This window comes from Peromyscus maniculatus, chromosome 9 (genome assembly GCF_049852395.1).
Source record: "Peromyscus maniculatus bairdii isolate BWxNUB_F1_BW_parent chromosome 9, HU_Pman_BW_mat_3.1, whole genome shotgun sequence".
Taxonomy (NCBI): domain Eukaryota; kingdom Metazoa; phylum Chordata; class Mammalia; order Rodentia; family Cricetidae; genus Peromyscus; species Peromyscus maniculatus.
Window position 1 is genome coordinate 99,849,257 of NC_134860.1, and position 144,179 is coordinate 99,993,435.

A 144,179-nucleotide genomic window follows, 5' to 3' on the forward strand; every position below is an offset into this window, starting at 1 on the left:
GGGAACAGTAAAGAACATAGTTGACTTTAAATAGATCAGTGAGTGTCTTGGACACTGGACATTGTTGTAGGATATAAAACCTTGGTAGATTTCAGTATGAATGCAGGATGAGTTAATATTTAAAATAAAGCCTGGAGACATGACTCAGTGGTTACAAGTATTCAAAGCTCTTGAAGAGGATGAGAATTTGCTTCCTAGCTCCCATGTCAGATGGCCAACAACTGCCTATAACTTGAGCTGCAGGGGATAGCTCGTGCCCTCTTAAGGCATCAGTGGGCACCTGCACACATGTAGCACATAAATAGACATGTATAAGTAAAAGTAAAATAAATCTTAAAGTAAGAACACAGGGAAAAAATAGGTTGGGTATGAAGTTTTTACCTAGGGCAATCCCAAAGCACAGAAAATATTGCAAAACAAGACAAATAGGGCAATAAAGGAAAAGGAGGAGTTGAAGTTGACAAAGAAAAAGATGGAAAAACTAGACTACATATGAAAACATTGTGTCCCATTTTCCATAGCCACTAATTCAGTCATATCATTTTTGAAAATGTCAATCTGGATTCAATGCTTGTGCCTCTAGCATGATTTCACAGCTTAATGAAAATCTTCGTATCTGCCAGGGAATGTTATCTAATAATAATTTTAATAAAGTAAATGACATTATTTATAGCTTGAAGACATTTTGATGCAAATATTTTGATGTGACTGTTTGATAATGAGCCTCTATCTAAGCCATCAAGTTATGAATATTCACAACCAGAACAAGAAATATATACATATATATCAAGTAAGCATTGTCATTGATTAACTAGTTAAAATGCAACAAAGCTTTTATGCTCTCTAATTAATTATATTGATCAATATCTCATTAGTATTTCTAAGAACAGCTAACGGGCACTGTTTTAGGGAATGGAGGTGGAGACAGCACAAAATGGGAGTTAAAACACCTGAATATCAAAACCTTGTCCAGATAAAAAGAGAGAATTTTTATCTCTAATTAAACAGTGTTGATGACCTTGGAGGATAAGGCCTTGTAGTAGGTTTCTTTTAGGACAAAAAACAGGTTTTGTTTTTAAAAGACCTTTGTTGATAATCTCAGGTTGACCGTCACTATTTGTGAAAACTAAACCTGATTTTTCAGAGGAAGACCCATTGTGGTGGTTAGTTTTATGAAATTGACAAAAATGAAGAATAACCTGGGAAGAGTCTCAATAAGTAATTGTATGATTGACATTGGGCTGTTGACATGTTTATGAGGCTTATTTTGATTACATTAATTGAAGTGGGAAGGTCTGCCCACTGTGGGTACCACCATTTCCTAGGCAGGAGATCCAGAACTCGGTGAGAGGAGAAAGTATTATTTTTCTTTCTGCTTTTGACAGTGAATACTACTAGATGCTTCAAATTCTTGCTAACTTTAAATCCCCATAACATCGAACTAACTTGGAATTCTGAGTTAAAATTAGTCCTTTGTCCTCTAAGTTGTTTTTATCAGGATATTTTATCAATGCAATATGAAATGAAATTAAGATACACATTTTCACACAAGTCATTCAGATAGATCTCCTTTTATTTTCAGTGTTGTAGTGAGTTATGTAGATATTGTTGTGACAAGATTAGTGGTGTAAAAATGTAATTATACATCTCTTATCAGCACAGAGTTCCTAAAGTTGATACTAAGAAACACGAATATAGAGAATTCTTTTAGTCTTTCATGAATCTCTAAGAGTTTAGCTACACCTCTAGCTTCCATACTAAGGGCTCCTTGTTATTGTGCAGTTAGTTATAGATGGCATTTTAAATCAATAGGAAAGAAGCTAATGGTTCTTGAGTACTACTATATGTAAATACAAATAAATGTCCAGTACAGATTGGGTTCCTGGTATAGTTAAATTCATTTCTAAATGCCTTTATTAAATACAAGGTAAGAAGACATCTCCATAGATAGAACTGAAGTTATATTATCTTTGTAGATCCAAAATAAACATGAGTTATTATCTTGTTTGGTTACATTGACAGTTAGTAAAGCATACCTCCAGCTCTGTCTGTGGAAACAATTCCAGGGGTGACAGGATGAGGACTCTGACCTCATCAGTAGATTAATAGACCTATGGGCTCGTAGTTTGATAGCACTGGTGACAGTTGATAGATGCTTTTGAATGTGGGTCTTTATTAGAGAAATTAGGTCACTAGACTACGGTATCAGTTTTCCTGTTTGTTCTGTGTCCTGTTGTTCTCCCTTTGCTTTCTGGATTCCATAAAGTAAGCCACTTCAGCTTACCAGGATCCCCTGCTATCATAATATTCTGCTGCATCACAGACTCATAGCAATGGTGCAAGCCAATCATAAATTGTTTCCCTCGGACATGTGCCACAGATAGCAGCACTGTTGATTTACTGGACAATAAAAGTTTTGAAAATGTCATACTCAAACTAGACTAGATCTTCTTTTACTTGAAAAGTAATTTTTTGATGTGTATAGAAAAAAACAAAGAAAACTACAAAAAAAGAGAGTAGGAAATGTCCCAGTTAACAACTATATTTTTCAGTAAGTGTTTCAGCATTACTACTGGGCTTGACTCACATCTTTCTAGTCTCTAGGCCAGTGGACAGATCCCCACCACCCTGAGCTCATTTAGGTGGCCTCCTATCGACTTCTATCATCTCTCTATAGGTCCTTTTCATATATCTGAGACTCTTACACTGATCCTACTCAGTTGTGGCTCCAGGGTTTCATCCTGGCCCTGTTGAGGTTCCTTGTCCAGACCCTCTCATAATCTTATGGTAGGGACCATGGTTCATTTACTAGATTAGATCAGTTTACTCCTGTCTCGGTGCCAAGAGTTAGTTCATTCTGCTTCCACTGACAATAGAGGATAAGCTGCTTACCAAGTATTTTTCAAAATCAACATTATTTTCTATCTAATCATTCTACCATTAATTAAAAAATAATCAGTGTTATCTTATTGTTGACTTTTGGAGGATCTGAAAAATCTACAGAGGCATTTCTATAGCTATCAAATGCCCTTATTTTAATATTACTAAAAATTTTACTAATAAAATTATCATTCTTTTAAATCAATACATTTTACCTGGCAATATAAAAGTACGTATTAATTAAGCTAACTCACAATATCGCTTCATGTGTTATTCTTCAAACAAGGCCTTATTTTGCCTACTACTCATCAGTATCTCAGTTGTTTTACTTGCTGAGCTTTAAATATAATGGATAGCTTTATAGCCAGTGGAAGAAGATTTCATGATGCCTTTACTGCCAAGCAAAGACCTACTTGGTGGCTTTAAAGTTGTGTTCAAACAGTAAGAAGATAATACTATCTCTCTCCTCTAATTGGCTTCAGGTGCAAATTTAATTTTAAACTTGAACTTTTCTGTATTGAACACAGCAATTGGTTATAAAATAAAGTTTGCAATTATGGTGGCTTCTTTTATTTCTATGTCCTTTTAAAGAATAGTTCCTTTGAAAACTATATACACCCAGTGGAAGCCTTCTGAAGCCAAACTTCTGTTATCTCAAGGACATGGTGGACTAGATTGTTTAGTAGCATAAATGGAGTCTCCAGTCATGGCCAAAATCCATCTCCCACACCCTCTTAAGAGCAATGTTTAGTTAAGAGACTTGTCTGTAATTAGGAGATAAAAAAGCAGATTGCTACTCAGAATGTTGTGTGAACATTTGACCAAGCCTACATGCCTTTGTTGTACACACAGATATGTGGGGCTTTGTACTTTATTTTTCTTCCTAGTGTTCTTTTTTCCATAAGATCTGGATGTCTCCAGCTCCCCTCTTTAAGACTTGGACTACATGGCCTTGGGCCATATGAGCACTGATTTTCTTGTCCTTGTGATAACCTTTTCTTTGTTCTTTACTTTCCAAACACAAAGGATGTGGCAGTGATGCATAGGTCTTCTTATCCTTGCCCTACATAATGTTACTGTGAGACTTAGTGATTTTTCTGTTTTATATGACAACATGTAAAAAGTGTTATGAAAATCAATTCTTGAAATCTCTATAATGCTTCAGTGATAAAATTATATTTATGGAAATTCAAAAGGTAAATAAGTTCTCATAGCACCATTATGTAGTAGGTAGCCATTCCAGCTTTGATCTGGAAGTTCCAACCCCCATTGAGGCTTCAGTAACTGTCACGCCTACAAGGCGGGGCCAAGAGAGGACCCTGAAGACCCGAGATCCGGATGTACTGGCCCTCTTGGTTCCTGGACCCAGAACACTGGAGGTAGACGGAGCAGAGTTCTCCAGAGAACACTGCCGGACTGCGCTACACCTTTCCCAGACCCTGCAACCTATCCCTTCACTTGTAAGTTACTCCACAAAATAAACCTCCCTTTTAACTACGTGGAGTGGCCTTAATAATTTCACAAATATCATTAGGTTGAATACACCCTTTCTTATTAAAGGCTCTTTGTAGCACACTAATTAGAGTTGAAAACCCTATACATGTGCAATGTAGACGAGTTCACATTGCAAAGGGAACTTATTTTAAAAACAAACAAACAAATAAACAAAAAAAAAGTGTTTTCCTGACTTGCTTGCTTTGATATTGAAAAAATTCACATAAAAACAATGTGAATTTATTTGGATGTATTGGTTGCCAAATGGACCCATCATCTCTACAAGGGAATTTCTCAAAGACGGTCTTTATTGTCTCTGTGGATTTCAATATAGAATACAGTATTCCACTGATAAAATGTACTACCTATGTCTACTCTGAAAGTGATGAAGTAATGTCACGGATGTAATCACAAATAAGACATAGCCCCTGTTTGTTACAAAAGACTTTAAAAAAATGAAAAAAAAAGTCATGAACTGGAGTAATTTACATATAAGATTATGTAGTCCATTTGAAAATAAAAATTAAAGCAATATCATGTAGTAGAAAAATATAAATACATAGCAGAACAAACAAGACATTATTTAATGTATAGCAATAATCTAGTAGCTGGTTTCTCTGATGCCATTTTCAACTCTCTACAGTTCATTTTTGCACTTTTCTGAGACACAAAATAGATTAGATCCTATCCTGTTTAGATTCACTCACAGTCTTTGCATTTCTTATACCTTAAAATTCAATCTTACTCTCCTGATATGTCGCATGCCATCATGAACCTGGCTACATTTGTTGCTATGCCTTTCCACTCACTTAGTACTCCCCACTTAATAAACGTGTAACTGCCTGGAGCTAAAACCCAAAAAGATGCTTCAATATTGTCCTTTTATTCCATTCCACACTTTCTTCCTGAGTTGTCCTTGTCACCCATTCTTTTTCTTAGCAAAAGGACAGTATCATCATCCAGACTCTCACAGGCATATACTATAAAGTTACAGAGATCGCACAATGTCCACTTCAGAACTCAGTAGCTTTGATTTATTCATATGGGATGGTATGGTGTGTATCATCATGAAGTTATGTAAACTTTCTGTACCTCAGTTTTCCCTCATGTAAAATATTAATAAAAACAACATTAGCTTTGTGAGATAATAGCAAGGATTCTTCATGTGTTATTAGATGTGACTATTTTCTCCTGATGTCCTATCCATAAATTTTTTTCATAGTATTTCCAAACTTTCCCAAATTACTTACTCAACGTTCAAGATAATCAACACTTTGTATCTTATCATAAAAACATAATCAGTTAATATTGATTGGAGAAATAGATTATATTAACAATAATTTTTAATTCAATTAATCAAATCTAACTGGTTTAATAAAACAGGTCTTTCCACAATACAATTATTTTCTACACTTCTCAGTTACTCCAGACAATCCCAACTAACCTGTTTGTTCAGAAACATAACTCAATGAACCACCTTTAGTAGTAAGTGTACTTAGTATACTGTGGCTCTTCACATAGCCCATGGAACTATTGGATTTAATGCAAATGCATTGGGCTTCAGAAACACTCTTGGTTAATGAATAAATCTGATGAGTAAAGTGGAGCTATTGGTGGTTTTATTTATGTCTCTCTCCCCAAGTTTTCTGCCTTGTGTTATTCAGTTTTTCAGTCATTGTGTTCAATACTTGAGGCAATCAATTTATTTTTAAAAAATTACTTTGGTTTACAATTTTAGAAGTCCCAACCCTCTGACTTTCCACCACCTCCAAGCGGCACCACACTGAGGCAAATCCCTTTACACACATGTCTTTCAGAGGAACTTTCACAGCCCACAGCAATCCCTAGAGAATGAAGACCTTGTTCTTGTCATTCTGCACCTTCTCCACTGCAGGATGTGCTCCTATGCTGACTGCTCAGATTCAGGCTCCTGCAAGTTGCATTCAAATATAGATTAGGGTTATTGTACAATGGCAGAGCCCGAGGCTGAAGCTTCTCTCAATGAGTGGCAGCACTCAGGTTACAGTGTGAGACTCACATAGTTGTTATCAGAATGTTTTGTTTTGTTTTGTTTTTCTGATATTTTTAAACATTCATCTATTTAATGTGTGTGCCTTTACCTGCCGAGTCATTCTTCTGTCCCCCAAACTCTCATTCTTGGTTTGTTTCTTTCTTACACAGGTGGTAGGGTAAACTGGGGACAAACAATGCATTTCAACATTGCTTCAAGTTACATGGGGAGTTTTAAGTGTACCAAAGTCCACGCCATCACCCATACTCGCTTATGATCTCTGGAGTAGAGTATAGTAATGAGTAAAGAAGGAAATCCTCCTGGTAAGCTGAATGTGCAGACAAGATTGAGAATAGTATCTTGGGGTGAATTAGGAAATCTACTTCAGAGCATAATTACCATGAAACATGGTAAAGCTAGACCAGAAAGATGACTGAGAAGATGAAAGTACATGTTGTCAAGCCTGAGGACTTGAGTTCAATCCCAGGACTAACATGGTATAAGGAGAGAACCAACTCCTCAAAGTTGTCCATCAATTTCCAAACAATGGCATGAGCATACACGTGCACTCTCACACACAATTTAAATTCTAAAATTTAAAGAAAAACTTGGTAAAGTTACTTTGTGATTCATGCACAGAAGTTGCTAAGCTGTGTAGGTTCTAGTCATTTATTCTATCGTTCGTACAAAGAGCATTTTCAGTCTCACTTTACTTGGCATCAGGAAATCCCCAATAACATCTGCTCTGTCTGAATTAGAAGCAGTATTGGGGTCATTTTTCCAACTTCTCCTTATACGAAATAGGTGGGAATGGCTTGAAGCACTTACGTATCTATGCATGAACACTAGGTGTGGGTAAATACTATAGAGTTGCCTAAAAACTAAAAACACAAGGACCACATGACCCAGTAAACCCAGTTCTGAGCATCTGTGCAAAGGAACTCGAGTTGGCATAGGAAAGACGTGTGAACACTAATGTTTAGTGTGGTTTTGTTCAAAATAGCTAGGATGGGGAAACAGCATCAATGCTTGCCGACAAATAAATAGGTGATGAAAATGTGGTCTATACAAACAAAAGACTGTAATTCAGCTGCAACAAAGTAAAAGGATGCCCTGTGAGAAAATACAAGTAAAACTAGAGGGTATTCATGCTGGTGACATGAAGCACAAGCAGAACTACACCATTCTGCTGTGTGAGGTAACCTAGAAGGGCAGGATAAATAAAAACAGAGGGTAGACATGTATTAAGATGAGTAAGTTCTAGATATTTGTTGTATAGCCAGGTAACTGTAGTTTACAATACTGCACAGGTGCTTAAAAATCTTTAAAGACTGTAGGCTCCAAGTGTTTATAATGCAATCAAATTGAATGAGTATTAAATACATCTAATATAGGTATATAGTGTATAGATTTCATACTTGAGAAGCATGAAGATTGAATGAGAAGTGTTTAAAATACATCTAACACAATTTTAGTACGGGTCTTTCTGAAAAAAAAAATGTTAGACGATTAGTAGATGAAAATAAATTGAATTTTACTATCTCTTAAGGAAGAGAGCATGAGAAACGAACAAGGAACAGCTGAGGCAGGCATGCTAGACTGTCTGCTTTCTCTTTAGGATGCAGCTATAACTGCCAGAGAGAAGTGGAGAATGCCTGGAGAAAGGGGCATTACACAGGCAAAAACCAAGAATCACTTGAGGGATTTCTGTGCTCAGAGCTAGAGCTGAAATGTGTTAATGATCAATTTAACACCTGCCATTTTAATTAGCACCTGAGGATAAATTGAAATTGGGAGAGAGAGAGGCTGGAAACAGCAGAATGCCCTGAGAAACAGCCCAAGGTCAGAAGGAAAAAATAAACAAGTGTGGTTGTGGAAAGAAAAGATCGTGGTTTATTAATAGTCAACATCTACAGCTTTGATTTTGTTTGTTAGGGTATCTTTATGGGAGTTCAGGAAATAGCTCAGTGAGTAGACGATGTGTTGCTCAAGTGACCGATTTGAATCCTCAGAACACAAGGGCGTACAAGCATGCTAGTGTGTGCTTGCAATAAAATTGATCCTGTGGGAAGATGGCAGGCAAAGATATGTGGATCTCTAGAAAACTCTAGAAAAGGCTAGTGGTCTGAGCTAGCCTGCTGAACACAACAGTGAACAACACAAAAAGAGACTCTGACCTAAACAAGGTAGAAGATGAGACTTGTCCTCTGACCTCCATGCTCACACACATGTATCATGAACACACAAACACCACACACACTCAAATTTTTAAAAGTATGTATTTAGGGTTTATAATTTGGAGCTGAAGTCAACAAAAATTAGACACTATATGAACAGTTTAAAAACTTTTCTGGGAGTCTTGAGAAAAAAATGGCAGCATGTGAGGGTGTCAGAGGGACGTGGTACATGAAACCTAGCCTGTGTTCTCAGCAGTCACACTGCTATTACTCTGGCCACCACCCAGTGAATTAGTAGTAGATTAAATCTAGCAATGATTTTCAAGATTTTTTAAACCATGCTAGTCATCAACTAAAGGTGAGGTACGATTGGGAGTCTAGCTATACTAGACAAATGCTAATTGCTTCTAAGAGTCTTGGCCAAAATCATATTTGACTACTTAGACACCTAGCATTTTACCCACTAAACCATCTCCCCAGTCCAAGAACATATTAACAAGCAAAAAGTACAGATAATGAAAGCAACCTCGAGTTGCATGTTCAATTGCAGTGGAGCAGGTAGACGATAATGTCCAGTAAGAGAAACCAAAGCACTCCCTGGGAAAGCTAACAGTGATTTTCAAGATCTTTCAAAACACACAGGTCATCAACCTTAGATGAGACCTTATTGGAGACATGGCAAGAAACAAAGCACGGATTAATGGCTAACGTCTCCAAATGCAGAAAATGAAAGCACGAGGTAATTCAGAATTGCTACATGAGGGTGCACTTTGGTAGAAGATAAGTCTTGGTACACAGTTTGGTACCAGTGAATGAGGGCATCTGAACACTATGCTGGGACAGATCAAAGGAACCCACATCTCCCTGGATATTAGGGCAATGATTAAGCACCACTAGGCATTAATTCTTATTACATGCCACCAAAATTATTAGTCCTGCTACTTTCTGTGACTAACTAAAATGGTCATTAGCTGGTCATTTGATAGGCCTTTACATCATGTCTGGCAATTAGAATGGGAAACTGTTGTCCAAACAGTCTTCTTACTAGCAAACAGCTGGACCGACCACCCTCATAGCATCTGGATGTTTTGGAATCTATATCCCTCTGAAGACATGGCAGAAGCTGAAAATGAGCACTGTGAAGGCAAACTCTAGTCATGACTGTTCTAGACCAGCATTAGAAAGCAGGGCTCTAGGAAAGACAAACTTAAGTGAAGTTCACATGTCCCTGAATCCAATTTCACACATGCCAGAGGAGTAACACTTATGCTGGTAGCTCAGCAGAAGGCTTTATAGATGAAAAAAAATTTCACTTGCATAGACTGTACCATGATTAATGCAAGCATAGTCTTTCATTTACATGCTATATTGTGCCACAATTGGTGCCAAACAGGTTCTTGGCTACAGTTCACTTTTCAACACTTTCCTTTGCATGGGAAATATCTTTTTTACTACTTCCTGGTGTTGCAAAGTTAAGCGCAACAAACAACTTTTCCCATATGATTTTTCCCTGCTTTTGAGTTTTTCTAAGTAGAGTGGGCTGAGCTGCTAGTGGAGAAGCAGGGTATCATCTACCACCTCACTAGTGCTCATAGTAACAACATCCATGGCAGTAGTGGCAATCACGATATCAACAAGAGGGTAGCTGAGGAGTTTCAGATAGCAGCCAGGGCAGGAAAGGTAAGGAGCAGAGTCAAAGAACAGCTAAAGCTGAAGAAAGTTTAAAAGTTACAAAGGAAGCCTCCAGACCCTGTTGATTGGAAGAGGTCTGAGGAGTTGTCTTAAACATCAAGGTTTTGGAAGCCCTAGGTCTGAAAGCTATAACACTAGCATTTGCAGAAACTGAAAGGACCAACATATAAGGCCTTCCCAGGATTTGTAACACTACCATGGGCTGCCTGCTTCTGTTGTCTGTTGCCTAGACCCAAGATTTCAGAAGCGGCTGAATGCTGGACTGTTTATATGGTGGTTTGAATAGGAATGAACCCCATAAACTCATGTGTTTGAATGCTTGGACCATAGGGAGTGGCACTACTAGGAGGTGTGGCCTTGGAGGAAGTGTGTCACTCTGGAGGCAAGCTTTGACATTTCATACATGCTCAAAGCATCCTAGTATGACAGTTCACTTTCTGTTGCCTGTAGATCAAGATGTAGAACTCTCAGCTCCTTCTCTAGTACCATGTCTGCATACAGGCCACCATGCCCTGCTATGATGATTATGGAGTAAACCTCTGAAATTGTAAGCCACTTCCAATTAAATGATTTTCTGTATAAGAGTTGCCATGGTCGTCATGTCTCTTCAAAGTATTAAAAACCCTAAAACAGTTTGTGATTAGAATCCAAGGCAGTTAGTCTCTAACTTGAGCACTTAGAACTCTAACTTTCTGCCACAAGTCTCTAGTTCTCCTGGTTTAAAGCTGTATGTCACTGTGTCAACCCAACTTGTCGGCCTTTGGCAGCCAACTAATGGCAGAAGCCAGAGTCACTAATGCCAGAAGTTGGGTGCTCCTACCTAATCTTGATTTTTATCTGAGTGGAGGAAAAAAAAAGACTCCAGCAAATTGATTGGTAACTGGATTTAGAAGTTTGTTTTATCAAATCGGTTAAAAATCACAGAAAGCCTTAGATCAAAGGAGTATCAAAGTTAGAGCTAAGACCTGGAAAGTTTCTGTTAGATGTGTATGAAAAAAGAGTTATAAAATAGGAGCTTGTGATCACCCCAAAGTGATGCTGCCAGGAGATGGAGCCATTGGAAGGTGATTTGACCACAAGTTTGAAGTTTTCATGAATGGGATCAGTGAGTGACCTTACAAAAAGAGATGACAAGAACTTGCTTTGTTCCTACTCTCTGGCATGGGAAGATTGCTCTAAAAGACAACCTTCTGCAAGCCAGGAATAGAACGTTCATGTACTCTATTCTGTCTTCAGAAACAAGATGACTGGCAACTTAACATCAGCAGCAATAAAAAAGCATTAAGGAAAAACTATTGCCTTTTGGTCAAGGAAATCAAATCAAATCTCTGGCCTAGGTGGGCATGTAACATTTCAGTTAAGTAGCCAATGATCTGACTAAGGAACCATCCCTCAGAAAGGTGGCCTCACACCTCAGGAAGGCAGGTTCACCTTAAGTTATGCTAAAGAGATGGGAGGAATAATTAATCCTTTAATGATAAAATATACTGTTTCTTCCCCGAATTCCTACTTCCTAGCACAGTCCCTCCAAGCTCTTCTGGGATTCTTTTGGGTCTGCCTGCCTGAGTGCTGACTCAGAAATTCATAACTTGCCCGTTTGTTCTCATCTTTCTTTTGGGTGCTGGCCCGAACCAGCCAGTGTGCTTTTCTGCTACTTCAGACTTCCTTACTCTTTCTCTGAAGATCCCTCCTCCCACTCTGCCACATGCCTGCTAGTCTACATGAGTGGCCTCCATGCCCACTTAATTCAAATGCCATATCTTTTTCTCTCTCCTCTCCACATTCTTGTTCTAGGCAGCTGCCAAGATTTACAGCTTGCTTACTTTGGAGTTTTTCTTTTTGAACTCTAATAAAATTGTCTTCAAACTTCTGTTTGAGCCTATTCTTAAATTCTTTTATTAATGAGACAAATAACTACAAGAAGAGATCCCCATTTCTCCAGAAACATGTGGAAACTCTAATAGGAGTCACCCAAATTCCAGTAACATAAATTACAGATGTCCAAGCCTCAAGAACTGTGACAAATAAATGCCTTGTTTGTGACACTGGCTATGGTAATGTCTTCTAGCAGCCTGAAGTGACTAAAATAGATGAGAAGATGTTTTGTACTTTGGGTAATGTCTGGTCCAATGAGGGAAAGAGATGTTAGCTGCACTCTGGAGGGGAAAGAGAATCCCATATAAATGAGTAAACGCCAACTATGCAGAATTTAGTAATTGAATCAGTGCATGATGGAAACCGGCCAAACCCACTCATTTGGAATGCTAATTTTGATGTGGGTCTTTATCTGTCTATTTTCCTGCCCAGATGGTGAAGCTAAAGGCTTAAATTACCTCTATGGGGGAGACGAGCTATAGTATTGGAAGTCTCAGGTTTCTCCTCACAATGTCCATGGCTCTAATTAGGTTTTCCAAGCTTATAGTTGATGTGAAGACATGTTTTAATGATTCTATTTTGTTGGCAATTGAAATGCAATTATTTGGGTATCATTTAAAATATCTTCCCAGAAAAGCAAAGTATGATAACCAACACTTTTATAATCATGATGCAGTCACTGAGGAAAATGAATTAGTGGCAAACTATTTGACTTGGAATATGCACACACACACACACACACACACACACACACACACACACACACTAGAACTCATGAAGTAATTAAGGATTCACCTACTCATCTATAGTAACTGAGTTTATGAATGCCTGTTTTACACACCAGGGCTCTTGAGATGTATTTATAAAGGCTTAAATACTGGGTAAAAATGCATTTTCAGTTTGTATATGTTACTTGTATATACATTACACAGACTGAGCAGGTTGTATTTATGTATTTAGGAACACACACATACACATACACACACACAACAACAACAACAACAACACAACAATTAAGGAACAAGAGGCCATGGCTTTGAAATAAAGCAGTGGTTAGGGGTATGTATGTAGGAGAATCTGGAGGGAGGGAAAGGAAAGAGGAAATGATGCAATTATATTATAATCTAAATAACAAAAAGTGTATTTAAAAGAGGGTGCAAATTTATTCAACATTTATATTGAATTTCCAACAAGATCAAGAGGAAGAAAAGGTCTGGATTCTCTTTCAAGCACCCCCTCATCAGAGATTAGCTTTGTTCACTCTTATGTTCAATGGGTAACCTTTGGGGACTAAGTTCCCTGAATGTGCCAACTTTGTTTTGTGTATGAACTTTTCCTGTTCCTTGAGCTCCAGATTGAAGACATCTGTCTTTTATTCCCCTATCACGGAGCAGTGTTACAGAGGAGCCGTCATCTTGCTCTGCCGGCTTCTGTCAGTATTCACTTTCTTCCAGCATCTGAGAAGCAGAACTTCAGTTGTGGTCGACTTCAGCTGCTTAACTGCAGACTTCCAAAGATACCCTCTCCAACTGAATGGTACATTGACATGTATTCCTAGCTATGAATCTTTGATCCTGTAGAATTATCATCAATCTATTTTGCCAGCCAAATCATTAGAAGCACCATGCTGCATTAATGAGAATCCCCCAGGTCTCTGCTGCCTTCACCAAGCTGGGGCCAAGCTATGAAGTGCAAGTCTGAAGCAGAGTTAGAGAGATAGAAACTGCAGGTAACCCCTGGGTGAGTAAACTTGTGCTGAGCCCTGCAGACCTGAGGCCCATCTACATTACACTGGTGGTCAGATACTGGGAGACACTCTCCTCTGTCTCTGCATCTCCAAATCCCACTCATTCTCAATGCTTATGTGACAATCTTTTCCTGCTCCAAGGCTTGGTCATTTGTTCCAGACAGGACTTAATCTTTTATGTGTTCATTATATAGCTAGGTAAATTAGCAAGGCCTCCAGGTCCCTTTTCAGCTTAAAGTAATCTCTCTTTTAATTTTCCTGCTTCTAGCAGGCAATGGAAACTAACCATAATGTTTAAATTATCTCATCTCCACTTTCTCTAATGTGTTTTCCCACCTGCACATTGCTAATAGTAAGGTAAGTGATAAAGACTTGTTTATTGAACATTCTCATAGCTAAGAGGAGGTACTGGATCACTCCATTGATGGTATCTTAGGGTTTTCCTAGGCATTGGATAAAATGCTCCCAATAATATTTCCTATCCAGAAACATTTTGTATATTTGTGTATTGGGCGTGTGTGTGTGTGTGTGTGTATGTGTGTGTGTGTGTGTGTGTGTGTGTGTGTGTGTATACATAGGTATATGTATTGGTATTATGGCTAAATTGATTGGCCAGTGAGCCCGCAGGATCTGCCTGTCTCCCTCCACTAGTGTGAGGTTACAGCCAGACACCTGTATGCCTTGTTTTCATGTGGGTGTTGAAGACACATGCCCCTCGTTCACTTATCTGCCCTCTACCCACTGAGCCATCTTCCCAGGCTCACCTGTGATGTTTTTAGTGGAATGGTTCCCTTTATCTGTGTTAAATTCTGGCAATGCTGAGACATGGTTAGAATGGGCCCGCTCCACTCCTCTTTCTCCCAGAGCAGAAGATTCTTTTCTGTCATGTCTTTGCAGACCTAGCAGCATAATCTGTGTTGTGCCTTCACAATCTGTTGGTATTCTAAAAATGAGAACAATGACCTTTGTGTTAATTAGTTGATTTGAGAGCCTGCCGGGACTAGACTAAGACTTAATGAGGCTGGAGATTATGTATTCCAATTATAACTGTGGAGGTAATAACTAATGTTACTGATGAGCTCAAATAGCACATATCCATACTAATGTACTCTTTAATCCCCCTTCTCTTGCTTGAAATGGCAAGATTATTTAATGGTGTAGTAAACATACTAAAGAATGCTTCCAAAGTTTAGAAACATATAAAATATTTCACTACAGTCCTCCAAATTAATAGATTGACCCATTTTTTTAAACTTGGAAGTATATAAGCTGAAATGTGTATAAAAACTGAATTAAAATATAGCTGAGTATTGAAAACTCAAACATGGTTTTAAAGATGAAAAGAGCTTAGGTACCTCTACTTCTTGTAGATCCTTTATTTCAGGTAGCATTATGTGTCTTAAAGAAGAAATAAATAGTGTCAAGATAATCGCAGGGGAAAAAGGAAGGTAAGATTTTAGGTAGAGTGTCATGGAAGATAGATGAAATATATAATCGAACATTTATGGTACTTACAATTCCTCTAGGTTGTTTCTGCTCTAATGCCATGCGTAATTCCATCAGGGGTATCTGAAATCTTTAGCCCTGCTTATCTCAAGCAAGAATGATTCAGTGTATTAGCATTCTTGACTTCAACTCATTAAACAATTTCTGGGAAATATATGTAAGATTTTCTGGATTGTATGTGGACATTTATTTCAAATATTTGAAACCATTTAAGAAGTAATGTTCCCAGTGATTGCTATTTATTTTGTATAAATGAAGGCAATAGCAAAATAGCACAGTGCTAACCTTTTTGGAATATCATCTCTGGGAACATGGATGGGGAGACGTGTGTATTCCCCATAGCCCATTGTATTCTTAAGCAGAAAAGAGGCCCTGAGGAAGGAACATAGGCTGTGGTTGTTGGCTTTCACTTGCTCTAGTGTCACAAGGACTTTAGTGCTAAGGCTTGCTCATAGGCAAGTGTCCTGGGAATCCCTTGGTCTCTGTCCCTATTCTGCCGTGTGTTTGGCAAAGGTAAGAGAGAACAACCGCTGATGGGGTGGGGAAGCATGTTCCACAGCTGCTAGCTGCAGCTTTCTGAGAATCTCTGTCCTAAGTCATCCCTATGAGATGATTTTAGGAAGTGTAGGGAAGGCTGCATGATAAAGCAAAAAAAAAAAAAAAAAAACCATTGGCTTCTTGTATTTCACTCTCAAGTTGAACATGTTGTTGGAAATAAATGGATTTGGGGTCAAAGTAAGGTTTAAGAACTCATATGAGCTATTCCCCATTTCAAAAAACTCCATGGCTGTCTCCTTTCTCTCAATTTGCGCTGTGTCTAAGCAACCCCTTGACCTATGGAGAAGTGGTACTTTGCTCTTTCCACTCCCAGAGGCAACCTCTGGTGTCATCACCATGGATACTGTTGATCATGTGAGCCTTTGTTTGGTTCTGTTTGCTTATTTATATCTTCTTCTAATTCATAAGGAATTTGTAGTGCCTCAAGAGAGCACTGTGGTAAGCACTAGCTTCTTAATATGTGTGTACTCAGATGCAGTGGGTGGAAAGATGATGCTGAAGAAAGGACCAATGGGTGGAAGGATGCTGAAGAAAGGACCAGTGGGTGGAAGGATGCTGAAGAAAGGACCAATGGGTGGAAGGATGCTGAAGAAAGGACCAATGGGTAGAAAGATGATGATGAAGAACAGACCTTCTGAGGCATGGCTGTGGGGAGAGTCCAGGATATCCAGGAAGCTCTGGTGGTAACTACATGATAGCTCCCAAACTCTTGACTTTTGTACTTTACATGGGATTTACAGCACTCTCTTTATAAAACATGTATCCAAGCATCTGGGGAGAGGCTAAAGTTGAATGCATCCTCCCTTAGGTGATAGCTCATTCTTTCAACTTGCTGCTAAGGTTGTATGCTTGACTGGTTGAGCTGGTGAGAGAAAGAGGTGATAATTTGGGAGTATGGAGACATGGGAGGGAAGCAGGCATTGGTTTTATAGGAGGTAAGACCATCAGATAGACATGGTTTATCCTGAGAAAGAATATAGAGTAGGAAAAATTTCAGAGACAAACCATCATTGTCTAGATTTAGCTAAGAGCTGGCACTCCTCCATGACATCTCACAGACTCTTCCTTTACTGTCTCCCTCTTTATCTCTGTCTCCTTTTCTTCTCCTACATTTTTCTAATCCTCCCCCTCCTGCATCCTAAACCAATGCACCTCCACCAGATCTCAGGACAGAACTATTGATACTATAATCCTGCTACACTATTGATTAAATAAAATCATTCATTCATTAGCACGGAGGCAGGACTGGAGAGTGCCAGCTCCTTCGATCAGTGACTAACACATCCAGAGCTTCAAGAAAGGAAGCCATCTAATTAGTACAAGGTCACTCTAGGGCTATAATCCAGGTTTTCTGACTCCCAATTAAATACTCTTTTGCTCTACAACAAAGTTTCTTAGATAAGCAAAGAACTTGATGACATACATAATGTCATATTCCCCATGAAATGAGTCATTTAACTGCCACTGCTTTGTGCCAAGACTGAACTGAGGGCTGGAAATTAAACTGTGCACGGGTTTAGATGTGAGAGTGCTTTGTGCTTCTTTCTTCACATTACTTAAAACAAAGTCAAAGGCATTTCACAAATAATCCAAAACACAGTATGGGTTTGGGTGACCTGGATTTGCTTTTCTAGTTGGGTTTCCTTATGCTTCATTCTGTGTAAATTTTAAGATGAGACATTCACAGTTGTGAAAGCGAGAGGAAAAAAAAAATCTTAGAGCATATTATTTATTGCAGATTCCTGGAAACCATGTGGTCTAGCTTAACCATTCATCTTTCTGTCTTAAATGGGCTCCCTGGCAAAATGATAAGTGTACGTAAAATTGCTAAGACTGTACAAAGGCTAGTCTATATAAATATGTTATGCCTATTAGATAGGCCATGGCAATTCTAGTGTCTAAAGCATAATAGCTAACATTAATAATGGTCACAGTACAATATTTATTTTATTTCATTCCTATTTGTGCCACATCTCCCAATTATTTCTCGAAATCAATGGAATGCTAAGTGAGTTGAATAGAGATAGCAGGGTTTTATATGAGATCTTGCCAAATCCTCCTGATCATTAACTCTGCTGGCTTCATTTCTTATTGTCTTTCCAGCTTATTATATCATTTGTGCTGGTGGCAATGTTTAACAGCTGTCTGTGCAATGTCCACCTAGCAGAGTAGATCCCAGAATGCCAGGGTTTCAAGTACAGGACGTGCGCGTGCATGCATGTGTGCTTGCATGCGTACGTGCGTGTGTGCGTGCTTGCATGTGTGTGTGTGTGTGTGTATCATACTCACCAGACCTTAGCAACCTCTGCCATCACCATCTCCACCCATGTCACAGAGATTATTATTTGTTTTCAAACTGAAGGTGTTTGTGCTAAGAGAGTTTATGAAAGAAGACAGTTGTATTGTAGATTTATCTGTTGTAACTGGACTCTGCAATTATTCATTTTGATTGATTGTGATGTAGGCAGGAGCGGTCAGACTAGATTTAGGTAATGGATGTGATACCTTGGCTAGATAAGGTGGGCTAGGGAGGGTGAGGAGAGGGGATGATCAGGCATATTCACTGGACTAAACCCTGGAGAAAGATCTGCAGGATCTGGTTGGATAGAGATGTTGGGTGAGGTGTGGGAGGAGCAGGCAGGGAGAGTCTGAGATCATTGTGGAAGAAGAGACAGAAAGACTGGAAGAGCCACAGGATCCTGAAGTTTGTTGTGAGACTACATTTATTAGTAATGTCTATCATGACACGTAGAAAGTCTCACAAGTCTCACTGCCTAAACCTAAGCTGAACAAGGATGACACCAATAGATATATGGCAAGTGGATGGGGAAAGCCCAGGAGGCCTCAACCCTACACAAAAACAACAGGAAGCTAAGGAATGTTAAGATCAGGAAAAATACTCTTGCCTAAGGAGGAGCACACCAACTGGTTATTCAACACCTAATGGCCAGACCTAAAAGGATACAAACAAGCAATATACTATACAGACTAAGCAGGTTGTGTTTATGCATTTATGTAGATACATAGTATGTGGTATGTAACAGTTATTAATGAAGGAAAGAGGCCATGAATGTGAAAGAGTGCGAGGAGGAATACACGGATGGGTTTTGAGGGAGGAAAGGAAGAGGAAAGTAATATATATATTATAATCTCAACATTAAAATAAATATTATAAAAATAAAGATGAAGGAAAGAAGGAAGGAACGAACGAAGGAAGGAACGAAGGAAGCAGGACACAGCCAGGAAGCAGGAAATCAGAATTGAGACAAGGCTGTTCAATAATAGCCTGGTGTGTGTAGCAAACAACTGGGCCTCAATACTAGTTGAAAGACCATCTTCCAGTTGCCAAATTAGATCTCTGGAGAACAGCCCCTGTTGCTTGGGAGTTAGAACAGTTGTGAGTACACATAAACTTGGCCACATTAGACAGGCATTTTTTTGTCTGGGCAAAGCATTGAGATAATAATAATACCTGACAGAGAAACAGTGAGTACAGAGAACACCCCCCATGGCATGTAAGTTTTGGGCCACAAGAGGTGACTCAGCCTCAGTTATAGTGATTTGGTTTCAGAAGACATCTTCATTCTAAATAGAAAAAGTCTTCAAAGACCAATGACACAAGGCACCTCCAGCAGGACATTCCTGGATTTGGAGGGTAAGGGTAACTCTTTTGGTCTTATCAGGAATGTTCTTAAGGCTGTGTTACTCTGAGTGTCAAGTACTCAAAGTACTCTGTCATGCCTACCCTCACCCAAACTCCAGTGTGCATATGGGGGCCCTAGAATCTGGCATATAATGCTATTAGTATTCATTTCCAGAAGTGAGAGTGGTTATTTCCCCCAGCTTAGAAAGTGTGACGCCCCAGATAACCATAGATAGGTGATATATTACGGTCCACATCCAAAAATCAAAGGCAGCGCATTTGGAATGCTTTTCATAACCTGGCAAATACATAACTTCTCATGTCTTGATTGTGAAGCATGACAGTCATAAAAATAAATGTTCAGGTTGTGAGTTTCATTGATGAATTACAGTCTCAAATCTTACTCTCTGATAGTCATTAGAATAGTAATGATATTTTCTACCTACCAGCTGCTGTTTCATTCTGCTTCAGTGAAATTTTAATTTGTCATCATCACCTCTGAGCTCCAGCATGCTCCGTTCTCAGAGGTGCCTGGACTCCCACTCTGGTCTACCTGTTGCTGGTTTAGGCTTCTGGCCAGCAAGGCAGGTTGGCATCTGCTTACCTTCTGACAGCCGTTTTCTCTTTAAGTGGAGCTATTATAGCCCTATACATAGAAAGAAAAGAGAACTTGAGTAGCGGGCAGGAAAAGGACTGAAATTGCTGGCTTTCTCTGAAAGAAAGAATGTCAATGATTTGCAATAGAAAGGCCAGATGGGTGGAAATGTGAAACCAGTTATTACCTGATATTGGTGAGAAATCAAGACCAGTGGTATGGGTAGCAGATCCTCAATGGCTGGATATTCACAGTAGCCTAGTAGGAGGTAAAAGAACACAGACCCAGAGTTCCAGCCTGTTCTTAAGAACATTGTTTCTATTAAAAGCTTCTGTTATTCTCTGAGTTCTTTAATGAATGAAGAGTAACCACATTCAAATATCACAAGGAAAATATTATTCTGACAATGAAGTTTACAACAACAAGAGGGCCCAATAAAATCTGTTTTTTTCCTTTTAAGTAAGGAGATCAGAAGCAGTTTTTAACAATCATTATAATAAGATTAAAATACAACTTGAAGAGATACTGGACTGTGCTACCCTTTTGATGTAGATGAACGGATATAAGGTTTAGAGTAGGACGGTTTAGGATCAAATGTTTTTATGACCTTAGGCAAGAATAATTTGCCATTCTCAGGCTTTGTTTTCTCATCCCTAAAAGGATGCCACCATCCCCCAGCTGCAAAGACTAGGATGGATGGCATGCAGAATGCCCCTAGAAGTATCCCTATAAATCTGTACTCTACTCTCTGTCTTTTAAGTCCATGGGTGTCTCTTGATTCAGTGCACATAACACCTCCCCCTATTTCTCTATAAAAATTTAAAGCATGAGTAAGAACCTCAGAAAATTGGAAACCTTTGAACAGAAAGGTATAAACAGGAGTCTAGAAAATTATAGGAAGAACAAGGGCTAGAGCTGAAAACCCTGCCTGAACCCTGAGCTTTGCTTCCTAACAGCAACAGAATGGTTAGGATTATTGGGTTAGGGTATAGGGCTACTGCCTGTCAACTTATTGGCGGCTTTCCTATCACATCAAGGAGATAACAATATCTCCTTTGCAGATACTTACTGAAGATGATTTTTTCCTATGCTCAGTAGGCCTATTAGGCCTGAGGTTTCCAGAAAACTGAGTAAGCTGCACTCATCACCATCAAAGGAGTTTGTAACCCGATGAGGAATATAGTCACATAACCACACTCATAAAGAAAATATGTTGATTTTGTGGTAAACTTTTAAATTCCTTCCCAGAAACATGCACTATAGCCTTGATGGGCACAGTTTTATACTAGAAAACTTTCAATTCAGGCCTCCAACTTTCTAGCTGTCTAAACAGAGACAAGTTATATAACTTAATTTTGGAAATGAAGAAAATAGTGCAATTGTTGTGAAAGTTAAAGACAACCATATATAAATGTGAGTAACATAGGAAGAATTCCATCCAAGTTAACTCTGAAATTGACTGCAGCAGGATCCCGATGCGTAGGCTCCAGGGGACAAGCCTCAGAGACTTCAGTATGAATCCCAAGTCTCTCCTCACACCAAGAAATTCACGATGAATGTGTTTTCATCTCTACTCAGAGGCACGAGATTGATGTGGTTGTTGGTGGAGAGATCTGCAATTTCAAAACTCTAGATTTCACCAGTGGAATGCATTCTCTTGAGAGAACAGGGCAATGGAAGCTACTCCTTTTGCCATTCTTTTCATAAAACCTATCTTTCATATCTTATTTTACCATTTTTAAGTCTTTCATTTTTTCATAAGAGTTTCTATAAATTGATATGAAAAGTAGAGTATTAGCATATTACACAGAAACTATGAGATTCTAATGAATTTCAGAGGAACGTGGCCACATGCAGAGAATCAATTAGGGAAGGGAAATGTTCAGCAGCTCATTTTTACGGTCCTTGAAAGAAAATCTACTTCTTTCCCCAAATGATTGCTTTAGCTCCAACTCCTCCTCCAACTCAAGACCCAGCTGTGTTCCTTTATCTCATTTTCTTTCAAAATGGAGATAAACAATGATGAAAATCTGCGCATATGTAACATCTTGTTTCCAGCACGTCCAATAAGCTTTACACATATTATCCCATCTATCTTACCAAAGCTCTGACAGGTAAATGACACGTGAAACATCCCTGTGCCTGCAAGTTGGAAAACCAAGGAAGGCAGAACAGGAATTAATGAGCAACATACAACGAGCGTTCCAGTTGAGAGGCTTGAATGCCGGGCTTCTGATACACCAGGTCCAGCCAGTTTCCCCACAAAATCAAATGACAAAAGTGGTAGTGAAAATCTGGAAAGGAAAAGAAAGGGAAGAGAAGACAAGGGAAGGAGACAGAAATTTTCCTGTTAGTTACTGTGAATATGATGGCCGCAGTAGGAAAAGCATGGCCTAATATCGTCTAGTTAAAAGATCTGAGGCTAGAGGCTAGAACAATGGCTCAGCAGATAAGGGCACTGATTGCTGTTGCAGAGGACCAGGGTTTGATTCCCAACTCCCACATGGTAGGTTATAATCATAGGAATCTCCAGTTCTACAAGATTCAACACCCTCCTCTGGTGTCCTCTGGCACCAGGCCCAAACATGGTACCACAGACAAAGAAAGCAGGGAAAATATGCATACACATAAAATAAAAAATAAACATTAAAACCTAAAGATCTGAGCCTAAAGCAAGAAAGGAACTTATTTATTTAAACATCAGATAGCTAAGTATTGTCATTATTTATTTAAAAAACATGTTTGTTTACTCATAACTCACAATATGTCAAATATTGCTATAATAATTATAATCTTTACACTTTCATCTTACCACTTTTATTCTGTTTTTGTTTTATAAGCCAGATTTTGAATTGGATAGATAATTTTATAAATAATGTCATCATAGTATGGCACAATGGGTCACCTTTGTTATGGCTTCACCTGCCTGTGGTGGCTTGTAAAGGGTCAGTTCACTTGCCAAGCTGGACAGTGGTGATAGAGTTCACTCCTACATATTTGTTAGCTTAACAACAAATATTAGTGCCTTCTCTCCTGGTTATTTAATCAAATATTAGTCTGGGAACTGCTGTGGTAGGGTTTAGCAGATCTCATTAAGATTCCCAATTATTTTATTTCAATTTAATCAAAAGAGAAAGCAGCCAGGATGATCTGGGCAGGCAATACTTAGTTCCAAGGCCCTGCAAATAGGGCTCAGGCATTCTTAGGTTGTGAAGCTCCCACAGTTAGACATTAAAAAAGGCCATGAATACATGGAAAGATAAATTAGAAGACCTGCATCTGGGTACAGCCAAGGTACCCAATCAAGCTACCCAGATAAGAGTAAAGACAGGGTTCTAAGAACAGAGCATGCCTACACAGATTCTGGTTGATTTACATGTATTTTTTCCTTCTGGAACATGTGACTATCAGCATTGCCCTTTCTTCTAGTAAATTTACAATGCTGTGGGTATACATTTATTTGCATTCTTGCATCTAACATAGAAATGTAGGTAGGAATGGTTTAAAGAAAGCCTGCAGGAAAGGGACCAAGGTCCACCCCATGAAAGGACAATAGGAGGGGAATTTACTGACCAGGATTTGTAAGTGTAAATACCAGAGGGAGAAGGGCCATTGCTGCTCACCTCAATCCACTGTCCACTGTGGAGGGTGCACCTTGCTTTCATTTATTTGGCTGCTAAATAAACTGTGGCTGCTTGCTCTTCCTGAGTCCCAGTGGGAACTCTTCTTTCCTGAGAACAGTAAAGCCGAGATTTCTGCTAAGATTGGAGTTAGAAGGAATTTGGGAGGGGCCACCTCCCCACACAAGCACCCAAAGCAGCAAACTTTACATTGAGTTTTCAGGATGCTGACCATCTTCCACTCCTAACCACCTTCTTGGTAGACTTCAGGCTCCTTGATTGGTGGCTTAGCTTAGTAACCTAGCACTTGACTGCCATACTCAGTTCTCTGCATTGTATTCCCAATACCACAAAAAAAAGTGTGAAAAAAAGTTAACATATGTTGAAAAACATGAGCTCAGGACTTGTATAGCTTAGTCAATTCTGTTGAGAGATACATTTTGATGAAACTGGCAAAGAGAGATGAAGCTTGGTAGTACAAAGTAATTATAATCTGAAAGACAAAATGTAAATCAAAATGTGACTAATTGTGAGTAATCATAACAGAAGCATTTTTTTTGGCAGAAAATTTGCTTTCCTTTGCATTGTTACAAAGGTAGGTGATTATAAACTTCACATGCATACATATATGAAACCTTCAGCCTACTAATGGAAATAAATACCATATATGTGTGTGTGTTATAGTAGATGTATATTACTGTAGTATATGTACTATTTTGTATATGTGTTCTTTATTTGTGTATGTATGTATGTATAAAACCAGAGAGAAATAAATAGAAAGAATCAGTGAACTGTGCCATTGGAATTTCAACACAATTAGCTTTAGAATCAAAGAACAGGAAGGATGCTGTGGGATTTCATTCTGTACGCTGTGAATACGGGTTGCTCTGATTGATAAATAAAGCTGCATTGGCCTATGGCAAGGGAGGTTAGAGGCAGGTGGGAAATCTAAGCAGATATACAGATAGAAGAAAGGAGAGGAGAGGGAGATGCCGGGCACCGCCAAAGGAACAGCAAGATACCAGCAGACCATCAATGCCACAGTCATGTGGCAACATATAGATTAAATTATAAGAGCTAGCTAACAAGAATCCTCCCATTGGCCATACAACTGGTAATTAAAATAAGCCTCTGAATGATTATTTTATAAGTAGCTGCAGAACCATGGGGCTGGGTGGGACCAGAGAAACTTCCAGCTACAGAAAGAACTTGAAAGAAATATAAATTAGTAGTAATTATCAGTATAGGACATGAATATCAGCTATTAAAGGCAGTAAGGTACTGAATGGATCCCTAGACAATGAGCCTAAAATATGGGGGTTTTTTTTGACAGGTAGTTGATAGAGATCCTAAAATAATATAAGCTTGGGAGCAGCTCAATAGAGTGAGGAGGCCCTTTGCTGCTAGATAATAGGCATAATCCACTCTTCTCTGTGGATAAAGAATCCATGGCAAACATTCAATCACATTTCATTTAAAAAGAAAGAGTGTTACTGATAGTACATTATTTGAAATTGAATTGTGTCTCATTTAAAGTAACTAAATAAATAAAATAATAATTCTGAAGTCCAAACTTCCAGTACAACAGACATGACCTCATTGAAAAAAAGAAAAGGAGTCATTATAGAAATAAGTTAAAAATTTGTTCCTGGGTATAAATCCTAATGCAAAGTGACTGATGTTCTCACAAAGAGGAAATTTGCATAGACTCATACATTCATATCATAAGAGAGAGATGATGTAGAGACAGAAATAAAGGAAGAACATTATATGAAGGGGAGACCAATGGCTTCAGTGATGTGTCTGCAAGCCATTGATGATAGACCAGCATCAACAAGGAAAGAGACATAGAGGAGATTCTTCCTCCCTCAGAAGGAGACAGCCCTCTTGATGTACTAGTCTTGAGTTTCTAGCCTCCAACAAATTTCTGTTATTTTAAGGAAACAAGTTTTTGTTTTATAGCCCTGAGAGACCAATATATCCACAAACATGTAATGTAATCTAGTGTTCTTCAGTAGAAAAAGAATTGAATTAGAAATTTTTTTTGAAATGTCACTATATTTATTCCAAATAGAATAAATTACTTTTAGTCTCTCCAAGAAAAGGTGTTTGACTAATTCCTTCATATTTTCCGGAGTGATACTTATAGTGAGACTTGCCAATAAAATATCCCTATGTTCTGCCCCTACTTATAGCTGAGATGAAATCATTTTATATTAATTCATTAATTTGTCTAGTAGCCAATAAGACTGACTATTTATTGAAGCAGATCCCAGTATTTGAAGGATTTCAGTGTCCAGTTCAAATGGCAGAGGCATTGGTGTCATTTCATTTTGTCTTTTCTGAAGAGAAAACAGAAGAAAATTCCACTCCCTTTAAGCCTGCTGCTTGTTGCCTTCATTGTTAGGTACCTCACTACCGTTACAGTCTTGTGGAAAGTCAGTCACAGCCACTTCTGTCAAAACCTGAAGCAGTTTACTGTGGACTGAGAACCAAAAGAATTCCTCTTGAGAAAAAAAATGCTTTCATTACTTTTTAGACATATACTTGGAGAAGAGTGAAATTCCTTCTACAACAGTTTACTTTTCCCTGGAGGGTAATAAGCATATTAATGGGAATGTTGCCAAAGTGGTTTGGTCAGAGGTTGTACCTGTTAGTGCTTTCTGAATGACTTTTACTTGTTAAAGCTCTCGTGGTAGTTTCTTTTCACGGGATTTTAGTTTCATCTACATGTAGTTCAAAGAGCATCTGAGTTGAGCCAGTCAGTCCCTGCTGTTTTTTCAGGAGTCTTGTGTCTGAGAGCTGAGTGAACGGAGGGCAGCTGATGTTGTTAGGAAGAATTCCATCTACTTCCTTGTCAACCATGGGGAGTAACTGTCACAGAGAGGCTTTTCTCCTAATTTAAGATTTCAGAGGTATTTTCTTTGTAAGGAAACTTAGCTTTAGAAAAAGTGCACCTATACAAGTACATACACACACATATATGTACACACACACACACACACACACACACACACACACACACACATCCAAACCACAAACTTACACATATGCATATATACACACATATACCCCCACCTCATTTATGTTGTCTATAATATCATGAGCATGTAATCACTCCTTTCCATGTGTTACATGGAAACCCCATTGTTATTTCTGCAACTTTCACTGTGCTGTAAAGATTGGCAAAATTCTCTTGACTGACATCCTTTTGTAGAGGTGTTCACTTGAAAGTCAGAGAGGAGAAGCACTTTAGAGAAAAATGGATACAATCCACAATTTCAGAAAAACAAATATTTAAAATATAAATTACTGCCTTGTCTTTATTTTTAAAACTACAATATTTTTGTTCTGTTTGTCATTGTTGTTGGTGCTAGTATTGAACTCAAGGTTTCATGTAAGCTAAAATAATACCAGACCACTGAACCATGCCCCTTCTCCTGTTTGCTCTTAGTACAACAGACAACAGAATTAAATCGAAAATATAACTTACTGTGGCATAATTTTCTGTGATTTTAGGTAGGAAGTTCCTCTCTCTGAGTCTAAGGTTTTTTTTGTTTTGTTTTGTTTTGTTTTGTTTTTTAAATCCATAATTCACAGCCACATGCAAGTGGCTCTCCAGAATCAGTCCTTGGGAAAGCTGGAAGATGTGGTACAATTGAGCAAGTGGAAATAGGAACAGCCTGTCTTACCTAGCTGAGACTGGGGTTAGCTAATCCATCCCATGCCCTGAGGGGAAATGAGATATTTATAGACCCTCTCAACAGGACACAAAGCAAATGAACTCCGGCACCTGTACTTGTCATTAAAAACAAAGTGATACTGAGGAAACATTCTATCCAATCAACTGTGGCTGTAAGTCCTCACAATCAACTTAGATGTCACACAAACTGTCAAAATGAAACTATAGCATTTTTTTTCAATTTGCCTTAAAAACTACTAATTTTGGAGGACACACATTTGGAAAATAGGAGAATAGCTTCCCATTAGCACTACTAAGACTTCTGATACATAGGTTGTGACAAGAGCTGTCTAGTTACTTTGTAGAAGGTTGAAGGCCACTGTTGCTGAACATAGTTTTTGAGTTTGCATGTATCCAATGGTGACTAGAAGCTTGGCATCTCTGCTTTTAGACCATGATTTCCCATCTCCTGTTTTAACTTTTGAGTCAGATTCTATTCAGTTCTGCATGCAGACACGGTAACCATTCAAAAATACATTTATTTATCACTATATAACATAAAACTAAGTTAGCTTATTGGTCATTTCAACTGGCTCGTCTTTATTTTTTCCAGCATACTCTTTTTCAGCAGATCAAGGATCCAGATACAGTCTTATCAAGTGGCCCCAGACAAACCATGAGGGCATAATGTCTGTGAGATTGATGGTACCACTCCTAAGAGTAACTCATCAGTTCGTTGATTAGTTGAGCATCCAATAACCACCAAGTACAAGGCCAGGAAATTTACACACAAAAATAAAAACATTGTTTTGAAATTATCTCATGACCAGTTGAATTTACCAGATCGGAATTTACCCTCACAAATCAATGAGAGTCTTCTTCCTGCCTCTGTTGAGTGAACAGATGATCACTCCTTTGATCCATGCTGGTTTTCTTCTGGTCATGAGCTAAATCCCAACACAGAAGCTTTTCCTGTCTTGTTGGTAATCTATGGTTTTGTCTCATTTCTGTATTTTCATATCATAGGGTCCTACCATTTGGTTTCAAACTGGTTAATACTACACACTCTTGGGACATGAAAGATGTAAGAGTGATCATTATCTTGAAGGATCTCATGACAACTTGAGTTTAAAGTGCTGATTTTCTCAACAGTCTGGTTAAGGTTTTATTATTATCAAATCTAAAAAAACAAAAAACAAAAACAAAACAATAACAGCAAAACCAAAACCAAAAAACCTCTTCTCTAGGGAAGGGCAGATTCACAGGGTTTACCTCCATCCTATGAGAAGAATGGAAGCTTAAAACTGGATACCTATAAGTAACCTCTCCTTTTGAGTTTGTCCTGTGTACTGGAGTCCCTAGTGAGAACTGTCATTCCATGTACTCAAGTGTACAATCATACACCTCATAGACATAAAAGATAGATGAAAAATATTACTAAAAGCTTTGAATATAGGGTCAGTCATGGAATGTGAGAATATTTAGGTAACAAATATATCTTAGGAATCAATTTTTTTTTTTATCAATTCTGACTGTTACTCATCAACTACATGACCTTAAAGAAAATTCCTCTTTTGGTTTTTGTGTCATTGTATTGCAGCCTATAAAAATGTAGTAAATGTCATTGTCTACCTCATAAATCGTGATAAACAGATGAGATAATAACTTTACAGTACAGTGGAGTTAATTTCCCAAAGGCATTTTATCTCCACCAGATGATCAGCCACCCTAATCCAGGCAAGAATATCACCACTGATAACAACAGTCAATCATACCTTTTCTTTTATGTCAGAGGAATATGTTGCAGAATTGACTTGAATGAATAAGAAAGATTTAAGTACAAATCCTGGCCAAATGACATAATATATGTATGTCTTTAGCTGAGTTGTTAATTTTTCATGTGTTTCTTATTGATGAAATGAGTACTAAAAGTATTGATCTCATAGAGCAGACATGTAAAAGAAATATATTTGTAATGCTTAAGCCAGAGCTTAGAATACATAGTAATATATATGTATGTATATATAATATATATATGTGCATGTTTATTGTATATTAGTATATGTTCCAATGTACTATTTCTATCAATTGTATTGGTACACAATTACATACCAATAAATATTATATTTATTAGTATATATTCCAAGCTCTGGTTTAAGAACTACACAATATATATGTATATATATATATGTGTGTGTGTGTGTGTGTGTGTGTGTGTGTATTGGTTAGATTTTTATTGCTGTGAAGAGACACCATGACTATAGCAGCTCTTATAAAGAAAAACATTTAATTTGGGTGGCTTGCTCACAGTTTCAAAGGTTCAGTCCATTATCATCATGACGGAGAACATGGCAACATGCAGGCAGACATAGTGCTGGCTACATCTTGGCTTACAGGCAATAGGACATCAACTGAGACACAGTATCCTGAACATAGGAAACCTCAAAGCCCACCCCCACAGTGACACACTTTACCATGGCCATACCCACTACAAGAAAGTCACATCTAATAATAGTGCCACTCTCTATATATTATGGGGGACAAATACATTCAAACTACCATATACATTTCATATATATATATATATATATATATACATATATATATATATATTGATATGTATGTGTATGTGCATATACATAAGCACACAACCATACACACACATATATGTATATATGTATATATATACATATATATATATATATATATATTAATCAATCAAACTTAAATCAGATTTTTCAGATCCTCTTGAAGTTCCTAATTTGTATACTTCAATTTCATTAAAAGATAAACTATCTTGGGTCATCTGTGTAGGCCAGAGTTATCTGCAAGATGTTTAAATGAGAGCTCCATCCTTGCTTGGTTACGAGACTCTGGCTTATAAACAGCAAGTTTCATCTTGCACTCATGGGGCTCATCCTACTTATAATCTTTCTGTCATCATTATCTCTTCTAGAGACTTTGAACTCCACTGCTTGGTTAGCTTCCACAGTTGTGTCATATGTGTTAGGGACTCTGTAAAGGGGTCAGTGCAGGAAGTGAAGAGATCCCAGCCACTGAGAAGTAAGAATGAAAACTCAGTTCAGATTGACTTCATTAACTTGGATCAATCTTCAGGGAGTCTAATACTAGTATTAGACTATTGTAGAACTATTTAATCACAGTAGAATTTGGAAAAAAAAAGTTTTCAGGAAATGATCATTCCATTTCCAGATGCACAATAAAGCTTAAGGTGTGACTTTATAGAAACTCCTCTACAAAGTACATATGACCATGAAGATGAGTTCTATAGTTTAAGGGTCTATGATTTAAGGTGTAGTCTCTGACCTAGATAACATAGAGGCCAGCAGGCTACAAGTACATGTGACATTTCCCTTAAGGATGGCTTTTATTAACTAGGAGATAGAGATAAAAGTCTAGAAAGAGAAAGTCTGTGATAAACATTCTGGGGTGTTTGAATGAGGTCTGCCTGGGTGAGGTATGCCTCTACAGATAGCAAAAGGTCACCAGGTCATTAACAATATCTACTCCCAGATTTCTGAGTGGAATGTGGGTATTTTATTCCCTCCACCAAGGAGACACCCCAATTTGTTTAACATTCCTGGTTTCCCTAGTGATCTGTGAGCACAAAGACCTTTGTGCCCCCAGCATATAGAGCCTTTCATTAGCTTCTACTAATTTACAAATTTAATTACTTACTCTGAATATTTAAGTGCATGTATTAGGATTAGTTACTACTTTTTCTTTTAATAAAAGAAACTGGGGGCTTGCTTACAGTTTCAGCGGGTTAGTCCATTATCATCATGGTGCTGGATCAGGGGTGAGAGCTTTATATCCTGATCCACAGGCAGCAGACAGAGACAGAGACAGAGACAGAGACATTGGACCTGGTGTGAACTTTTGAAATCTCAAAGCCCACCCACTGTGACATTTCCTCTCAAAAGGCCACATCTACTCCCAAAAAGGCCACGCCTACTCTAACAAATCCACACCTCCTAATCTTTCTTTTCTCACTATAATTTTATTATATAAAACAATTTTAAAATTCCAATATATTTTGATTGTATTCTTCCCCCCAGTCCTTCCAGATCCTCTCTTCCTCCCTGCACACCCAACTTTAAGTTCTTTCTCAAAAGACAAACAAAAATCCAATACAATATCAACACACACCCCCAAAACCAAGAAAACAAAATAAAACAGCACCTAAATAGAAAACAAAAAACAAAAATGAAAGAAAAACAAAGCAAAAACCGTCTCCAAATAAAAGCACGGAAAAAACTGTGGAGTCCATATATATATTGGTCAGCTACTCCTGAACATGAGGCTTGTCCTGGAGCAGCTGATATACCCAGTGTAATTCTACTGGAGAAAAATTATTTTCCTTCTAACATCAGATATACATGAGAGTTCAGTTATTTAACCTTTACTGTAGTGACTAGGTTTTCATTTATTCATTCATTTTTAAAAATATAATAAGATAAAACAAAAACTATCACATCCAAGTTGGACAAGACAAAACAACAGAAGGAAAAATGCCCAAGAGAAAGCACAAAAATCAGAGTCCCACTCATCTACAAACTCAGGAATCCCATAACACTAAACTGGAAGCCATAATATACGTGCAAAGGACCTTGTTCAAACCTGTGCAGGCCCTGTGCATGCTGCCTCAGTTTCTGTGAGTTCATATGTGTGTCAATCATGATGATTTAGAGCTGTGGGTTCTTTTGTTGTTGTTGTTGTTGTTGTTTGTTTGTTTGTTTGGGTGTCCTCCATTGCCTCTGGTTCTTATACTCTTTCTGCCTCCTGTTCTACAGGGTTCCATGACCCCTGGAGAGAGGAATTTGATGATTTGATGGAGACATCCTATTTAGGGCTGGGTGTTTATCTCTCACTCTCTGTATAATATCAGGATGTGTGTCTCTATATTTGTTACCATCTGATGCAGGAGGAATCCCATCTTGATGAACAAAGAGCTGATCTATGACTACAGCAGAGTATTATTAGGAGTCATTTTATTACTACATTTTTTTTCTTTTTTAGGTCACTGTTATTTGGTTTTAACACAGGTTCCTGGGTTATCTAGCCACAGGTTCTTGGTCATCCAAGAAGTGTTGGGTGTGGATTCCACCTTGTGGGTTAGGCTTTACATCGAAACAGTTATTGACTGTTCATTCCCACAAGCTTTGTGTCACCATTGTTCTAGTGTATCTTACAGGTGGTATACCACTGTAGACAAAGAGTTTGTGGCTGGCCTACTGTTTATGTTTCTCTTTTGAGAGCATGCAGAGTACATTCATGTATCAAAGATGAGGGAAGGCATTGGTGAAGACCCTATGTAGGCATGAGTTAGACAACTCCATCTTCAATGAATTGTATAGGTGTTATCTTCAGTAACACAGCCTTGATGCCATTTTGTAGAGAGTAAACTATAGTCTTGGCAAGAGTCTGGGTTGTTTTGGGACTCCTTTGGCCAACAACTCAATTACATTTAACCTCATCTCACTACTGACAACTTAGTTTGGTGACAAGAGATGGCAATGCAAGTTGGGACTCCGCCTCTGCCATTACTTGGCAATTTCATTTAAATTATCATCATATATGTATATATTTTAGGAAGTTTCTACTGTAATTAGGTTTCCATACCACCCCCCAAATGCCCCTTAATTTTATTTGTATCTTCCTTTATTCCCTCCCACAACCTACATACCCTCCCCCTCCCCAGTTGATCTTTGCATTCCAGGTTCCCCATATCTATCCAAAGCTGTCTATTTCATTTTCTTTCCTAAAGAGATCTGTTTCCTCTGTATTCTTACTCTGCACCTACCCTCCATGGTTCTATGGATTGTACTTGTTTACCATTGACTTAATAGCTATTATCCACATATAAGCAAATACATACAACAATTGTCTTTCTTGGTCTGGGATACCTCACTCAGGATGATTTTTTTCTAGTTCCATCAATTTGTCTGGAAATGTTATGATTTCATTTTTTTTAATGTCTGAGTAATACTCCATTGTATAAATGCACCACATTTTTTTATTCATTCTTCTGTTGATGGGCATTTAAGTTGTTTCCACTGTCTGGCTACTATGAATAAAGCCACAATGAGCATGCTGAGCAAGTGTCTCTGTGATAGGATGGAGAGTTCTTTGGGTATATGCCCAAGAGAAGTTACCACTATTTCTTAATCATTAATTATCTTTGGGATTGGCGAAAGAGCTCAGTAGATAAAAGCACCTGCCATAAACCTGACAGCCTGAATTCAATCTCTAGGGTCCACATAGTGGAAGGAGCATATCAGTTCTGCCTAGCTGTCTTCTGACCTCCACATATGTGCTCCTCCAACAGTAAATAAATAAATATATGTTTAAAAGGAAAGGATCTTTGGTTACCAACTTGCTAGATCAGGAATATATGCAGGTATTATTCTAACTCCACCCCATGTTAGTCGACTGGATCAAATCTAATCAAAAGTGGAATTGGTGGGGTTGGAGAGATGACTCAGTGATTAATAGTGTTCTTCCAGAGGGTCTGAGTTCAGTTCATAGCACTCACAATCAGGTGGCTCACAACTGCCTGTAACCCCAGCTCTAGGGTATCTAGCATCTCTATAACCTGTAAGCACCTGCACTCACATGTGCACCTCCCCCCCATATACACACAGGTAAAAATAAATCCTTTTTACATAGTGAAATTCATCAGCTGTTGGTAACTAAAAAGCATGAACAAGTCTGATGAACATAGGCAAAGGAAAACATGTTATTTCCAAAATGTCCTTGTATAATGACATCTGTTTTATAGGGCAAGACAAAGGGAAGCCAAGTATTTTGTGACTTGCGTGCCTATGTTCCACTCACCTTTGTAGCAGAGGTAAGCATATGATGCAAGTGGTTCTTTCCAAGGCAGTAATTACAGAGCAGGTGTTCTGTGCTGAGCACAGAGTCAGGCTGAGGAGACAAGAGGATGGAGAAAAATAGCTGCTACTTCCTCCTTTACAGAATTATAGTCTAATAGGACTAAAACCACACTAAAGACACAACTATAAATTAGGTGGGTGTTAAAAAGAAAGCATGAAATTTGCAGCTGGATAGTAGGCAACCCAATCAGGATTCCTAGCTCCCCATGGCTGTCCTGAATACCAAAAGAATCACGTTTTAAGAAACCCTTTGGTCTTTGACACATCTGAAGGCTATCCATAGAAGGTGAAATAAGAGAGGTGAGGATGAGAGAGAGTCTTTTGGAAGCTCCACGCAGTAGCAGTTGGGCAGCCTCAGACTCAGAATATTCCTGATGAATGAGTAACAATCTAAGCCCAAAATAGGGAAAAGCTCCGAGAAAAGGGGCGGGAGATGAGGGGGCTTGAATTGGAGCCGATAAAACAAGCAGATTATACTGAGCTTTATAATCCTTGTTGGTAGCCTTAGCTGCCAAGCAAGGCAGTCACCTAGGGAAAAAGTTATGGGGGAGAAACTGCTGTCTTTTTAGACCTGTCTTCTCTTCAGAGCTATTTAGCTTTGGTTAAAGTTCTAAGGAGAAAACTGAGGGGAATCAGTCTAGGTCAACAAGTCACTTTGCCTTATTCTGTCAAGTAACCTAGAGTAAACATGACTTGTTAAATACTGAACAGAGTATGCCCAGTTTAGTATCTTTATAGTCTTTAACCTGAAACTGAGCATGCTTAGAAATGCATTCCTTAAACCAAGCATGCTAAAACGTGTGCCTGTTCCTTTGTATGTTTTCCTTATGAATGTGCTTTGATTTCTTCTATACCAACTGTTTCCTCTCTAGGCTCAGGGCAAGCATTGATGAGGAAATGGCTCCAGTGATTGTTTTATTTGCTACAAATACTAAGTCTTTTCCCATTCTTTCATCTCCTGGGTGGGTTTGGGGGCGTCATATTAACTAAGATGCAAAGCCATTATTTTTCGAGCACAAGCACACGGTGGAGGAATATAAAAGGGTAGATTTTCACCTGTAATAGAAAGGTTCTCAGGAGTTTCAAGCAAAGGGGCATCAAGGCTCACTGGTCATATAGGATTCATAACTGATGAGGACCACAGAGGTTACTGTGGGGAGAAGTGAAATGGATGCGACAACTGATATGTGGGTTTGAGAGTGATTTTGACATCTAAGACTGTTTGTATCTTATCTCATTCAGTCTCATTAAGGCAGCATATCTAAACAGTGGTACTCAAAATAGGTTTACAGTACCAGTATTATAATCTGGGAATTAGAATTACAATTTCCTGAGCTCTTCTGTAGGCCTATGATGCTAGAATGCCAGGGCCACTTCTAGGTGACTCTGAAAAGTAAAGCTGAAGAGCCATTCTCAAGAGAACAAATTTGACTCCAAAACCATGACTATAAAAGGGTCGTGTCTTAGTCAGTGTTCTATTGCTGCAAAGACACACCATGACCACAGCCACTCTTATAAAAGAAAGCATTTAATTGGGGCTTGTCTGCAGTTTTAGAGGTTTAGTTTCTTGTCATCGCAGTGGGGAGCATGGTCACATTCAGGCAGACATGGTGCTAGAGAAGTAGCTGGGAGTTCTACATTTGGATCTGCAGGCAGCAAGGAGAGAGAGAGAGGGAGGGAGGGAGGGAGGGGGAGGGGAGGGGAAGGGGGAGGGGGGAGAGAGACTTGGCCTGGCTTATGCTTTTGAAACCTCAAAACTCACTGTCCTGGGAATCTTATCTATGTTACGGCCCAAGAGATGGGAGTTCCCATTCAACTGGTCAGAATGGATCATAGAGTTCCTTGGTGGACTTGAAAAAGAGACGTCCCTCTGGGAGAAGAGGCAGGACTGGAAGGTTTGCTTGGTCTTTTTCAAGCCGGAAAGCTAATGGTGGCCGTTTATTTTAAGGTCGTTTGTGATTATCTCAGGATTTTATCTTTAATATTTGTCCCAGAGTTTTATTTTATAATGAATGCTAAAAGAAATCACTTTATCTGGTGCCCACGTGGGGCCTTGTTAAACCACAACAAAGGTGGCATGATTCCACCATGCCAACTGCTGCAACCGCAGGGGCCCTTCCCCAGTCCCTCTTTCCCCAGCCCCTCCGAACCTGCTTCCTAACATATGGGGATTTTTTGCTGCTGGTTCCTCAGGCACAAATCTCTGGCTCCTAAGAGTTCCATGTTTCCACTGCTACCCTCCCAGGCCAGTTCTGCTAAGCACGCCTAAGTGCCAGGGCAGAAGCTAGCCTGGCTGCCTTGTGCTTTCACTCTTGGCGTCCTGAGCCTGAGCAGCCTTGGTGCCGGGCCTGTTCCACCTGCTGGTCGGACATTGTCACTACATCTGGTTACCTTTGTACAACCATCTTTTCGAGCATTGGCGTTAGAGCTGGTAAGACACTGGGAATTTTAAATGGCGAACTAGGCCATGAGGTTAATTAATTAGTTAAAATAAGCAAATAAATAATTTTAAAAAGAAAGAAAAAGAAGGGGGAGGACAATATTAAAATCTTCCCCATGTTAAATTTGGACATATCACAATGCAGAAAATTAAGACCCTGTGTACTGCTACCATAGACGGGATGCAAACACAAAACATAAAAGAAGGGATAAACAAATTAGCTGGGAGCGACTTAATGTCAGTCATAATTATTATCAGTTTAGTAATTCATATTTATCCTTAAAATGGTTTGATAACTGTGCCATATATGAGAAATTAGCTCAGAAGATACAAACCTTAGAAAAACTTACTATTCATAAGATACAAGCCTTAGAAAAGGTTACTACTGTTAATATACAAGCCTTGCAAATACATACTAATGAAAATAATAAAAATGTGACTGATAAATTATAAGCCTTAGAAGTACTTACTAATGGAAATAATAAAAATTTGATAAGATACAAGCCTTGGAAAAACTAATAAAAATAATAAAAATATTCATACACAGAGGAATTCAGAGCAGAACCAGCCTCACCATTACATTATAAAATTGAAAAGGAGCATCCCAAGGTTATCAGAAAACCAACTTTAATTTATCCAGTCACCATAGAGTAACAACCATCAAGTGATAGGAATCCCCAAGGCTGTGGAAGAGCTTACTGGAATCCTGTTGAAATGTTAGACTTGAGGATAATTAAGGAAGTAATAATTTCATATGGTATGCATTCACCTTTTTACATTACATTCATGGACAACTAGTAACAGATTTATCCCACAAGATTTAATAGATTTGGCTACAGGAATATTGGAAGCTGGTCCTCAGTAACAATGGAAAACTTGGTGGAAAGATAAGGCCATCAAACAATGAAGTAGGGCTAGTGGTATTGAAATTTTCCAAGATCAACCTCTTGGTGAAGTAGATTATGCTGATTCGCAAAGAAGGTCTATATATGACGAGCATACCTTGGCTCTATGCCATACAGCACATTTGAATGCTTGGTACAGGGCTGAAGAAACCAGAAATAGGACCAAGTCATTTGCTACAGGCCCCAAAAGAAGCCTTCATTGATTTTTTTTTAACTAAGATTGACTTCAGCTGCAAATAAATGATATCACATCCAAAAGTTAGACATATATTAATTGAGTCTTTGGTTTTTGAAAGTGCTAATTCACAATTCAAAAGGATAATTAGGCCTTTAAAGGTGAGATCAGAACTCATAGATGAAAGGATCTGAAATACAGTCAATATTGAATCTAATACTTAGGATGATACTTGGATAGGAGAGGTGATTTCCAAAAACTTTAAGAAAAATAAAAATGTCAGATGTTTTAATTGTGGTAAATAAAGTTATATAAAAGGGGATTGTAGATAAGGCATTCCTAGAAACATTTTTTTTCTAGAGATAATCCAGGCCCCTGCCTTCTGGAGTGGGCAGAAGGTATGGCAAAAGCCGACATTGAACTGAATGCAGATCCAAAAGTGACAGACAAGGCAACCATTTGCCATTAAAAAAAGACTTGGTGGGGGGGTGTCTTTCAGGTCTCTATGTCAAATTTGGTTCAATCATTCCCTGTCAGTATGGGGGAAACTCCTCCACAGAGCAATAAAAAGACCTAATGTCTGCTGATAAAAACCATACTGCTCTGGATGACAGACCAGCTTCAGTAGGTAATACAAAATTTTTAAGAGTCCATAAAACAAGTATTTTGTCAAACTTCTATAAATGACCAAACCAAAGGTAAAAATATTGATAAATGACATTGTATTTGAAGGATTAATTGACACAGGCATGGATTTAACCATAATTTTGCCAAAATCTTGGCATCCAGATTGGCCGCTTCAGGAGGTAAATGTTCAACTTCTCAGGATTGAAACTTTATCTCAGGCAAAACAAAGTTTCAGATAGGTCAAATGCACAGGGCAAGAAGGACATAAAGGAAAATTAAAGCCATCTGTGACTAACATAGCCATGAATTTATGGGGATGTTATTTATCACATTAATGGAAAACACAAGTGAACATTCCTCCAAACTCAGAAACAAACCATAAAGTATAAAATGCTTCTGAGAGAAATATCAGAAGATATTCTTAAGAGCAGTCACAGACCTCAAGCTGTACATAAACAGGTAACAGCAGCTAGTAATCTTTCAAAGGTACCAACAGCCTTACCTTTAAAATGGTTAACTGACAAACCTGTCTGGTTGGAACAATGGCCTTTAACAACAAAAAAATTACAGGCCTTAGAAAAGCTGGTAAAGGAGCAGCTAAATGCTCAACATATTGAAGAATTGACCAGTCCTTGGAATTGTATATTTGTTATTAAAAAAAAAAATCTGAAAAATGGAGGATGTTAACAGATGTGAAAACCATAAGTAAAGTAATTTAGCCAATGGGCTCTTTACAACCTGAAATTCCCTTGCCTTTGCTATTACCTAAAGGATCATCTATTATAATGATTGATTTAAAAGACTGCCTTTTTACAATGCATTTATAAGAATAAGGTAGAGAAAAATTTGCCTTCATGTTACCTACTAATAATAATTCCCAGCTTATTAAAGATATCAATGCAAAGTTCTCCCATAAGGGATGCTTAACAGCAGAGCCTTGTGCCAATATTTTGTACAACAGCCATTGAAAACATTTAGTGAACAGTTTCCTCAATCTATAATTTACTATTATATGGACAATATCTTCCTAGCTGATTCAAACCAGATACCTTAGGAAAAATGTTTGAAGAATAAAGAAAATATTGCCTTGCTGGGGATTACAAATAGCTCCTGAAATAATACAAATAGGAGAGCCTATTAATTGCCTATTATATAAAATAGATTTGCAACCACAAAAGGTACAAATCAGGAGAGATCAATTGCGGATTCTTAGTGATTTTCAAAAACTGCTGGGAGATATTAACTGACTACAGCCCACAAATTGGATTAACAACTCAAGAACTAAGTAATTTATTTCAAACCTTTCAAGATGAAAAGGACTTAAATGGTCCAAGAAAATTATCAGCTGAAGCTGAGAGAGAATTGGCTCCAGTAGAAAAAAAATAGAGGATGCACATGTGAATCTCTTGGATCCAGAGCTTGACTATATCCCAGTTACTCTACCTTCTACTCATTCTCTTAAAGGAATTCTTATGCAGAGAGAAAGTGATATTTTAGAATGGATATTTTGCCACACAAACAGAGTAAAAACAAAGACCTATCTAGAATATTTTTCTGAATTGATTCTGAAAGGAAAACTGAGACTTCAACAATTAACAGGAATTGACTCAACTTTCACTAATGCTGAATTTTCCTCATTATTGGCAGAAGATGAATGTTGGCAAAGAGCTTGCAAGATTTTTTTGTGGGAAAGATTAACAACAAATATTCCAAAAGTAAGAAACTTCAATTTATAGAAAGAACCAATTGGGTCCTTCCTCACATTGTGCAGGGAACACCAATATCTAGAGCCCCTACATTCTATACTGATAAAAATATATCAGGAAAGTTAGGTTATATGTCAAGAAATTTAAGTAAAGTGGCTCAAAGCCCTTATGATTCCATTCAGAAGTCAGAATTATATGCTACTCTCATGATATTATTAGATTTTCCAAAAACTCTTAATATAGTTACTGCTTCTCAATAAGCAGAAAGAGTTGCTATATACATTGAAACCACCAAACTTATTTCCAATGATTCAGAATTAACTTTGTTATTTATTCAGTTACATAAAATAGTCAGAAATAGAAATCATCACTTACATATAACACATACCAGATCCCATGCAGGCCTACCAGGCCCACTAGCACAAAATAATGATGAAATTGATCATCTATTGGTAGGAAATGTGCTAGAATTTAATAAAATATTTAATAAAATAGTCTCAGAATTTCATAAGAAACACCATGTTGATAACAAAGGTTTAAAGAAAGATTTTTTCTATCACTTAGCAAGAAGCCAAGGATATTATAAGAAAATGTCTTACTTGTTCCCTATATAACCAAACACTACTACCTGCAGGAGGCAGTCTTAAGTGTACTCAAAGAAATGAAATTTGACAAATGGAGGTGTTTTTATTTTGTGGCGCTTTTTTTTTGTGGTACACAAAATTAAAGTATGTGTACCATAACACAGGTACATATTCAGGATTTCAATGGGCAAATGCTTTGAGGCTGATTCTGTAATCACACACTTACTAGAGGTTATGGCCATTATGGGAATATCTGTATAAATTAAGACTGACAATGTTCCAGCATATGCCTCTAGTAAAATGAAGCAGTTTTTGTTTTTGTTTTTGTTTATTTTGTTTTTACATATTACAACATAAAGCATATTACAGGTATACCACACAATCTTAGAGGACAAACAATTATAGAAAGATCTAATCACACTTTTAAAGAAATGCTTAATAAACTGAAAGGGATAATAAAGACCCCCTAGAGATAGATTGTACAATGCTTTATTGAATTTAAATTTTTAATGCTAATGAAAAGGGAACAACAGCTGCACAGAGGCATCAGATAATAGAAACACACACACACACACACACACACACACACACACACACACACACACACACACACAAAACTACTGAACTAAATCAGCCTGTATACTTTAAAGAGGAGTTGAATTCAGAATGGGAATCAGGATATATGATTGGGGAGGATGTTTTGCTTTTGTTTCCACAAGAGCACAAAGCTATGGATACTATCCAAATTGATAAAGATTCAATTTGAATATAAGAGATCTTTTGATTAGGAGAGATGATAGTCCATCACACAGCATGGTAATCCAATCTGGCAAAAAGGAAAACTTCCCAAAATTAAAGTTGGGGCAGCAATTTGTTTTTGCCTTACCAGGAGAATAAAAGCATTTAACTAAGGAATCTAAAGATCTTTGGACTAATGAAGCACGTGAAGCAGAAGGGAAAATAATCAGGAAAAAATGTCCCAAGGAAAGGTATAAATTGGCCTAATGGTGTAGCACATTTCCAACATGGTAAAATTTAATAAACCTTTTAAATTGTTTTTTTTTCTCTCTTCTACAGATATGTTAAGCAGTGGTTTTTATGTAGTCCCAACTCAAAAACTAAAACTGGCTTTGGAATTGGAGTGTGACTCTCTCATTCTCTAAACCCAAGCATATTTGTTAAAAGAAAATCCAAAGTGTCTTTCTCATATCAGAAGTACAACCTGGTATGGGTTTAAGTTTTTCATGGTGAATGATGAACATTTCTAACAATGACCTTTAAAGTCTCCAAAAGGAAGATGGGCCCCACAATGACAATTCCACCTGGATTGTGGTAATGCCACTAAGCTGACAAATACCATCTAAAGATTAGCTTTGGACTACAAACTGCTCAGGAAAATTTCAAGACAGTTAGTAAGATGGTTCATCCTCCTGAACTACTCTAGCCAGGACTTCAGACAGCTTTGCATTGTCCCATCACACCAAGACTGGACAACAACTAGATTCCTCAGAACTTGACTGCTGTGGATAGCATTTTATATAAATAAAACACCGATTGGCCAGTAGCCAGGCAGGAAGTATAGGCAGGACAAGCAGAGAAGAGAATGCTGGGAAATGGAAGGCTGAGGCAGAGAGATGCTGCCAGCTACTGCCATGAGAAGATATTAAGATACCGGTAAGCCACAAGCCACATGGCAATTTATAGATTAATTGAAATAGGTTGATTTAAGATATAAGAACAGTTAGCAAGAAGCCTGCCACAGCCACACAGTTTATAAGAAATATAAGTCTCTGTGCGTTTACTTGGTTGGGTTTGAACAGCTGTGGGCCTGGCAGGTGAGAGAGATTTGTCCTGACTGGGCCAAGCAGGACTGGAGAAAACTCTAGCAACACTTGACCATTATCTCTATTTTCTCTGGGTCTCCTAAAGATGCCAGTGCCCCATGTCATTAGGAAAAAGTCTAGAAAATATGATACCCACATTCCCAAGAGGTGGGGTGAATGGTTTTTGGTTGTTCAGTGGATTATGGATGTTTGTCATTGTTCAGGGGAGTTGGTTGAAAGTTATTGCTGGTCATGGTCAGGAAAATACTATTCAAAGCTTCAGGGATCTCTTTCTCAACAGAAAAGAGGAGATATAGGAATGATAGGAGAAAGGAGTAGGTTATTGAATCTATTTTAATCCCAAAAGCAACTACTAATCTCAAAAAAATTTTACATTGTTATGGATTTTTGTATATTGATGGAAATTTGAAGTTATTTTTGCTATAGTGTATATGTTTCTACTTTTGTTTACGATATTTTTGTGTATCAATACAAATTTAAGTTTATTTTTGTTATACTGTGCATATATTTCTATTTTTGTCTAAGGTATTATACCTATGCAGCACCTATGCAGTTTCTTTAATTATGTAATGTAAAGTTTTAGTCCTTATAAACTATTTAGGTTAATAAAGAAATGCATGTTAATAGTTAGTCCCCCATAACTATCAAACTTATAGCCATATTAGGTATGTTTCCAAGGTCATATTCTGTAGGTCTTTGAAGTATTTGATAATCACCTATCTATCATACACTTCAGAGACCTACAGAATACAGCATTTAAAATGTTTTAATGGCATATGCTTTTCTTAACAATGAGATATGTCTGTTTCTGGCAGCACTGATCCACTTCAAAAACGGATCATGGGCATCAAAGAACTTCCATATTGGAGTTTACTTTGTGGCAAAAGCTAACCATATGGGGAAGAATCTGCCCTCATGTCAGCTGCTAACACTATGCTATCCAAACCAGACAGACATGACACAAGACACATGACTGCTGAACTTTGACAAAACAGGATAGGACAGTCCTTCAAAATTTCCTTATTCTCAGAAAAGTATGTCCTATATTCTAGGTCTACAGGCTGAAGATGGATGCCCCAACACTGCAGAGAAAACTAGGGTGACTGTCCAAGCAGCCAGCTCTTTCTATCATTTCTCTTAATTTTGAAAGTTGCTTGTTCTGTTCTTCCTGTATACTCAGGTAATATTATATCCTTCTCAGGTCTTTAAAGGAGTAGAAGACTAGATAGTTACAGTTACAGTTCTCCTTAATCTTGGTATAAAGTAAATTAGGTATGAAACTTTGAACTTTTCAGCAGAGTCTTTTCTCTAATTTGTAAAATAGAAATTGACAGGACATTGTGAATATATTTACTTGATAATTGTTCTTGTTGTATATAGTTTCATTTTGTTAAAGTTAATACCTTTCCTTTGGATAATCATTCTTACTGTATATAGTTTTACTATGTTAGAGTTAGACCCTTTCCTCTTTAATTAGCCAAAAAGAGGGAAGTGTTATGGGAATCTTATCTATGTGTGGCTCTATATCCAATGGAGTCAGGCATTAGTTCAAGAGGAGGGTTCACAATCAGCTGGTCAAAATGAATCATAGAGTTCTCTGGCAGACTCAAGAAAGAGAGGCCCCTGGGAAGAAAGAGTGGGGCCAGAAGGTTTTCTTGGTCTTTGTTGAGCTGGGAAGCCAACAGTGGCAGTGTGTTTCATGGTCATTTGCGATAATCTCAGGTTTTTATCTCTAATATTTGTCCCAGGCTTTTATTTTATAATAAACAGTAAAAGAAATCACTTTAGCCCACACCCAGTGACACACTTCCTCCAATAAGTCCACATCTACTTCAATAAGGCCACATATCCTAAACCTTCTCTAATTGTACCAGTCCCTAATAACTAAGCAATCAAGTATATGAGTCTATGGGGGCCATTCTTATTCAAACCACCACAGGTAGAGATGTGGTTTGGATGTTACTGTACTTAGAGGGTAAGGATCTGGAAACCAACATGTTCAGAAAGAGAGCAAGCACCTGCCTTGTTTGTACCGCAAACATAATTCAGACTTTTCACATTCTGGATCATACTATCAACAATGTGCTCCTGGTGGGATAATTAGCAACTTGAACAAAATGTATTTAAATTGTAGCTTGAAGGACAAAAATAGCTACTTTAAAATTTGTTGGTAATTAGTAGGTAAAATAATGACTTTCATGGAAAAGAAAAGCAATAAAACACACATTTCTAGAACTACCTAAAACCAAAGAGTGACTCCCAGTCTCTTATTCTTGTGACCCTATGAACAGAAAAAGCCTGAAATCTTTGATAGTCAACTCTTCAGTGTTCAGGCTCAGATAACTCCTGGGTGAGGTGGGGGAGGAGGTTAGGGAATAGGGTGTGGAGGAGGCAGCTTCCAACTCTGGCCTTTCATGAAGTAATGGAAAAACCCCCTAAGTCTTTCAAATGACTTCTACAGTTAAAAGAAAAGTCACAGATAACAGCGTGTGGGTGGTTATTTCTTCCTAACACACACATTCCAATGTGAGCAGCTGCCCAAAAAGGAATAACACATATCATGCTTTACGTCTCTCTGGTCAGTGCCTGGATTTTTATAACCAATGACTCCTGCTACTCTGGGAAGAGCACAGTTTCCACACTGCCAGGCTTGCATTGCCTTCTTCTTCAATAATAGCTACACTTGACTCAAACTTCAAAGTTTGCTTGGAGCCATCAGCTCTTTGCTCTCCCAGTTTTCCCACCTTGACCCTCTGAGGTGCGCCTTCTACTTCCACTTCACTGAAAGTATCCTTAATCTTTCCTGGTTCCTGTTTGTCTTCATCCTGGGAAGCATGCCACCCTTAGCTACCTTATCCAGGGACTGGGGTGTTATGCCAGTTCGCTAGCACATAACTATGTCAAATATTCAGAATCAAAGGCTAAGATTTCAATCTCAACTTTAATCCCAGGAAGTACCCATGAACACAGAGAGAACATGGAAATTCAGTGTGATGGGATTTGTGATGTTCTATGACCAAGAGCACAGATTATCAAACACCAAACAGACTTCATCCCAAAAGGAAGAGTTCTACACTGTGTGGGAAAGTGGTATAGAAAATTTGCATGTCCAAAAGAGAAAACCAGATGAAGTGCAAGAGTAACAAGGAAAGAAGACTGTCGTCATACTACCAACTTCCAGGCCAAAGAAAAGCCAATGGTTCCAATGCAGAGACCAGCTGCAGGAAGAGACTCCAGATGTAGGAGCAATATGTTTCTAACCAGTCACATTGTATGAGATCTCAGTCAAAGTGATAACTGCATATAAAATGTTCATTTTCTTGTCTAAATAGCAGAATCATCCCTCAGATAGGAAAGGAAACAAATGGTGACTCTTACTCTGGACTTGATTTTTACTCCAGAAGCAAGAGACTATTATGTAAATCTGGATGTGGATATTTACTGCATTCATGGCTTTTTGAAAGCACTAAAAATAGCAAAGTTTCATCATCAATAATTATTTTTCAGAGGAAGTAACAGAAGTCCAGAGAACATGTAAATCTGATCAATTGATCAGGTAACTCCTTTTCCTATACACCAACTCAAACTAGGTGGTGACTGACGATGCTATTAAATGCTAAATATATATAGCATTTAAGGCTTTACTGAAGATGGTGTTACAACATTACTGTATATAGGATTCCCTGAAAGGCTTTTTTAAACTTGAAATTGTGAGACACATTCCAGAAAGAGTTTTTTGTCTCAGTAGATTGGTGGTTCCTATGGGCTGGTGCTATAGTGTTCTTACCACTTGAAGACCAACAGAGCCAGTGAAAGATATAGTATCAAGCTGAATTCCCTGAATTAAATCCTGCCTACAAAACAGGAGGACTAGTGGTTAACTTCTAGCTACTCACTCCTTGGTTGTCAGCCTAGTCTATCTGTTGTATAGGATGCTGCACAGTCTGTGTACAGACTAGTGAATAGCATAACAAAGCCTGATAACTTTAACTATGTTAATGCATAAGTAAATATAGGCCCCTTATTAAATAACACTTTATTTAGTTTGGAAATCATGGGACATTCCATCTTACACATATTCTTTGATTTCCGTTGCTTGATATTTTTTCAGTTGTGAAATCCATGACTGAATTGCTGAACACAGAAAAAGCTAGAAGGAACTTTCAATTCTGAATACCTTCCATACCCCAAAGTTTGAAAAACATCTGTGTTCAGACTCCTTCTTCACTAGATTCTGTTTGTATTAACCTGAGCCTCCCAAAAGAATGTCAGTAGTTGTTAAAAATGCATCCAGTATTGAGAAGCAGTAACCTTTGCATTGACAGGTCTTGAGAGGGCTTAGCTCTTTCCCATAATCTTCCAAGCATCATCAGCTGACAGCTACCCACTTGGCAATTTACCCTCACACGTTGAGCTAATTAGATGATGGGCACTGGGGCCTAAGCACACTGAACACACTTGAAAGATGGTGCTATGTTATAATAAATACTAATGAACTAGGCCTTTGCTTCACTGTCTGAAGAGTATAATTTAAGTTGACAGGTTAAATGTTAAATACTTTTATGATCACCTTCATGATTATTAACAACAAATATCTCTCCAACGTGTACAGCAAATACATATACAACACACACAGCATAATGAGGGGCTTTAAAGGCACTGGAAAAGTAAAGTGGGACTTAGGATACTTTGTATACATGACCACTAGTGTTTGAATTCTGTATTTTCCCCCAGAGATAATGATACAGGATAGTCCTGGCAAATCCTTTGGAAGGTATCAAAGAATAGGAGATGTGATGGAGTATACATCTGTTGTATAGGATGCCACAGTCTGTGTACAGACTACTGAATAGCATAGCCAAGCCTGATAACTTTAAGTATGTTGATGCATAAGTAAATATAAGTCCCTTATCAAATAACATTTTATTCAGTTTGGAAGGCATGGGACATTCTATCCTACACACATCCTTTGATTTCCATTGCTTGATATTCTTAGTTATGAAATCTATGACTGAATTGCTGAACACAGAAAAAGCTGGAGGTACCTTTCAATTCTAATTGTATGATTGTTTCCTTGTTTTTTATAGTCCCAAAGAAACTACTTCCCAAATCAATAGGCTAGCAGGCCAAGAACAACATGCTTTATCATCTTATTTTTTCTTCAGGATCATCTCCAGAAGCTAACTGGTAAATATTAACAGATTTCATAAAATTGATAAGTTTTGATGATATGGTATATATCCATTCAGAATGAATAAAGATTGCCTTCATGATAAAAGGCTGTATACAATATTGGTGAAGATTAGTTTTGGGTATTAACATTATTAGATTAAGAATAGACTAGTGAATCTTTCAACCCTCATCAGATACTGATAAATGTTAGGGTCCTGGAGAATTCCCACAAAGGACCACTATCCATGTATGCAATCAACAAGAATGTTTATCATATCAGCATGCTGGGACCATCCATCCTACAGGAAGGTAAATTGGCAACAACCCCAAGAGGGATGTGTGTGCTTCTTTTAAGCACAGCTAGGGGAAGTTTCAGGTACAGTTAGGTCATCTCAGATATTACTGGTTTACATGAGTGGCAATCATATCAGTACATTCTAATTAGCTAGGGCTAGCAAGGACTGGTTAAAGTTATAGTTTTTTTTTGGGGGGGGGGCAGACCTGGACAAGTCCCAGGCTCTGTCCTTATTTGGTTATTACCTTGAGATAATGACTGTGGCGGCTGACTTAAATCTGGTACACACTATATCCCTCTTCCTTGCTGTTAGGGGCATTGAATATTGATTGTCCTTTGTTCATGGCTTCCTCAGAAATTGCTTGCTCAGTCTCAGGAAACTGAAACTGAGGCCTGATCTCTGACAGAAGACTGAGCAACCTGTTGTGGAGTCTGCTTGGTCCTCTCAATAAATACAGAGCACTACAACTGGTCAACATGCAGAGAATTACATTCCTGATCCAAAGAACTAAAGGAGTCACTTAGAAAAAGTGACATTGGTTCATGCAACTCTCTTATTTATAATTTCTTTAAGCGTTGTACTGTGTGTTAGAAATAACCCTATATCAGGTGCTTTGAACATCTGCATCATCTAGCCTCTGTCTACCCATAAGTGGAAAGGTGTTTACTCATCCTCTGTTTTTCTTGTCCTATTATATCTGGACCCTGTTCTTTGCCATGGGACCACATACCCCATGCTGAGTTTCTTGCCTGTGTGCAGAGATACAGCTCCTTCCTTGAATGCTACAGTGTTGCTTCATCACCTGGCTTGTTCCTTCACATTTAGTCTCAGCTAGTTCCACGAAAGAGACGTCATCTTAACATCCTCAGTTAGTAGACACTCCCTTTCCTCCATCATTGCTGTGGTTTGGAGAACTGTCTCCCCAAAGCCCATGGTTTAAAAGCTTGGCTTATGGTCTGTAGCATTATTGGGAAGAAGGTGGAAAACTTTAGAGGTAGAATCTAACATCTAACAGGAGAAAATTAGGTTCCTGTGGATGTCCCTCACGGGAGACTGAGAGTCTAACATTCTTCTGTTGGCCTCCCAGCAGCTCAGAGGTCAGCAGTTTCTTAGGATGTTTTGTTTCTTCCAAAAGGATGTCTCACCACATCCTTAGAAGCAATGTACCAATGGTCATGGACTGTACTCTCCAAAACCGTAAGCTCAAATGAAAAGTTCAACTTTTGACGTGGATTATCTCTGTATTTTGTTAAAGGTAATGAAGAAACATCACCTCCAAAGGCTGTTCATTGATTTCCTCCCTGAAGTAATTGTAAGTGTGGTAGTTCCCCGTTTGTTGTAATTAACATTTCTGTGTTTACTTGACCATCATCACTCCTCTGCTTCACATGAGAATATATAACATTCCTCATTATGTCATACTCAGTAGCTATTAGAAAACTCATGTCCAGTATTTCTGAGATTATACTAAAATTTATAGTCAAAAGTATTAAAATTCTACTTATAATATCTTTAAAAAGTCTCATCTCTATAAGTGAAATGAGATGTAAAGCACATTTTAAAAAATCAGTTCTGCTTAGTTGTCCCTGGAAACATTGTTACTACGAAGAATTCAAACACATAGGAAGCTGTAGCAATGAGATGGAATCTATTTGGGGACAACATAGAAAACTTCTAACAAGGAGTGAAATATTTCACTCTCTCACTTTAAACATTTTTGTTTTGTTTTTCTTTTAGTTTACAATATAATTACATCATTTCTTCCCTTTCCTCCCTCCAAAACCTCCCATATGCCCCCTCTTTGCTCTCTTTCAAATTCATGCCATTCTTTCATTGTTACTATATGCAAATATATATGTATATCCATATCCATTCCTAAATATAACCTGATCAGAATGCATAATGTTACTTATAACCTGATCAGAATGTACAGTATTACTTATATGTATGTTTTCGGGGCCGACTATCTGATATTTAATGATCAATTGGTTCACTTGTCCCTGGAGAAAACTATTTTTCTCACTCAGCATTCATTAGTTGCCTTTGTGTAGTGGTGAGGCCTCCCCCATCATTTTGGCATGTTTGTTGAAATTGTCCTTGTTCAGGTCATGTTTGAGCAGTCATGATAGTAAGACTTCATGGATGTAGTCTCTGATATTCCTAGGAGACACGATTACATAGGAAAGATCCCATGGCTCTTAGAATCTTTCTGCTCCACCTTCTTTCTGCAACATTCTCAGAGTCAAAGGGGCAGGAGTGTTTTGTAGACGCATCACATTTTGTTTTATTGTAGTGAGAATGCTTAGCACAAGAATTTTTTTTTCCCTTAAGGATGTTTCAGTGCATACAGCATTCTTCTGAATATACATAAAAATGCAGTGTGACCACTGATCAATAATAATTCCCAATTTCTCCCTCTGTTCTGTCCTAGACTCCACTATACTATGTTGACTTAATGAATCTGTTTGGCATTTGTGTAAATGGAGCCAGGCACTCCCTGTCCTATGAGGGTTTACTGTGCTTAGTAGAATGTCCTCCATTTTAATCTGTATTGTCTCACATTGCTAAATTGACCTCCTTTGCAAGGTAGTGCTTTGTTCGTTATGCATTTATGTTGTGGAGTGTAGGTTGTCTTCACTTCTGGGTTATTGTGAACAATGCCACAAGGAACACGGTAGTGCAAAGGTCATGATTTCATTTTTTTTTTTTAGATTTATGTCTAGATATGAGGTAGGAAAGCATACGGTGGTTCTATATTTAAAACTTTTAAGAACTTCGGATAAGTTTCACCATTTTGGATTCCCAGCAAGTGTGCAAGGATTCATTTACTTTATTTTGAAATTTTCATTTAAAAAAAAATCTCCAGAAATATTCAATGCAATCTTGGGCAATGTCAAAAACCAAACTCTATGTTTTAAAAATATTGATGTTGAAAACCCATAGCAGCTTTTCATCCAGCCTCTTGCTCAAAGGCAGCACACACAAAGAAAGAGGTCTGATTGTAGTGAATATTTTCAAAAATCCAGTGTCACATGAGGAAAGAACCCCAGTTCAAAACTGCTTAAAGCATGTGACAATTTTCACTTCAAATTTGTAATGCCAAAGTAAAAAAAAAAAAAGTCCTGCCAGATTTTCTTTGGATTTACAAGGTCTGCCATTTAAGGAGAAAGGGAAAGTAGTAATTAAAAGATGTTAACAAATTTCGGCAAATGGCAGTACATAATGTTAATCACCAGGGCTGTGAACCATGTGGATCTGGGCTCTCCATGTGATCTTTAAATGATTGGGAAATACAAGTGCACTTGTCTGTTCTTCTGAAATGTGTAAAGCAGAAATGCAGTAAGAAAATTGTTTTGGCTTCCTAAATACTTCCTGTGAACTTTGGGACTTCAATCTGTTTCTTTGTATACACAATTCCTAAACAGATAATAACCTCAGAGGCGATATATATACTCTAAAAGTCAAGTCTCCTGAGATTTTTTTTCATTCCTAACAATTTCAATCAATATTCTATGCAAACAGCTTCTATTTATAGATATCTTGATAAGAAAAAATTCTAGGGTAGTTTCTATTACAATAATCATTCTATTTGACCTATCTTTGAGAAATGTAGTAATCAATGCTGATTTCCACATTCTCATTTTAGTGACTGATTAAGAGACCACATAAATGGATGATATTATTCTGAAAGTCTCAATTTTTTTTTCTGCTAATGGCAGTGTTACAAACCTCACAGATTCCTATGGTTATACTGTCATGCTATGTGTAGTTACATTTTGGTCAATGGTAAACTGTATATGTGTTATTGGAACCAAAATATTCGCTCAGCGGTGGTGTATCTATCTTAATTTATGTAACAAAATTATATTTCTTTATACATGTATAATATATACGTCTGTGCAATCTATGTGTGTATATGATGCACATGAGTATGCACATGTGTGTGTGTATCCCACATACCATTGCTGGTATGTGATATATTATTTTCTGAGATAGGGTCTCTCACTGAGTGTGGAGCTCCTTTTTAAGCAAGGCTGGTTGGTCTGAAAGTCCCTGGAATCTGCCTGACTCTACTCCACAATGCTGGGATGTAGCTGGAAGTTTTCCTTTGTCTCGCCTGGCCCAGAGTCGGGACACATCTCTCTCACTCACATCCCCCAAGTAAGCACACAGAGGCTTATATTAATTATAACTGTTTGGCCATTAGCTCAGGTTTATTACTGACTAGCTCTTATACTTAAATTAACCTATAATTTTTATCTATGTTTAGCCATGTGGCTTGGTACCTTTTCTCAGTTCTGCCCTCATATCTTGCTTCCTTTGTGTCTGGCTGGTGACTTCTGACTCAGCCTTCCTCTTTCCAGAATTCTCCTTGTCTGTTTATTCTGCCTTTACTTTCTGACTAACTACTGGCCAATCAGCATTTTATTTATTAACCGATCAGAGCAACACACATTCACAGCATATAGAGCGATATTTCACAGCACCTCCCCTTTTCTATCTAATCAAAAAGGAAGATTTTAACTTTAACATAGTAAAATTACATATAATGGAACAGTTATCAAGCAAGAATTACAGTTACAGTATCTACTTTATTTGTATTTGGCAAAATTAAATAAAATATTCTATCATAACCAAGGAAAACCATAATTATAACTATCTAGTCTTTAACTACATCAAAGACCTCAGAAGGATACAATATTATCTAAGTAAAGAGGAAGAGTATTGTAAGCAACTTCCAAAAATCTAGAATTACAGAGACAGCTGTCTGCCTGGACAGTCACCCAAAGTTCCTCTGCACTGCTGAGGCATCCACCTTCAGTAGTTTCTTCTGTGAAGCAGGAACCTGAAGAACCATCTTGCCTTGTAGAGTTCAATGGTCATCTTCCTGTGGGTCCTGCATGTCTAGTTGATACGTTTTGTCAAAGAGTCCAAGCAAGAAAAGTTTCTTGCCTAAATGGCTATTTTTGCCAAGAAGAAGATAAACTCCATACGGAGTGTCTTTGATGCCCATCTTTCTCTCTGAAGTAAGTCAGTGCTGTCAGGAGCAGATGTGTCTCATTGTCTAGGAAAGTCTAAGTTTTTAAAAGATTATAAATTGCATATTCTATAGGTCTTTAAAGTGTTTGGAGATTATCTACAAAATTAAATTATATCTATGTATACCTAGAAGACTTAACATGACTATAAGTTCGACTATCCTAGAAGACTAATTATTAATTTGATTTCTTAATTATCATTACAATTTAAATGAGCTGCACAAACATAATACCTTAAACAAGAGTAGAAATATACATATAGTATAACAAAATTAACTTTAAATTTGTATGAGTAAACTAAAATCTATACGAATATAAAACATTTTAAACAAGTTACCCTTTAAAAGTAGGTTCAACAACCCACCCTTTTATCATATCATATCTATATCCTATATTTACATATCATATCCCCTTTCTTCTTTTGGAAAAATATTGACTATGACTAATAACAATTTGTAACCAACCATTTACACAAAGGTAAATACCCATAATTCATTTTTTTTGAGAATATGGGCATAGTTTTCTAGCTACAATATATTTTCCTGCTCATAAAGAGTGCTGTATTTTTAAGAATATCCTGAGAAAATTGAGAATCATAGTCAATTTCTAGCCAGAATAGTCTGTGAGGCTGCATTATCTGAACCAGTTGCCTTGAAACCATTCTGGATGATGGATCATCTGGGCCATGGTGTCATTGGAGGTCTTGTCTGGTCAAACCATATTAGCCTGGAAGCAATCCACAGGTTCTTCTGTAGAAACAAAAGCAGAACCTTTTTTTCCAAAGCAATGTATCCTTAGACATAAATTTTGAAATCGAGATACCTTTGAAATATACATATTGATTTAACTCAGCAGTTTTTACAATCGAATGTGTCTCTGTAGTTAAAAATCCCAATGACAATATAATTCAGACTCTCTGTGTGATATCCATCTTTATGTGGCTTATTTTTTATGTTATTTTTATTGTCTTTTTAAAGCCTTTTTTTTTAAACTTTCTATTTCTTTATATGACTGTCTATATTCCTTTTTTCCCACTTCCAAGCCTATGTACATTTTTTATACACATTGTAAACTGTTTAGGGTTTATCACATCTGAATCTATCTTGTTTTAATCTATAATCCTTTTCTGACCAGGAGAGACTTTAAACTGCTAAACTATGTGGCTAGTACACAAAGCAGCAGCCTTGGCTGCTGACTCCACCCACCTCAGCTTCCCAATATGCTGGAACTACATTTCCTGCCAGATTTGGAGGAACCATGCTCATTGATGACTCTGGGAAACAGTGGGTCTATGCTTCCTTCAAAGCAGCATGTAGCCCAGAAACCTGGTTTTTTGTTTTTTGTTTTTTTTTTTTAAAAAAAAAAAAAAAACTAACAAAATCTAAATCCACCACACAGCATAATGTGTGGTTTGGAGATGCCTCTGTGTACTGCAGCAGGAATCTGCCATGTTGCTTGGCTCAAACCCATGTGCATTAAACCACCATACTGTAGTTCAAGTCTACATGCCGTGGTGTCTCTGCATCACAGCTTTCCTGAGAGACACAATTAGGAAGCTGTTCTTGGATTCATTTTAGAACCCGCCCCCCTTTTAAAGCTTTCTTAGGTTTGGGGTGAAAATTCTGTCTGCTTCTGCCTCCCCAGTGCTGGAATTAAAGGCATGCACAACCACCACCACCAGGCTCCACATTTACTTTTTGGTTTTGTTTGTTTTGTTGTTGATATAAAGTCTTTCATAATAATTTTTATATAGTTTTTCATAATGTATTCATTTGAAATTATAATACAATTACATCATTTCTCCTTCTCTTTCCTCTCATGGACTCCCTTGCTCTCTCTCAAGTTCATGCTCTCATTTTCTTTAATTGATGTTGCACACACATACCAACACACCCCCACACACAACTCACATTCCTAAATACATAAATACAACCTGCTCATTTCATATAATATGCATATACATATGTGTGACCTCAGGTCTTATCACTTGGCATTGAATTTGCTATGTGATTCAGCTTTTTTCATTAAACTGACATCTCTATCATGGCAAAGATGTCATAAATATTCCATTCAGTTTGACCACACTTCAGAGCCTGCTGTTTCTAGAGACTTCTAACCTTCCTTTCCCTGAGGCATTTTCTTAGACAATGTGTAGTTGTAAACTTTTTCTCTTCTTCTTTGATATGTAAATCTGCTCACAGACTCACAGCACCAGAGCTGTTTTCAAGGATCTGGGGATTACCCTTTTAAAAATAAAATCATCACAAGAGATAGTGTTTGTCTCTCTGTCTCAGGAGAGGAACCTTACTTCAACTGCAGAAATTACAAATGCAAACAAGCCAGTCACACTATCCAGTGAGCTCCCTAACACCCTGTATGGCCTTCCTGTTAGCTCTTGCCAGTTTCTCCTCTGTCAACCTATTAGTGAGGCTGAGTTCAATCTCTCTCCCTATTGCATTCATCTTGAATAGACTCTCATTTGCCTGTTCAATAATATCGATGTAATTGATCTGTGATTTTTAACAACTCTGAGATTCCATCTTATACCTGTCAGAATGCCAAAGATTGAAAACAGAAATGATAGCTTAGTTTGGAGAGGATGTGGAGCAAGGGGAACACTCCTCCACTGTTGGTGGGAGTGCAAACTTGTACAGTCACTTTGAAAATCAATATTGCTGTTCTCAGAAAATAGAAATCAATCTTCCTTAAGACCCAGCTATACCACTTTTGGGCATATACCTAAAGGATGCTCAATCATACCACAAGGACACTTGCAGCTTTATTTGTAATAGCCAGAACCTAGAAACAACCTAGATGCTCCTCAACTAAAGAATGGATAAGGAAAATGGGGTACATTTACACAACGGAGCATTACTCAGCTGTTAAAAACAATGACATCCGGAAATTCAAAGACAAATGGATGGAACTAGAAAAAAAATCATCCTCATTGAGGTAACCCAGACCCAGAAAGACAAACATGGTATGTACTCACTTGTAAGTGGATATTAACTGTAAAGTAAGGATAACCATGCTACAATCCATAGACCCAGAGAGGATAGGTAACAAGGTAGGCCCAAGTGGATCTCCCAGGAAAGGAGAAATAGAGATCTCCTGGTTGGACTGGGAGCAAGGGAAACTTCTACTAGTCTACAAGGATGGCCCCAGCTAAGACTCCTGGCAGCCCTGGATAGCCGGAACTGACCATCCTTTGTGACCAGATTTGTGACTACCCTGTTTGTCAGTAGAAAGCATTCATCCAGTGACTGATGAAGGCAGATTCAGAGACCAGGGCCAAACACTGAACTAAGTTAGAGGAGTCTGACTGAGGAGAGGGAGGAGGGATTGTAGGAGCCAGGGGATCAGGGAGACTGGAGAAAACCCCACATAAATGGCTAATTTGGCTCATAGGAACTCACAGAGTCAGAGTCTGAACCAACAACCAGGAAGCCTGCATGGGACTGACCTAGGCCCTCTGTGTATATGTGGCAGTTATGTAGCTTGGACTTTTTGTGGGGTTCTTGGCAATGGGAACAGAGGCTTTCCCTGGTGCTTTGACTAGCTCTTGGGAACCTATTCCTCATGCTGGATTGCCATGCCCAGACTGAATACAGGGGGAGGTGCTTAGTCTTGTGGCAGCTTGATATGCCATGCTTTGCCGATGCCCATGGGGGCCTGCCCCTTTCTGAGCAAACACAAAGGAGGGGTGGATTGAGGGAGTGGTGTAGGGGAGATTGGGTAAAGGAATGGGAGGAGAGGATGGAGGTGAGGCTGTGGTCAGGATGCAAAATAAATAAATTAATTAAAAAAAATAAAATCACTGACATTTGACAGGAAAAAAAATAATAGAAACTATACTCAGAACAGAGATGTAAATATACTATGCCTTTAAAATCCATTCTACATAAGTTGGTCTAATCCACATCCTTCAAAAATTTGTTCATGGATGTCAGTATCAAAGACAGAAGGTAGACTTTAGTGAATAGAATGCTCAATCCAGGCTAATTTATTTCTTCATTTATTTTATTCATTAATTCATTTATTATATAATGTACTTATTTAGCATATTCTCAATACCAGGCATGGAGGACCAGCATTTATTATTAAAAAGATAATACTTGATCACTTTCCTTCTTTCCTTATGGACAATTGATTCTATATTGAGATGGCACTGAGAGGACCAGGCAAATATCATGACAGCCTGCCCTAATAACTCAGTTAAGAACTAGGCCTTAATTCCTGCTTCTTGAAACTGGACAGACAGTTTGTGAGAAAACCAGGAACAAAGAACAATTCATCACTGGTGCCCCAACAACAGGTACAGGGGAGATAGGATGAACCAAGTCTGGTCCACTGAGCCAGCCCCCATGGTAAGTGTGTACTAGACCAGCCAGCCTCCAGAGAAGCTCAAAGACAAAGCCTGGTACTTGTCCAGGCCCACCTCCAAATGGAAAACTGTAGCCTTGACCAGCCCCTGACTAGCCCTGGCCAATTAGAACGTACTAATATGATTGCCACTTACTTAAGCCAATCATATCTAAAAATGACCTGATTGCCCTAGAAACTCCCCTTAGCTGTGCTTAAAAGGAGCCTGCTAGCTCCTCCAGAGTCATTACCATTTTGCCTTTGTGTAGGATGGTCAGCCCTAGTATACTGGAGTCTTTCTCAATATAATAAACATTCTTGCTGATTGCATATGTGGGTGATAGTCTTTTGTGGGACTTCTCCAGGACCCTAAGAGACACCAGTAATAGCTGTTATAATTCAGAGCTCTGGTGCTAGCAACTACACCAACTTCCATGCCATAGCCCTTATATAGAAATTACCACTTCCTTGTGTGCCACAGGGGCAGCCCGGGGTAGATATCACCCAGGAAGTGGGTGTCCTGATGATGAAAGAAGCCCGAATTCCCAACTCCTGACCCAGGTGCTTTGCTTACAGATTCAAGCGAATCAGTGTGCTCTGTATGGGCAACTACATTTCTGAGTCTGCTTGACTGATTCCTCACATGAAAAATGTTTTCTAAATTCTGATATTCCTATTTGCTAATTAAATGTTTCTTCCAGTTCATATGCTTCAACCCACTTAAGCAAATAATCATTAACTTTCAATTATATTTAATCTAGCCTTGAATAATTTGTATATTACAGTGAGATATTAATATTAATAGGTACAACTGCAATTTAAAGTGAAGTATGGACTTCCTCAAAACTAATATCCAGTCATTTAAATAGTTCCATATTTAGAGCATGAGAAAATGCCAGGAAGTAGGAGGATGAAAAGTGATATTAGTCACCTTTACAATAGGATTGCTGTCCCATCTTGAAAGAGTTCTGCTGCATTGATAACTTGCTTGTTGCAGAAAAAAATGAGGGTGGATATTTTCTCTTGTCCTTGCTTACTGATTTATTTTGCTTGTTGCCATGGTGACAAATCCATAGTCTCAGTAGATCGCAACTTTGAACCCTGAATCTTTTGACCCTCTAAAGCCAGCAATAGAGAAAAAGAGAAAAGAAAGCTCTAGAAATCCCCTCAAGTGGACCAATTTATGGAAATTCATGTTCTGCTACTATGCGCTCAGCTATATCCAGTAGAAAATCTCTAGCATTTTAAAGAAGAAAATACAAATAAGCTATAAGCCTTGAATTCTCAAACTCCTGTGAGATTAGTTTTGTGAAAAACTCTTGTTAGAACCTGTCCCCAGGCTGCCATGCATTACAATTCTGACCTTACAAAAGGCATCATGATTAACTTTTCAGATTTTTGGTATTTGATTTTAAAGCCATACAGATATGCACACAAAATAAGTCTTATCCTACTGTAATCTTGTATACTTCATTTGCATGATAAAATCAAGTTCAAAGAGAAAAGAGTATAGATGAGAAAAAAATAAATGCTGCATATAAAAATGGCCAGTTTGTGTTTGCATGTATGTATGCATAAGAATAAAAGAAATTCCTTTTTAGTTTCTGTGTCCATATTAGTACACAAATGAAATGATCATATTTTCCATATTTTATTTACTTATTGATGGGTGATGGTGCTCTGCATGCTATGAATGTGTGCTGCTCTGATTTGGTTGATAAATAAAATGCTGATTGGCCAGTAGTCAGGCAGGAAGTATAGTATAGGTGGGATAAGCAGAGAGGAGAATTCTGGGAACAGGAAGGCTGAGTCAGGAGTTACCAGTGAGACACAGAGGAAGCAAGATGTGAAGGCAGAACTGAGAAAAGGTACCAAGCCATATGGCTAAACATAAATAAGAATTATGGGTTAGTTTAAATGTAAGAGCTAGTCAGTGGTAGGCCTGAGCTAATGGCTGAGCAGTTTTAATTAATATAAGCCTCTGTGTGTTTACTTGGGTCCAAACGGCTGCAGGACTGGTGGGTAAGAAAGATTTGTCCTGACCATGGGCCAGGTGGGACACAGGAAAACTTCAGCTACAACTTATAAATGTATTGATAAGATCTCAGCATATCTCATTTGCTTATGTGTTTCTTTATTATTTTGTAAAATATTTATTAAGCTCTAACCATGTGCTAGTCAATGTTTTCAGAGCAGGAGGGTCAAAATTTATGAGATACAACTGTCTCTGTTCTCCTAAAATTCTCACTCTCTAAGGCAGAGGAAAACAGAGTATAAACAAGACAAGCACACACACACACACACACACACACACACACACACGAGGACACATACACCACTGCCTCTACAACCACCAACTTCACCAGTAGTAACATTGGATAGTCATGTATTCCAGCGTAGACATCATGAGATGACAGTGTCATGTTCAGGAACAAGCACACAAAATATGCTTGTTTTGGTAGAGTCAGTGAGAAGAAAGGGATAATGAGAGGATGTGAATTAAAAAGTTGGCAGCAAGTGCCTGAGATGTTCTTGTCTTTCCTGCGATTACAGGAGTGTGACACTAAGCCCAATGGTTTTGTTTGTTTGTTTCTTTATTTCATTTTCTTTTTTATTGTTTAAAAATTTCATGATGTGGGTTACTTTTTGTATATCTTTGAGACTGTAATTTAAAATGTAATTTCCACATTTCCCCTTTCCTTTCCTCCCTCTACACTCTCCTATATACTCATCTCTCTCTCTTTCAAATTCATAACCTCCTTTTTGTTAATTCTTATTTTATGTATATATTTATATACACACATATATTTCTAAATATAACCTGTTGAGTAAATATAGTTACTTGTATGTCTACTTTCAGGGCTGACTATTTGACAATGGACAAAGAATTAGTGTGCTCTTCCCTGGGAAAGACCACCTCTCCCACTTACAGCTTTACTTGTTTGCCCATAGTCCTTTGTGTAGGGTTGAGGCCTCATTGGTATATTTATTGCTATCGTTCTTGTTCAGCTTACATTTGGGCACTCATGTTGATGAGTATTTATAGCTTCTGATATTACTAGGAGACATAATCTCACATCAAAGTCCTTGATTCTCTGGCTCCTACAATCTGCCCCTTCTTCTGCAGTTGCCTGAACCTTAGGTGTGGGAGTGTTTTGTATATGTATCCCAAGAAACTAGGTTCTACAACTCTGTACTTCGATTGGTTGTAGTTTTCTGTAGTGGTCTCAGGCTGTTGTAAAGAGAAGATTCTTTGATGAAGGGTGAAAACTGGACTTATTTGTGGGTATAAGGACAAATATTTATAGATTGTTGTTAAGGATTATGCTCATTTAGTAAAGAAGTTATAGATCCTCCTCCATTAACCATGATTTAACTAGCATTGAGTAGTTATCTAGTCAAGACATGATTTACACCTTGTTAAGTGGGCCTTGTGTTCAGCTGTTGGTTAAGACCAAGGTATGAATGCCATTACTGTACCCTTAGGGTTATTGTGCCATACTGGGTCATTGATGTAGTTCATAGGTGATACAGCAGAGTAGGACTGTTGCTTGCATGGCACATTCTGGTATAATGAAAGCTAACCTACAGGGAGAGGACATTCAGTTCAGTTCTAGTTTATGGGTCTCTAGATCTTATTTCAGAGGTGCATAGTGTCTTTGGCAAACGGGACTTACCGTCTACTTTTGGGATGCAATTGGGAGCAACAACAATCAACTATATGTTTTGGGAGTCTTTTGGATAGCCCTGGTCAACAACATAAATAGGACTTCTCATGTCTTGTATTGGGGTTTCTACATAAGTGATGGGGATCCAAACTCAGGTCCTCACAGAATACCCACGGAGCCATCTCTTGAGCCCCAGATATTCTAATTTTCATCACTATAATTTGTTTATGTTTATAGAAACTAGCAATTTAATTTTGCACAATTGTATCTGATTTAAATATTATTGAACAGTTCATACATGTGACTGCAAGAAATATTTTCATGCCTGGACCTAGCATCAGTATGATTCACTATGACTTTTGTCTGTTTTGTTTTTGATTACTTCAATCTGTTTATCACAGTACTAATGGTGTCTACAGTGATGCCATTAAAAGTAACAGATATCATTTACTGAGAACTTTACTAGGCATGCTTCAGACACCATATTGCCTGTTTCATTTGATGTATTATATGGATCCATCATAAAAGAAGATCTACATAGAACATTTATTTTATGAAACTATACATAGTGTTAAAATCATTGGCTTTCAAAAAAACAAAAAACAAACAAACAACAACAACAACAAACCCCCCCCCCAAAAAAAAAAAAAAAAAAAAAAAAAAAACAAATGCCGGCCAGTCGTGGTGTATGCCTTTAATCCCAGCACTCCGGAGGCAGAGGCAGGCAGATCTTTGTGAATTTGAGGTCAGTTTGGTCATTGAATCATTGGCCTTTCTGATTTCAAGTAGAAAAAAAAATCAATCAATAGTTAACTGAAAATTTATTACTACCAACTCTTATTGCTGCCCTAAAATCGAATATAGAGGTTATTAAAAATTCATTTAAAACTCCAAATATTTTTTACATAAAATCAAATTTCATTTACTAAGTAGGCATAAAACAATATTTGGGTTTTGATTAAAAATACATTCTTAAATCCATTAAAACTTCTCATTTTTTGATCAAATATGAAGACTGGTACAAATTACAATTGTGCTCCCATCTGCTCCACTAAATTTTTGTCACTGCTTGGAGGTTTTATGGATTTATTGAGATATGTTGTATCCAAGGCAAAGTGGCTAGCAACAAAGTGGGTTCTTTATTACATCAGCAGTGTTTCAAGAAATAAGAAAAGACACAACAGCTGAATCTGCCACAGTATCATCTGTTTTGATAAAGAGTTTGAGGAGATGGTATTTCTTTAAAAATAAAGGTCCATGTGGTTTACATTTTAACAAGTCTCTAAATTCTAGAAAAATGTCATGATTTGTTCACCAATTATATCCTTTCTTAATATCCAGCACGGCTGGTATCTTTCTCCCATGAAGACCAGGACCCAGAATATAACAGAAAAAATAGTAATAGCTGTTATTCCTTCAGTACTACCCTTCACACTCAGCTGGGCTTACAGTCAGCAGGTAATGGAGGTAACTTCCATCTTTGCATACCAGCTTTTGCCTAAAATGCTATAAGTGCCTTTAATTTTGCTTTTTATTTAGCACCAATTTCCTCATTTAGTCCCTTTTCCCTTAAATGAGCCTACTGAGCATATATCATCTCCACACTTCCTCCTCTTAGTCTGTCATCTGATTCCTGCTGTCACACACTGGAGTTGACTGTCCACACACATTGCTTTGGAAGAATAAGTAAACAAGAAAAAAAAAAGAAATCAAATGTTTCTTAGGCCTTTGATTTGATTTTCATTAATTTGTGTCAATATTAGCATGTTTATTAGCTTGATTGTATTTCTAATAGCTGCATGACAAGCAGTGAGGTATCAGCAGTCCTATGTTATAATGAGGCAAAAATAGTTGTCACATGATGAAAGTCCAGTGTAACTATCCAAGAATGTAGACCAACGAATAAAAGAAGACATGCTATTGTAGGGCTATGTCTTCTGACCCAGGACACACACATACATACACACACACACACACACACACACCATACACTGTAAGGATAAGCTTCCAGTTACTATTTGTTGTTCTTTGTGTGTTTGCCTAGTTTAATTTGGCTTTTTGAAACAACATTTTGCTATGCAGCTTAGACTGGTCTTGAACCAGGAGGTCTTCCTCCTGCTGGGATCATAGACATGCTCCATTTGCCAATGACTCCTGAATGGCTTGTTACTCAACTGCTTCCATGTTTTTGCTCAAATAGGAATTTCTTTTAATATACTGTGCCCCTTTATGCACCTTGCTCATGGCTTACTAGCATCTTCACATGCTGCTTGTCATGGCAGCAGCTAGCAGTGTCTCCCCCACTCAGTCTTCTACTTCCCAGAATTCTCCTTTCCTTGTCCCGCCTACTTCCTGCCTGGCCACTGGCCAATCAGTGTTTTGTTTATACAGAATGATATCCACAACAGTGTCTTCTTCATTGTCTCCAATAATGTGGTCCTAAATATAAAACAAAATCTATACAAACAGTATAGAAAGCCTCCACCAAAACCAAAACCAAAACAACCATAAGAAAAGAATCCCATTAAATCTACTAAGTCAATTAAACAAGTTGCAAGTTACAAAATCAACATTTGAATTTCAATAGTATCATTATGTACTAGTAGTGAATTATCTGAAATAGAATTTAAGAAAGGAACCCCATTTCTAACAGTTTCATTAACAACAAAAACTCACAAAAAATCAGGAAAACATGAACCAAGCAAGAGAACCCCACAATGAAAATGATAAAATATGGAAGAGGAGGGTTTATATGAGTGAGAATTGTTGAAACCAAGGTTGGATAAAGAACAGGGACAAATAGCCCAACAAATGGAAACACATGAACTATGAACCAAAGGCTGAGGGGCCCCCAACTGGATCAGGCCCTCTGAATAGGTGAGACAGTTGATTGGCTTGATCTGTTTGGGAGGCATCTCGGCAGCGGTACCAGATCCTGGGCTCATTGCATGAGTTAGCTGTTTGAAACCTGGGACTTATGCAGGGACGCTTGGCTCAATCTGGGAGGAGGGGACTGGACCTGCCTGGACTGAGTCTACCAGGTCGATCTCAGTCTTCCAGGGAGGCTTTGCCCTGGAGGAGGAGGTGGGAATGGGGGGTGTGCTGGGGGGAAGGGGAGGGGGGCAGGAAGGGGGAGAACAAGGGAATCTGTGGTTGTTATGTAGAACTGAATGGTATTGTAAAATAAAAGAAAAAAAAAGAAATTGAAGGAAACATAAAGAAATATGAAAACACATCCTATGCTCACACATTGGAAGACTCAGTATTGGTAAATAGTTTGTATTCCTGAAAGCAGTCCCCAAACTCAATATAGTCTTAGAAATATTAGCAAGGACATTCTTCATAGAATGAAGACCAACCTCCAAATTTCTATAAAGAGTAAAGTGTTTGGAGATCTTTATATAAACCTTTGGTCCAGCCTTGTTTCTACAGTATCTATTGGTTGTTTCAGAAGCCCATCATGCTTTTTCCAGCATTGAGGAGTACAGGAGCAATATATTCATTAAAGAATAGTTATTGATTCTCATGAATATATCTAATTGACCAAATTTCTATTTCTGTTTTCCACTCTCAAATAGAAATGAATGAAGGCAGATCACACAGAGATGCTAATATGAAGCCTTTGGGAAGACATAGCTTAGATGTGACTCTGTATTTTCTGTGATGTATATTAAAAAAAAATTTGAAACAGAATTTTTCAAATGTAAAGAGTCAGCACTTAGTTCAACTAGGATAATACATGGAAGCTAATGACACAGCCATTTCTTTTATGCTTGACTATTATCTAATATTTTGAAGATAAAGGACACAAAATACTGAAGTATTTGATTTATCTGAGGGATTAAGCATTTATTAGATATACTTAAACATCATAAATATTTTTTAAACACTCTGTAAGATAATATGGCAGATGCAAGGTATACCAAACTTATAGAAACAAGCATAGCTTTGAGTGAAACAGTTGAACAATAAATAACCCTAACAGATATATTGAATTATTTTTGTTGTGAATTCTACTAACCAAGTAAATAATATTTATATTAAATATATCACAGAGAGCTGGCTTTGAAGGATCGGAAAAGTCTGATCCTTGGGAAATGAATTAAAGAAGCAAAGGAAGAGATGAGAGTTAGAATTGTATTAATAAGGACATGCAATGTTGAGTGCAGGAAGACCCTAAAAAAAGGAAGATTTCCAATCTATTTTAACACAATGTTTATTAGGTAACATTAAAATAGGTGCATTTGTCATTGTTCTCCAGAGAAATAAAACCAATAGTATATATGAAAATACACAGAGCCAAAGCTTTGTTATGGGAGTCACTCCATACAATAATAGAGGTTGAAAGTCTTATAATACACTGCCTGAAATTTGAGAATGGAGAAAACTGGTACAATAATTCAATTATTCTAAACCTGAGAACCAGGAAAGCTAATAGTGAAATATTATGTCCAAGGGCATAAGACCCAAGTGCTGGTATAAGACTGAGAAAGTTTGAATGTACAAGGACTAGGAGCTCCAGTGTCCAGTAGTAGAAAATGGATACCCCAATACAGGGGAAGTGATTGCTTACCTTTCTTCTACCTTTACTATTCTGGCCCTTAGAATGCTGTGTAATACTCATGGATGTGGGCGAGGGTACAACTTTATTCATTTTACAGAGTCAAATGCTAATATCTTTTAGAAGCAGCTTCATAGAATCACCAAAACATAATATTTTACCAGAAATTTGTTCATCATTTATCCCAATTGACCTGGTGTATAAAACTGAGCATAGTGATGGGAAAATAAGACTTAAATCTATAATTCGGTCTGGATTACAATGACTGTATTAGATTATGTTGACACTTTTGAATTTCAAATTTCACAGCAGGTAGGTAGAGGAGTGGAAAACCAACTATATAGTAGTTATAAATTTATAATATTTTGTCACTTGTTGGTCATGGTGACTTGGACTTAGCTTGTGATGATGAGGGAAGAGGGTAGAACATAGATGTAAGAGCAGTTTCCAGAAAGATGTAAGGCATTGTCTTATAAACTATAGGCTTGCAGATATGAATGGAGAAGCTGGTGTTGACAGTCAGGAGCACTGGTAGTCACCCAAGTCTCCTTATTTTGCAAATGAAAATGGAATTTTGTAGCGTTGTAGGATGTTATTTTAAGATGTGTTACATTTGTTTATGCTTTGGAACATTTATTTAATGGTACAAAGATGTGCTGTGTTCCTTTATGTTGTATTTGTTTAACCTTGTGAAACTGTATTACTTTGCCTCTCTAAAACATCTGATTGGTCTAATAGAAAGCTGAATGGCCAATAGCAAGGCAGGGAAGGATAGGCCAGACTAGCAGGCAGAGAGAATGAATGGGAGAAGAAATTTGGGAAAAAAGAGATTGAGGAAGGGGCAAAAGAACAAGGAGAGGAGGATGCCAGGGGCCAGCCACAGAGTAAAAGTAAAAGTAGATATTCAGAAGTAAGAGAAAGTAAAAGCCTAGAGGCAAAAGGTAGATGGGATAATTTAAGAAAAGCTGGCTAGAAACAAGCCAGATTAAGGCTAGTCATTCATAAAAACGAATAAAACTCTGTGTGATTTATTTGGGAGCTGTGTGGCAGACCTCCAAAGAGCCAGAAGAGCAAAGATTAAAAAAAAAAAAAAAACAGCCAACTACATTGTAGTTCATGGAAGAGCTGGGAAACAAAATCTCAGCTCTAGGACAGATTGTTTTTGTCCAATTCTAAAGGCAAACATGTTAGCTCTAGGCGGCACTGAAGAAGACATGACTATTTTCTGATACACTGCTGCAGAGAAGGCAGGATTTTAATATTCTAGTAATATCTTCACAGTGGCAATCTGCCTTAAATCTGAGAGAGAATCTTAGGGGTTAGAGTGAATCTTAGTGACTGCCAGAATCAAGATATCAGCATTAAAATGCTCATCTCTCATCACTCATGCTTCAATTATCTCAAGCAGTTTGAATTTAAGAACTGTGGGAGCATAAATTGGCAAATTTTCTCCTAATATTTCTGCCAGAGAGTTGATTGAGCGATAGTAAAGATTCATCATGAGACTTGCCTTCTACACCCTCATTCTAAAATTTAATTAGCCAGTGTTATTGCTGAATCGAGGTGATAAAGCTCAAGAGTTTGGGCCCACTTGCTTCTCGATAGTCTCTAGGGTATGAGGTGTGAGAAGCAGACACACTTTTAGTGAATTTCTCTCTGACTTACACAAACAAGCCTCGCTAAAAAGAAAGTGAATTTATAAAATGTGCTGAATAATGCTGACTGTGAGTAAAACTATCACCTGCCAAGGAATCACTGGTAATTAAATTAGCAGAAATGAGTGACTTTGTGGAGCTAAGGCTTAAGCGATTTTTGTGCTTTCCATCTGCCAAACTCAGCACTCTGCTTGGGCATCTTGCCTCTTGGTCTTCGACCTAGGATGAGAGTGTAAAAATTACCTTGTCATTCAATTTGAAAAAATCCAATTGACCTATCTACTTTAAGTAAGTTGATGGCTCCTGCTTTAGATTTAACCACATAGCTCCTTTCTAAAATGAGTTTTGACTGAGGTAGTTCATTTAACATATATATTTCCACAACACAGTTAATTTTAAGGTTTTTGGTTTTTTGTTTTATTTTTTATAGGATCGTGGTGAGTATTCAGAACACATGCATGAATAAATTTACAGAGGGCTAAACATTGTCTAGATCACTAACACTCAAATATCTATAGATTTACAGGCCAAACATAGACTAGACTGACACTTCACATATATTCTTCTACAGTTCAGACTGTCTAGGATGACAGTGTCCTGGCTCCTCATTGTTTAGTTAGAGTCTTACAATCCTGTTGAAGGCTTATAAAAAATAAGCTAAAAAACCATAGATCTCATTTCTTAAAGTTTCTGCTATCTCTCACTAGCAAGAAGTTAGGAAGCAAGCTTTTAATACATAGGCATTTAGAGGATATATCAGATCTAAATAATATCATTCCTGTCTTGTCTCCCAAGGGCCCATGTCCATTTCACAATGCAAAAATGCACATAGGCAATATCTAAAAGGTGAAAAGATCTTAAGTGTCCTAGCGTTGTGCCAAGGACAATTTTAAGAGCCATGCCATATTGCCTGCCTGAGTTAAGTTTCTGTTGTCCAGTATTGAGCCACTAGCCAGAAACTTTTGACATGCCTGGACAAATCTTGAGTTATTAGAAAATAACTTAACATTTCCTTATCTTTCTGTTGCACTGACCATTAGTAATAATGTTTTGTGGTTGGGTTGCTTGATTAGGTTGCTTGGGAACTCAACAGTCCCCTGATCTTTTCCCAAAGAAAGTTTCCTGGTCTGCTTACTATAAAACCTACCTGAGAAAAATAAAAATTTGCATCTTGATCAGAATACTGTCTTTCTGTCAATTCTTTGTGTCTCTTGTCCTTTTCATTTGCCATTCCCCCCGTTGGGTCTCTGCTGAAGATCCCGCTGGCTGGGATAACTGGTGCCCACCGTGAGGCTCGAGGACGTGGAGGAATGGTGAACGTCATCACATACCAGGGCAGGCCTGCCTAAGAGTTGGACCACCGTGGAAGACGGCTCCACGAGCAAAGGTCCGGTCAGTGATCACCACGGAAACGCCTGGCCGTGAGACTGATCCGGAGGAATTGCAATGTGACGATACAAGGTAAGTTTACCATGGGACAAGCATTTAGTAAACAGGATTTGTTTATTTCGGGACTGAAACAGTCTCTCAAGACACGAGGAACTAGAGTTAAAAAGAAAGACTTACAAATTTTTCTTGGCTATATTGGAGATGTCTGTCCTTGGTTTCCCCAAGAAGAAACCATAGATGAAAAGCGCTGGAGACGGGTTGGTGACTTTTTAAATGACTTTCACCAGACCTTTGGTCCTGAAAAGGTCCCCGTTCAAACCTTTTCCTACTGGAATTTAATTAATGATACTGAACTTAGTGCATTCACTCAATCGGCATAGCGCACTACAGCCCAGAACTCCTGGACTCAAACGATCCGCATTGCTTAGAATTCCAGGTTGAAAGTCTCCACTGAAACTCAAGGCAAACTGTTACCTGTGATGGGGGAAGTTTAAAAAAGATCAAGTTACAGACTTCCAAGACACAGTTGAAGATCAGGCAAAGAATAAACATTCCCATTCATAAGGAGGAATGGGGACATTTCAGCAAGGGAGGCCAGACTTAATAAAAATTGAAAATCATCAGGCTACCTGGCCAGGATATGATGTGTACTGTGGTGACAATTGGTCTCGGGGGTTGGAAGACTGCCCCTATGACCTTTCTGGCTTCCCTTTTCTGGGAGTTTGCTTTGTTCTTGCCTTTCTATACACAGATAAGCATTTTGTTGTTGTTGTTTATTTGAAAAGTATATTTGATGTAGGCGTTCATTACTCTAAAACTCATCACCAAGTGGTGTGCTCTTCCTTGGAGAAATACCATTTATTCATCTCTCATCATTCCCCCAATTCCCTATAGTTCTTTTTCTAGTGGTGAGGCCCCATGGGCTTTCCCTCTTTCATGTTAGTGTGTCCATTTGGTGTCATTGTCATTCAGGTCTTGTTTAGGTAGCCATGTTGTGAGACTTCTTTGGGATAGCCTTTCTGACATGTCTAGGAGATGTCACAGCAAACTTGCTTTTTCTCTGGCTCTTTCGATCTTTCCCTGTCCCCGATTCCCACCCCCACGACAATCCCTGAGCCTTGGTGCAGTTATGTTGTAAATGCATCAGTTGGGATGAAGATTCACTTATTCTCTTGCTGTCTGTGTTTTGTTTGGTTGTGATTTTCTGTAATGGTCTCTGTCTGTGGGGTAATAACAACACTTGGGTGTGGGTTATAAGGGTGAATATTTAGAAAATACTTAGGGGTCGTGCTGGTTTAGTAAAGTGGCCATTGTAGGCTCCCCTCCAAGATCCTTGACTTTACTAGCCCTGGGTAAAGAACTGGAGAGTATAGTGACCTGACTCTCTATGTGTGATGAATTGCTATGGTTATGACACTCTCATACTAACATGCCTCTCTCTATCTTCCAAATGTTTAGGTTGGGCAACCATGGAGCAAATCAATACATGCAGAGATATAATCTGTGTGACTTTTTTCCAACCAACCATCTCTTTCCTCGGAGACATTACTGATAGCTTTGAAATAATTGTTTAAGATAATAATAAAGATATTTACTAAGCATCTAGATTCTTGTTCTAGAATGAAGGAACAGTTGTCCCTGTTTCTGCATATCAGCAACCAGACTCATCTTTCAGCCCTGTTCAGAACTACCTCTGCAGATGAGTATTTCTTTGCTCCAGGGCACATACTAGTGTCACAAGAATCTCCTCATCCATTCTTAAGAAATCTTCAGAGCTGTCTTTGATGCAAATCTCCCTCTGTGACTGGCTAAAATTCTCCATCATTTTGCAGCCCAACTTGACATTTTTCTCTGTCAATTTCACTTAATTCCCTTCCTTTCCATAGGTGCTGATACCAACAGCACTTCCTAATAATCTTTCCCCATGGTTGTCTCCACCTTAGAGTCTATTTGGCTCACTACCCAACCTTCAAGAAACAGAGATAATTTCTCACTTTTTTTTATCGGTCCATGTAGTACTCATCTAAGCTTCTAGGACAATGTTCTTTCTGATTTCCAATAATGAAATTCCTCTGATTGTCCTGGGGGAGTATTTTTCTGATGTTCCATTTTATGACCTCTTTTTCTCATGCAGTATAAGCTCAAATAAAATACCTTGTCTACACTTTGCAGATTCATTAAATGCATTGTCTGTTCAAGGAAATTGAGCTTGTTGTTTATGGTTCCCTTGGATGAATGTGTTTTTAAAAATTCAGTGTTTGCAAATAATTTGAGCTGAGTAAAAACAGTTGGACAGGTTATTTAAATGGACATTGAATAGTGTGGAAAGATGGCATTATTTCAATTGTTATGTACCTTATCCATTCATTGAACTCTCTTTCTTCATGGGCATAGGATGATTTTTAAGCATATTATATTTTCTTTATCTTCAGAAAAATCTCTTCATTAAATATTGCATCCTCTAATTTTACTATTTTTAGTGCAGCAACAAGAGCCAAGATCAAGTGATAAAAGGGAGTATTATGATAGACACTGATGAATAAATTTGACTCACAATATTTAACATTTAATGAAGTGTGTAGACAAGAGCTGCAGAGGACGAACTCAAACATAAAGGGTGTTTTCTTACTGAATCTCTGAAGAGCACTTCAGAGCACATTTTTAATGGCATTTCAATAGAAGAAAAAGAAAAAAATTGAATCATTAAGACATTCATTATGAAAAGTAGTAGACAAGTGTTTCTATAAATAATATTTATTTAACATTTTAACTTTTATGTAACAAAAAATAAAACTATCCAGTATCTAAATCAGGAGTGGAATAGTTTGTGATTAAATGTGAACACAGATATTGAATTAGCTTTCCCCTACTCCTAACTCATTCTAATTTCTGGAAGTTTGAGATGACCTTTTAGTCTTAGATCTACTTATCTTAGAAGTCAAAGGAATAGAACAAGTTTCCCTGGTTAAGAAATGGTGAGTTACAGAGTAACATCTGGCTTAGATGAATGCAAACAAAGTCAGCTTTAATGACCATCTCCTTTATTGTATTTCAATGCAATTTTGTGTAGGAAATACCTTGTCCTGCATTACATTCCTAGTTTTCAGGAGCATATAAAAATGTGTCATGAATCCTGTGAGGAAAGAAACCACCTGTACGTGAACAGCCAAAGATAATGGTGACCAGTGTTCATTGTGAGGCTATGGCTGGCACAATTCCTGGTACTTCTACTTCAACTAATCTCCATGGAACCTATGAGAGGCTTGAACTACTGATAACACTCTGCAAAGAAAGGGACACAGCCAGAATGATACAGTAAAGAAAAGGCAAAGGTCAAAATTTAAATCAAGGTCAGTGAGATTCCCAAGCCCTCCCAGATTCCTTATGTCGAACCAATAGGAATAGTGCTATGTCCTGTGTCCTGTGTTCTTCATATCCTGATTCCAGCTTCTCCAGATTTTTCTCTCCTCATCCCCATTTTGTCCTTCCTTCTTGTATATTTGCTTTCTTGTTTTATGAGTGGTGGAGATCTTCACTATGAATAACAAAGTTTCATTTTTTTTCTTGAGTTAATATCTCATGTGTACTCAGACAGGTTAAAGAGGTGAATGTATCAGATAGCAAGGAACCTAGTACCCACCAACCCTCCATGAACATCACAAAGGCAGCAGAGAGATGGCACACTTGTTGGTGCTGTGAAGATGGGTAGAGGAAATGACCTTTGCTCCCTGGAGGGTCAAGGTGTATTGAAGGCAGGGTAAAAGTTCAGTTTGTTCTTCTTCCTATCTATACCTGCCCTAAATCCTATCTATACCTGCCCTAAATCCACACAAGTCCCTTTATTGTCAGAAGTCTCACTTTCATTTACCTTTTAAGTACTTGCAAAAATAATTTGATTTTTTCTCCTTCTGCCATAATAGGGAAAGTTTAAATTATGTCTGGATTATCACCACTAATAACATAGTTAAAAAAAATTCTGATTGCCTGGTGGTCTGTTAGCTGTGGTCCTATAAATTCTGCTGACCACACTGGAAATTCTGGAATGTGTAAGACTTTGGGAAGGCTGCTTTAGGATTTGAACTATTTAGGAAACCAAAATACTCTTTTGGTCTGTCTTTTGTTATTCCTCTGGTCTGTAATGCCAAGTGGGGGTACTCCAGCTATTTCTCTGAAATCAGCGAACACATTGGAAATAGTGGGCACTTTCTAGTTGAATGGTGACATGGAATGTTATGAATCTGGGTCCCTGATGATAACATGGTGCTCGCACATCACCACCACTATCTCTGCCCACTCTGGACTTCTTTTATATGAAAGGGAGCGTTATTATTGTCATTTCACTCCAGCCATTGTATTTGTATGTGTTGTAGCCAAACCCAATACCATCTGATGAAATGGGCTTTTCATATGTCATTTTGGGGCCTCTAAGAGTTATCAACTATCTCCAATGACAACCACCTTTTATTTTCATGTTATTGACTTGGCTTTCAGCTTTAATCCATTTCTAGCAGGCTTGGCTGGGCACAGGTGCAGAGGGGCTACACATCCCTTTGTTGCCTCACTTTCAGAACAGAGGGTTTGTTTAATAATGGAACATATTTTGTTTTCACATTGTGCTACTTTCCTGAAAAAGGAAAGCCAGTTGGCCTTTGCTTATACAAGCTGTTTGCTAACCATTATTGTGGCTTTATTTGATTAGAGTATTTTTGGTTGCAAGAAATCACACATGTGTTCTTCAAAGCTTAAATTGTGGAAACCTGGCCTTGGCCATAGCTGCCAGAGTAAACTGTGGACAGCTCCCAACAGGAGGAAACTACGTGGTTCCCATAGCTACTAATAAGAAGGGAATTAAATGGGAGATGGGCAAAGTTGATGTCTTCAAAGTGCCTGGAGGGTCTTCAGCATGGAGGCCTCTTCCTCAACAAGTGTTGCCAAATGTGCAGTGCCTTTTGGGGAGGCAAGAAAAGAGCACATAAGACAGATAGGTAGATAGATGACAGAAAAATTGGTGAATACGCCAGATACAGCATGACTTCTTTCCCTTTTCTTCTCAGATTTCATCCTGATACCAGACCTGAACCATATCAGCTGGTTTACTAATTCCACTTTGCTCCCCACACTGCATAGCTTTGGATTCCTTCAGTGAACTCAGGATGAGAAAAGTAATGACGTTGCATTTAAACATAAGACCAGTAATATAAATTGTAGTTTGAATGAGAGTGGCCTCCATAGGCTCATGTGTTTGAATGTTTGGCCCTCAGTTGCTGAATGTATTAGATTAAGCAGGATTAGAATGCATATTAAGTTAAAATTTAGTAGGATTAGAATTAAGAATGGATTAGAATGTATGGCCTTATAGGAGGAGATGTGCCACAGAGGAGAGCTAGAGGTTTCAAAAGACTCAATGTATTCCCAGTGTTCTCCGTGTCTTCTACGTGGCTTGAGATATGAGCTTCAGCTGCTCCTGCTGCGCTGCCATGTTTTGGTTCCACCATAACAGACTCTAAACATCTGAAACTGTAAGCCAAACTAAACATTCTTTTATATGTTGCCCTGGACATGGTGTTTTGTTGCAGCAACAGAAAAGTAGCTAAGACAGAAATGTTTTACTTTACAAATAGCCTTCCTACACTACAAAAACTTGACATACAAACATGTGAATAATAATTGATACTAAGTTAATAACCAAAGCCACCTGGAAAAGAGACTTATGTACAGAGAGAAAATGCAACTGTGGACTGTACAAACATTTCTTCTGAGTTGGGAAATAGACTGTTTCTTGGGTATCCTTGTATTAATGGTAAGTCTGGTCTTTCACTCTTTTATCTGAAATGATGAGTGGTTTTATTCTTCAGAGCTATCATTGCAGTACTTTCCATAAGCAAGTAATTGGATATCCAAAAGCCTAGCACTGGAAGAGCCAAGCTCCACATCCTCTCCTGGCTTCCATTCTACAAAGCTTTTTTTTTTTTTTTCCTGCTGAATAAGACCACGGAGAATGACTAGATTGTAGTTTATTATGTTGTCCTGATTATGAATCAGTGCAATTTACAAATGTTTTGCATTTGAAACCTGGAGCTGTTTTAGGCTCATTTGCTGACATATGTGAATTTGCTAGAAAGGACTGGGATCAAATGACATCCACCATCTGTGGAGGGTATTATGTCTAGAGCTAAGAAATGCAAACATGAAAAGGTTTGCAAAGTGAATTGAACCTATTTGAGTCTAAAAGCAAATGAAAACACTTATTCTTGTAAATACTTTCAAAATCATTCAATTTGAAATTATATATACTATTGAATTTGAAAGATAATTATAGTGGATGTGCTAATGTCAACCTTTGAATTTTTTATTTTTATAGTAGGTTTAGGTCCTTATGCATGGTGGGCAAGATTCTCCCATTAAGAAACACATATTGCCAGTTCTTGTTATAATGTTAGCCTTCTTTCTTTGGCATTTGCTTTCATTTTTTAAAAATTGTGTGTGCATATGCATGCCTCTATGTGTGTGTGTGTGTGTGAGAGAGAGAGAGAGAGAGAGAGAGAGAGAGAGAGAGAGAGAGAGAGAGAGAGAGAGAGAGAGAGAGAGAGAGAGAGAGAGAGAGAGAGAGAGAGGAGAGAGAGAGAGAGGAGAGAGAGAGAGAGAGGAGAGAGAGAGAGAGAGAGAGAGAGAGAGAGAGAGAGAGAGAGAGAGAGAGAGAGAGAGAGAGAGAGAGAGAGTTTAAATGAGTACAGATACCCGCCGAGGCCTGAAGAGGAGACCAGATACCAGATACCCTGGAGATGAAGTTACAGAGTTACAGGATGTTGTGAACTGCATGATATTGGTTCTGGAAATCAAACTAGTCTTCTGTAAAGTCCATATACAACATAAAATACTGACTCATCTCTCCATTTCCTAAATAGCTTTTAAATATTAAGAACCAAGTTAGGTTTTAGGGCAGGCTTCAGTATGAAAGATTATTAGAAATTATGAGACAAGCAACTCCCCTCATCTTTTGTTCCCAAAGTAATCTCTCTTTGCACTCACATGTATGTATACACATTATCATCTATATGTATATATGTATATGTACATATACATATTTAGTTTAAGTCTTCTGATCCTACTAAAAATCTGTTTTCAGACATGATTTTCTTTCATGTTTCTTATTAATATTTTATGTTCTGTAACTTTCCTAAGGTGAAATCATATTTGTTATTTTGAGATTAAAACAACAGTGTCCCTAATTTAACAGGTTATGTGAGAGTTGGTAGATGTTTGGACATCTGGGATAAGATTATTTGTGTACATATACCAGTCTTTTTACAGAATCTGGGTTTAAAACCTAAACAGTGAGACAAAGTCCCTACTGAAATATCATTTGCATTCCAGTGTGATACACAGAAAGCAAAAACTGCTTGTATGTCAGGCCCTAGCAAAAGTCACAAGGAAAACAAGCAAGAATAAAGAAAAAGTATATAAGTCTATTTATATATGAGGTAAACTGGAAAAATTATAAAAATAAGACATTTGAACAGGATTTGTATGGATCAATTAATACAAATAAATAGAGAGGGCCAGGACTGTCAAGGCCAAGGTCGTCATCAGACAGGAATGTGCTAGAGTAACGTGAAGAATATAGAGATTGTTATGGCCTCACATGAAACTCTTAGGTACTTTCTTATTGCTGTGATAAAACACCATAACCGAGGTAACTTATAGAAGGAGGAGTTTATTGAGGGCTTAGTTTCAGAGGATTAGAGTCCATGGACGGAAGCATGGCAACAGGCAGGCAAGCATGGTGCTGGAACAGTCGCTGGAAGCCTACATCTTGATCCACGACTATAAGGTAGACAGAGGACACACTGGGAATCACAGGAATCCTTGGAAACCTCAAGCCCATTCCCAGGGCCACACCTCCTCCAACAAGGGCAGACCCCCCTTTCCTTCCCAAACAGTTCTACCAACTGGGAATCAAGCAATAATTCAGACCACCCCAAGATATTTGTTTATATGTGACTAAAATACCATGAAATACAGCTGCCATTTTTTATATCCAGTGGGAAAATGAATGTAGTTTGACAGGATGATCTTTTCACATTGCCTAGGAGTTTTTCAATTTGCCAAATTGAAATGCTATATCCATTAAAAATATCTGCTTACCTCTTCTTGCTAAGCGTGGTAAAAAATCTTTCTATCTTCTTTTTTATGAATTTGATTAATCTATTCACATAAAAGTGGAAGCATAGTATATACATCTGTTTGTGAGTGGCTTAATTCCCTTACCATGTGATAGCATTTTCTTCTCTAAAGACAAGTGGTTATCCACACCATTTATTGAAGACCCTACCTTTTCTCCAATGTGTACTTTTTGCATCTTTGTTAGAAAGAAACCTCAAAAGATGGCTGTAGTTGTATGGTCCTATGTCCAAGTCCTCTATTCAATTCTAATGAACCATTTATTGACATGTTTGTTTTTGTACCAATACCAGGTTGTTTACATTACTGTGCTTCCAGAGAATAACTCAGAATCTATTATGATGATATCCCCAGTACTATACCTTTTGCTCAGGATTGCTTTGGTCTTCACAAGGTTTTCATGCTTCCAGGTTAATTTTGAGATTACTGTTTTATTTTGTTGAAGAAAGGCATTTTTAAAAAATTGAATTTATACGTTGTTTTTGACATGACAATCATTTCACAGTATTAATTATATTAGTACACAAGCATGGTGTTTCTTCTCATTTCTAGTGTCTTCCTCAATTTCTTTCTTTAGAGTTTGAAAGTTTTCATAGTAAATGTCCTTTACCTCATTGGTTTGGTTTATTCCAAAATATTTGTTGAAGCTATCGTGAATGGGGTTGTTTCACTGATTTATTTCTTTGTGTGTTTCTCATTCGTATATAGCACACATTTGTGTGTGTTAGTTTTGTATCCTACCACTTTACTGAAAAAAAAATCTATCAGTTTTATAAGTTTTTATGAGAGTTAATTTTGCTAGGTATTCTGGGCTGGTAATTGTGATCTTTTAGAAACTGAAATATATTGTCTTATGCTCCTCTGGCTTTTAACGTTTTTTATTGAGAGGCCCATCCAAGTATAAAAGTTATGTAAAGCAACTTACAGACAAGACCAGAAGCTCCATGTATCATCTTATAATTAAAATGTTAAATATACAGAACAAAAGAAGTATGCAAAAGAAAATAAAGGCAGGCCTATCAGAATTACAGATAATTTCTCAACAAAAATTTTAAAAGACAAACAGACATGAAATAATACATGAATCATGGAGATCAAACAAAAGACTATGGAAAATCATTGTATTGGACAGAGAGATATGCCAACTTTCTAGATAAGACTGGAGTTCTTGTATATTCAATAGTGGCTTTAGAATAAAATAAAAATAAAAATTCATTATTAAAGTATCTGGTGAACATATGAATTAAACTCTTTGATGCAAATATATAAAATAATTGTTGACATTTTCATGGTCTTCTCTATTTTTATTTCTTTTCTACCTTCTGCCATGTGGCTCCTGGGGACTGAGCCCTGCTCATCACTTTTCAGAGCAGGTGCCTTTACCAGTGGAACCATGCCCCTGGTCCCTTCAGCCTGTATTCCCTTTACATTCATGTAATTTACCCAGAGCTTTGCAGCTGCTGAGTGCCAGAACGTGCAGTCAGGGACTTGTTGACCCAACTGCAGAAGCCACTTAGGCTGGCAGGTAATCTCCTGCACTTCCTTTCACCATTATTTCTCTTTACCTCATTTCTTGTTTCCATACTGTAGTTTTTGGAATGATTTTATTTAAGAAACAGCTTGGGATATATGTAGCTCTAAACATCCAGAACTAATAAAATTATATTGATCTGTAACATATCAAAACCACTATCAGAGGCAATTCCAGCTACTTTTGCCAATTTAGCAGTAATTAGGTGTACGGAGGCTCAGGGGTGCTGTGTTTTTTTCTACGTCAGATTAGACATGCACCTTTGTGTTCCCAATTATGTTTTAAGATTGTTCCATTACCATCCTGGGAAGGAGACATTATAACCTTATTTCCTCTCCATTATTCTAACCAGACCCAAGCTAGATTTATAAAGAAAGATAATCTAACTACTACTAAAATACCACACACCAGACTATTTTATATTCATTTCCAATGACAAAAGTGATGGTTGCTAAGAGATCCTGACAGGTGGAAGGCAAAGCCACACAAAAGAGATAGAAATAATATTTGCTTGGTCACTCTAAACACTACACAGTTACTTTTACTTGAGCCCTTCTCCTTCTTTTCAGTGATCATATTTTTAAACTTCCAAGTGAATATAAATATCACCATTGTGTCACTGACATATTTATATATGCTAGATATTTCCAACCGAATGGTGACATTCAAAATGTATTAAACTTTAAGTATTTCTAATATCAGTGAAAAGAAACTCTTTTGCTTTTTGGGGTGTGTAAAATTGTCACTTAGGAGAAAAAAGAGCTTAAATGTTACTATTGGCAACCTTCCTATAGTGATGACCAAGGAAGGTAGAAGGTGAAACTCCCTGAAAACGCAGGGTTTGCACATTTAAGTATAATAATTCTTGAGTGTACCTGAAGGCATGCAATATATATATTCAATTAAGTAGTGCTATAAGCATCGTAGAGGCTCCATTTGAATGTATCCTCTTAAACTCAAGACCCCATGTGCCTAGCTGGGTGCAGAGTACATTGTAGCCTTGACTGTGAGCTGACTAGATTATCTGGATCTATTTTTAGTTTCTCGAGGATCCTTCATACCTTGCTCCACAGTGACTGTTCTAATTTACTTTCCTGCCAGCAGTGTGTGAGTGTTCCCTGTCATCTTCCTTTCCAGTATTTGATTTTTGCTTGAAATATTACATCATGCCCCAGAAATACATATTAGCACATACTTTATTTTTTTTAAATTTAGATAGAAACTTTAACCATCTTGATCTGACCATTATACCCTGTATAGGTGTTAAATTATCACACCACACCTGTAAATTCTATAATTAAAATACCAATAAAAATAAGGAAGCACATGTTGGAGAGATGGATCTGTAGTTAAGGACACTTTCTGCTCTCCCAGAAGATTTGAGTTTGTTTCCTTGTACCCACATCAGGTGGCTCATAAACTTCTGTAACTCTGGGGGTATTTAATGTCCCTTCCGGGTTCAAGAGGCAGTGCACACACACACACTTGTTAATATCAATGCATACACATATAATTAAAAATAAAAATAAGTCTTTAAAACAAAATAAAGGAACAACAGTGATAAATTCTTTCATTAGGACTACCTTGGAAGATGATGATGATGATGATGATGATGACAGCATCTTTCTTTTTAAATTCCAGTTTGCTCAGAGATCTATGTACAATGATGTAGAATTTTCTCGTAAAAATTTACATTATTAGAGCAAAAATATTCCAGTAGGATCAACTCTAGGTATATGTCTTCTATAGGGAAATGTCTAGATTAGAGAGATCTGTGTTTGAATCGTGATGGATTAACTGTTTTCACTTAGCAATGCATTTCCAAAGTTTCAGTCTCTAGGAGATGGGCATCATAATCTGGGATCAGTCTTGAAAGGCTGTGACATAAATGAATCACCAGAAATACTGGAGTGTATGGTTTCTCCATGCACAACATTTTCATATCCACACTTCTTTCCCTTCCATCTCTTTTGCCTAATGCATGGGCTTGATTGTAAATAAAAGATACTCATGAAGCAGAAAGACTTTATTTTCAAAAACTGCTGAGATATTTCTACTGAAAAATCACCTACGTGATACAGAATAGTGGAGGTGATGTAAGTAAGTATTAGTTCCCTTCTGTCAGTTGTTATATTTATGGCCCTAGGAGAGATTCCTTATTTCTTGTGGTACTGGTTTCATTATTTGAAAAAGGGTGATACTAAGAGATTGCTTGATGTGGTGCTCACTTACCAGGTACTTAGCATAATCTGGCACCTAATTCTTACTGTGGTGGCTCATACATTTGAATTCTTAGTCATCAGGGAGTAGCACTACTAGAGAGGGATTAGGAGGTGTGGCCTTGTTGGAGGAAGTGTGGCACTGATGTTGGGCTTTGGAGTTTCAAAAGCCCCAGTCAATCCCAGTGTTCCTCTCTCTTCCTGCTGCCTATGGATCTGCATGTAGAACTCAGCTACTTTTCCAGCACTATGTCCGCCTGTGTGCTGCCATGCTCCCCACCATGCTGGTAATGGTGTAAACCTCTGAAACTCTAAGCAAGCCCCCGTTAAATTCTTTCTGTTGTAAGAGCTGCCATGTTCATGGTGTCTCTTCACAGCAATATAACACTAAGACACTTAGCCTTTTATTCTAAACAATTACTCTTCTACACTGTCCTTCCTCATCCTCTTTTTCTTTTTTACTCTTCTTTTTCATTGCCTTTATCCTCTTCCTTCTCTTTTACTTCTCTTCTTAGTCTGCCTTCTTCCTTTTCTTTCTTTCTTTCTTTCTTTCTTTCTTTCTTTCTTTCTTTCTTTCTTTCTTTCTTTCTTTCTTCCTTCCTTCCTTCCTTCCTTCCTTCCTCCCTCCCTCCCTCCCTCCCTCCCTCCCTCCCTCCCTCCCTCCCTCCCTCCCTCCCTCCCTCCCTCCCTTTCTTTCTTTCTTTCTTTCTTTCTTTCTTTCTTTCTTTCTTTCTTTCTTTCTTTCTTCTTTCCTTCCTTCCTTCCTTCCTTCCTTCCTTCCTTCCTTCTTTCCTTCCTTCCTTTCTTCCTTTCTTTCTTCCTTTCTGCATTTCTTCAAAGGGAACTTCCACAGGAAAGGATACCTGTGGATATAACTAAATCTATTGATTTTGGATGAATTTTACTTATAGATTCATTTATTATGTTTTATGTGTAAATACTTTGCATGTAGGTCTGTGTACCACATGTGTGTCTGATGTCTGCAGAGGTCTGAAGAGGACATCAGAGTCCTGAGAACGGGAGTTACAGATGACTGTGGGCTGGTATGCCGATGGTCAGAACCAAACCCACGTCCTCTGCAAACCTCTGCAAAAGCAACAAGTGCTTTTAACTCTGAAACATCTCTCCAGTCCTGATGGATTTTAGCACTGAAGATAGAGTAATGCTACCTGATTGTCATTGGATGGAGAGATGAGAGAATGTTGAAGTATTGAACTTCATCAGTGTTGTAAGCCTAAATATCATTTACAAAGACAAGAACAGTATGGGTGGCCATTTTTTTTTTCAACAACCCCTCTCTCCAAGTAATTTTGGTTTGATGTGTTGAAGTCCTGATCTAGCTTTTAAGCTTTTTAATAAAATCAACTATTATTTTGTTACAATAGTTCAACAACTATTTTTTAAATTACTTATTTTCTTTTCACTTGTAGTTCACTTGTTTTACAGTTTTGTTTATCCAGAAAATTAATTTATGAACTAATATTAATACCCATTCTGAAATATACAAAATTCCATGGCTGTCATTTTACTGGGAAGATACTTTTGATTAACAGCCAATGCCAAGGAACTTAGACTTCTGCTTGTTCACTCTCCACATTTGACATTTCCAAGTTTATATTATTATGTCTTTAATGCAAGGTTTATTTTCTTGGGAGTACTATGGACACTTCAGAATTGACCCCAGTCTATACTTGCAAAAATAAAAGATTTTAGAGTTTAGATCAAAAAATAAGTTTCCAGTATATAAAAACTAGCATTATTATAGCTTACTCATACTATCTTCATAAAAGATTCCTTGTTTTTACAGTAACAAAGTGTGTGTGTGTAGGTTTCTTTTTCTATTATTTTTTCATTTATTATATGTATTTTTCTTTTACTGAAAAGAGATACTTTTTACATATAATATATCTTGATTATAGTTTCCCCTCCCTTTTCTCCTCCCAGTTCCTCTCCAAATTCTCTTTCCTCCAGATCCATATGCTTTCTGTCTCTAATTAAAAAAGAACAGGCTTCCAAGAAATAGCAACCAAACATGACAAAATAAAATATAATAAGATGAAGCCAAAACTACCACATAGAACTTGGACAAGGCAACCCAGTAGTTCCAAGAGCAGGTATAAGAGTTGATGACCAACTCATTCTCACAGTCAGGAGTCCCATAAAAATACTAAGCTGATAGCTGTAATAGGTACACAGAGGACCTGGTACAGGCCTGTGCAGGCCCTGTGCTTGCTGCTTTGGTCTCTGTGAGCTCATATGTACCCTGCTTAGTTGATTCAGAGGGCCTTACTGTCCTTGTGTCCTCCATTCCCTCTGGCTTTTAAAGTCTCTCTGCCTCCTCCTCAGTGAGATTATCTGAGCTCTGAGGAAAGGGACCCTGTGGAGACCTCCCATTTAGGAGACCTCCAATTTAGGCACCCTCCCTGCATACTGTCTGGCTGAGGGCTTCTGCATCTGTTGCCATCTGCTTCCAGAGAAAGCCTCTTTGATGATGACTGGATAAGGCACTGATCTATGAATATGGCAGAATAATTAAGAATTGTATTGTTCTTGTTTGTTTGATTGCTTAGATCGGTAGTGTTTGGTTTTACCCTAGGTCTCTGGGCTGTCTAGTCTCCGGTTCTTCTTACACAAGCAGTGGATTCCTTCTTGTGGAGTGGGCCTTAACTCAAATCAGACATCGGTCGGCTACTCCTCTAAGTTTTGTGCCACCATTACTCTAGCATATTTCGCAGTCAGGACAGATTGTAGATCAAAGGTTTCGTGACTGAGTTGGTGCCCATGTTTCTCTTTATGTAGCCTATGGAGTACCTTCCTGCACCAAAGAGACCTAGAACTTAGGGTTGAGGGCTCCAGTTTGACATCTCCATGTTTAATGAGTTATGTGGGGCTTGTCCTCTGTAATGGAGGCCACGGTCAGTTTGTGGAGAGTATCCTTTTGGCTTAGCAACATCCTGGGTTGTTTGGGAATTTCCATGGGACCCCATTGGTGGAAAAACTCAATAGAATGCAACCTCGTTCTACCACTAGAAGCCTTGGCTAGGCTGCAAGATACGGTCAGTTGAGACACCCTATTCCCCACTACTAGGAGTCCTTATTAGGATCACCTTCATAGATACTAGGAAGTTTCCACTGTACTAGGTTTCTATACCCCCCTAAATGCTCCCCCAAATTCCCCCCTTCTCTCTTAGCACTTGCTTCCTCAACCTCAATTCCTCCCCAACCTAATATTCTCCCAACCCTGCTCCATCACCACCTGCACCAGTCTGCCCATAAAAACTTTTATATTTCTGCTTCCCAGGAACATCCCTAGTTATTATTTACTTGATAGCTAATATCCCCTTATAAGTGAATACATACCATATTTATCATTCTTGGTTAGGGTTACCTCACCCAGGATGATTTTTTTCTAGTTCCATCCATTTGCCTGCATGAAATTTCATGATGTCATTTTTTTTTAAACAGCTGAATAATTCTTCACTTTTTAAATGTACCATATTTTCTTTATCCATTCTTCAGCTGAGGGATATCTAGTTTTTTTTTTCCTGTTTGGGGGCTATTATGAATAAAGCTGCAATGAACATGATTGAGCAAACATGCTGTGGTAGGATGGAGCATCCTTTGGATATATGCCCAAGAGTAGTATAGCTGGGTCTTGAGGAGGCTCAATTCCCAATTTTTTAAGAAACCACCATCTTGATTTCCACAGTGGCTGTACAAGTTTTTACTCCCACCAGCAGTGGAGGAGTGTTTCCCTTGCTCTACATTTCCATCAGCATGAGCTATCACTTGTGTAGTTGATATTAGTCATTCTGTCAGGTATAAGGTAGAATCTCAAAGTAGTATTGATTTGCATTTCCCTGATGGCTAAGTATATTGAACAATTCTTTAAGGGTTTCTCAGCCATTGGAAGTTCTTCTACTGAGAATTCTCTGTTTAGATCTGTACTCCATTTTTAAATTAATTTATTTGGATTTTTGATATCTATTTTCTTGAGTTCTTTATATATTTTGGATCTTAGTCCTCTATTGTATATGGGGTTAATACAAATTTTTCCTCATACTGTTCACTGCCTCTTTGTCCAAATGAGGGTGTCCTTTTCCTTACAGAAGCTTTGAAGTTTAACAAGGTCCCATTTATTAGTTGTTGATCTTAGTGTCTGTTATCACTGTTCTATTCATAAAGTCCCCTCCTATGCCAATGTGTTCAAGGCTACTCCCCACTTTCTCTTCTATCAGGTTTGGTGAATCTGGTTTTATGTTGAGGTCTTGATCCATGTGGACTTGAGTTTTGAGCAGGGTGGTAAATATGGATCTATTTGCATTCTTCTATATTAACACATCCTGTTTGACCAACACAGTTTGTTGAAGATTCTGTCCTTTTTTTCCAGTGTGTATTTCTGGCTTCTTTATCAAAACTCAGGTTTCAATATGTATTTGGATTTATGTCTGGTTCTTCAATTCCATTCTAGTGATCAATGTGTCTGTGTTTTATGCCAATACCATGTGGTTTTTATTAATATACCCCTATAGTACAACTTAGAATCAGGGATGGTAATATCTCCGGAAGTTCTTTTATTCAGGATTGGTTTAGCTATGAGATTGAGACTCATCCTTTCAAGGTCTGTAAGAATTGTTTTGGGGCCAGGCAGCAGTGGTGCATGCCTTTAATCCCAGTACTTGGGGGGGGGCAGAACTAGGGGGATCTCTGTGAGTTAGAGGCCAGCCTGGTCTACAGAGTGAGATCCAGTACAGACACCAAAACTACACAGAGAACCCCTGTCTCAAAAAAGCAAACAAACAGAAAAAGAATTGTATTGGAATTTTTATGGGGCTGCATTGAATCTGTAGATTGTTTTTCATAGGATGACCATTTTCACTGTGTTCATCCTACTGATCCACGATCATGGGACAACTTCCAATCTTCTGATATCTTCTTCAATATCTTTGTTCAAAGACATGAAATTTTTATCATACAAGTCTTTCATTTACTTAGCTAGGGTTACCCTAAGATATTTTGTATTATTTGAGGCTATTGCGAAAGGGACTGTTTCCTTGATTTGTTTCTCAGCCCGTTTGTTGCTGTAGGATGGTCCTTCTGTATGCTGTGAATGTGAATTGCTCTCATTGGTTGATAATAAAGTTGTTTTGGCCAATAGTCAGGCAGAATAAGGTTAGGTGAAAAAATCAAGCTGAGGACTGGGATGAGGAGGGTAGAGTAAGGCAGATGCAAGCCAGCTGCCCAAGGAGCAAGATGCCAAAGGACTGGCAAGCTACAGACCACATGGAAATACATATATTAATAAAAATGTGTTCATTTAAATGTAAGAGCTGGTTAGTAATAAACCTGAGCTGTTGGCCAAGTATTTATAATTAATATAAGCCTCTGAGTGATTATTTGGAAGTGGGTACAGGAAGGGGCAGGACAGAGAAAAACCTCCATTTACAATTTATTGTTTGTATATAAGAGGGCTACTGATTTTTTTAAGTTAATCTTGTTAACAGCTACTTCACTGAAAGTGTTTATCAGCTTTAGGAGTTTCTGTAAGTTTAGGGCCACTTACATATACTATCATATCACTACAAATAATGATACTTTGACTTCTTCCTTTCTAAATTGTATCTTCTTGATTTTCTTCAGTTGTCTTGCTACTCTAGTTAAAACTTCAAATACTATATTGAAATGATATGGAGAGAGTGTACAGTCCTGTCTTATTTCTCATTATAGTGGAATTTATTTGAGTTTCTCTCCATGTAAGTTGATGTTGACTATAGGTTTGCTGAAAATTCCTTTATTATATTTAGCTATGTACCTTTATCCCTACTCTTTCCCCAACTTTTATCATGAAGAGGTGTTGGATTTTGTCAATCTAATGAGGTGATCACATGGTCCTTTTCTTTAAGATATTTCATTAGGGCCTATTTAAATTATTTATCTGATCTTGATTTAACTTTGGTAAGTAGTACCTATTGAGGAAATTATTTATTTCTTTTAGACTTTTCAATTTAGAGACTACAGGACTTTAAAGTATGTCCTTATGGTTTTCTGGATTTACTTTGTGTCTGTTTTTATATCCCTGTTTTTGTTTCTGATTTTGGTAATTTGAATATTCTCCCTCTGTCTTTTAGTTAGTTTGGATAAGGGTTTGTCTATCTTGATTTACTCAAAGAATGAACCCTTTATTTTACTGATTCTTTGTATTGTTCTTGTTGTTTCTATTTTATTGATTTCAGCCTTAACTTTGATTGCTTTTGGCAGTGTACTTCTCTTGCGTGTGATTATTTCTTTTTGTTTTAAAGCTTTCAAGTGTGCTGTTAAGTTGCTAGTATGAGATCCCTTCAATTTTTTTATGTTGGCACTTAGTGCTATGAACTTTCCTCTTAGCACCACTTTCATTGTGTCCCATAAGTTTGGGCATGCTGTGCATTTATTTTCAATGAATTCTAGAACGGTGTTTCCTTTCTTTCTTTCTTTTTTCTTTCTTTCTTTCTTTCTTTCTTTCTTTCTTTCTTTCTTTCTTTCTTTCTTTCTTTCTTTCTCTCTCTCTCTCTCTCTCTCTCTCTCTCTCTCTCTCTCTCTTCTTTCTTCCTTTCTTTCTTTCTTTCTTTCTGTGTGTCTGTCTGTCTTGACCTATTTTTCATTGAATAGAGTTGTTCTATTTCCATGAGTTTGTAAGCTTTCCATTGTTTCTGTTGTTGTTGATATCAGCTTTAATCTGCGGTGGTCTGATTGGATGCAGGGGGTTATTTCAATTTTATTCTATCTGTTGGGAATTGCTTTGTGTCTGAGTATATGGTAAGTTTTGGAGAAAGTTTCATATGAATTTCTGCCTCCCGAATGCTAGAATTAAAGGTGCATGCCACCACTGCCTAGCCTCTATGTTTAACCTAGTGGCTTCTTTTGTTCTCTGATCTTCAGGCAAATTTTATTAGGATTCACAATATATCACCACAGAGAGATACTGTTTAGATTTGCCTTTATCATGTCTTATTGTCTCAATTTATGCTGATTTAAGTTTTTCAGGATATAGTAGTCAGGAATGGGATCTATGGTCTCTTAGAGTCTGCAGCATATCTGTTTATATCCTTCTGGCTTTTAGAGGAAGGAAACCATGGGAAACAGAAAGCAAGTGAAGATGCAGCTGAATGAGGGAGCCATGTTCTAGCTATAGCTTGCAGAAAACTTGGCAGCTTTGGCCATGAGGTTATGGCTTTAGTGATTGAGGAAAGATGCTGAGTCTAGGCAGGCATGTGTCAGAGGTGTCCCTGAACAGAGAATCAGAGAGTCCATTACATGAAGCCATGAAGCTGAAGCCTGGATTGTCTTAGAGACCACAAGATGCTGGAGATGTCAAGGCCTTGGTATACCTGCCTAGGAGAACTACTAACAGGAAGTGGCATCCCAAGAGAGAGAATTCTGTTGTAGTCAACAAAGCTAAAAGAAGTTGGAGATATTTCCAACTTCGTTTTGACATCATACATTCAAATGCAGAGTTTGGAGTTTGCCCAGCTGGTTTTTGGTCTTGCTTTGGTCCAGTAGTCCCTCACTATGCTCACTTTCCTTGTGTCATTATATGTTGGAAGTACATGATCTGTATTTTTTTTATTTTGATATTACAGAGGATTACAGTTAAGAGACTGCATGAATCTCAGAAGGGACTTTGAACTTTAGAATTTTAAATAAGTTTGGGACTATTATAAACTAGAGGAACTTTTAAAGTTGGACTGAAATAATTTTTGAATTATGATATAACTATAATCCTTTGGTGGCCAAGGAGTGGAATGTGGTAGTTTGATAGAAAATATACCCCAAAGGGAGTGGCACTAGGAGGTATGGTCTTGTTGGAGTAGGTCTGGCATTGTTGGAGAAAGTATGTCATTGTGAGGGTGGGCTTTGAGGTTTCTTATGCTTAATCTATACTCAGTGTCACAATTCACTTCTAGTTGCCTATGGATCAAGGTGTAGAATTCCCAGCTCTAACATGTCTGCCTTCGTGCAACCATGTCCCGCCATGATGATAATGGACTAAACCTCTGAAACTCTAAGCCATCCCAATTAAATGTTTTTCTTTGTAAGAGTTGCCATGGTCATGATGTATTCTTACAGCAATAAAAACATTAACTGGGACAGTCTTTTTCCTTTCAGCTTTTAATATTCTTTCTTTGTTCTGTATGTATAGTATATTGATTATTACGTGGTAAGGAGACTTTCTTTTCTGGTCCAATCTATTTGGAATTCTGTATGCTTCTTGAACCTTTACAGGCATCTCTTTGTTTAGGTTAATTTTTGTTTCTTCTATGGTATTGTTGGAAAAATTTTCTGGGCCTTTGAACTGGGTTTCTTTTCCTTCCTTTGTGCCTATTATCCTTTGATAATATCCCAGATTTCCTGGATGCTTGTGTCAGAAGATTTTATAATTAATATTTGCTTTGGCTGATTTATCTATTTCTTTTAATGTGTCTTCAATACTTGAGATTCTCTATTCTATCTCTTGTATTCTGTTGGCAAAGCTTTCCTCTGTATTTTCTGTATGAATTCTTAAATTTTTTTCATTTCCAGAATTCGCTCAGTTTGGCTTTTCTTTATTGACTCTATTTGCAATTTCAGGTCTTGCAAAATTTTATTTCCACATACTGCTTGTGTTTTCCTGGATTTCTTTAATGGATTCATTCATTTCTTCTTTCATGACCTGTATCAAATTCATAAAGGCTGTTTTTTTGATCCCTTTTTTTCCTGCTTCAGCTGTGTTGGATTATTCAGGGCCTGCTGTGGTAGATAGCTGGACTCTAGTGAATATATATGCCATGGCTGTTGTTGATTGTGTTTTCACACTGGTATCTTGTCATCTCAGTTTGTGATGATTAAAGGTCTAGGTCCTGATTTTTGGATTGTCTTTGTTGATTGGGTGTTTACTTCCTTGGTTTCTGTTTCTGGTCAGGATTTTCAGAGAATGTGATTGCTGTGTATTGCTTGACCCTAGCCTGTTGAGCTGGTATGTTCACAGGGAATGCCTGTTGGTATTGGAGACTGGGTTATTATGTGGTAAGGAAACTTTCTTTTCTGGTCCAATCTATTTGGACTGGGTTGATTTGGGGGGAAGAAAAGTTGGATAAGACATTTGTGATTCACTTGGGATGAGGTCAGAGAGAAAAGGGAGAACATAGCAGGTTTCCAGCTATAGATCTGGGGTATTGGATCTCAGGAGCAGTATGAGCATGTGGGTCTTCTCTCAGCCTACTTATTGCTGTGGAAGGATTGGCCCATTGGTTAGTAGGGATGCCTGCCAAAGCTGGGGTCTGGGACAAAGCAACAAGAAGGGATGGAGTTTAGGAGGGATGGCTTGTGGGACCCACAGAAGATGTGGGCAGAGGTGAGGAAGAGCTGCAGCAGCAGTATTCTGTTGCAGCACTAAGGAGGAGAATGGGGGGTTGGGTCTGGGGAAACAGAGAGAGGGGAGAAGGTCTGTGCCAGCCCACCTGATTTTCTGGAAGGCATGGCCTGTGGTTTAGCAGGGCATGTACATGTTTCTTTATTGGAGGACTTTTCAGAGCCTTTAACATATGTGCTTAAATTGTGAGTTTTATTTATTTTAAAATTTTATGCTTCTCTGTTAATTTCTGCATATATATGGACACACCATGTTCATGCCTGGTGCCTACAGAGACAAGAAGGAGTTGGATTCCTTGGAATTAGAGTTACAGGTGGCTGCAAGCTACCAGATGTGGGTGCCAAGAACTGAACTTTAGTCTTCTAAAAGAGCAGCAAGTGCTCTTAACCCTTGGCCAGTTCTCTAGCCCCAAATTGTCACTTTTAAAGAGGACACAGTAGCAATGTTCTCCTAAATTATTTTTATAATGGTATACATTTTTTTCAAGTACTTGTCTAAATTCAGAGATCATGAAAATAGTTTTTTTTAACTCTATTCTTTCAAAATTATATGTACATATGCAATATATGTTCAACATTTCCAGTCCATACTGCCTCCATTTAACTCACCTTCAGGACTCCTGAACACATCTTTCTCCCAACTCCATGACCTTTCTTCCCAACCTACCAGTGACCACATCCTAAGTGACAATACAGTAATTGGATCTATATGTCACTCACTCTAATCTTTTGTTATCATCTTGGTAATTGGTTTTTGTGATAATATAAAATGACCTAAAATTTATTTATTTATTTATTTATTTATTTATTTATTTTTTTTTTTTTTTTGGTTTTTCGAGACAGGGTTTCTCTGTGTAGCTTTGCGCCTTTCCTGGGACTCACTTGGTAACCCAGGCTGGCCTCGAACTCACAGAGATCCACCTGCCTCTGCCTCCCGAGTGCTGGGATTAAAGGCGTGCGCCACCACCGCCCGGCTAAAATGACCTAAAATTTAAAAAATATTTTTAGAGTACACATAACTATCTAGAAAGCCCCAAGTAAAGTGGGATTGAAGTTCTCCAAGGGCTGGAACTTTTTTCCTCATTATTGAGTATTTTGTTAATAATATGTGGCTCAGCACACAGTGTGACATAACATGCATTGTTGAAAGAATGGATGATTTTGAGAAGGCTTTTATGTCTACCTCCTCTATGCATGCATCTTATTAGCAACCCTATTTAAAAATGGTACCGTCTTTGGCTTCTGTCTTGACTACAAAAGGCCATCTGGACCCATCAATCTCATCCTTTTCACCAAACAAATTGAGTCATACAGCATATGTTTCATAATTCATCACCTTTATAAAAAATCTAACTCTAGAAGGGAGTAATTGCATACCAAAAGATCTCATCAATGGAGCACAGAAATCCAGTCTTCCTACCTTCCTTCTTTTAAAAAAAAAGACTTATTTTTATTTTATATATATATACTTTTCCTGCATTTATATCTTTGTACCATTTGTATGCCTGAAGCCCACAGACGTTAGAAGGAAGGGCTGGAGCCCCTGGGATGAAGTTACAGATATAGGTGTTGAGAATTTAACCTGGGTTCTCTGGAAGAGCAGCCAGTGATCTTAACTGCTGAGCCATCTCGTCAACACTCCCCTTTATTTTCAATAATGCAAAAGAACAAGTGCATGCCAATTTCAGAAATTGGTGGTATTAATATGTTTTGACTGCTAAGTGGTGCACTATTTATTACAGCATTGCTTGGAACAGTGCATTTCACAGGCCTATGCTAATTATTAAATATGTTGTAGACTTATTCTGAACAAGACAGGATTGCCTACTCATGAATTTCCAGATTGAAACAAAGAAACTGTGCTTTCCTTACCCGTATACAGAGCAACAATAATGCTGCCACATTAAATCTTTGAATACATAATTATTTTAATGGATCCTTAAGTTCCATGTTGTTTGAAATATATATTTCTGGGCAACAATTTTACATGTTGAATGACAATGTTTTCAATATTTTTACTTAAGACCATCTAAAAATACAGAAAATTTCCCCCTCTAACATGTGGAATAGAGTATCTCTATATCCTAGTCAAGTGTGCATTTGGAGACCATCAAGATTTTGTTGTACTGGAGGCAACATGAAGAGGAAGGCAGAGTGACAGGCCTGGGACCCATGGGAAGTCCCAAGGGACAAGGACACCGATCACCAACATGAAAAAAGTACTTTAAATGTTTTGTTTTCATTTTAATTATGTATATTAATAGTACATAGTATATGTTACATAAGGACAGTTTCATACAAATATAAAGCTTATGTTGAACATCTATCCTCTAGATCTCCTTTTCCTCTATTCCCCTTCCTGTTAGTACCCTTTTGTTCTCATAGGTAGTTTTGGTTCTAATTTTTTTTCATTTTTGGTTTATTGTTTGAGATTGTATTTTAATTACAATGTTTCTCCATTCCCTTTCCTTCCTCCAAACCTTCCCATATACCCCTCCCCTCTCCTCTTCAAATTCATGGTCTCTTTTTAAATATTGTTATTGCAAGTATATACATACCCATCAGAAAAGGAATGTAAGTCAGGCCCTATTTCTAAAGACACTATGCACTTCAGAAACAGGGCCCAGAGGTCTGTGAAGTGGAACTAACCCTAATGCCCCCTCCCTGAGGACTAGCTCTCACAGTACCAGAAGGTGCCATTGAAGCTTCCAAAGGAGAGAGGCAGCCAACAGTCCTACCATTCACTTTTGATTCCCAACTTAGATAATTCTGTAACTTCATCTGTTCCAGTTTCCCTCAACAACATGGGGATTGTAAGGTCCCCTGAGTGTTCTTGTAGGGCTCTTTGACTTGACTTATGAAAAGTGTGCATTTCAAAGTCTAGCTCACCTTGGAAATAATAAATACCAAGTATTATTCTGCCACATAATGTGTACTTGACCAAAGACGAGTGGAAAAGAATTCTCTAGCAACAATTCATCTATTAAAAGGGTTATAAATCACACCTGTCCATGTAATTGTGGTGATCAGATGGTTCAGTGAGTAATTTCTGTGTGAACCCTGTTTAATAGTCCTGCACTCATCAAGTGGAGGAACCTCGAGTGCTGCTCATTAATATTCATATGTTCAATCTGTGTACTCATTGAAGTGTACCTGAAAGAAGTTCCTTCCAGTATATCCTAGCTTTGTTTCTGTTGATGTGATAAACACCATGACCTATAGCATACAGTCCATTATGAAAGGAAGTCAGGGCATGAACCTGGCTGGACACAAGAGCTGAAGCAGAGATTGTGTAGAAATGCTGCTTACTGGCTTTGTCCTCATAATTCACTCAGTTCACTTCTCTTCTGCAAGCCAGGAACAATGGTACAGGAGCGGCATCATGCCTGGTGGAATGGGCCCTCGTAGATCAATCATTAATCAAGAAAATGCCCAACCTAAGAGGTACAGGCTGGGTGGCGGCGGCACTCACGTTCAATCCCAGCACTCGAGAGTCAGAGTGGAGGATGGTCTATAGAGTTAGTCCCAGGAAAGCTAGTGTTACACAGAAGAAACCCTTTCTCAAAACCACAAGCAAAACGAGAGAGAGAAGAGAGAGAGAGAGAGAGAGAGAGAGAGAGAGAGAGAGAGAGAGAGAGAGAGAGAGAGAGATCCAGAAGTGATACAGACTTTGACCCCTGTAACGCAATGACTCTCAATGGGTTCTAACCACAGAGCAATCAGCAGGAGTGAAGCTGAGGTGGACTGGACAGAATAGTTAGTGGCTGGATTAGAAGGTAGCAGTGGAAATGGTGAAACAGGTAACACTCAGAATATATTTAGTTGGAGTGGGGAGGATATTTAATATTTGCTGTTATTTCTTTAGCTAATTATCAAGTTATGAATGTCACCTAATTAATAAATCACTTGCAACTTTACTTAAAAATTGGTCCATGAGAGTTAATTAACAAATACAGTGGCATTATATTTTTAACTATTGCATTTATTTCCAATTATATACCAAAACAGATCAGTCCTTTGTTGAAACACAGTTGTATTCTCCACTACTCCATCCATAACTCATAGAAAGATAATGTCACATTTTAAACAGACTAGAACATTTCTGGAAGTAATTTTAGAACCAGAGCTGCAGGAATAAAGAAGAGGATGCACATTTATCACTTTGAAAAAATATTGACTGAATGTTAGCAATCAGAATTTGTTGCTATTCACAACTAAACATTTTGCAATTGCATTTAGAAAAACTTTTTTTTAATTAATTCTGATCCTTGAGTCTAATTTATTATCTTTACCATTCAAGACTATAAATTTCCCTTGTCTTTAAAGAACTTTTATACTTAAGTATTTTTATTTAATTTCTGTATATATTGCTCAATGTTATTCTAACAGTGAATATATTTGGCAGTTATTTAGTCTAAAGTGTGTTGTATTGTAGAGATCCAATTTATCATTTTCTTCTTAGAAAATGTCTATTCTGCTGTCTCTTAACTAACAAATGGTTTAGTAATTTTCAATCATATCTTTATCATTATTAGTAATTTCTAATGTCATTTTATTTCTTGTTCCTAATTTACTGACACCCTGTCCATTTGTGTGAGACATCAAATGATTGTTTATCATCAGTGCTTAACAATACAGCTATGTGGAAGATTAACAATACAGCTATGTGGAAGAAACAGAATAGTTCAGTATGGTTGAAGAGGAATGCTCTAGGTTGGAGTTGCCTGAAGGGAAGAGAAAATATAGTAGTGAGTGTAGATAAATAACATCCAAGAAGAGCTGCAATCCCAGGTACGTCCACCTCCCCATCATATCATATAACCTATCATATCATATCTCATATATCTTTTCATATATGTAACATATCATACCCTAACATACCATAGATGTTTATACATGTATATGCATACGGGGGAGAAAGACAGTAAGAGAAATCATGGATCTATCAGCCTTGGGAAAGAAAGGAAAAGACAGAGAAGGATTTATGAATACAGAATTTTGGAGATTCCACAGTGATTGATGGTAAGAATGAGATTTACACTTGCTGCTGGAGTCTGCAGTAGTGCAAAAACAGTTCCCCTTTCGTGACTCAAGTTATGAAGTGGAGTTCCTCCCCCTACTTAGAGGCAAGACTGGAAGACTTGACTTTATAATGCTAATAGAAGGGATTTTCTCACCCTGAGTGCAAGATTGCTTAGGCTCAACCACCTTGTCAGAGAAGCTCAACACTGAGGAGAGCCACTTTTCTCTGGAGCTTCGAGGCTGACACATTGCAAGCATCTGCTCCCTAGAGGATTAGAGATGGAGCAGTACAGAGCCTGTGTGGCTGTTCCTAAGCAGAAACATTGCTAAGGTCATTCGAGCAGCGGAAGAGTGAAGGAAGGACTGGGGAAGGCTAGTAAGGTGCCCAAATCCTCCCCGTAGGGGGAGACTGTGTCATCCAACATTAAACATGTGTACCTAACAGATGATGAGAGAAATGAATCCTGAAATAGCACAAGAAGAAAACTATGCCAGTTATACTAAACAGTCAAATGTTTGATTCTGTGGGTAAAGGAATGATCAAATAGCTACTATTGGGAAATGCCCACTGATCCAAGGTCTTGTTGCCATGGAAATGGGACCATATTCACGAGAAATGTATAAGAATAAACTGATAAAAGCATAAAAATAGGTTAATATCCACAGCCATAAAGAGGACAAGAGTTTATAATGACCATCATTACAGTTATCCCCACACAGGAATCTATGACAATTATACAGTGAACACTTTGGTGAAGAAAAATTGTGTTCTGAGTGCTTGTGGCCTGTTAACCCCACACAAAGGTCTTCATATGCACACACATGCAAATATACACATCACACACATAGATGACTTAATTAAGAAGAAGAAAACTCACTGAACCATATGCCATTACTGGACAACATGAGATCTTTAATCATTCCCACCACAAAAAAGGATTCTTAGCTGGATCTGTGTGTTCATCTTCTTCCTTAGTGTTCAAGATCTGTTTTTTTTCCTTCTGAACTATTTTTGTCCCCATGAGAAGAGGCGTTGCAGAAACTGCATCTTTAAAAAGGTCGAGTTTTATTATACTAACTCAGTACCTCTCAAGGAAATCAATAACTGTTAGTTATGACACTGGCAAAGAGAGAAATTGTGGATGCTTACTAAATTTCAAGTTTGAAATTGACTGATTGCAATAGCATTTGAATGAGCAATTCCAGAAGTTAAGTGCAAAGAGAATGACGGCAACCAAGTAGGGGCAGTCGCCAGGTGCTTAAATACACCCGGCAGATGCCGTTTTCTGTCTTCTTGGCTGTACTGTCTATGTAGATTCTGACTGAAGCTAGTCTCCAGTTACATAATTGTGAAATATATAGATAGATAGGTGCGTGTGACATAAGCAGTAATATGAGAAGCTGAAACTCAGATAGAAAACTCAGATTATGTATCCAGAGCTTCATAATGGAATAGAAGCAGTGGTGAATTATAGGGCCACTTGAATTTTTCTGAGTGTGAAGAAGGTGGAAGTATATACATAATATAGAATAAAAAGGTGCCTAGTTTATCACTTCACAGTAACACTAGTTTGAACTTTATAAAAGTACCATTTTGTCGGTTGGCACCTATTCAACGCAATATTTACCAATTGTCTTAGGGTTTCTACTGCTGTGATGAAACACCATGATTAAAAGCAACTTGGGGGAGGATAGGGTTTATTTGGCTTTCAAATTCTGAGTCACAGTCCATTGAGGGAAGCCAAGGCAGGAACTCAAACCAGACAGGAACATAAGGCAGGAGCTGATGCAGGCCATGGGGGAGTGCTGCTTACTGGCTTGCTCTTCATGACTTGCTCAGCCTGTTTTATTATACAATCCAGGACCACTGGTCCAGGACTGTCTACCCTCACATTAGACTAGATTCACCCCATAGATCACTGATTAAGAAAATGCCGCCCTACTGACTTCAAAATGAAATTATTACTTTTATTTATTTATTTATTTATTTATTTATTTATTTATTTATTTATTTATTTATCTTTTTCAAGACAGAGTTTCTCTGTGTAGTTTTGGAGCCTGTCCTTGAACTCCTTTTGTAGACCAGGCTAGCCTCAAACTCACAGAGATCTTCCTGCTTCTGCCTAATGTGCTAGGATCAAAGGCAAGCACCATTACAACTGGACCAAAATAAAATTCTTTAAATAGCTTTTGTGTTCCAAAAGGCATGCATTTTTCTAAAGATTTATATTACCTACTGCTAATTAACATTTCGATTTCTAGGGTATGCTTTTTATCTGCATGATAATATTAAATACTATTTTCTTCCTTATTAAACTCATTTTTGTTTATACATATGTGATAGTCAATATTGTTAACTTCATAGGACCTAAAATCACCTTCAAAAGGAGCCTCTGGGCATAGCATTGAGAGACTGTTTACATTAGGTTAATTGAGGTTCAAAAGCACGCCTTACCTGTGGTACCAGACTGAATAAAAATGAGAAAGCAAGCTGAGCACCAGCATTCTTCTCTGTCTGCCTCCTGAATGTGGATGTAATGTAGTCATCCATCTGCCTCAGGCTCCTGTTACCATGCATTCCCCTCCAGGACAAATCCTCCAACTGTGAGCCAAATAAACCCTCTCTCCTTACAGTTTCTTTGGTCAGGGATTTTTGTCACAATAAAAGGCAGCAAAGCAAGTAACTAATGCAATATGTATATATACTTTCTACTTTAAAAGTTAACCTTTTGTTCACTACTGAGATTCTGGATTTTTCAGTAACTAATTGTGCTATTTTGCTAATTTTAAGCTAGCTTATTTTTTTTATTGACGAGAGCTCTTTGTCTATTGAAGCTGTTGATACTCTGATGGCATTGATGATAATTTAAAATCTCTCTGAAATGTCTTTGGAATTTATTTATTTATTTCTTATCATTAAATAGAAAGCATCCATCTTCTTATGAGTGATTTGTTGTTGTTTTGTTTGTTTGGTGTACTTAAATTAACATTGTACACCTCAAAATTATTTGCAATAGATTTTTTGCTAGTGTTTTTCTTCTTTCATTAAAATTTTTAATTTTCTTCTTTCATTTTAATTTTTAATGTGCTTGGGATTTGCTTTAATGTGAACTATGGGTCTACCATTTCTTCTAAAAATCTGCCCACCCAAATATAATAAAAGGTTTCTGGAAACATTTGCCAGCTGCCACAGAAGAACTAAATATGAAGACTATTGGAAAACCATGGGAAACTCTATCATCTAATCTTATTTCTTGCGACCTTTCAACAGCATTTTGTCACTGTTTTTTTTTTTTTCATTTGTTTGTTTGTTTGTTTTTTTCTGTGAATTAACTGGAAATTTCCTGGCACATCTACTGGTGTTGTCATTGCCCAGGTCTTGTACAAGCAGCCATATTGTTGAGATTCCACAGTTTCAGCTTCCAAGTCACACCAGAAAAACACACTCTTGCAGCAGATCTTCTGGTTCACAGGATCTTGTAATCTTCCTGCCCACCAGAGATTCTAATATAGTGGCAGTCAGCTAGAAACACTGTTACTAGAATCTGACATCCATGCTGTTGACTATAACAAGGCTTTGAGTTCCATAGCAATGATTGGGTGGATTTATAAGATGGATTCTATGCATTAGGATATCACAGTTTTATTCAACACACCACAAAGGTAAAAATTAACCTGTGTCTTTCAGTGTTCTACAGTTCCACAGATGTGATGAAATAAAACAAATATTGTACAAATATTATTTTGTTACCTAAATTATTAAGAAAAGATTTGATCAAAATGAAGTAGAATATTATTCAGGCTTGAAAGATGAAAGTAATACCTTTTTTAAAAAGACATATCTAAATATAGGTATTACACTAAGTGAAATAGTGAAATAAGCCAGGAGAAGAATAACAAACATTACATGATTTTACTTTTACATAGAATCTGATCAAGTTGAACTCACAGAAAGAGAGTAGTGGGTTTCTAGGGCATGAAGGAAGAAATAATAAGGGAAATGCTGACTAACGGGTACAGTATTTCCATTATGCAAGAGGAACAAGTTCTGAAAGTTGAATCACAGAATAGGGTGACTAGAGTTAATAATATACTTGAGTTAGCACAGAGTAGATTTTAACTATTGGCATCACAAAGACATGGAAGTAAATATAGTAGATAATAGGAATTTTAATTAGCTTGACTATAAATACTTTTTATACTCTATGTTATAGTAAAATACATATGCTTATATGAGTATATATGATATTATACATTTATAATATGTATGCATTTTATTTATTAATTATACCTCAAAAAATCCAGGAGAGAAAAGACAAAGGATTTAAACAACTAAGTGTTTCTGGATTTCTTGATCTTCCTTTTTAGAGTATAAAATATTCTGAGAAATGTTATTTTATTTTCTAATAACAACTGTAGAAGACAACAGTTACATACTAGGTACATGCTTAGTGAGATATATGGAGAGTCATTTAGCAAGAATTCATTCACTAGCATTAATTTGTTTGGTTTTCACAAGAGAAATTGCTTTGCAAGATGCTGGGATGTGGTACACACAGGGAGCCATAAAAGTCTGCTCTAGCTCAGACCTCAGAGCAGACTTGGTGAAGACAGTTGACTAAGCAGTGTAAATTGATCCAATGTGCTGATACTGACTAAAAAGAGTCATGCCATTTTTAAGACTCTGTTTTCCAGTTGAGTGTTTATAAAATGCAGTTAAAATAAGGGCAGAGACATATGTAATAAAAGTTTTGACAAGAATGAGTTATACGGATTTCAAGAGACATAATTCCTTGAAAGGAGAAGGGAGCGCTCTGAGTTCCCTCTGTTTAGTCATCAGTACTCTGGAAAGTTCTCCAAGAGCTGTAAAGATTCTGGCAGTGAACCAACAGCAAAGATGTCTTGAAATATTAAAATAAAAATACAATAAGATTTTTGCTAGGCAGAATTGGTACTATCTCTAATTTTTTAGAGTCTCTGAAATTAATTTTATTTAAACAAACAACACCTGTACTCAGAGCACTTGTATGCGAAAACTCTAACTCTTAGTGAAGAGTTGACTTTTAATGCCTATGAGTAGCATGGCTTAGTTACTGCAATAATCTCCACTTACTTTCTATGTACAATGGAAACAAAAATAATCATGTTTGTGGCTATTTGCTGCCAACTCTGAGGACCTGAGTTAGAGCTATCCCCATGATCCACATAGCAGAATGAAAAAACTGACTTCTGCACATTGTCCTCCAGCCTCCACACTCAGTCTATGAGCAGCTATTATCCTCCCAACACCATACATCAATAATAAAAATGGATGAGTTAATGTGCTTGTTCTGAGTTTCAAAAGTTTTAACACATCTGCTGATTTTAGCAGTATTTGTGGTACCTTATAAATGATTAAGATTGTTATTTTACTGTAAGCCAAATCATTTAATACCTTACCATGTAATATAAGGTACTATGATGTTTCCATAGATCTATAGCTAACTATAGGCTGTCCATGAAATTTATAAGCCAAGAATTGTAGAGCCAATTCCTTAAAAATCACAGTTTGGTTGAATATGGTGGCATACAATTATAATCACAATGCTTGGTGGGTTGGTGCTGGAGAATTGCTGTGAGTTCAAGGACAACCTGGGCTAAATAATGGCATGTTCCAAGCCAACTTGGGTCACTAGAGTGAGAACCCATTTGAACAAAATGAAATAATGAAATTAAATGAAACAAAACCCAACACACACACACACACACACACACACACACACACACACACACACTTTAACAGTGTGTGTTCTATAGGGTTGAAACTACCCTCATTTCTTTTATACTATTTTGAGTTTGCCTATTAAGTACTTTTCCTCCCAGATTCTGCACTTCCCTGGAATAAAATCATAAGGTTTTAAAGTATAAGAGAGAAAAGAGCTGATGAATTGTTAAGCTATTTCCCTTGAGGGAATAACGTCTATCACTTCATACAAAACAAGTAATACAAATCATCTTCAGGGAATACACTTGACAATTTTCTTCTGCATTCCACCATGCTGACTGGCTTCTCACATCCTTCACTTACCCCACCTACCTCATTCTGGATATTTTACTTTATTGTTTTGATATTTGAGTACATATTATAATTCTTGTAAAAATTTCTTAGTGCACTCATGGGAAATGTTAAATATTTTAGGTAGAACATATCAGTTTTCTGAGGTACTCATTTCAGTGTGTGAGAGAATTCGGGTTGGAGAATGTAGCTTAAAGGCATATTCACCATTGAGGGCTGTTCTTAGATTCTGTTCTCTTCTCTGGGGCTCACAGGAGATGCCTGTCCTGGCTTTTAAGTTGCCCTAGAGTCTGTGATGATTATCCTGTCTTCCCAGCACAACCTGCAATACTACACCCAGAAGCTACACAGGAGACCTTAGTTGTTCTATCAGAGAAATGTCTGATTCTTTCTCACTAAGCATGGATATTCTGAAACATCAGTGTTTATTGCTTTAATTTCCTACAAAATACATAAAAGAGGAGCTTATAGTTAGGTAGCTTCTATTCAAGTGAATCACATTTGCTAACAATAATGCTTCATTTACCATTTTCAAAACAACCAGAGTACAGACTAGGGAATTTTCAATCTTAGCCTTCATGGTTTGTTTTGAAAGGAAAAATGACTACTCTTTTATAAAACAGGTAAAGTAGTAATGGGAGAAGGTCATAAATATCCTCATTTGGTTTTACCCTTTGTGAGGGCTTATAAGATCAGAATTCCAAATTTTCTGCTTGATTTTAATGTCAAAGTCATACATAAGTAAAGAATAACCAGTTCTTAGACTGTGAAAATTATAAAACAAAAGGTTATTTTGATATTTTTGATGGTGGATATTGTTAATAATATTTGAATCCATTCAGCTGAACTGGTAATGGAATATGTGCACCTATGTCTCCCACATGCCAGTAGCAATGTATCTGTAGGTAGGAGAGACCTCATATAGCACACAGTGGTATTCCTGGAAAATGTTTTAAAAAGAAGTTGAAGATGTAAGCAGAGTGGTCATTATTCTTGGTTAACCTTTTCAAATATGTATGAATGGCATGCTTTCCCTTGTCACTTTATTTTAAATCTAAGATTTTCAAATTAAGAAGTTGGTGTAACATTTTGAAATAGTATTCAGTATTGGTAAACATAAATTGAAAAATGAAAATGTCACAAATAAATTATGAGTGTATTCTCCCCACCATTAGGGAAAATAATTAGAGTAATCTCAAAAGCATTAACAGTAAACACAATTCATGATCTAATAGCTGTAGTTTAGGAAAATATGATAATAGAATAATTAAGCATGCATATAACAATTTTTGAAAAATAATGCTTACTATTTGTAATTTTATAATATGGGAAAAATTGAGCTTACTAATTAGATAATCAATAGTTCAGTCATAACTTAAGGTACTGCTATTTAGGATACCATTAAAACCATATTTATATTCAATCAAACTATAGTCGTGTGTGTCTTTCTAAACATAGAAGTAAAAATATTTATAAGATGCTACTGAAGAAAAAAGCACGTAAAGCAATAAGTACACTTTTTATATTCTAAAACTGAACACGTGTATATATCAAAGAGAATATTTCTGGTATTTCATTTGATTCACTTACCTTTTTGTTTACCCTTTTATGAGAAATAGATTTTTTTAAAATAACATATCTTGATTATGTGTTCCCCTCCCCCTCTCCTCCCAGTTCCTCTCCACCCCTTCTCCCATCTGGATTCCTGTCTTTCATTAGAAACCAAATAGACTTCTAAGGGATACTAATAAATAAGCAAATAATAAATAAATAAATAAATAAATAAATAAATAAATAAATAAATAAATAAAGTAAAACATACAATATAATATAATAATACAACACTAACACATTGAAATTGGGCAAAACAAGCAAACAGAAGGAAAAGAACCCAAGAGAAGACACAACAGAGACCCATTTGTTTTCACACTCAGGAGTCCTATAAAATAATTAAACTGGAAGACAGTACATACACAGAGGACTTGGGGCAGACCCATGCAGGCCCTGTGCATGCTGCCTCTACCTCTATTAGTTCATATGTGCAGAGATAATGTTTATTTAGAGGGCCTTGTTTGTCCTCTGCTCCTCTGGCTCTTACATACTGCCTGTCTTTCCTTTTATGGGGTTTCCTGGGACCTGAGGGGAGAGATTTGATGGACACATTTTATTTAGGGTTGAGTGTTCCAAGGTCTCTCACTCTCTCCATAATGCCTGGCTGTGAATCTCTGTATTATTATTTTTTTCTTCTGCTTCTTAAAGTAGTTTAGTTAGCATTTCCTTGACAGCTATAAATGATGAACATTTCTTTAAATGTTTCTCAGTATTTTCATTTTTTTTCCTTTGAGAATTCTCTGTTTATAGCTGTACCCCATTTTTATTTATTTATTTATTTATTTATTTATTTATTTATTTATTTATTTATTTTGGTTTTTCGAGGCAGGGTTTCTCTGTGTAGCTTTGCGCCTTTCCTGGAACTCACTTGGTAGCCCAGGCTGGCCTCGAACTCACAGAGATCCGCCTGCCTCTGCCTCCCGAGTGCTGGGATTAAAGGCGTGCGCCACCACCGCCCGGCCTGTACCCCATTTTTAAATTGGGTTGTTTCCTTGATATCTAGTTTTTTAAAATTTCTTTATATTTTGAATATTAGACCACTATTAGATGTGTAGTTGGTAAAAATATTTTTCATTTAGTAGGCTGTTGCTTTGTCTGAATGACAGTGTTCTTTGCCATGCAGAAGCTTCCCAGTTTCATGAGGTCCCACTTATTAATTGTTGATCTTAGTGCCTGTGCTGTTGGTGTTCTGTTCAGAAAGTGGTCTCCTGTGCCAATGCGATATTACTTCCCACTTTCTCTTCTATCAGGTTCGGTGTATCTGGTTTTATGTTGAGGTCTTTGATCCATTTTGGTTTGAATTTAGTGCAAGGTGTTAAGTAAGGAAATGTTTGACCATTTTCTGAAAATACCGTCATTTTTCCAATGTGTATTTCTTGCTTCCTTATAAGAAATAAGGTGTCCATAAGTGTGTGGGTTTTTGTCTGTGTTCACAATTTAAAACCATTGATTAATGCATCTATTTTGGGGCCAGTACCATGCCATTTCTACTAGCATAACTCTGTAGTACAACTTGAATCAGGGATGATGATATCTCCAGAAGTTCTTTTATTGTTCAGGATTGTTTTAGCTATCCTGGATTTTTGTGTGTATGTGTTTTCATGTAAAGCTGAAAATTGTATTTTCAAGATCTGTGAAGAATTATATTGGAATTTTGGTGGGGATTGCATTGATTCTACAGATTGCTTTTGGTAGGATGGCCATTTTTATTATGTTAATCCTACTAATCTATGAACATGGGAGAATCTCTCTTCTGTCTCTTGTCTTCTGTGGTGAGACTTGCCTCTAAATTTCCTGTTCCATTTCCCAAATTTTTCCCTCATTTTTGGGTTTTCTGTATTGATTCTATTTCCACTTTGGGGTCTTGAACTGTTTCATTTATTTCCTTCCACTGTTTGTGTTCTCATAGATTTCTTTAAGACATGTATTCATTTCCCCTTTAAGGACCTTTATCATATCCATACAGGCTATCTGAAGGTCTTTTTCTTGTGCTATGTCACAGTGCGCAGGGCCTGCTGCAGCGGGGTTGCTGGGCTCTGGTGGAGACATGTTGTTCTGGCTGTTACTGCTTTTTTTATGCTGATATCTAGGCAACTGAGTTTGGGAAGATTGCAATTCTAGGTTCCAATATCTGGTGTTGTCTTTGTTGGCTGTGTGTTTTCCCCCTTGGTTTCTGGTACCCTCTCTGGTTTTAGGAGAATATGGTGGCTGAGTGTTGCCTGGTAGGAAGTTCTGGGATCCTGTTAGGTGGGGTGTAGGGGTTCCAGATAAACTGTGTGTGTAGGTATTTGGAGCTAACACAGAGGAGTGGGGTTGGTATCAGAGGAGGTGGAGTTGAGGGATTCCACAGGAGGGAGTAAAGAAGGATATTCCACCAGAACCTGCTTAACACCCTGGGGATAGGGGCAGGTAATGTGAAGAGGCCACAGCAGAATTTCTACTACAGCTGGGCATAGGAATGGGGCATTGGTCTTGGAGGAACAGAGGGAGAGTTTAAGATCCACACTTTGCCTACCTGCTTGGCAGACAGGATTGGCCTCTGGGTTCTCAGGAGGTGCCTGATGGAGTTGCAGGTTGTGAGCTGGGATAAAGCAAGGAGTTTGGTGAGAGAAGTTAAGAGGCAAATATTCATGAGATGCATTGGATATGAGGGTGTGTGTGGGGGGGGTTCTGCAGCAGGTGTTCTACTGTAGATAAGCCTGAGAGATTGGATTTGGAGGAGCTGAGGGAGAAGTAAAGATCAGCACCTCTTTTCCTAGCCTGATCCAGTGGTTACATTTTATGGTGATATTATTACCACAATTTTTAATTTTTAATGAGAATGTGTGATTACTTCAATCTGAAAACAACTTCATTTTTAAAATATCGAATGTTTTCCATCTGTTCATAACTCACACTCACTAATTCTTACTGCTCTCATAATTACTATCTCCAAGATATATTTCTTCCTTGAATTGTACATATTAAGCCTCAAAAATGTTTTCACTAATTGTCTAAATGTTTTACATTATTCTTAACTTATACAGTCAAGTTGTTTTAAATTGTACAGAATTTACCTACATTTAATCAGTGAGATAAAATGCCCCCATTTGTGTTTCCTAGAGAGTGAACTAATAGTGTGATGGAAAGAAATTGAAAATCGTAAGTGTGAATGAACCTTTTAAAAGAGATGTTGTCTTTGCTGATAATCAAGGAGTCACTAAAACTGAGATGATATCAAAAGGTTTCCAGTGCTTTTCTGGAAAGTTCCAGAGGAACTGAATGAGGTAGTGTAGTCACTGGATGATCTGAAGAACAATGCATGACTTACATGGTGAGATTTGAGGAAGATTTTACAAATTACATTTTCTCTTTGCTGAAAGTTGTATGGAATCAACCAACGTTCACAAAGTATACTTTTATGCAAAATATTGTTTTATCCATCAAGCATATTTTATTTTAAATAATTTTCACCATAATATATTCATATGTAAGTAATCATGATATATTATCATGACATTATGAATCTCAGAGTATCATGTGTTAACAAATATTTCCTCATAATAAAATGACAAGAATGATATTCATTTATACTAAGTTCTGTTGGAATCTCAAATAAGGGCAGAGGGGAGGGGGACCATAGCGAAAGGTCTAGAATGTGGAAATATTTTTTAAAAAACTCACGGGAGATGGTTTGGTAAAGCTAAAACATAGAACCCCAGAGGGAAAAGGTGGCTGGTACAGTGGAGCGGGGAGCAGCGAGGTCTGTATAGTGTATAGATTAGGGGCTGGGCTACAGAAAGGATGTGAAAACAGCAGAGGTACAGAAAGTCTCTTCCTGAATGATCAGTTTTGGAAGACATTTCATGATGATTTAACCTGCAACTGCTTATCATGAGGGGCATGGAATCCACCTCCAATATTCTGCAGGAGCAACAGGTATTCTTAAACTCTGAGCCATCTTTCCAGTCCTAATTCCTAGTTTAATGCTTAGAGAAAAGATATTATGGATATACATTATTGTAGTTATAATTTTATATTATGAGAAGATGTGTGAGCTTATGAATGCATTTTGAATCACATATTCGGAAAAGTACCAATTATCTCCAAATGGCAGGCTCAAGGCTTGGGATCCTCATTCTTAGAGAAATGGGGGGAGAAATAGAGAAATCTGACTGAAAACAGGGCAAGGACAAACTCAGATCTGTGTTTCCAAACTGTCACTCTTAGGATCACTGTGTGAAGCACCATGCAGTGAGTGAAGGGAGTCCACCCAGGGGTCCCAAACATGAACTCAGAAAACAAGTGACAGCAGAGAAACAGAAAGAGATTTTAACAAAGTAAACCAAGATGCCCTTCCACAGTGTTTCCTCACCTTAGGACGGACACTGCCCCTGAGCAGACAACCCTGTGCTCTGCCAAACATAAATTTCATGTTCCCCTAGGTAGAGCTGAGCATTTAAACCTGCACTCTATGATGACAACTCCCATTTCTGTACAAAATGGCTATTGGACCACAGCTCAATATGTCTGCTTGAAGATTCAGTTACTAATATCTACTCTGTTGGTAGGAGGCTTAAATGTGATGCATTGTTTGAAAGTGCAGGGGGAAGCCATGAACAGTTAATTGTTCTCATGAAATGGCCAACTACACAATCCCAAATGGATATTTGTCTTTCAATATTTATCCATCAAGCACTGCCTGTGTGCTTGGCAGCAATGCTGGATATCATGGAACAGACAGGAAGAATTTATGGACCCAGTGTGTTGAAATGTGAACAGATACTAAATTAATTGCAAATAAAATTAAGAGAACACTGAAAATAATAAGGTGGACCCAGACCTTACCCTCCAAATATAGATCATACTCCCTGCTTTAAATCTGTGAAAACTCCGCTGAGTTAACCTTGAAATGCAATTCATCTTCTCTTGATTTGTTGTTTAGAAGTGTTGATTGCCCCAGGGAGAGGATTAGCACCTCCTGTGAATTTGGGATGCTTCTGCTGTAGATTGCTGGCAGTTGGGGACCCAGCTGATTACTGCATCTGCCCAATGTCATGGTTGGACTTTCACTGTTTTGTTTCATCATAGTCCAATTAGGTAACAAGAACTTTAGAAGTGCACAGATAACAGAGGTTCCTAAGTTTTGATTCTCTTTTATGTTTCTTCCTGTAATGGAAGATTCTGCTCATAAGGAAAAAGAAAGAAAACATTTTGTTCGTGGTCAATTCATTTTAATCTCATCTACATTGTTTCTGGTGCTTTTCTCACTCCGCCAGAGCCTTCCTGGTCCAGGCCAGGTTGTTATTGAGAGAGCACTCACCTAACCTTTAAGAAAACACCATTTCTATTGTCCCTGAGCCCTTGTTCTGCTCTTACATCCATTTCTAAAGAAGAAGCAAATGGAATTTAGGAAAAAAAATTAAAACAAAATTTTACTTCTTCCTCTTCAAAATACTGGACAAATTGTGAGCTTGGTTTCTTACACATACTCAACTCTGCTTACACACATTTTACCTTAGAAGTTATTGAAAGCACAGTTTAATATGTATAGCAAAGATGTTATGGAGATATATTTTGCATTTATAATTTTTTGTGAAGAGAAGATATCAGAACTTATTTATGGATTTTTACTCACATATTTGCAAAAGTAAAAATAGTTTTAAAATATCTGTTCCTAACTTTCAAGAGGGAAAACAAAAATATGGATGATTTCTGAGAAGCAAATTGTGTCCAATCTAGAACAATGTATTTTGAAGAATATCAAATATCATGTAAACTTCTTGTATACAGGTAGCTGTTGCTGGAGTGTCTAAGTTCAATTGAGAATTCAAAAACACAGTATAAATGCAAATTTTTATAATATGAAAAGTTAGAAGTACTTTGCATATTTCTGAATTTCTACTAGAGGACACAGAAACAGGTATGTCCTACCAGGAGAGGTGAGGGACAGGCACAAGAATGGAAAGGCACACGAATACAGGAGTAAGTATACCAAGTAACTCCATGAAATCCAAAAATATTGGATTTTAGTTTTGTAAAAGAGACCAAAGGCCCGAACAGTGGATGCTTGGCAACATGGTAGAGAAAAGGGTGCTCCCCTCCATGGTGCATTAAATAATAGAGGAAGGGAAAGCAAAATTTTCTCACTAGTCACTTTGCTGAATAAGTTTTTTTTTTCTGTTTCCTCCCTATAATCATGCAGTTTTTAAAAATTTTTAGCTCCTTATATGATTTTTTTCTGCAGTAATGTGATACATTGACTAGAAGAGATGTAGAGAATCAACTTCAGCAGTTGTTACAGTTGGCAAGTTTGACTTCTAGTCAGGCAATGATGGTGATAGAGCACTGGATAGTAGCCATGGAGCTGAAGCAAATAGATAAGTGGGTTTAGAAGATTGTGCATTAAATTCTCCAATAATACACTAAAAAATCAGCCCAGGCCAGGTGGTGGTGGCACACACCTTTAATCCCAGCACTAGGGAGGCAGAGTCAGGAGGATCTCTATGAGTTTGAGGCCAGCCTGGTCTACAGAGCAAGATCTAGGACAGGCACACAGAGAAACCCTGTCTCAAAAAACTAGAAAAAAATCAGCTCAGTGGGTAAATTCACTTGTCACAAATTCAGTTCTTCCTAGTACCCACAAGAAGAAAGGAGAGGAGAGAATCAACTCTACACCATGATGTGTATGTGTCTGTGTATGTGTGTGTAGTATATAAACACAAAAAATAAGTAAATAAATGTGATAAAATGTTTTATAAAATACAATCCAAGTAAATGAATACCTGCCTGGGCCTCAGAGAAAGAAAAGGGATAACCAGAGAGATTACTCCCAGCATTCTGACATGAACAACTCATTTAAAATTTTTTTTAATAATAAAAGTTTATTTCATGTGTATGTATGTGTGCCTGAGTATATGTGTGTACAGAAGCCTGAGGAGGTCAGAAGAAGGTGTTAGATAGCCTGGAACTGGACTTATGGGTGATTATAAATCTCTCTGTGTGTGCTGGAAACTGGGTCTTCTGCAAGAGTAGTAAGTACTCTAACTGCTGATCCATCTCTTCATCCTTCAACAGTAGTCTTAATGACTAAAATCAACAGTCTGGTGGATGGGTACATTCAATGAGATATTCTTCATCAACTTAGAGTGCATATAAGACATGTGAATGGAAGACTTGAGTAAAACAGTATGCATATGTGGATCTCAAGTTGGAGAAAAATGTCTATATGGTTGATTGTGACTGGGCTGGAGAGGTAGCTCATTGGGTAAGGATACTTGCTATGCAAGCATCAGGATCTGAGTTTTAATCTCCAATACCCACATAAAAGCTGAGCATAGCCTTACATTCCTATAACCCCAGTACTTAAGGAAAGACATCCATGGATCTCAGGAACTCACTAACCTGCCAGGATGGCTGAAATGATGAACACTTAGTTCAGTAAGAGATGCTTCCTCAAGGCAATAAGGTAGAGAGCAGTAGAAGAAGATATCTGATGATCTCCTATACCTCTGTATGAGTGTGCATGGTTGTGCAGACACACACACACACACCAAGTATTACAATCTATAGGATACAAACACATACACATATGCACCAACTATTACAGTTTACAGAGCATATAATAACAATATTCATTTTAATTAAGATATATAAAAATAAAAGTATTTAGTACAGTATACAATATTATACAAAGATAACCTAAACAACCTGAAGTTAAAATAGTAAAATAAAGAGTTATGTTACTTCATAGAGAGTGAAGATATTAATGTTTAAAGATTTGCTCAAGGTGGTTCAGCTATTACTTAGAAGAACTAGAAGATGGAGGCTATATGAATTACAAAATTTCAATGTTTATTGATGGTTTGTTCCTAGAAGTACATTCATTTTAGGTTAATAAATATTCAATTATTATGAATTTGAAGTTTACCTTAGTTAACATTATTTTAGACCTTTGGTTTATGTGTTAATTTTTAAATTTTCTAGTTCTTGTAAAGGTATATTTTTATTATTAATGCTGATTCAGTAGTTTATGCATGCTTCATGGGAGGCAGGAATAATTTATAGCCTCAGATAAATTATATGTGTGAAATGTTCCACAAGTAGTAATTTTACCATATCATTTGAATATTTTCCAAAATGTCATTTTCATAGAATTTTAGAGTTGCCAAATCAATAGATACTAAAGGAAAAAATAATTTCATAGTGTCATTTAAATGATTTTTTAAAGCCCAGGCTGAACCAACCAGTAAATATTGTGGATGGTTGTGTCTTCAAATGCACAACACTATGCTTGTGATTACCTGCCATATGTCCCTCTGTTGCTGTGTTTCTGATCCACAGTCTACATGAATGGTACAATTAGAGTATGTTTTATGTTTTTGGCCCACCTTTGGACTATCTTAGTTTAGAATATACTCCAATTGTAGCATACATATAGACTTTGAATCAGAAACACAGCTCACTAAGGTGTTGGGTGGTAGCACAGCCCTTAAGAGTGTTTGCTGTTCTATCAATAGGACTTGAGCTCAGTTCGCAACATCCACACCAGGCAGCTCACAAAACATTTTAATTCTAGCTGTAGGGGTGCACCCTTTTCTGGCTTCTGTGGGCACTGCACACATGAGTTCACACACACATGTAAGTGAAAAATAAAATGAACAGTGCACCATGATGCTAGTCTACATGCCAGCAATGATATTACTGGAAATTTAATGACACATGATGTGCTTGTTTTCCTTGATGTTTTAAAATATCACTACAGATTCAAGACTCACAGGAAAACAGTGTATATTATCCTTCAACTATGGAGCTCAAGTGTCCAATATAGGCTTCAAAAGTTTTCTTAGTCTATGTGGGGGCTTCCCTATTAAAATAAAGCTGGGTATGTGACTCAGGTTATAGCAAGTTATTCTACAATGATTCTAGAGGCTAGGAAATACAAAATGAAGGTTCCAGTTGGTGCAGTAACTGGTAGAGTTTTTGTTTGTGACTTGCCAGTTGGCATCTTCTTAGTGTGTCATCACATGGTGAGGGAAAATAAAGGGAGAGAGGGAGATAGTATTTCTGGTATTCATCCCCCTCTTATAAGGATACTAACAGGGTTGGATTAGGGGCCTATACTTACATCTGGAGCCAACTTTACCGTAGGCCCTAACTACACCTACAATCACATCAGGGGTTAGAGATTTGGGATGATTAACGACTATTGTCAACTTGACAGGATCTAGAATCACTAGGTAATAAACCTTCAGGTACACTTGTAAGAATTGTCTACATCAGTGGTTCTCAACCTTCCTAATGCTGTGACCCTTCAGTACAATTCCTCATGTTGTGGTGGCCTTCTACTATAAAATTATTTCATTGCTACCTCATACTTTAATTTTGCTACTGTTATGAGTTATAATGTAAATATTTGATATATGACTACAAAGGGGTTGCATGCAACCCACAAGGTGAGAACCACTGGGCTAGATGAAGTAAACTGAGGTTGGAAAGCTCATCCTAAAAGTGGGCATTCCCTGGCCTAGACCCTGGACTACATACAAAGAAGATGGCTACCTGTGAACCAGCATGCATTTATCTCTTTTTTCTAGAACCAGCATGCATTGCTCTCTTCCTTAGCTGTGTCTACAATGTGACTGACCAGCAGATTCAAGTTTCTGAAGCTATGCCTTCTCTGCCTTGATGAACTGCATCCTTTAACTGAGCAAAATGAGCCTTCTTTAGTCAATTGCTTTTGTCAGAGTGTTTTTATCACAACAGCAAGAAAAAGTAATTAAGACAAGACTCAACACACACATTTGAGAAGAAAACACTGTTATTCAGTCTACAAATCTGTCAAGTGTTAGCCGTGCCAGGGAGAGACTATTTCCTTTCTTTTTTCAGTTTCTAGATGGCTCAACTTCTGTACTGGTTACTTTTCTACTGCTGTGAAAAGACACCAACACCAAGGCAACATTTAGAAGGAAGGGTTTATTTGGGGCTTACAGTTCAAGAGGGATAGATATCCATCACTGTCATGGTGGTGAGCATGGCAGCAGGCAGGCAGACATGGCTCTAGAGCAGTAGCTGAGAACTCATGATCAGATCCACAAGGATCCACAAACAGGAGGTTTAAAGAGCATACTGAGAACATCACCATCCTTTGGAAACTTCAAAGCCTGTCCCTGGTGACACACGTCTTTCAATAAGATCTGACCTAAACAGGTCCTCCAACTAGAAACCATTTATTCAAACATATGAGCCTATGGGGGCCATCCTCATTCAGACCACCACCGTACTCTTGTTCCCTGGTTTTTGACACTTTTCTCTCCTGAAAGTTAATGCATTGATCTCTGAGGGATGCCATAACAATTCACCACAAAATAAGTGACTTGAACTGGCACTTTTTTTCTTATAATTTCAGAGGCCTGAATCCTAAAATCGTGGTAAGAACAGGTTGTTTCCTTCTAAGGGCCTCAATGGAGAATAAGATCGGCTCATGCCTGTCTAGCTTCTGGTCATCTGTCAACATCTTTTGCCTTCCCTGTCTCATGTGTATATCTCTCCAATCCTCCACATTCCCAGGAAGTCACTATTGCATCTCAGCATGTGTGGTCTTTGTTTACGGACACCAGTTATATCAGATTGGGTCCTGTGCTGGCTAGTTTTTGTCAATTGGACACAAACAAGAGTAACCCGGGAAGAAGGAATTTCACTTGAAGATTTGCCTCCATGAGATTGGCCTGTGAGCATATTTATAGTGCATTTTCTCGATTAATTGTTGTGGCCCAGGCTTTGTGGGTGGTGCCATCCCACCTGGTGGCCCTTGGCTGCATAAGAAAGCAGGCCAAGCAGCCTATGGAGAGAAAGCCAGTAAACAGTTTTCCCCCATGGTTCTTCCTTTGCTCCTCTTTTGAGTTTCTATCTTGATTCACTCAGTGATGGAATGTAATCAAGACACATAGCCAAATAAATCCTTTCCTTCTCAAGTTTCTTCTGATTATGATGATTATCACAGCTACAAAATGCAGGCTGATAATGTAGGACCCATCCTAATAGTCTCATTTTAACTTGTTACCTTTTTAAAGAACCATATTTGAGTTACTGAACTTCAGCCCTTTTGGAGAAACACACACTCAGAGAGAGAGAGAGAGAGAGAGAGAGAGAGAGAGAGAGAGAGAGAGAGAGAGAGAGAGAGAGATCATTGCTGCTCTGAAACAAAAAAGATAGAGAATACAGCTTTTTATAGCTTCACTTTCAATAATGGCTTTTCCTGAAGTCAGGTGGCTATTTTGAATTCTGATTTTTTTCCATAGCCAAAACCATTCTTATTTTCACAAGATATTTAAATTTTGCTTTGTGTTTTTCCTGTAACTTTTATAGTTGATAATTATTTTTTTCTATTGTCTCACATTTCCTGAGAACTTGTACATTCAATTTGTAAATCCATTCTGGAATGCTAATTTCAGCTCCCTGGAGAAAGGATGAGTAGAGTATCCCATTTGCTGTACCTGTCAGAAAGGAGTAATTAACTAAGATAATTCTGGATATTTTATATTCTCAAGAGTCACAGTTCATTACTCTACAGGTTGGGATTTTCTTTGGAAGTGTGAAATAGAAGCAAGGAATAAAGCAGGAAGGAGAAAAGGCCAATATTTGAAATGATATAAATAAGAGAAAGACTGGGATAATGGTAGCAATATCCATAAATATCCAATAAAGAAATAAACTTTTGGAGGTTGAGACAGTAAGGAAGAATGCAAAACAGCAGGAAACTCAAAGTTGAAAGGAAATAGAGACAAGACTCTGCACAGAGGATTCGGAAAGGATGGAGATTGTGTGCTACATAGCAACATCTCTATCCAGGTCAGACTGTGTGGGTAATGATTGTGCTGAAAGCATTCTTTCCCCTAGTGACTTAGCCCTGAAATCACCACGGCACAGTGTTACACCACTCACATGTTTGCAGTGAGACTGTTAAAACAAAGCTATGACACCGTCTGTTGTATGAGTATGGCACACCCAATTATGTTCTGTACACAGCACTCCATGATGATAATAAATGGCTGTGTTGACAACTTATGCATTGACTACACTATGGTTTCTATGCTTATTTCAGTGTGTACTCCTCCTTATGAAAAAGTAAACTTCCCTGTGAAACGGCCTCAGGCGATTCCTTCAGGCTGCGTTCTAGAAACCATTGTTATCACGGGAAGTGACAGCTTCATGCACACTGCTGTCCCTGGAGACCTTCATTGGGACAGGTTGTGGAGGGGACAGTGATATGCAGACTCCTGACAGGTCAGAGGTGCTTTATTCCTGCCCTGTGCCTTACATCTTAACAAGAGTTTATAATGTTAAGAAGGTTCTGATGTAAGTTTCATTCAGCAGCATCATTGTCATTATTACCACATATGTCTATAGGATGTACTTGCATAGGCATGTGTGTACCATGTGTAGAGGTCAGAGGATAACTATGGAGTCAATTCTCTCCTATCAGCTTTATGTGGCCTCCGAGGATTGAAAAGCTGTCAGTTTTTTGTAGCAAGTCCTTTACCCACAAACCATCTCATCAGCCCCCAAATATGCAGTTTTATTTTTTTGCTTAAAAAAAGATTATTTTATTTTTAAGTGTGTGTGTGTGTGTGTGTGTGTGTGTACCTGATTGCAAGCACCAGTGAAGGCCATTCCCTTGTAGCTGAAGTCAGTTTTGACTTGTCCAATAAATGTGGGGGCTGAGAATGAACTCAGGTCCTCTGCTGCAAGAACAGTGCATGAGTACATACTCTCAGCCTAGACCCTTAAAAATGTTTTAAAAACAGAGGAGAGAAAATATTTCTGTATAACTGCACAGAGTACTTATAAGTCCTAGATTACCAAAAATACACAAAATTTTTAAAGTGTAACTTTGTACACTGTCTTGGGATTTCTATTGTTGTGAATCATGACCATGGCAACTTATAAAGAAAAACATTTAATTGAGGCTAGCTTACAGTGTCAGATGTTTAGTTCTTTGTCATCACGGCAGGACATGGTGGCATACAAGCAAACATGGTGCTAGAGAAGGAGCTGAGCATACCACATCTTTATGTACAGACAGGAGAAGAAAAAACTGTGTCACACTTGCAAGACTTGAGCTTATAAGACCTCAAAGCCTGCCCCCAGAGTAACATACTTTTTCCAAGGCCACACCTCCTAATAGTGCCACTCCCTATGGGCCAAGCACTCACATGTACGAGTCCATGGGGGCCATACCTATTCAAGACACCACATTCCACTTCCTGGTCCCCATAGGCTTATAGCCATAACAAAATGCAGAAACTGTGAATTCAGTATAGCTTCAAAAGTCCCCGAGTCTATAACAGTCTCACCCATGTTTAAAAGTCTCTTTTGAGATTTTTAAGAAGTTCAAAGTCTATTCTGAGATTCATGCAATCTCTTAACTATAATCCCCACAAAATCAAAATAAAAAAGCAGGTTACATACATCCAACAAAAAGTAACAGAGGATATACATTACCTTTATACAAGGTAGGGAAGGGAGCATAGTGAGGAAATACTGGACCAAAACAAAACTGAAAACCAGCATGACAAACTCCAAACTCTGTATCTCCATCTTTGATGTCAAAGTTCTCTTCAGATCTCCAACTCCTTTCAGACTGAGACACATTCTTCTCTCTTGAGTTGGTTCCATTCCCTGTTAGTAACTTTCCTCAGCAGATATCCCACAACTCTGGCATCTTCAGCCTCTTGAGGTCTCAAAGGCAATCCAGACTTCACCTTCACAGCTTCACACAATGGCCTCTTTGAGCCTCAATGCAGTGACAACCCCTATTACATGCCTGGTCTCAGCATCTTTCTTTATTTGTGGAAGAAGATTCCATAATCCCTTTTCTCTATTTTCGATTCTAAAGCCAGAACCACATAGCTGAAGCTGCCAATTTCTGCTCCTTGCTGGAGCTGGAACAAGTCCCCCTCATTCAATTACATCTTCACTAGCTTTCTGTTTTCCATTGTTTCCTTCACTGCCTAAGTTTGGATGTCCTGGAACTTTCTCTGTAGACCAGAGTGTCTTTGAACTTAGAGATCATTATATCCCTATGAGTGCTGGGTTTAAAGATGTGTACCACCATACTTGCACCGAATCTGTTCCTTAATTCCTTTCACAAGTTGAAGTTTAGCTGGGTGGGATCTTATCCTGATGTCTCCACTCCCTTTATTATATTTAACACAAGGCTTTTCTTTAATTTGTTTATCTCTTTGAACACAGGATTTAGCTCTGTTCCACTTCTTGGTACCTCTTATCTCCTCAAATTGTACATTTTGTGTTTTTTCTTGCACAGCTTGCTCCTTATCATTATAGATCTTCATAAGAGTGAACACTAGTAACCATACAACAGAGTCAATACCAAACTGTCTTGAGATTTCCTCTGCCAAGGAAATTAATCAAAAACTCTTCATTTTAGCCTAAAGCAAATTTTTGGACAAGGGAAAAAATAGCTACATTCTTTGCCAAAATATTATAAGAACAATCTCTGGGCCACATACTAATATTTTTCTCCTCTGAAACTTCTTGAGGCATGCACACACAGTTCAAATCACACTCAACACAACTGTCTTTAATGTTCCTACTAGGATGGCCCATTAAGCAGCACTTAAAGCATTCAACTGCTTTTCTAATCCATATGCCTTCAAAACCAAACAGTCAGGCCTATCACAGAAATACCCAAGTCCCTGATAACAGCTTCTATCTCAGTTAGGGTTTCTATTGCCACGAAGAGACATCATAACCATGGCAATTCTTATAAAGGAAAACATTTGTTGGAGTGGCTTACATTTTCAGAAGTTTAGTCTATTATCACCATGGTGGGACATGGAAGTGTGCAGGCAGACATGGTGCTGGAGAAGGAGCTGAGAGTCCTATATCTTGATCTATAGGGAGAAGAAGGAAAAACTGTGTCACACTGGCAAGACTTGAGCTTATAAGTCTTCACAGCATGCCTCCACAGTGCCACACGTCCTCCAACAAGGCCACATCTACCCCAGCAAGGCCACACCTCCTAAGAGTGCCACTCCTTATGGGCCAAGCAATCACACATATGAGTCTATAGGGTCCATAACTATTGAAAACACCACACACACACACACACACACACACACACACACACACACACACAGAAGTTATGGTAAACTAAAGATAAAGTTGCTTGTTATAAGCGACTTGTAAACCCAATTTAATATAGACTAAGCACACAACATTTATAAAGCCTGCCTCAGTTTATGGAAATATCCTAGTCATTCATATTCTCTGGTTGATTTTCAATTACTAGGATAAAACAACATGACCAAGGCAACTTAAAAATTTAATTGAGCTTATGGCTTTAGAGTGTCAGAATCCATGATGTTGGGCCAAAGGCATTGTTCCAGAAACAGAGACAAGCTCACAGATCCACCAGCAGGAGGCAGAGAGCATACTGGGAATAGAGTGAATCTTTTGAAACCTCAAAACCTGCCCCCAGTGACACACTTCCTCCTACAAGACCACACCTCCTAATCCTTCTAAAAATTTCACCAACTGGGGAACAATATTCAAGCATACGAACTTATGGGGACTTTTCTCATTCAAACCACAGCATATATTGACTTCCCCCTCAGTTATGGATTCACAAGAATAACTTCTATTCTGTAAGCTCCCTTCAGGTAACTACTGCCCATTAGCATACAAGTTTTTATAGGGGATTTTTTAAAACCATATATGTCCAATATGGTTTCTAGGACCATGCAAAGGTACTCTGTAAAGTTTGCGCAGTCACAAAATCTCCTGACAATGTGCTTCTTGAAGTATGTCCCTGTCTCAGAATGCATCTCCATCATTTAAGCCATACAAGGGAATTTTAAGCATAAAAATAAAAGGAGGCAGAAGAACATTGAAACGCCGAGTAAGAACAGAAGACAGGAAAGTAGAACCTGGAAGCTAAGATATATTTTATTATTCTATAGAGTACATTTTTTCTATCATAGAGGAAAGAAAAAAGAGACTCTATGATTAGACTATGATAAAAAGCAAGGAGTTGATGGCAGCCACAGGGCCAGCAGCTTCTTGTGCCATTTGGAGGACACACACTGACTTTGATCATTGACTGGAATTCATTATTGTTAATACAAATCCAGGCATGATGGATCTCCAGGTGCTCTACAGTGGCCCTGGGTTCATAAATCACCCATAGACTTTGCACCTAGGGGTTTTATAAATGATTCTCCAGGAACAGCAATCACAGACAATGGGAGAAGGAAAGTGAGTTTACATCTGCAGCAATTTTCTGCAAAGTTATCATCCCCCAGCCTCAGGTCTGTCCCCCAAGAGAAGCTGCCTGTAAATGGCCAAATTTGCAAGGTTACTGAGGCGGTAAGTGACTTTGAAAGGTTACGCTGTGTCATTTTCTGAGAATGTCGAGGGAATTAATAAAAAGTATTTCAGCCTGTGTAAAGATTGATTGACATATGTTTTTAGGAGTTGGACCAAAGTGTGTGTGTGTGTGTGTGTGTGTGTGTGTGTGTGTTCACTCTGCTAATATGAATATTTAATGAAATACCCCAGTGGCTAACAACTGAATTTGGTAACCCTTCTTGTAAACTCTGACTCCAGAGAGAGATGCTCAATGTGAATGAATTTACAATTGAGTGCTGATGAATATTTCAGAATCTCTTCTTTTTCTTAGACAAAATGGGAAGAAAGAGAGGTGGGGGAAGCCTGTGACCTGTGTATTGTTCTGTGTGTGCCTGAATATTGTTAAGATAGCACCCAGATCCAGGTTAATTTTTAATTAATTTTGATTTGCTTACATTTGAAAACAAATTCACAGGTTGCAAGCTTTATGAATTTCTGAATTTCTTTCCTTGAAAAAAACCTCTCTATTAAAATTTATAAGTCAAGTAATACTTCATTTTCCATCATTCAGATACACAAGTTGGTTGGTGTAAGATAAAAACAAATGAGAAAGTGCTGTTCCAAGCACTTCAGTATGATGCACCATAAAATTGTTTTGGTTAAGAGTAAGAATATATGAAAATAGTGATGAGTGGGCAGTCTAATGAAATGAACAAGGTTGTGTTAGTGTTATACAAGTTTGTGCTCAGTGTCAATGTGGGTGTGATGATTAGTGGGAGTTGAATGAATATTTAGTTTTCTTCAAGATGAATAAAAATATAAATCTAAGGAATTTAAAGCATTTTGACACTAGGTACCATATTCATAACCATAAGTCAAAGCATTGAATTTTCTGGATCAAAGCCAACATAAAAATGAATTGTGAAATATACCTCTGATGTTGCTTCAGAAAGTTTTCTTTAAATGCTGATCTACTGAGAAGGAGGTGCTGGGTGGCAAAAAGAGAACTGAAATTTTGACCACCAGAGAGAATGGTGTGGGGGAGAGAAGGAGGAGATGGGTGGCAGGAGTTACAAATAGTCATTACAATTCTTGTGTGGTGAGAAGTCAAGAGGAGAGAAATAGTGAAAACCTCAATCACCTGCTTGACTTAATTTAGATTTTTTAGAATAATTACTTTTAAATATATTGGTAATTAGATAACAAACCACTTTGGAATAAGTACTAAAGGGAATATGGAGTTTTCTCCATTCCTTTCCATAATGAAATGTTTTGCCCACCATAAAAATGATCTGTGGAAGTACTGCCTTTCATCTCTTCCCCCTTTGTCTTCTTCCCTTCACCCACACTTGTCTCTCTCCCCCCATTTCCATTCCTCTCCTCCCCTTTAAGTCCCTCTCCTCTTCCTCCTCCCCTCCCTTGACCCTCCTCTCTCCAGCTTCTACTTCTCCCCGCTCCTTCCTTCTACAGTCTCTAAGTTACTCATGCTGGTAATTTTGTTTAACATTTTGTGTGGTACAATTAATGTCCCTGATGAACCAGTATTAAAATATATTACTATAAACTATCAGCCCCAGCTTAAAGTAGAGTTTGCTATTGTATTGTGTTGTTTTTAGTTATTTTGGAGAATTATAAAGTAAAACAGCAATGCATTATAACCCTAAGGGTGCAATAGTAGTACACATATCTTAGTGGTGACCAGCAGCTCTCTGATTGTACTTGAGGTCCCCATCAACAAGAGGGAACTCTTGCCTGGTGCTGGAAACCTGGCCAACTCTTCAGGACTAGTGAAGTCATGGATCTTGGAGGAGAACCTACAACCACCACTCTACTAAACCAGCATGATCCCTACCTACATTCTACATATTTATCATTATACCCACAGGTGAGTGTAGTTCTCATTCCCTGTCAGGGTAACTGCTTTTTGTGATAGAGACCATTACAGAAAACCACAACAGACCAAAATTGAGAGTTGTGAATGCAAGTCACAACTAATATATTTACAGCAAACTCCTGCATCTAAGGTTCAGGGATCATTGCTGGAGGGAGTGGGCAGAAAGATCACAAGAGCCAGAGGAATAGGAAGTTTGCCATGAGGTTGTGTCTCCTAGAAGTATCAGAAGCTACTCTCATGATCTCACCAAAATGGCTGCCTAACCACTCTCTGAATAAGGATGACCCCAATAGACATATTAACATGGGGTATGGGGTGAGCTCAGAAGGCCTCTGCTGTGGGATGTCCTTCTGTGTGCTGTGAATATGTGTTGTTCTTATTGGTTGATAAAGCTGTTTGGCCAATGGCAAGGCAGAATAAGGTTAGGCAGCATAGTCAAACCAAAGATGGAGATGAAGGAGGCCTGAGTTGGGACAGACCCTGCAAGCCACCCAAGGAGTAAGATACAAAAGAACTGGTAAGCCGCATGGTGATACATTAAAATAATAGAAATTGGTTAATTTAAATGTAAGAGTTGGCTAGTAATAAGCCTGAGCCATTGGCCAAGCATTTATAATTAATATAAGCCTCTGAGTGATAATTTGGACAACAACTGTTGGGGATAACCAGGAGTAAGGGACAAAAAGCTCTGCCTCCATTTACAGGCCTCAACCCTAGAGAAAGAACTATAGTCAACAACGGCATGCCAACAGCCAGAGAAAGTCTTTGTCAGGGAAGATCCCCCAAGTTGTTTATCCAATACCAAGTGGTCAGCCCTGAAATCATACATGCAAGTAAACTTATGAAGACTGAGCAGGATATATATCTATATATATATATATATACACATACATACTCCTTCCCCATATATATGTGTGTATATGTGTATGTATATATATATGTATATATATGAAAAATTAAAGAAAACGGTCATACATTTGAATGAGAGTAAGTGGAGGGATATATGGAAGGGGTTGGAGGGAAGGGAAAGTAGGAGATGATATAATTCTATTATAATTACAAAAATATATAAATTGATAAAATAAATTGATGCTTACTGTTGAGAACAAACTTAAGGCTCTAAAATATCAAACAGAATCATACATATCAAAAAGAGAAATTGTGTCATCCAGCTTCTGCTGAATTTTTTTACTATTTGTGTCAGTTTTCTCAGTCACTGATTTATTTCATCTTGACTACAAATTGCAAATAATAAATAACAGGTCAATATAGTTCTTCTTTGATTATTGATAGATTGAACATAGGTAGAACATGTTGTTCTCCTTTAATATAATATCTTTTCATTTAAACATTTTCTGGGTCAATGTACATTTTGTCTGCATGTATGTCTGCGCATCACATGCTTGCAGTGGCCGTGGAGACCAGAAGGGGCATCAGATCCCCTGGGACTGGATGATTGTGAGCTGCCATGTGGGTGCTGAGAATTGAATTCTGGTCCTTTGGAAGAGCAGCCAGTGTTCTTGGTGGCTGATGCATCTCTCCAGCTCCTGATATATTTTTAATTAAAAAAGAATTGTATTCCTCCCTAATTCCCTTTCTTTCCTCTAAACTTTCCCATGTTACCTATCTCCCCCTCAAATTGACCACCTCTTTTTCTTTGATTATTGTTCTTACACACACACACACACACATATGCACAAATATATGAATATAACCTGCTGAGTCCATTTTGTTCTTGCCTCTTTTTTTGCTATTAAAAACCTTTGTGCTCAGATTGGTGAAATGGCTCAGCAGTAAAAAGCACTTGCTGCTATGCCTGATAACCTGAGTTCACTGCAGAAATCCACATGGTTTCTATAGAAACTGACTCTTGCAAGTTGTCCTTTTAACCTGTACAATGAGTGCACATGCTCACTCACACATTCACACACACACACACACACAATAAACAAAAAGTAATAAAGATTTATATCCTTATATGAAAGAAACCCTTCATGTTCAAAGACACTATATCTATGATATCTGCAAAATCTTTGAGCGGGCCCATATGGCTGTTCTTAACTTTTCTTGAACAGTGTGATTACTGTGAATATAAAATGACTGCATGAATAAACACTCCAGTGATATATCTTTAATTTTGTTTCATTTCATTTTTGAGACAGGGTTTCTCTTTGTAGCCCTGGCTGTCCTGGAACCTACTCTGTAGACCAGGCTGGTTTCAAACTCATGGACCCCTGTCTCTGCCTCCCTTGTGCTGCAATTAAAGTTATGCATCACCACATTTGGATAACCAGTGATATATCTTTAAGGTGGGAACTTAAGTATGCAGCATTGTTTCCATTAAGTATGTTTATGGTTTGAATTATGCTCCTTTCTCCTGTACACATGCACACACACACACACACACACACACACACACACACACACACACACACAACACACACCAGACATGTCAAAATCTTAAGCACCACAGACTATGACTTTATTGGGAGTTAGGTTCTTTTTTTTTTTTTTTTTGGTTTTTCGAGACAGGGTTTCTCTGTGTAGCTTTGCGCCTTTCCTGGAGCTCACTTGGTAGCCCAGCCTGGCCTCGAACTCACAGAGATCCGCCTGCCTCTGCCTCCCGAGTGCTGGGATTAAAGACGTGCGCCACCACCGCCCGGCGGGAGTTAGGTTCTTTACAGAGTCAGTTTTGTTAAAACAATCTGTATCTTTACAGAATGGTCAAATTTGGACACAGGATGACACCTTGCACAAAGGTTGCAGGGTCACAGCAGGAGAATGTCTACCAGGCAGGAAGCAGTCTAGAGGAGGACCTTCCCTTTGCCTCTCTGTTTCAAGCTCCCAGACCCCAAGAGGTGAGACAATGCATTTGTGGTGTATAGCCCCTTGCTTGTGGTGCTCCCTTATGAATACGCTGAAGAACTGTACTTAAGTATGCTTTTAAAATGTGATTTTTGTTTTTGCACCATTCATAGAATTTTCTGATTTAATTTCAACCTCTTTACATTATGACAACAGCCCATGGTATGAGTTGCATTCTTTTAACAAAAATCTGTACCAACAATTTCCAGCCAAGAACAATTTATGAAGCATGTGTTGCAATGTAAACATAAGGAATTTAATTAGGTTCTAGATAAATGTTTTTTAAGTTTAGGTTTGTGGTGAAATATTTTGAGTGAAATAAATAAAATTTCTCTGAAGATCAAAGGACAGAGCTAGCCACTAGATTAAACATAGGGGTCAGGCTGTGGTGGCACACAACTTTATTCCTAGCACTTGGGAGGCAGAGAACTGTCTGGATCTCTGCGAGTTTGAAGCCATCCTGGACTACATGAGATTAATCCAGTCTAAAAAAGAAACAGAGCCAGACAGTGGTGGCACACAACTTTAATCCCAGCACTTGAGATCTCATGTCTTTGCTAGCAGTATTTGGGAAGCACACATGCCATTAATCCCAGCACTGGGAAGGAAGTGATGGCTGGGTGGAGAAAGGCACATAAGGTGTGAGGAGACAGGATCTAGGGCCTTTCAGCTGAGGATTCAGTAGTGGTAAGAAATTTCTCTAGTGGCTTGTTCCTTTGTTTTCTCTGATCTTTCAGTATTTACCCCAATATCTGGCTCCTGTTTTCTATTGAGACCATCTAGAATTTGAACAACCTAGGGTAGCAACCTTTTGATGTCACAGACATCATATAGAGAGGAGAATATTTGTAAAGGATTAATGTATAGCATGTGATGTGGTTCTATTTTTTCTCTGTATTCTTATACCTATTAGCTGGTAGGAAATCTTGCCAAGGAGAGTTTATGTTTGTTTCTATTTGGGGATTAATATATCAATATGACTACATTTCATACCATTTGAATACCATATACTTTTGTTTCTATATTAATTCCATGATGAAAACTCATTTCATATATACAAACATGAGCACACATAAATATAAATGGTCTTAATATTATCTCATTACCGTAGTATTTTCATGAAGCAACTGGACCTGAGCTGGGGAGGATAGCTCCATTGGAACAGTGCTTGATGGCAAGCATAAGAGGCAGTGTGATAGGGAAGTGTAGATGTGTGGATCATTGGGGAGTTCCTTGGAGACAAGCTAGCCCTATTGGCAAGTCCCAGGCCAGAAGGACCCTTGCCTTTAAACACTCAGTGGAGCGTGTTTGAAGTTGACCTCTGGTCTCTGTACACATGTGCACCTATATGCACATGCATTTGCCTGCACATCATCAGCCAGTCATTTAGGCACACATGCATGACCTATCTGAAGATAGCTCTGCTCCTTGCAATGCTGGACATCTTTGGGCTGGGTTCTCTGCCATGAAAAGCACAACTGAAAACTTACCATTTCTTTCTTTCTCTGAAGTATGAATTTCAGATCTTCAACCAAATGGTAATTCAGACTTCTGAGGAGACCTAGTTATTTGCTGAAGCATGTATTAGCTTTGATTGCTGATTGGACTTTTTTTTTTTTAATAAAGTTGTCCTGTCTTCTTCCCATGTGACTCTTTTCATGCAAATAATAAAGTCAGAACTTTGACATTTATTTGGCTGTTTTATTACAAGGCTCTCCTTTCAATGTATTAAATCAAATGCTTAAATTTCAGTATTTTTCTATCAATGTACACTCAAAAGATTTATTTTTCTACTCTGATTAAAATTCCAACTGAAACAATTTTTGTTCTAAAGGGAAAGGCTAATGAGATGGCTCTCAAATATGACCCTTTCAGGTAAAGCTAGCAGGCTTGGTGAAAATATGGATTCTTGGCCCTTAAAGGCTTTTTCAGTCAGACCCTCAGGCTAGCCTATATATTTTTAATAAGCCCACAAATGAGTTTTGTGCAGTCAGCCTGGAACAGGCGATCACAGGTTATGTGCGATACATTTTGCATCACTAGAATCCTGATGTAGATGTGTACTGACTTCTAGTGATGTTATTATAATTTTCATTATTAAAAATTTTATCAGAGGTTATCTGTTCAAAAATTTTAATTTAGTAAACATGGTTATCCTCCAAGATGGACAAACCTTAGCTAACTAAAATTATTCTTCTAAGTTTCCCTGCATCTGAAGTATTATAGTAATCATCTTGTAAGGAACAAGGAGATGATCTGCATTGAATACAGGTGCTTTATCAAGCAAGAACAAATGAACAAAAGAGAGTTCCTACTGCTATAGAAAATAAACATGGGAAATAGATCTCCTGGTGAATGAAATAACTTCGGAATCCTTCATTTGTTTTTGTGTTAATTAGAAATAGAACAGTGCATGGAACTAAACTTCATTTTTTTTCTGTCTCTACAGAAATGTCTTCCTGAATTGTCATATAACAAATACTTCTGATTTTACCCCAGTAGGAAAATAACTCCATGGTTGTTTCCACATTTTTTGCTAAATTTCTAGAAACTTTATGTTGATACTGCTGACCCTATGTAAAGCTTTACCTATCAATGTTTAATACTAGGAAAGAAATCTACCCTCTAACATATGAGTGTTCTTCTTATTGCAGCTAGTCATTGCTGTAACTCTCGCTTTCTCTAGAGCTGTCGGCCCGAAGGTTAATTCTGACCTAGCTTTGTTGCTTTCTCCTGGGAAAACAGTGCACTGTTTTACTAAATCTCCTCCCGCTTTTGTTCCTTATCACAAATCCTCATATTCTCCATATCATTCTTTCCTACCTTCTCTCTTCTATTTTAAAATAATCTCAGATAGCACAGGAAGTAGTTGTATATACCTGTGTGTGTGTGTTTGTGTGTGTGTGTGTGTGTGTGTGTGTGTGTGTGTTTAAATAAGCTAATTCAACTGTAAAGGTAGAATTTAAACTCCCCCCAAATTCAATATCTTGTACAGTAAACACTTAATCTGCCAAAGAAAAATTTGCATTAGCAACATAAGAAAGGAAAAGAGACCATTCAGACAAACTCTACAAAAGGAAAGTGAGGATCTGCCTCTCAGTTTGAACCTGACTGCACCGAAATCTCTGGCTGAAGTAGGTGTGGTTAGTAGGCCAAACAAACCATTCTTCCCTTAACTTGCTTCTGTCATAGAGTCAAGGAAAGTGATTAAAGGGGCCCAAATGACATGTTTTCTGAAGTCCATGTTCCAAGGACAGGGAGGTCAGGAGCTTAGTAGAAGCTAAGGCAGCATAACAACCTCCTTGGTCAGTACTTCCAGTCAAAAGGCTCTGGTTGGCTCTCATTCTGTTGATGGTTGTTAGGCTGATTTAGGCAGGTTACCAGGATTTGGTGCCAGGCTATCTGCTGTATTTTTCCCCCACATCATATCGTCAGAAAACACTAGGAAAGCCATTTAAAGTCACTGATTCTGTGTCTGCCCCAAACTATGTTTTAGTTTCATTTCTGTTGTGATAAAAATACTTGCACAGAAAGCAAATTAGGGAAATGAGTTTATGCAGCCTATAATCCCAAGGTACTATGTACTGTAGCAGATGTGGTAACATGGCAGGAACCTAAAACAGCTAGTTATATCACACCTACAGTCAAAACCAAAGAGAAATAAGTGCATTCAAGATACATGCATGCCTATTCATACCAAATATCCCTAGCCCAAATATTATATATATATATATATATATATATATATACATACATACATATATCTACATATATACACATATATGTGTATGTGTTTGTATATATGTAATACAGGATACCCTACTGAGAAGTGGTGCTATTCACAGTGGACCAGGTCTTTCTATAAAAATTCCTGTAATCAAGACAACCCCCATAGACATGTCCACAAGCCAACCTGATCTAGACAATCTATCACTGTGACTCTCTTCCTGGGAGCTTCTAGATTGTGTCAAGTTGACAACTGAAGCTAAGCCTCACAAATCCAGTCTCCAAAATGAAGCATACTTCAATCTCAATGGTTTAGGAAAGTATATTCTTCCAAGTGAGGAGAAAAGCATGTGGATAGATGCTGAACGATAATCCACTCTATCTCAATTATCAACCAGCCAACAAAACCTCACAGTTAATGGGGAAGTCGGATAACAAGGTTATAGTCACCTTCTTTTTCAGTGTATAGACTTTACAAAAAATCATAAAACATTACTTTCCAATGCCCATTTTCTTTTCCTCTCTCATTGCCATCTTTAGATTTAAATAAGAGAAACATACACAAATACAACAGAGAAATATTATAGTATGAGATAAACTAAAATGGAAGGGAGACCTCCCAGTGTTTTTAATTCCGTGATGCAACACTTCAAATTCATGGTAGATAACAGAAAAAAAACATCATATGATATAATTGAATGGTCACACTCACATCCATGGACTTCAGCAAACTGCTATTTGAAAATCACAGTGAAGATACAAAGTATCACATTGAGGAAAGCAAATGTGTATCATTACTACCTGGCGAAACATAGAGGTAAAAATAGAAACAGGTAGTAACAATATGATTTAATAGCAGAATCATCAGAAGGATCATGGATTTGAGGATCTGGAATATATAGTGAGATCCTATCTCAAACTAGTGAACAAATAACGCCCCCAAACACACAAAACAAAACAAAAACATCAAATATATCCCAGAGAATATACATTGCAAACCCCAACAAAACAGTATGATTTAGTAATAATTTACAAGATGACATACTCTGGGAAGGTAATGAAGGGAAAGTAGGAAGATCATTCAGTTTCAGAAAGAGCATGTAAAAGAATGAAGAACAAAACCTCTCAGACAAAGGAAGAGATGTATAAATTAGTGCTTTTCAAATGTTTTACTTTTAGAAATCCTTTATTGTCATGAAACTGTTGAGAACTGCAAAAAGCTTTTGTTTAGGGAAATTAACATACTAGAAATTAAGTTTAATTATTTTGAAAGTGTGCTTACTTAAAATTAAATAATGCATCATTACATACATAGCAATATAAATAAAATGCTTCTGTGAAAAGTAGCTATATTTTTCACCAAATTTTAAAAATAAGTACACTGTTCTGCATTCTAAGAAAAATCTTCCTTTCTGGCTTGGTGAAATACCATATGTCCTCAGGAGTCTTCATTAATTTCTACCATTTGGAAAAACAGGAACATACATGCATATTTAGATGTTTTAAATGAAGATCATTCTCATAGCTTTTTCCAGATAATTATAGATACATTTTCTTAATACCATAATAAAGGCTGACAAGGTGTAGTATCTTAAAGGTTAATTGCAATGTATAATCTGAAGTGATTTCAATGAACTTTACATGCTCTGTTACCTTAAATTTAATTGATCAGTCTGCACTTCAAATCTTTTATCCTGCCATGATTTTGTGATGCTACGCATTGGTCATTTGAAAATAGTTGGTTCATATCATTTGCTTTACAATGTCAGAACATCCCATTTGCTAATATTACTACTAATCCCATTAAAAAATAAATATATACTGGGTAGCTTTCATAATGACAAGATGAACATTTCCCAATATGATCTTTTTCTAGAAAGCTCAAATTTTATTATGAGCAGCAAAATATGTGATTTCTTTTCTTCATATAAGACTTTTTTCCACTTTTAGAAAAATGGAAATTTCTGAGCTGATGGCTTTAGTTTTGTAGTTGCTTATTAAAGCAAAAAGTGGCTTTGTTTTAAAAAATGTGGTTAGTTCAACTCATAATTGAAACAAATCCTTGAGTGAGATCCCTTAAGACAACTGTGATCATTGTGTTCGCAACAGATCTGCTGTATACACATTCTCATTTCAACATGTGGGTTATCAAAATATATGAATAAAAGCATTGGTATCTAACAAAATGTTTCCTATTTTCTGCTTCACCAGAAGCATTCCTTTTTATTCTTGCTGTTTTAAGTTGGAAGGTGGAGATATGGCTCAGCCCGTAAAGTGTTTGCCATGCAAGCATGAGAATCTGAGTTCAAACTCCCCACATACAAGTAAAGTACCAGTTGTGGTGGTACATACCTGCGAGACAGAGATAGGCAGATCCACGAGCTCCTGGCTAGCCTGTCTAATGAAACTGAGCTGATAACTTTCAGGTTCAGTGAGTGATCCTGTCCCCCAAAGTGACTGAACAAGACACCCAACTGAACAATACAGCTCTAGCCTCCATACATGTGTGTATACACACATGTGTACAGACACAAAGACACATATATACAATTCATAACACTTTTAAAAGGTATATTCAATTATGAGGTGCAGAATGATATTTCTACAGAAGTGTACTATGGGGTTAATTGCTGTTTCTTTCTGTTTCCTTTTTTTCATAGTGAAAATTAAATGTGCACTAGTTTAGATAATTCCGATTTTTTTCTGTCATCTATTTATTTTTGCTGTTTTTACATTTCAATCAAAGTTCCCCCTCCCTCTGCTCTTTTCTGTTCCTTCCCAACCCCCTCCATTCCCTCTGCCATCCACTCCTCCTCCACTATTTCTTTTCAGATACAAGGGAGCCTCCAATGGGTATCAGCCAGCCATGGTATACCAAGTTGCAGTGAGACGAGGCATCTCCTCTCCTATTAAGGCTGGATAAGACAATCCAGTAAGAGGAAAGGGTCCCAAAAGCAGGTAACAGAATCACAGACAGCCCCTGCTCTCACTGTTAGGAGTCTCACAAGAAGACCAGTTACACAACTGTAACATATACGCGGAGGGTCTAGGTCAGTCTCATGAAGGGTCCCTGGTTGTCAGTTCATTCTCTGTGAGCCCCTATGAGCCCAGTTTCGTTGATTCTGTAGGTTTTCTTGTGGTGCTATGGCACACCGGGTCCTACAATCCTTCTTCCCCCTCTTCCATAGAATACCCTGAGATCCTCCTAATGTTTGACTGCGGGTCTCTGCATCTGCTTCCATCAGTTGTAGCTGAGGTTTTCCTGTGTCCTACCTGGCCCATGGTCAGGACAAATCTCTCTCACCCTCCAGTCCTGCAGCTGCTTGGATCCCAGTAAACACACAGAGGCTTATATTAATTAAAACTGCTCGGCCATTAGCTCAGGCTAACTATTGACTAGCTTTTTCATTTAAATTAACCCATGATTCTTATTTATGTTTAGCCACATGGCTTGGTGCCTTTTCTCAGTTCTGCCTTCACATCTTGCTTCCTCTGTGTCTGCCTTGCAACTTCTTACTCCTCCCAGCATTCTCCTCTCTGCTTGTCCTGCCTATACTTCCTGCCTGGCTACTGGCCAATCCACATTTAATTTACCCTTTTTTTGTTTTTGCAAGTCCTGTTTGATTCTATCCTAGATCTCTGGGATATCCCATCTCTGGGTGCTAGCCCTCACGGGTGAGCTCCCTCTCAGTGTATGGTCTCCAGCTGTGACAGGCATTAGTTGGTCATTCCCACAATTTCTGTACCATCTTTACCCCAGCACATCTTGTAGACAGGACAAATTGCAGGAAGGAGGGTTTGTGGTTGGGTTGATGTCCCAGTCCTTTTCCTGGAAGTCTTGATGATTATAGGAGATGGCTAGTTCAGGCTCCATATCCCCTATTGCTAGGAGTCGTAGCTAGGGTCATCCTCATGGATTGCTTGGAGTTTCCATTCCTCTAGGTTTCTAGTTCATGCCAGAGATGCCCCAAGATTCCAGTTATCTCTTCTAATACTCTTTCCCTCCCTCTTCCCCTCACATGATCTCTCCTGTTCCCATGCCCATTCCCCCTTCCAGGACTTGCCCCCTTCTATTGGCAATATCCATTCTATTTCCCCATCACAGTGAGATTCATGCATTCAAACCCTGAGCTCTCCTTGCTACTTAGTTTCTCTAGGTCTGTGGGTTGCAGCATGGTTCTCCTTTACTTTTTGGCTACTATTCACTTATGAATGAGTACATACCATGTTTGTCTTTCTGGGTCTGGGTTACCTAGCTCAGGATGATCTTTTCTAGTCCATCCATTTGCTAGCAAATTTCCTGATACCATTGTTTTTAACAGCTAAGTAATACTACATTGTGTAAATGTACCCCATTTTCTTTATCCATTATTTGCTTGAGGGACATCTAGGTTGTTTCCAGTTTCTGGCTATTATGAATAAAGCTGCTATGAACATAGTTATGCAAGTGTTCTTGTGTTATGGTAGAGCATCCTTTGAATGTATGTATGTCTATGCGTGATATACAGCTGAGTCTTGAAGTGGATCACTTCCCAATTTTCTGAGAAGTAGCCATATTGATTTCCAGAGTGATTGTATAAGTTTACCAGCAATGGAGGAGTGCCCTTGCTCCACATCCTCTTCAGCATGAGCTGTCACTTATGTTTTTTATATTAGCCATTCTGACAGGTATAAGATGGAATCTGGGAGTCATTTTGACTTGATTTCCCTGATGGCTAAGGATGCTGAACATTTCTTTAAGTGATTCTTGGCCAATTGAGATTCCTATGTCGAAAAGTCTCTGTTTAGATCTGTATACCTTTTTCAATTGGCTTATTTGGTTTCTTGATGTCTTGTTTCTTGAGCTCATTATATATTTTGGATATGAGCCCTCTGTCACATGTGGGTTTGGCAAAGATCTTTTCCCATTCTGGAGGCTGTCATTTTGTCCTATTGATGGTGTTCTTTGCTGTACAAAAGCTTTTCATTTTTATGAGGTTTTATTTGAAAACTGTTGATCTTAGTACCTGTGATTGGAATTCTGTTCAGGAAGTTGTATCCTGTGCTAGTGCATTCAAGGCTATTACTCCCTTTCTCTTCTATCAGGGTCAGTGTATCTGTTTTTATGTAAGATCTTTGATCTATTTGGACTTGAATTTTGTGCTGCAGGGTGCTAGATATAGATCTATTTGTTTTCTTCTACATGCTGACATTCAGTTATACCAGCACCTTTAGTTGAGGATGCTTTCTTTTTTCCATTTATAATTTTGCTTCTTTGTCAAAAATTAGCTATCCATAGGAGTCTTTGATTTGATTCAATTGATCAACTTGATTATTTTTATACCAATACTATGCAGTTTTAATTACTGTTGCTCTATAGTACAGCATGAAATCACATACAGTGATCTCTGGAAGTTCTTTTATTGTACAGGATTGTTTTAGCTATCCTGTTTTTTTCCATATGAGTGTTGTTTTTTCAAGCTCTGTAAAGAATTGTTTTAGAAGTTTGATGTGGGGGATTGCATTGACTCTGTAGATTGCTTTTGGTAAGACGACCATTTTACTATGTTAATCCTGCAGCTCCATGAGCATTTCAAGATCTTTCCATCTTGTGATATCTTCTCCAATTTCTTTATTCAAAGACTTGAAGTTCTTATCACACAAGTCTTTCACTTGATTGGTTACCCCAAGATATTTTACATTAGTTGTGGCTGTTGTGAAGGATGTCATTTCTTTTATTTCTTTTTCAGTCCACTTATCATTTGTATATAGAAGGGCTACTGATTTTTTTAGTTAATTTTGTATCCAGCCCTCTTCTCTGAAAGTATTTATCAGCTGTAGGAGTTCCCTGGTAGAATTTTTGGGGTTACTTATATATATTACCATATCATCTGCAAGTAATAACACTTTGACTTCTTCCTTTCCAGTTTGTAACCCCTTGGTCTCCTTCAAATATCTTATTGCTCTAGCTAGAACTTCAAGTACTATATTGAATAGATATGGAGAGAGTGGACTGCCTTATCTTATACCTGATTTTAGTGGAATTGATTTGTGTTTCTCTCTATTTAAGTTGATGTTGACTATAGGCTTGCTGTAAATTGCCTTTATTATGTTTAGGTATATTCCTTGTATCCCTGATCTCCAAGACTTTTACAATGAAAGGGGTGTTAGGTTTTGTCAAAGGCTTTTTCAGCATATAATGAGATGATCATGTGGGTTTTTTCTCCCAGTTTGTTTATATGTTGGATTACATTGACAGATTTCATGTTGAACCATGCCTGTGTCTCTGGGATGAAGTCTACTTGATCATAGTGGATGATCTTTTTAATGTCTTCTTATATTTTGTCAATATTTTATTGAGTATTTTTGCATCAATGTTCATGAGGGAGATTGGTTTGTAATTCTCTTTCTTGGTTGAGCCTTTGTGTGGTTTGGATATCAGGGTGACTGTGACCTCATAAAATAAATTTGGCAATGTTCCTTCCATTTCTGTTCTGTAGAATCATTTAAGGAGTATTGTTATTAGGTCTTCCTTTAAAGTCTGGTAGAAATGTGCTAAAACCATTTTGCCCTGTTTTTTTTTTTTTTTGATTAGGAGATTTTTTTAATGACTGCTTCTATTTCCTAGCAGGTTATAAGTCTATTTAAATGGTTTATCTGATTTTCATTTAATTTTGGTAAGTGGTATCTATTGAGAAAATTGTCCATTTCTTTTAGATTTTTCCAATTTTGTGGAGTACAGATTTTGGATAAGTCTGATTTTGTTGACGACATCCCAAGCATCATATTTGGGAGTCCATTGAACATAGACTTTCTCTCCTTTCCATTTAATGTCTCTGATCAGGACACTGGAAGCCCTTGTGAGGATGTTTGTGCTGTTTCTGGAGTCTGACACTCCTGGGACACCAGAAGGTGGGTGACATGTGGACCTTCTTTGAGTAGCTGTGAGCACCTTTCAGTTTCCAGGGCCTTCACTTTGTATTTGGCTTTGGAGTGGAAAAGAATTTCCCTCCTTGCTTTTCACTCCATCTTAGAGAAAAGTCTTTATCATTTTTTATTGAAAGTCTCTCTTCTATTATTACTAATAAAATTTAATATAGTTTATTACAAACTATAAGAAAAATCTTAAGGGAGATTGTCCTAGTTTGGTTTCCATTGCTGTGATAAAAACCATAACCAAAAGTAACTTGGAGTGAAAATGGTTTATTTGGCTTACACATCCTGATCACTGATTATAATGGAGGGAAGTCTGGGCAGGAACTCCAGGTAGGAACTGAATCAGAAACCATGGATGACTGCTGTTATAGGCTTGGTCATCATGCCTTGCTCAGCCAGATATTTTCACATTTGTTTCAACATTTTTAACTTCAATAAACTTAAAAATTTCAAATATAATTACATCATTTTTCCACTTCTCTTTTGTCCTTCCAACCCCTCCCATGTGCCCTCCTTTCTCTCTCTCAAATTCATGGCCTCTTGTTCTTTCATTGTTGTTGCAATACCTAAATATATTAATAAAACCTTCTCAGCCCATATAATGTTACTTTTATGTGTAGGATTTTAGTTTACTTTCTTATATAACCTAGGACCACTTGACCAGGTATGGTACCACCCTTAGGTGTCTGTGCCATCCTGTATCAATAATTAATTATTCAATAATAATTAATGTACGTAGGACAATTTATTGAAGTAATTCCTCAACCAAGGTTACCTCTTTCCATGTATGTCTAGGCTTGTGCCAAGTTGATAAGAACTAACCTGAACAGAAATCAACCAGCCTTTTATCTTCCTAGAAAGTTTGTTCATGGAGACTACAATGAGATAATAAGCATAGGTAAGCACTGTTTTGATTTATGCTAAAGTACTAAAAGTCTTTCTTCATCATTTATTTCCATGAACACATATATCAGCCCTTTACACCAATAAAATTTTGTATCATCATGAAGAGAGGCAAGTCCTTATGGACTCACAGAAAATGTATTTCAGGACCTTCAAATGACCTAAGACCACTCTGAAAACTAGTGACCATAAGAGTCAAAATATTATTTAAAGCTTTGAAGAAAATAATAGCTTATTTGCAATTATAATAAAAACAGTAACTGTATTTGAAGAACTACATGGCAGAAGAGCAAATGAACTTTGAGAAAATCTGAATTTAAAGACTTTGATTGTAGCTCTTAAAATAAAACAATTATTTTGATGCAGTCTTTACATCAATAAATACATTTATTTGTTTGGAAATTCAATATTCTTCCTATCACTAGGTACAAAGTTACTTGTGAATTTAAGATATTATGTGTCTGGTAAACATGATCTACAGCCCAAATTCACATTCTAATTCTGCTCCTCCAGGAGGATGGGACATGATCACATTATCCAACCATCCTAAGCCTGCTCTAGCTCTGATTCCTGCAAATGATACAATTTCATTCTTCATTATGGTTGAATAAGATTCTGTTGTGTATATATACCATAATTCTTTGTTGTACATCTGTTGATGGCTATCTAGGCTGTTCTATACTGTGGCTATTTTGAGTATCATCGAAATTGGCATGAATGGATGGGTATATTTGTTGTAGAGTTAGATTACTTTGAGTATTACCTAGCTTTATTTTTGAACATTTAAGAACCATCCCTGCTGGTTTCTACAGTGACTACTTCTGTTTAAGTTCCCAGAATTCTTGCCTCCATTTTCTGCAATTTCTTTTCTTGACGATAGTTATTCTGACTTGGGTGAGATGAATTTGCAAAGTTGTTTTCAATTGCATTCCTCACATGGCTAATTTAAATAAATACTTATTAGCCATTTTTATTTATTCTTTTGTGTACTGCCTGTTCATGGATGGAGAGCTGGCTTATTAGTTAAGAGCAACATTCTTTCTTCTGCTTCATTTTATTAATTTCTGTATTTGGTGAGAATTAATTTGTGGCTTAGAATGTGATCTGTTTTGGGGATGGTTCCTTGTACCACTGAAAGAAAGTGTATTCTATGTCTACTGGATAAAATTCTCTCTATCTCTGTCTCTGTCTCTTACTCTCTCTCTCTCTCTCTCACACACACACACACACACACAGGCGCGCGCACGTGCGCACACACATGCACACACCTGTTTTCAGAATCTTCAAATGCTAGAGTTACCTTTATGATAGTCTACAGGAAATTCCATGTAGCTAGCAGTCTGAACTGGCATCATTACGTCTTTATGCACATTGTGCCTGATAAGTCCTGGGAGAGAGTAATTTTTCATCCATCTTACTTTTATTAGTATAAACAGATAGCTATGCTTCCTATAATTTTCTTTCTTAATTAAATGACTTGGAAAAGGACACTAGAGACAATCTAATGGATAAACATGAAAGATGAGAAAATGCCATATAGAATCCCTAGAGGTTAGACCATATGCTAGACCAAATTGTAATGTTCACACATCTCTTTAGCTGTTTATTCTTTACTTTATATCTAATCTGTATATCATAAGGGCTGTGAGCATAGTAAGAATGCCAGAGTAAAACTATAGGAGTCACTCTTCACAAACTAAAACAACAACAACCAAACAAAAGGGAGGCCATCTACTATCTAGTTTCCAAGAATGCTAAGTGTTCCAAATAAACTAAATCTGAAATTTTTCCATAGTAGAATGACATCTGTGAACTGACTTCCTGAGTAGATAAATGCACATTTACAGTACATTAGTGGGTTCACCACTGAATCACTCTGTGTGGTAAGTATGCAAAAGTATAATTTATCGCTGCTTCATAAGTGTCTGAAATAACTAAGTTATTAGAAAACAAAGGAGAACGATCTTCATGTTGTAACATGGCTGTGAAGTTGCCAAATTCATTTGCATCGAGATGCTTATTGACAGTCTGAAGTGATGATGTTACGTCAGGCATTTGGAAGGAAGCTGGAAGGGAGTTCTTAGTGATAAACACACAGCTGGAAAAAACTTCCAACAATAACATGTCTATTCCAAAGGCCTCCTATTTATGATTGTATTTTCTAATGAGAAATTTATGTTTTTCTTAGGCAAAGATTTAATGTCTTACTTTGCAGACAAAATTTATGAGATATGAAGAAAATATTTATGTGTATTTACTTTTGTTAGCTATAAAACTATTTCTGAGAACAAAACCCAGTCTTTCCTCCAGATCTCTTTATGAATTCCCTACTGAGAGGTATTTTCTTTTGAGTTTGAAGTAAAGATAAATAAGACTTTGCTGAAAAACGTAATTTTCCTCCTGTTTTCCTACAAGGTTTGAGTCACCTTTTGCCTTTCTGTCTTTTCAATGTCTCTGGGGAAATTCAAGGCTAAATATTACGGTCAAAGGTACTAACCACATTGTTTTACTTGTGTTTGTCATACTGACTTTTATCTCTTTAGCAGACTTGATTTCTCCTTTGTCTTCCTTAGCTCAAATTTTAAACTTAATTTTATACACAAAAAAATAATAAATAGTAAGTTAGTCTATAAAGAAATAAAAAGTACAACATAGTGGTATTAACTAGAAATATGGAGGATATAAAAGAGAAATTAGAAATTCAGCTATGAGAAGGTGAGGCCCTAGATTTAGAATACTCATAACCATGAGAAGTAAAATTTTCTGTCTCAGAAAGCAATTTAAGGAAAGAGATGTGATCCATCTTAGATGATATAGTGTGGGTGAAAAGTGAGTCACAATCCTATTAGATATAAAAATATCACTATACAAATATTGAAAATTAATAAGTTTAATATATGCTATACTGGTGTGGTGAAAAAATCGAAAGCTAACTACAGGAATATAACTCTCAAATGTACAGTAATGCTAAACATTGACTTTTTTGCATGTAATAGTTTAACATGGAGGACTATTTACTATCATCATTATTTTAATGATAATTATTATACAGCTGTAGTTTATAGACATTGCAGGTCATTATAATGAAATTATTCACTCTGACAAGACTAGACACACTAGAAAAAGCTGATACTAGTTACCAAGGTCTGCCAAAACAAAATAACAGACTGTGAGTCATCACCAACAAAGTTATTTTTCCCTCCAGTCCAGAAGTTAGAAGTACAGCTTTAAGGAGTTGAAAGATGTAGTTTCTCTCAAAGCCTCTGTGTTTGGTTTGTCAATTTCCTCCTTTCTGGGGCCTCAAGTGGCCTTTATTCTGTGTGTTTATGGATGCCTGGGGTCTCTTTCTTTTCATAAGGACACAATTCTATTGGATTAAATTCCACTCAAACAGTCTCATTTCTAACTTAATCATATATTTAAAGTCTCCCCCAATATGGTTACATGTTGAGGCTCCAGGGGTTGGATATCAACATCACTTTAAGATGATGCAGTGCAGAAGACAATAAGACCTTGCCTCGTGTCTCCTACTCAATATTCTAAATTTCATTTCTTCTTTGATGGTTTCAGTGTCTAGTAAATGTTTCCTTGTACCTTATAAAATTGCCTTCTGAAACCCAAAGAACCTCAGATAATATACTTAGGTTACCCACTTAATTTTTTTCCATTTTCTTCTTTCAGGAGTTAATTTGTGTCCATTAACCATACCTTATTGTTCTAATGGGGGTAGGGATTGAAACTCTGGATTTGCCCAGACTATTAAAGGCCTCTGCCGAAAATCTACATCTCCAGCCCTTATCTTTCACTTTTAAATAAGTAGAAAAACAAATGACCAGAAATTTATTAATTTTTACATTACACTTACACCCCTTTAAATTTTTCACTGTTTAAAATATTTTACCATTAAAGGAAAAATATCCTACAAAAGATAGATAAGTCCTTCAGTGTGTAACTTAATATTTCTCCATGTCAATTTTCTACTCTATAGTAGAATAGGATATTCACCTCATAAGATTACATATAAAATACAATGGGAATTACAGCCTGGCCCATGAGCAAGATAAGTCAAATCTAATTCTCCCACTGGTTATTTCTCCCCATCTTACTATTTTCCATGCCAGATCCCAACTGTGTCCCCCATTTTATCCAGAAATTTGAATATCGCTCCTGTTGAGACGTGTCTTCTCATAAAATAGCAAGTGATGCTTTCTAGAAATCCAGGCCCACTGAAGACCTCTTGGACTCCAAAGAGTTCACAGAAATCCAGGCCCATTAAGTACCTGTTGGACTCCAAAGAGCTCACAGAGGACAGGGATGCATCCTTGGGTTGAGCTATGGATGAGTTGAAGAACAATTTATCAATGTGGTAAAATATGCCTATGGCTATTTCAGCAAACATCATCAGCAAACATAAAACTTCTGTCTTGCATTTGTTAAGAAACACTGTAACCCTTCCCCTTGAAATGGAGAAGAATGATTGATATTCTGATTTCCTTGCTTGCAACTCAATTCTCAGAAAGTTCTATATAAATAGAACTTAGAATTTATTGTGATTGTTTTTGCCTGAATTTCTTAGTAAAACAAGAATTCTGCTAGGGGCCCTAGAGGAAGGTAGTTTTGAAAAGCACTGTGAAAACTGCAATCTTCTCCCTAGGCCAACTTTGGAAAACATTTCTATTCCCCTCCATACTTGATTCAATATCCTGACTCAGAAATGAAGTCTGAAAATGATGACACCTGCTGTCCACTTGTCAGAAAATCAGGCTCCAGACCATCTGTGTGGCTTTATGCTAAAATAGAATTTATCTTTAAAAATTCCTACCAAATGTAAAATAAACAATGTCCGGAAAATTTAAAGCCATAGTGAAGGACATCTGGTGGCTCAAATTAGGCTTGTCTCTATGACTGAAAGCCAGAGCCCCAGTGGCCAGGTGTGGATCCACCTTGGCTGAAAACACCCTGACCTTTCCATCACTGCCCGGATCCTAGAGAACAAAAGGCACAAAACGTCCTTCTTTCTATTACCCTTTCTCATCTTCTGTATTATCCTAATTTAATTAGTCAGAAAGATCATTAAAATAAAAAATGCATCAAATTGATGTGTTCACTTTTGGTTATAGCCTTTTTATGAGATTTAAAAATAAAATAATAGACAATCTCTGGTAATGAAACACTTCTGTTGTGGTGTCTGTGTGCATTCCTGTCATGGTTACCAATAAAAGCATAGCAGATTCTGGGAGCCAGTTCTCCCTGGAGACTCATAACGCACAAGAACAACTTCAGTTATTTCTCACTTACCTCTAACCACTTGCCCAAGGTTGGTGAATCTGCAAAAGCTGGAAATTTGACTTTAATTCCATTTTGCATGGGCATTAAGGGGGGAAGGTCACTCTTATTATGGAGGCATCTAGTTGGGACTGAGAAACCCTACTTTACCATTTCCTCCTCATCTCCACACATGTTTAAATAAATAATAATGTTTAAAATAAGGATGACTAAAAACTGTATAAATAATTTATATGAAAACAGTTGGCAATACCATGTAGTGAAAGGTTTTGCAGCTTTGTTCTTAAAGGTGTGACATTATCTTACAGAAAATGATTTTCATCATATTATCATGAGTAGCAGCAGAAAAAGAAACAAAACAGTCCAAAAGTATATATGCCACAGCAAGGAATATCTTCTGGAAAGCACCCATCTACAGCCCGGTTGCTGGGAGTGTTGTCCAGGCATGCTTATCAGAGTGAAGAGATCCAGCTTGTGAACCATGGCAACCTCTCCCAGATTATCAGAGTACTCCATGAGGCTGTTGAGAGCTGCAAATCAAACATCCATTCAATTTTCAAGTTCTAAATGAGGAATTTAGAAATTATGATTGCTTGAATAGTCTCTTTACAAGCAATAAAATAAATTTTGGCTTGATTTCTGTGAACCACTGCTTTTTATGTTTTTCAAGACAGAGTCTCACCCTGGAGCTCAGGCTTGCCTACAACTCACTATGCAACTCAGGTTGCCTTTAAACTCAAGGCAGTCTGCTTGCTTTGGACTCCCCAGTGCTGAGATTATAGGCAGGAGTCACAATGCCTGGCTTGACTTCTGTGTTAAAACTACAAATTTATTTAATTTTAATTTTATACCATATATTTTATAGATTATGACATGGGATATTTTGACCCAAAACAAATTAGGAAATTTTGTATTTTTTAAGGCACCTCCATATCCTTATTTGTTTCTGCCACCTAAAACAATAAAGAGAATAATAATAATAAAGAATAAAGAGAATGATGAAGAGTAAAGATATGCAGAAACATATTTCAGAACAGTAAAATTGGAGACATTAGTAACAAGCATTGCATCAAGTGTGGAAAGAGCCACATATAGAGGTCAAATGTGGATGAGGCAAGGCATGAGAAGGCAGAGTTAAAACTGGAATTTCAAGCGATGGGGCTTGAAGATAGCACTTGGGTGGGGTTTTGTGACTTTAACTAAGTGATCAATGTTAATGGCAGCACTAATAGGGAATGTTGGCATGCTGAGCCTTTTGCATCAGACATAGCTTGAGTGATTCATGCTATATGTGTCCAGTCCAAAACAGATAATAAAGAAAAACTCAGATGGCCAAGGGTATAGAGGCTTTCCAGCATAAGTGAGACAGACATGTGAAATGTGCTAGTAGTTGTTATCCTTTGAATTTGGAGTGTCCTTTCAAGGGTTGAAGTGTTAATGGCTTATTCCTCTACTTGGTATTTTTGGGATTTGGTAGAAACCTTTGAGGTGGGAACTGTAGAGAATCTGAAATCACCAGGAGTGAGCTCTTGGAGAGGATTGTGGAACATTGGTCTTCCTCTTTCTCTCATTTGCTCCCAGCCTTTTCCCCTTCACACTTTTTGCCATGATGAAGTATCTTTTCAGAGACCTCAAAACACTGGAATCAAGCAATATGTTCTGAAGCCTCTAACACTGCAAATCAAAGTATCTTTCCTCTGTGTATGCTGATTGACTCAAGTATTTTGTTACAGTAATGGGAAGTTGATGGCTATAGCAGTAAACATCAAAAACTTGTGGGTTGTTGTTTTAACATGAAGGGCATAGAACAGAAGCATTAACCTGCAACTTTCTAAAATGTCAATGCAAAAGGTACAGCATTTTTGGTTGTGATAATCATTTATTAGTGTATACATATACTGAAGCATTAAGTTGTATACCTGAAACACACACACACACACACACACACACACACACACACACACACGTGCACATGCACACTCCAAACCATAACACAACTGAAAATAATCTCAAAGAAACTAGCATATTATCCGTGTGTTTAAGATTAAATCATCAGTACTTTCCGAAATCCCTATGGGCAACTCTGAAAAGTTTTTATTATTCCAGAATCCTTGCCTTGTAGCATGATATCTAAAATGTCCTTTTCAGTGCTTTAAGAACAACTATGGGAAAACCAAGTTATTTTCAGTCATTAATCGTGTAGTTCAAAACTAATATTTCAGTCAGATACTGTTTAATGCCCTTTTTCACTCCTTCCCACTCAACATAGAATTGACTTGAAATGAGAAGAGGGATCATTCAGGATGTGGTTCCACTCCTGATTATTTCCCTATCTCCTCTGGATCCATGCTGTCTGGCACTTAGAATGACATTGGAGAAAATATAGGAAAAAAATAGTTGGTGTTTATTAAGTACTGGAAACTGATGAAATCCTCATTTTTTGTTGTGGTCCTTTTATGACTAATATCAAGATAATACATAGATTATCTCTTGTGTCACTGGGGCCTAAATGCTAGCCCATACATATGTGAAGCCCAGGGGTCCAGTTTGTGCCCAAATCTGCCATTGACCCAATGTCTACCACTATCACTCTAATGTGCTTCATGTCACCTTGCAGTGAGGCTCTTTCAACCAGAAGATGGCTGTGCTGGACAGCAGATTATCCATCAAATGGCTCCATTCTATCCACCCTCCCGGGAGGTCTGGTACACAGGATAGTTCCCCCTCTTTCCCACATCAAATAGAAATCACAGACCACTCTTCCACAAGTCCCCTGTATGTCCCCATTTCCCCCAATCCTCCAATCCTGATTTAAACAGATAGATGGAGATGGCAGCATTTTTGCTGCCTGATGTCTAAGCAAATGACCAGCTGGAAAAGAATGTCCACCTCCCTTCTTATAAGCATCCCATATCCAGGGATCCCTCTTTATCATGTCTTTAAAATTTGTTTTGGGAATATAAACTTAACACCATCCACATTCATCTTTTGTTTCAGTTCTAGATTCTTTACACTTCTTTAGTTAAAGAGAGAGTTCAAAGACATACTAAGTGTAGTTAAAATGTGAAAAGAAGGAGGAAAAGCATGTGGAAGACGCTATTTGACAGTTTAATTGTAAAGGAACAGGGACCAAAATGCCATGAGAAACTACTAATTCTGCTGTAACTCACAAACTGTTCTGGAACATATGAGAAGAAAAGCTTTCCAATAATGAAGCAAGCATAACAATATTAAAACCCAAGAATGCTTCAAAAAATGGTGTCAGAAAAATTTCAATATGGCAAACAAAATTCAGCAACAAATACCAACTAATAAGTTTCAATAAAAAGGCATCAATTAATTCAAAAAGAAGTTACACCAATGACCAGAAATGGGTTGCAAAATCAGTGTAAGAGTGATGTAATCACACTCAAC